The 144,179-nt window shown below is 42.0% G+C and overlaps 1 long non-coding RNA gene across 1 annotated transcript; it reads left to right on the forward strand.

Moving 5' to 3' along the window:
- Positions 1-3,970: 3,970 nt before the first annotated feature.
- Positions 3,971-66,422, forward strand: LOC112587803. The gene is made up of 4 exons (XR_003112255.2): positions 3,971-4,117; positions 50,215-50,394; positions 51,235-51,298; positions 66,203-66,422. It is a non-coding gene; the product is annotated as an uncharacterized LOC112587803 (long non-coding RNA).
- Positions 66,423-144,179: the final 77,757 nt, after the last annotated feature.

Below are 144,179 nucleotides of genomic sequence, written 5' to 3' on the forward strand. Positions count from 1 at the left end.
CAAAGCTGAAGAGGGGACCAGCTCAGCAATGCAAGGGACTTGAAGAGGCCAGCTTGATGCAATGGTGAGGAGAAAGTGATGCTACGGTGAGGCGTGGACGCAGGAAGACTCTGGTAAGAATTTGTTTGCTTTTTTTCACTCAGCCACCTTAGGGAGTTGTTAAACAGGCAGTGATGTAATTTCAATGGTATAGGAATATCATTCTATTTGCTACGCAGATTTGGATAATGGTTCGGATGGGGCAAGAATAAAAACAGGGAGAGAGCTGTAAGTCTATGGTAGTAATCCAGGTGAGCGATGGTAGTATTTCAGAGTGGTAAAGAAAGAGATGAAAAACCGAGCAGGAACTCAAAATATTTAGAAGTAGACTCCATAGATTGACAATGGATTGGGTATGAGGTGGGAGGAGACAGAGAGACGAAACTCGAAATAACAACTTTCAAGTCTTTGGCTTTAACAGTTGGATGAATGAAGATGTCCTTTTACTGAGATGGGGAAGAGTCAAACAAGAGTGATTTTGGAGCAGATGATTAAGGACTTAAGTTTTATTTTAGGTTTTTGTAGATACTCTTTATCAGATGAAGGATGTTAATTTCTTTTTCTAGTTTGCTACCAGTATTTTTTTTTTTTTAATCATGTGTGTTGAATTTTATGAACTTTTTTCTGCATCTATTGAAATGGTCACAGGATTCTCTCTTTTATTAACGGAGCAGATTGCCTGGAATGATTTCTTGAATGTTGAAACAACTTTGCAGTTTTTGCATTTCCAGTTTGGTTGTGATGTATAATCTTTCTCACACATTTCCAGATTTGATTTGCTAGAATTTGCTTAGAATTTTTTTTTTTTCCAAAAAAATCAAGGTCATAAGCAAGCCGGGCTTCTAATATTCTTTTCTTATAATATCCTTGCCAGATTTTGTATCAGGATTATTCTGGCCTTAAAAAATGAACTGAGTGGTAAACTAAATGGGAAGAAATCCAAAGAAAGGGAGAGAAGATATATGTAAACATATAGCTGATTCACTTTGCTGTATGGCAGAAGCTAACACAATATTGTAAAGCAAGTATACTCCAATAGAAAAAAAGAGAGAGATTTAAAAATTCCTCTCCAAAAAAAAAGAACTGAGGAGTGAGCTTTCCTTTTCTCTTTTCTGGAAAAATATGTGGAAAAATTGGCATTGGATCTTCTTGACATATTTTGCAGAATTCACAGCAAAGCCATCTAGGTCTATAGGTTTATGTTAACATAAACAGTTTTAAATAGTGAATTATTTTATTTTAAATTACTCTTATTTTTGCTAAATTGTGTGTGTTTTATGGAATATATCATCTAATTCATCTAAATTGTCAAATGTATCGGCATGTAATTAAATATATCTTATTATTGTTCTTTCATTGTTTGTGGGATATATAGTGATGCCCTTTTTCATTCCTGTTGTGAATTAGTTGTGCCTTTTTGGGGAAAGAGTTTATCACCTTATTGTTAAGTTTTTCAGCAAACCTACTGTTTTCTTGGATGATCCCCTCTACTATTCTGTCTCCTTTCTCATTAGTTTTCTTATCTTTCTCATCTCTCTTTTTTTTTCCCCTAACTTTTTGAAGTAGATACTTGGTGCACTGATGTTCAGTCTTTCTCCTTTTCTGTTATCTGTCTATAGGGCTATAAATGTTCATATAAGTATGATTTAAATATGTATTAAAAATCCTCAGATTAGTATTGGTTATATAATTTCCTTTGTGATTTCTTTTCTGGCCCATGGGTATTTAGAAATTTACTTTTTAATTTCCAAATTGAGGGGTTTTTCTACTTTTCAGCTTAATTCCTCTGAAACCAAAGAATATTCTGATATGATTTTGATTTTGAAATATGTTGAGATTTGCTTTATGACTTTAAGGCAATTTTGACAAATGTTCTGTGTGTCCTTGAAAAGAGTGTATATTCTGCAGTCACTAGGTATAGTGTTCTACAAGTCTGTCCACTGGGAAAAGTTGGAGTGTATTGTTTACATCTTTTGTGTTCCTACTGAACTTTTTGACTGCTTATTCTAGCTGTGAGATAGGCGTGTTAATCTCTTTCAGTGTAATTGTGGATTTGCAGACTTCTCTTTTTTACTTTATATGTTTTGAAGCTATGTTCCAAGGAATAAGCAAATGTAAGATTGTTGTATCTTCCTAGTGTATTAGCCTCTTTATTATTATTCAATGTCCTTCTTTAACTCTAATAATAGTTCTTGTTCTGAAGTCTTATCTGATAGTAGTATAGCTATTGTACTTTCTTTTGTTTAGTATTTTCATAGTATACCTTTCTTATCCTCTTACTTTTGACCATCTATATTATATTTGTGTCTTTAAATAGTGTGTATATACATATATATATATATACACACATACATGTGTATATATACATATGTGTGTGTGCTTAGTCACTCGGTCATGTCTGACTCTTTGTGACTCCTTGGACTGTAGCCTGCCAGACTCCTCTGTCTATGTAGATTCTCCAAACAAGAATACTGGAGTGGGTTGCCATGCCCTCCTCCATCTTCCCTAGCCAGGGATCGAACCCAGGTCTCCGGCATTGCAGGGAGTTTCTTTACCAGTTGAGCCACCAGGGAAGCCAATATACATATGTATATATATGTTTGAATCCATCCTACTAATTTCTTCTAATTGAAGTATTTAGTTCATTTACATTGAAGATAATTACTGATATATGTGAGGCTAAATTTACCATCTTAGTATTTGCTTCTTATTTGTTTCACCTATTTTATATTTTTTAAAATCTTTTTTATCTCTCCTTTGTTTTTAGATTATTTTATATTATCCCAAGTTAAACATTATTTTACTATTCTTTTATTGGTTATTCTAGAGATTATATTATATATCCTTAACTTATCAAAGCCTAATGCCAATTAATACTTTTCCATAATACTAAATACAATTGACACCTGAACAACATAGGGGTTAGGGGTATAAATCCTCTATGCAGCAAACAATCCAAGTATAATATAGTCAGCCATCCTTATATGCAGTTCCATATCCATGGATTCAACTATCTGCTGATCGTATAGTATTGTGGCATGTATTTATTGAAAAAAGGCTGTTTTAAAGTGGGCCCTTGCAGTTCAAACCCACATTGTCCAAGGGTCAACTGTAACGCAATAATCTTAGACTAGTGCTACACAGAGGATGGTTCTTGAATTGGCAGTGACCTGTGGTCTGTGATGGTTGATTTTGTGTGTCAAACTGGGGAGGACTCTGTTTGGTGAACACCAGTCTAGATGCCACTATAAAAGAACTCTTAAAATAAATTTACAGTTCAGTCAGTAGACTTTAAGTAAAGCAAATTATCTTCCACAATGTGGGTGGGCCTCGTCCAATTAGTTGAAGGCCTTAGGAGAAAAAGATTGAGATCCCCTGAGGAAGAGGGAGTTCTGTCTCCAGACTGCCTTCCAACTCGAGCTGCAACATCAACTCCTCTTTGAGTCTCCTGCCTTCTAGCCTGCCCTGCAGGTTTCATACTTGCCAACTCCACAGTTGCATGAAACAGTTCCTTAAAATCTCTTTCTCTTTCTCTCCACGTCCTGCTGGTTTCTCTGGATAACCCTGACTAATTGGGGTCCCAAATCAAACCCCAAAGCTTGGGGAATTAAAGAGGATCCTTCCTCAGCAGGCCCCAAACTCTCATTTTTGTCCCCTTGCCCCATCACTTTGTTGAATACTCTGCTCAGTTTCTCTGCCTCTCATCCACCTCTCTGTGAACCAGAAGATCTCCCCAGGGAAAAAGTAGTCCCCATAGCTAGGCTCATTTCTGTGAGGTTCTTTTCTTAGATCTTGTCCTCATATTTATTCACTGCTGTGTTCCTTCTCTGAAGCCCTCAAACACAGGTAGAACTGTTTTTCCCAGGTTTCATAGCAGTTCTCGGTGAAAGAGGTTGGTATGATTCACATTACCAGAAGTGATTCTCCTGGAAGAGGTGGAACACTGTCCTTGATCAAAATCTGTGCGGGAAGTCACCTAGTTCCACATTACCAGAGGCACAGGAAGTCTCAGATCTTTTTGGGGTCAAGACTTCAGGTTTGCTTTTGTTAAATTTGAGGAGCTTTGGAGATCTCTCAGGTAAGATAATTGAAAAGTGGTTGGATAAACAAATCTAGACTTCAGGAAGAAGAATCTCCGTGGAGAAATATTTTTGGCACAGCAGTGTAGCGATAACACTTCAAGTGACGAAATGAATGAGATCGCTCAGGAGAAAGTCTAGATAGAGAAAAGAAGAGGGGCTGGGAATGCACTTTTAGGAGCTGTAGCATTTGGAAGTTAGCTAGAGGAGGAGGTAGGAGTGAAATACTGGGAAGAGGTTGTTGAAAGGGTAGGCAAATGCCCATGAGAGAGTATGGTGTCAGAGACGCAGAGGAAAAAGAGAATTTAAAGAAGTAGAGAACGATCAAGTATGATTTATTTAATGGAAAGTCTGACAATATAAGACCTAAAAAGTTCCTGGGCATTTGAGCCTCACAAATATCCCGGAGACACTTGATGGATGGCGGTACTTGGGAAGTACAGTGGGCGGACAGCCTCAGAAAGAGTGATGCAGGGCTGTGGGAGGCCTGCCTGGCAGCCATCACCCTGGTGGCTTTCAATCTCTAATCTGATCATGAGCTCTGTGCTATCTCAATCTGAAAGACTTATTTGAAACCTGAGCTCTGTCCTTTTTGGCAAATAACTTGGGTAATACCTGTCAAGGGCAAGAAAGGATGGTGGTGCCCGTGCTTCTTCCTAATACTCATCAGTTCTTGGGGGAGCAAACCTGTAGTTCATGTTCTCAACCAGAGCACAGCTGCACCTCCTAAGTCGAGCCTGCCTTGCTCAGCGCACAGAACTCCTTCTGACACTGGATGTCTCTCCAGAATCAGGAGGCAGAGAAAATGTCGATTTCTCATGCTAGAGATGTGTGTTTTTTTACAGCAAGCCTGTACTGTTTGAGCTCTCAGGATAGCTGCCTTTACTTTATTGGTCCAGAAGAAAATTTAGGCTAAAGGAGAACCTATTTCTATTTGTCAGTATTTCAGAATCGTAACAGTTACGTATAGTACAAACCTCATTATGGTCTCCTTATATTCCTAGGAAACATTAAACATTGGCAATGTGTTTGTATATGTATGCTGAGTTTGATGACTAGACACACTGATGGTTTCTAGATGGTTTTCTTTGTTTAGCAAGGAAAATATTGACCCCAAAGCCCATTACCCTCGTGGGATGAGTGTGGAGTAAAATATAGGCCCTCACTCTGAGCCTATTGACTTGGAACCATGTGCAAAATGAATTTAGTTATTTCTTTAATTTATCTGATTCACACCTGATGAGGCAAGCAGAGCCTCTGCATCAGGCATGAAATATGGCAAACTAGTTCAGGCAAAGTGAGAGTACTTCAGAGAGAAGCCATCCTGCTGCTTTGGGGAAAAGCTGTTTGGACACAGTTTAAAGCTCTATTAAATGTGGTCTTTAATCAATGCAATCCTGGTCAAACTACCACTACTCATTCAGTGGGTCTAAATGGCTGTTAAAGAAATCTACTCATGTATGATACTATCTTTGTGAATGAAATCAAATGCTTTGCTGAGTGATTGGTAAGATGACCCAACCTGAAATCTTTTAATTCTGTGTAATTGAGTCACTTAGTTTTTCTGATTATGATCCCTAAATGTAATGAGGGAATAACAGAATATTTGTGGTGCCTATATCACAAGGTTGTGAAGATCAAACAGGATAATGTATGGAAAGCTTAGATAAAGATAGAACTCTGTTTGCTGAAATATAATCACCTCTGTTTCAGAAATCATAAATGTGGCTTTACCTCCTGTCAATCACTGTGTTGGGAAGGCTTTTTTGTGGGATCACTGCACTGCCCCAGTGTATCAGCATCCAGCACTCATAACCCCCTAGGACTACCACAAATTCTTAGGAGACTTAACAGCGATGACAAAAACAAAAGAATAATATAAACAATGAGGAAAATAGAGCTTAAGCTGAGAAGGTCATCGATAATGTCCTGTAATTGATCATTTTACCAGTCCAGAAGGAAAAGTGTATTTTCATTGGCCGGTAATAGCTAAAATAGACAATTCTGGCATCACCAACACCATATAACATAGGGAGGGTGAGAGTAGGAAAAGGCTAGTGGAGAAGGGTTCTTCAGAGAAACAAAACCAATAATATATATGTGTGTATTCTAATGGGGCTTCTCTTGTGGCTCAGCTGGTAAAGAATCCACCTGCAATGCAGGAGACCCCGGTTCGACTCCTGGGTTGGGAAGATCCACTGGAGTAGGGATAGGCTACCTACTCCAGTATTCTTGGGCTTTCCTGGTAGCTCAGCTGGTAGAGAATCCACCTGCAATGCAGAAGACCTGGGCTTGATCCCTGGGTTGGGAAGATCCCCTGGAGAAGGCTACCCACTACAGTATTCTGGCCAGGAGAATTTCATGGACTGTATAGTCCATGGGGTCACAAAGAGTCGGACATTGACTGAGCGACTTTCACTTCACTTCACTTGACTCTAATAGATAGATTTACTGACTATAGGAATCGGTTTACATGACTATGGAGGCCAAGAGGCCATCTGTAAGCTGGAGAACCAAGAAAGCTTGTGGTGTAATTCAGTTTGAATCCCAAAACCTGAGAACTAAGAAGTCAATAGTATAAGCCCTAGGTGAAATCCAAAGGCCCAAGAATCACGAGCACCAAAGTCCATGGTTGAAAGTGATCACAAAGGGCAATAAGAAGCAGCTCAGATTAATGCAGAAAGAAATTGTAAAGTTTTGTGATTCAGTCCAGGGATGGCAAATACATAGTCATGTGGGGCAAATTTCCCATCCTTTATTCACAGCAGATGTTGCTAATAAATCACTGTACTCTTTCTATTCAGTCAAGGCATCTGAGTGGCAAGGCAGAGTGATTTACTTTCTCTGTGGGAAGGTGAAGGGCCTCACCTAGAGCCCTTGGGACCATGTATAGTGAGTGTACTATGAGTCATTAAATTATCTGAATGTCATCTAATGAGACGAGCAGAGCCAGTGGGTCAGGCTCAGAGATGCAGGAATGTGATCCTCAAAGAGTGGTCAAGATAGCGCTCTAAGTAGCAGCTACAACTCAGCTAGAATGGGCACCAGAGACGCAATCTATTTGCCAACCAGAGTTTTCTTCAATCTTCTCATCTGACAGTCAGGAAACTGATGAGATAACTTGTTTAAGTTAATGCAAAGAGTCGACCAGATCTAAAATCTAAATTTATTTTTCCCTAGTCGGAAACTCAAGACCTGTCTCAGTTTGGAGCTATTTAGCTGAAGACTGATTCCTGGAATGGTTGGGCAAAGTAGAGAAAGGAACAATTTTAGATTTTAGGGTTTAAGTAAATGTATCTTGAGCCAGGGCTTTGAAGTTCAGTGTATTAGTGTGCTTGAGCAGCTGTAACAAAATACCACAAACTGTGTAGCTTAATTGATTGTCTCACAGTTCTGGAGGTTAGAAGTCTGAGCTTAAGCTGTCAGCAAGGTTGGTTTCTTTTGAGGACTTTGAGAGAAACTGTTCCATACTTTCCCGCCCCGCCCCCCCCGCCTGCCCCTTCTGCCTGCAGCTTCTGGTGGCTTGCTGGCAATTTTTGTTGTTTCTTGACTTGTGGACATATCATCCTGATCTCTGCCTTCATGTTCACATGGCATTCTTTCTGTGTGCATGTGGCTATCCCTGTGTCCAAATTCCCCCTTTTATAAGGATGCAATATACTGGATTAGGGACTATCCTAATAACTTTATTTTAACTTCATCATTTACAAAAACTTCTCCTAGGTGTTAGGACTTCAACCTATGAATTTGAGGGACACAATTCAACTGATAATGTGAATTTAAGTTTTCCCTACGTATCAGATCTCTGGCTATAGGAGCTAGCTTGATTTTAGTCTAAAAGCTTTCTTAATGCCGTCACGTTTAACAATAGGGTTGATTCTTCAAGAGGTTGCCAGTAATAGACCATGCAGGCGAATTCATAAACCATTATGAATTCTATGAATTCTATGTTTATTGTATCATGAAGGTGTTCAAGATCATGTTACTGTGGTTAAGTAGGACAGGGAGTGGCAAGGTGGAGTTGATAGCATGTAGCAGAGAATGAAACTTCAGAGTGAGGTGATGCTATGCTGCTGCTAGTTAGAGGGACAGACCAAGGACAACCACAGCTTAGGGAGCTGGCAGATACCGGTGGACAAGGTTCCTCTATACATAAAGATCTGAAGACACAGCTATGAACCAGGAGCTGCCTGGAAACCACTGAACAGAACACAGAGGCATGTGAGGTGGGCCTCTCTGCTGTCTGAAGCCCTGTTCCCCAAGAAAAGCAGTGACCTCTGTGTTTGGTACCCTTTCTGTGCTTCCCATCTTTTCTTTCCAGTTACCCTACCTTTGTAGACCCCATGCCTGCCAGGCTCCTCTGTCCATGGAATTCTTCAGGCAAGGATACCAGAGTGGATTGCCATTTCCTTCTCCAGGGGATCTTTCTAACCCAGGATCAAACCCAGGTCTCCTGCATTGCAGGCATATTCTTTACTGTCTGAGCCAACAGGGAAGCCAGCTATGGAGGTAATTCCTTTCCAACTTCCTAAAACACATAGAACCATGTTCTATCCCTCTTCCTCCTGTAGCAAACTATTCTTAAGTGGAGATTTAAAATATATTAATTCACATTTAGATGTAACTGACTGATAAAAGTTTAAAGTGAGCTCTGTCTTGAACGATTTGGAAGTGATTGTCCAGGCCTTAGATTAGAGGAATGAAGCTCTAAGTCTAGAAATATAGGATCGTCCAGTCCTAAATGGCACCTCTTTTATTAGCTAATCAGCTCCTAAATTAAAATGCCAGTGTTCATTTATCCTTTAGAATTGTCAGTGATCTAGGAATTTGCTGATTACATTAGCAATTTTTTTTAAAAAATTCTAGGAAGATGCAAAATAGAACATAACAAAGATATGAACCTACACATGTTTGCCTTACTTAAATCATCTACATTTTGCTGAGTCTCACCTGATTTGTTTGGAATTTGATAGCACAGGACTTGCTCTTCAGTTTCATCACAGCTTCCTCTCTTTTCAGCTGACTTATAGTATAAAATCCAGTCATTTTTTTTCTTTGCAATCAGACAGATACTGTTCTTTCTGTCACGGTTTTCTTGATGGTGCTAAATAGTGCAGTATCACTTTAAAAGAAGGGCTACCCCTACTTCTTTCAAGAATGAATATCACCAGCCTTATGTTTCCTTTGTCTCTGCTCATTCGCCCTCAGTTTTTTTTTTTTTTTTTTTTTTTTTTTTTGTCTAATTCAATCAAAGAGAAAGGGTTTAGACATTTTGGTAGGTGTAGGTATTGGTGTAGACATAGATGCACGTGTGCATCCATCAGTCTCTCTGTCATGTCTGACTCTTTGTGACCCCATGGACTCTAGCCCACCAGGCTCCTCTGTCTGAGGGATTCTCCAGGCAAGAATCCTGGAGTGGGTTGCCATGCCCTCCTCCAGGGGACCTTCCTGACCCAGGGATCGAACCCAGGTCTCCTGTGTCCTGCTTTGCAGGCAGATTCTTTACCTGTTGAGCCATCAGGAAGTCCATAGACATAGATGAGGGCCTGGCAGAACCTGTGGGAGGTGAGGATGGCCTGGACTGGATGTTTCTTGTACCCTGACTGTGGCCCTGGACCATGGCTTGGTCAGCCACTGAAGGTGGTCATCAGGCGTCATGGGGTCTCCCTGACAGAGAGTCAACACCCTCATCCCTTGGAAGAGTTCACAGTACCCTTCTGAGGGGCAGGCAGGATTCCTCCCAGGGGGTTAACATTAAACCAGAAAATCCCTGCTCGAGCTCTTTCTCTTATTTCATCGATTGAGTTGACAACTTTATAGGACATATTAGCAAGTGATAGATACAGGCAACAGGACCAGCAGATAATCAGTACTTTGGTGAGATGTACATTCCAGAAAACCAAGCTGATATGATTGGAGATTTCTTTGATAAATGGAACTTTCCAAAACCTCATTAGATTTTACTGTTATCACAGAAGCTAATTTTCTTTGATTTTAAATATTATTTTCTATGAAAAGAATGACTAGGCAAATTAAAAGTTCTGGGGAGACCAAACTCATAGTTTCACTTAAATAGCTTTTCTGGAGCAAATGCATTTTTAAGTTGTCGACTTACTGAGTTTCTTTGGTCTTGGGATCCAATGGATGCCATGACATGCTCTGAAGCTTTGCTTTGGCAGAGAATGGAAGGGTGAAGATTCAAGTCTAATTTTTTAGCAGACACCCACAAGAGCTGATAAACTGTTTGGTTGGATGAAGTCTTTGAGGGGCATGGTGAAACTGATCTATTGTTTGCTTGACTGTCCAACTGCCTGCCACCCACACTTTCTATCCTTTGGTTTCTAATTACATGTATTTGGTGTGTATAAAATATTCAAATACTCTAAACCCTCCCCCAAGCCCTAAAACTTCAAGCAGTACCATAAAACCCCTGAAAAGCAGTCTCTTTCCACCCTTGACATACAGTTCCCTAGTTCTGTTCCCTATAGACAGCTACCATTAGCAGTTTTTTATGTATCTTTCCAAACATCTACTAAGTAAATATTAATATATGTGTACTGCTGTCTTTCACCTATATAATCCTACTATATATGTGGTACTACATCTTGCTTTTTTCATTAAACAATGTATCTTAGACATTGTTCTATCTACCTACTTACCTACCTACCTACTTATCTATGCTTGGCCAAATTCCTTGTAATGGCTGCATAGTAGTCCATCTTATGAATGTATCATAATTTATCTAGTCAACTCCCTGTTGATGTTTGGGATGTTTTATCTTTGGTTGAAGTGATTTCCAAGATGGGAGTTGGGATGGGATACATGTGCAGGGGCTCTAAACTTTTGTTTTGATACTTTGTAGGTAGTCCTAGATTGTTGGGACAATTGAAGGGCATTCACGGAGGTTGGGTCAGAAAAGGAGAGGAGTTACATCAGAGGATGGATGTCTAGTGGGGGACTGGGTGAAATCCTGCTACATGGAATGTGATTTCATTCTCCTCCCCTAGAAAATCCTCAGTAAAATTGACATCACCCACCAGTGCTTTTGGCAGTCATTCATCTGTTCAGCAAATATATCTGCATTCCTTCCACGTCTTCGGCACTGGTTTTGGTGCTTGCTCCCCAGCACAGCAGTGAACAAAATGAAGTCCCTGCTATCATGGTGTTCACATCCAGGGGCGAAAAATAAAATTAAAAGAAAATAAATATATAACTTCTCAAAGACAAATTAAAGCAGGGCAGGGATTGGAAAGCAACAGAAGATGTTGGAATTGACAACCTCGGAGGTGATGTTATTTGAGTCCAAGTGGGTGTGAGGTCACTGGGCAGTACCACTGTATCTTGGGTGCCTGGAGTGCTTGGTGGCTTCCAAGTTCCCACACAAGTCTGCTTCCAGCTAGGTGTTGCCAGCAGATGCTGCTTCCATAGCAAGGAATGGAGCGCCATCTCCTTTTAGTGTCTGTGATGGAATTTGTGAGGGAGGGAAAGGGAGAGGGATAGAATAAGGGGATGGTGGCCTAGGGAAATTATGTGGATTTTCTACAATCAGATTAATTCAACATCACTGAATTACCAAAGGGCTTCTCATCATTCACTGTTTAGCAGGGGGCAGGGAAAATTATTCATTATTCAACATGAGATGAAATAAAAACGCCACACTTTGTAAAACATGCAAGGTTACCTGCTATGGTAACTGCTTGCAGAGTTTTAATGTGTCTGCAGCACGGCTAATTAATTTGCTGTGAGCTTCATTGGAATTCCTGTTGGAGATGATTGTCTTGGTAACTGAAAGTGCTACAGAGAGTGAGGACATCAGAAATACCATTTGGGGCTGCTGGTACAATCTGAGACTTTCTTAGGAGCTTCTCAGCCACCAGCAAGGACTGGCCCAAGTCTCTGTCTCATTCTTTCAGATTTGTTCAGTGGGCAGGGTTTTCCAGAAATTGCAGAGCCCATAGTGTCATATGTGTTGAAGTTCAGAATCCAAGCTCTGAGGTCAGACCAGTCTGGGATTTCACATTTACTAGCATCTACTTTGGAGAAGGCAATGGCACCCCACTCCAGTACTCTTGCCTGGAAAATCCCATGGATGGAGGAGCCTGGTAGGCTGCAGTCCATGGGGTCGCGAAGAGTCGGACATGACTGAGCGACTTCACTTTCATGCACTGGAGAAGGAAATGGCAACCCACTCCAGTGTTCTTGCCTGGAGAATCCCAGGGATGGGGGAGCCTGGTGGGCTGCCGTCTATGGGGTCACACAGAGTCGGACACAACTCAAGTGACTTAGCAGCAGTAGCAGCAGCATCTACTTACTGTGCAACCTCAGGCATTTAACGCCACTGCATCCTTATCTGTAAAGTTAGAATAATTTTAGTACAGACCTCAGAGAGATGCTATAAGGCTTATAATGGATGTGTTTGTAAAGCACCTGATTTATCATAAACTCTCCCTAAACAGAGCTATTTTCTTCTTCTCATTTTCCTCATCTCCTTCCTCATCACCACCATCACCACCATCATCATCACTGTGACCATCATTTTTTTTTCTTTTCTGCCTGTATGTCTAACCTGTGTGTTGGAATTTGAGGTCCTATATGCAAACTATATAGGGCAGTATGGGCAAAACGGAACCCATCACCTCAAAGAAATAAGAAATTGAGTGACTTGAACCTGGGTTGGTCCAGGTTTGCTGCTGCCACATGATTTGAGCCAATCCCTTCATCTCTCTGGGCTCTGCCCTCCTCCTTGGTAGGAGAGATAGAAATTAATGATATCTTAGGTTCAGTTCCACTCCAAGGGGGGCTAGTATCTAAATGGACCACAGTTAAGGAGTTAGGGCTTCGCAGGTGTCGCTAGTGGTAAAGAACCTGCCTGCCAGTGAAGGAGACATAGGAGAGGAGGGCTCAACCCTTGGGTCAGGAAGCCTTCCTTGGGGGCTCACACGGTAAAGAATCTGCCTGCAATGTAGGAGATCCAGTTCAATCCCTGGGTGGGGAAGATCCTGTGGAGAAGGGACAAGCAACTCACTCTAGTATCCTCGCCTGGAAAATCTCATGGACAGAGGAGCCTGCTGGGCTACAGTCCCTGGGGTCGCAAAGAGTCAGTCATGATTGAGTGACCAGCACTTTCACTTTAAGTAAGTTAGGGTGTATTTGGCAGTAAGTAACAAAGTAACCAATTGACAGTGACTTAAACAAATGGCATAGGCTAAAAAAAAAAAAACTCTAGGTAAATTTAAGGAAACCATATTCTCAGGTATGTGTAAGATTTTATATACAACCATGCTAGAGCAGTTTTCTCTTTACATCTTCTGAATACAGCTCACTTAATGATTCACTTAACACATATGTATTTTCCTCCTCTGCAGTATTCGAGAGCTCTGGTGGCATATATCTTCATATTCCCCAGGGTTTCTAACTTAGTATTTTGCTAAATAAGTATCTGTTAATTTAAATGAAAATATCAGAATGAATGCAAAATCCTGGGTAATCATCACAATACCCAGTATCTTACTGCCAGGTATGTCTTGGGTCCATCAATAACCTGTAAATTAGAAGATTGTTGAGACTTCTGTTTTTAGTATAATGGTCTGCATATATAATTTCTCAGGAGCTCTTAATATATCACAAGAATATTATTAAGCAACAATTAACCTTGTGAACAAAAGAGAAGTCACAAAAATTATTTATTACTTTGCCAGTCTTAATAAAGACCTAATGTGCTAATAGCTTCTCTTGGAGACAGCTGCCATCAGTTAAGTAAAAACATCATTAAGTTGTGATCATAAATATCAATAGAGGCTGAAGCTACTAGTTTTCTGATTGCTGACAGGCATTAACTGGTTTATGGGTATCCATTCCAATAGCTTTCTGTTGTATTGTGTTATTTTATGACTGTCTATTAAAGTCGTTCACATCTACACGCATTTATTGAAAGTTATAGCTGAGAGGCATTTAAAGAAGGTCTCACCCAGTGTTTTTCAAACTGTGGCCAGAAGATCTCTTAGAGGTTTCTGGAAATCTCTTAAAGGACTTTCTGGGTGTTTCAAGGTCAGACAGTGTACAGTTCTATGGGCAAAGCAGGGTATTCTGACCTGCTTATCATGATGCAAAATCATCTTGGCTCAATCATTTTTGAAGCAGATACTGTGTTATGGCATGGCTGCACTAAATGATCCTGGAAAATTATACAACTCCAGGTTCCTACCATCAATAAAGTATGCATGGCTACCCTTGATCTTTACTCCACCAAACCCCTACCCCTGTTGTGGGGATTTTCATTTTCTATTTTATTCACTTATCTTTTGTCTGAATTTTTATGCATATTTATTGCTTTCACTCAGAAAAATTATTAAAGATATTTCTTAGAAGTCTGATTAAACTGGGATAGGTTCTTAGAAGCATCAGGCTTATCTCGTCCAGCCAGAGTTACATAGGAATATTATGAAATGAAAATGTACACTATCAAAGTTCTGAGAGAACTGCTAGAAATATAATTGGCAATTTCCTGTGTAGTCTGGAGCTGAGAATAAGGGGCTAAATATCAGTATTGCACCATGTCTTCAACTCTGATGCGTGAATGATAGAATTTGAGACATGGATCAGTCAAGGTCTAAGTAAACTCTTAAGGAATTCCTGGGTCTCACCCTACCTCTGAACCTCACCCACCCTCACTGCATCTTTCTTCTTTACCTCGCCCCTACTTCTTCACCCTGGGATGGTGTTGGCAGTGTAGTAAAGCTAAGGTGTAGGGTAGGTTTGCTAGTGCTTCACACTACTTGGTGTATTAATTTCCTGTGGCTGCCATAACAGATTACCATACTCTTGATGGCTTAAAACAATAGAAATTCATTCTCTCAGAATTCTGGAGGCAGTAATTCCAGAATCAAGGTGTCGGCTGGGCTGTGCTGCTTCTGAAGGCTCTAGGGGAGCATCTTTCCTTGTCTTCCAGCTTCTGGTGGATCCAGGTGTCCCTTGGCATGTGGCTGCACAAACCCAGTCTCTCCTTCTGTTTTTACGTGAGCTTTTCCTCTGTGCCCATGTCTTCTCCTCTTCTCTTATAAATACGCTTTCATTGGATTTAGAGCCCACACAGATACTCCAGAATCATCTCCTCATCTCAAAGTCCTTAGATACATCTGTAAAGACTCTTTTTTCAAATAAGGTGATATTCACTAGTTCTGGGGATTAGGATGTGGATAAAACTTTGTGGGGCCAGCACGTATCCCCCTATATTTGATAATTTTTTTTAATGCCGAAAGGTTGTGTTTTCTTCTGAGTCAAAATGTTCCTTGGTCAAAACATTTGTCAGTATCAAAATGTCACTTTTCTGATGCTAGAGTTCACCTCGACTTCAGCTAGAGCCACTTAATGTATTTTTGGTTCTATGTGAACTCTGACTGGAATGAAACTTACATTTGTTGTTGTTCAGTCACAAAGTCATGTCCAACTCTTTGGGACTCCATAGACTGTAGCCCACCAGACTGCTCTATCCATGGGGTTTTTCCAGGCAAGAATACTGGAGTGGGCTGCCTTTTTCTTCTCCAGAGGATCTGCCCAACCCAGAGATGGAACCCGAGTCTGCTGCATAGGCGGGCAGATTCTTTACCGTTGAGCCACCAGGGAAGCCCATAAACTTATACAACTGAAGGTAATTGGAAACACCTACTTCTTATCTAATAACTTCATTTTTCTGTGAGGACATGGACACCCAGAGATCAAAAGAACACTCCCTTTGAGTCCTAAAGGCGGCAGACCTCATCCCATCTTCACTAATCACCAGGTCTGACACTGTGGTTCCATCACCTGATTTATTTACTCTTTTGTTCCTTCATTGATAATGAAATGATAATACTTCTACCTTTAACTTGTTAGAAATGTTATAACAATGCTTTGAAAACAGGTATAAAGTTCTCTTGTGATATTGTGATGGTTTTTCAACCTTTATTTGAAACTGCCCTTGAAATGTATTTATGTCTCTCCATTAAAATAGAACAGGAAAAACAGATAATTATGAACTCTGAGCTAGAAGGGATTTACTCCTCCATTATAGCCTGCAGCTACCTACAGAGCTACTGAGAACACACACACGAATTATAATTTAAAGTTTCAGAAAGGGCAGTAAGGAGGCAGCTATGAACACTAGGACCAGTTTAGAGCAGAGATGGCAGATTCACAAGCTTAAAGAGGCCAGGCAGGTAAATATAAACAAAGAATGCAAGGTAGGCGTAAGAAAAATAGTAACAGACACGTAATGGAAAATGGTAATGAAAATAATGGTTGAGGGCAATGATGGGAGCAGTGGGGACTGCAGTGAACTGGAAACTAGGGAGCAGTATTTGGTGCAGTCTAAGGGAAACTGCGGAGAAGGCAATGGCACCCCACTCCAGTACTCTTGCCTGGAAAATCCCACGGATGGAGGAGCCTGGTAGGCTGCAGTCCATGGGATCGCGAAGAGTTGGACACTACTGAGCGACTTCCCTTTCATGTCTGACTTTCATGCACTGGAGAAGGAAATGGCAACCCACTCCAGTGTTCTTGCCTAGAGAATCCCAGGGACAGGGGAGCCTGGTGGGCTACCGTTTATGGGGTCGCACAGAGTTGGACATGACTGAAGCGACTTAGCAGCAGCAGCAGCAGCAAGGGAAACTGCTGATCTTCAGTTGCCAGTGTGAGATGCAAGCCCAGCAGGCTAGATCTTCCAAGGAAGAAAGCTGGGTTTTTACATGAAATATTTTGTATTAAAATATTTTTAATACAAAAAACTTTAATACAAAAAAAAAAAAAAAAAGGCTAGCCCATGCTGTGATAATAAACAGCTCCCAAGCTCCTAGCAGCTTAATATTTTTCTTCCCTCATGTGAAGTTCTCTGGGAATCTGCGTAAGTGTCCAGAGTACCTTCTTTTCCATCAACCGATTCTACCAGCTCAACATCAGGTTTCTATGGAACCAGTGGCCAAGTGTTACAGGTTGAATTGCATCCCCCCAGAAAGATATGTTGAAAGTTTAATCCCTAGAACCTTGAGAAGGTGACCTTATCTAGAGATAAGGTCTTTACAGAGTTCATCACTTTATTTTTAGTATTTATTTATTTATTGGTTGTCCTGGGTCTTTGTTGTGGCATACAGACTTCTCAGCCTGAGTGGCCCAAGTAGTTGTGGCCCCCCGGGATTAGGTGCTGTGTGGCATGTAGGACCTCAGTTCTCTGACCAGCGATCGAACCCACACCTCTGCATTGGAAGGTGGATTCTTAACCACTGGACTATCAGACATGTCCTTGGAGGTAATCACTAAAATGAGGTCTGTAGGTGGTCCTATATTAATATCACTGGTATATTTCTAAAATACGGAAATTTTGGATACCAAGACACGCATACAGGGAGGATGCCATGTGAATATTTGCAGTTATGCTGCCACAAGCCAAGGAACTATCAGAAAAGAGGGGAGTGGTCTAGAACAAATCCTTCTGCACCTTCAGAGAGGGCATGGTCCTGCCAACATCTTGATATTTACATTAGTAATAGATATTACGTTAGTAATATCTACTTTCTACTCCTGATTTTAGTGTTATTTTCTTGGGCTCCAAAATCACTGTGGATGGTGACTGCAGCCATGAAATTAAAAGATGCTTGGTCCTTAGAAGAAAAGCTATGACAAACCTAGACAGCATATTAAAAAGCAGAGACATTATTTTGCCAAGAAAGGTCTATCTAGTCAAAGCTATGGTTTTCCCAGTAGTCATGTATGGATATAAGAGTTGGACCATAAAGAAAACTGAATGCTGAAGAATTGATGCTTTTGAACTGTGGTGTTGGAGAAGACTCTCGAGAGTCCCTTGGACGACCAGGAGATCAAACCAGTCAATCCTAAAGGAAATCAGTGTTGAATATTCATTGGAAGGACTGATGCTGAAGCTAAAGCTCCAATCCTTTGGCCACCTGATGTGAAGAACTGACTCATTTGAAAAGACCTGGATGCTGGGAAAGATTGAAGGCAGGAGGAGAAGGGGATGACAGAGGATGAGATGGTTGGATGGCATCACCAACTTGATGGACACGAGTCTGAGCAAGCTCCAGGGGTTGATGATGGACAGGGAGGCCTGACATACTGCAGTCCACGGGGTTGCAAAGAGTCAGACACGACTGAGTGACGAAACTGAATTGAATAGATATTATTTTAGTAAAATCTACTCTTTACTCCTGATTTTAGTGTTAGCAACTATCGCTTGAAAAAAAAAAAGGAAAAATGAGACTGAAAGATGTTTAATTGTTTTTTTCTTCTTTTTTTGGCCACATTGCATGACTTGCAGGATACTAGTTCCCTGACCAGGATTGGCTGTGGAAGTGCAGAGTCCTAACCACTGGGATGCAGGGAATTTCCTGAACAAGCTTTCACTGAATGAGCCAAACAAACCCTGAGCTGAGTCTCACCATGGAGTTCCAGACTGGGACCTATCCTGAGGACCAGTCCGTGGGCAGTTCTGCTCTGTTCTTAGGGCAAGGTTTGTGCTTCTGAAGGATTTGAGCTCCCCAAGCAAAAGATTCTTATGCCTGATGGCATAAGTGGTTTTGGTCATAGGCATTGATAAGCACAGTTGGTACATGAAGACTGGTATCCAGTGGAGGTTTCGGCTTGGAGAAAGGCTTACAGAACCTGAGAATTTGGGCAACAGAGGGGTCTTAGGAAGGGGTGCACAGACCACCGCTCTCTAACAATTTTTAGTTGGAGTTGACTGTTCTGTGTTTTTTTTAATTATCTGCCCTCTTAATTCTCTTTTTCTTCCCTTCTGAACACATAGTCTGTCCACGCTTCTCAGGAGCCTGATCAGTCCTACGTAGTTCATCTGAATTCTAGGTGAAATGTTTTTGGAGATAACTCTGGGAAGTTGCCCACCATTTCTGACATTATTTCTGTAAACATACAGTCTAAATTTCCAACAACCAGCTTAGGAAATAGTTTTTAAGAAACAGCTCATTGGTGAATTTGGGACCGTGTGTGTGTGTGTGTGCATATTTACAAGGTTGATTTGTACTCAACCTAGCAACAGCATTTTAAAATTATTTGTGTACAGTATACTATACTCATGTGCATATAATTTAAAAATAATATATCTAGGTGCTTTCAACTGAATTTCTCCCAGAGTATATATCATATTAACTTGGCTTACGGATCGTGCTTAAAATTATTCTTGAAGAACATGCTTGGTTGGTTTCTCTGAGCCAAAATTTTTTTTGAATATTCTAAAAAGGAAGAGAAAGAAGTGAGACAAATTGTACTGTTCGTGTGCTGTGGCACAAGTTAGAGAAATATAATTGGGCTTCAGGCCAAATTCTGAAGGCGATTGGCGCTGCCTGTGTCAATTGGGCATAATTATTCAGCAGCTCCTGTTGACAGAAAGAAAAATTGGTAGTGATTTGCTCCCCAAGCTGGTGATTCAGAGGGAATATTTGGGCTCCAGATCACGGCAGATGGGTGTGTATAGAAGCCACCGATTTGTCATTTGCAGGGAGCAGGGAATCCTCCAGTTTGGAAGAGTCCTCCTGAGTCGTTGCCTCGGGCCATCTGTTCTGTGGCTGAAGGCAGCGGCGCACACTAAGTAGAGGTTTGTGGAATGAATAATAAATCTTTCTTAGAGGCCTTCCCTGCCAGTGTGCCCAGCGTTTCTTTTCACCTGACCACTATATGGTCCACTCTTTGGTGACCATGCTGCTGCTAAGTCACTTCAGTCGTGTCCGACTCTGTGTGACCCCATAGACGGCAGCCCACCAGGCTCATCCGTCCCTGGGATTCTCCAGGCAAGAACACTGGAGTGGGTTGCCATTTCCTTCTCCAATGCATGAAAGTGAAAAGTGAAAGGGAAGTCGCTCAGTCGTGTCCAACTCTTCGCGACCCCATGGACTGCAGCCCACCAGGCTCCTCCGTCCATGGAATTTTCCAGGCAAGAGTACTGGAGTGGGGTGCCATCGCCTTCTCCGTGGGAAGGTGCAAAGTCTGCACTAAACAGGCTAAGATTCTGCTCCTAGATTCATTTATTCAGCAAATATTTATGGAACCTAGTATGTTCAATAGTGTTTGGGACTGTGTTAAGTCCCAGATATCTAGCTAACAATAGCCCTACCTGGAAAAATGGGTTTGTCTTGAGAGAGAAGGAGAGGTCTGAGTAGACAGGACAGGGAGAGGTTGGAGCCTGGGCATTGCTGATTTTCTTTTTTGATTTCAAGGGATGCAATCAGTCCAGGCAAAAGATTCTTTTTTTAAAAAAAAAAATTATTTTTAATTGGAGGATAATTGCTTTACAATATTGTGTTGGTTTCTGCCATATATCAACGTGAGTCAGTCATAGGTATATGTATGTCCCCTCCCTCTAGATCTTCCCTCCTACCTCCCACCCCATCTTACCCCTGTAGGTTGTCCCAGAGCACAGGATTTGAGTTCCCCATGGAAAAGAGTCTTATGCCTGATGCTGTTCCTTTCACTTGAACCCTGGATCGCCTCCCTTTGCTTCCTTGGGGTCTTATGCTATCAGTTTCTTCCACTTGGTTATATTTTCAATCTACTTGTTTACAGGCACATCCCCTTAGCATATAAATGTGCTTAAGTCTTTTACCTGAGCAAACCAAGTCCTTATTTTGCTCTTATGATCCCCTTTAGTTTCCATTCTTAGCTTGCTGTTTCCTTCACACAAACAAATTGAAAGGATTGGTTTACTCAGCTCCCTCCTTCCTCATCTCTCTTGCTCTGACCCTCTCAGGGTAGCTTCTGTGCTGGAACTGTTCCGGTGGGGGTCACTTGTGCTATCTGCGGGCTTAGTCCCTTTTAAATCCACGTTGTTAATGTTTTAGTGACAATTTGACTCTGCTGACCAGTCCTTTCCTGAAACCCTCTCCTCACCTGACTTTCATAACTTCAAAAGCTCTTGATTTCTCAATTACCTTCCTAGTTCTTCTTTTCAGGCCCCCTCAGAAGCAGTTCTTATTCCACCTACTCTTAAAATTTTTTTTCCTGAGGTTTGGCTTTTGGCCATTGGCCACCCCTTCTTTTCACTCTATTTACTTTCCTTGAGTGATTTCATCCACGCTTAGGTCCTTAATCAGCCCTGATCTATGCTGACAATCCCCAAACCTGTATTTCCAGTCTAGATTTCTTTCTGGAGCCAGCCCACATACCACCTATTTAATTTCTCCACTGGTGTGTCCCTAAAACACCTCAAAATCAACAGTTAAAACATGAACTCTTTGTCTCTCCCCTACATACTGTTTCCCTTGCCAAACTTAAACAGGGTGAAGAGCAATTTATTTAAGCAAAAAAAAAAAAAAAAAAATAGAGTTTACTTGGGAATAGCAGAGGAGTTATAGCAGTTGGGTACAAGCAAACAATGTGAACCATAAAGAAAGCTGAGAGCCGAAGAATTGATGCTTTTGAACTATGTTGTTGGAGAAGACTCTTGAGAGTCCCTTGGACCGTAATGAGATCCAACCAGTCAATCCTAAAGGAAATCAGTCTTGAATATTCATTGGAAAGACTGATGCTGAAGCTGAAACTCCAATACTTTGGCCATCTGATGCAAAGAACTGATTCATTTGAAAAGACCCTGATGGTGGGAAAGATTGAAGGCAGGAGGAGAAGGGGACGACAGAGGATGAGATGGTTGGATGGCATCACCGACTTGATGAACATGAGTTTGAGCAAGCTCCAGGAGTTGGTGATGGACAGGGAAGCCTGGCGTGCTGCAGTCCATGGGGTCACAAAGAGTCGGACATGACTGAGTGACTGAACTGAAGTAATAAACTATGTGAACCATAGGCAAGCCTGGGCAACAAATGAAGAGAGCATTCTTTCATGGAGGAAAGGAGGAAGTTGGAGGGGTTGTTTTGAACAAAAGTTCATTGGAGGAAAAAATTGGTGGCAGCTTTGAGAGTTCAAAGTGGTGGCAGCTTCTCACTGGCTGCAGATGAGGATAGTTTACTGTTACAGCTGAAATCTTCCTTCTTCCTCCTGTCCTAAGCAAGCTGCTCAGGAGCACAGGCGTCAGACCTGTACTTCACGACTTCCCCAATCCAGTTTTGAGTTAGGTTTCCTTAATGTATTTTCACACCCTCCATCTCAGTACCTGGTATGATTAGTCTATACTCAGTTTCCTAAGTCATACCACAACGTATGAGCATCATGTCTCATCAGTCCTACAAACTTTTTATTTTTCAGATACTTCTCTTTTTCTTCATCCCTACATCCATTCACTCAATGCAGTTTTTTGTTTGAACTGTTGCTGCAGCCTCACTTCTCTAGCTTGCCTGCAACAAAGCTTGCCCACTATTATGGACTGAATTATATCCCTCCCCCAAACAAATACCTCTGCTGAAGCCCTAACACCCCTGCCATGTGAATATATTTGGAGACAGGGACTTTAAGGATTTATGATTTTATTTATGATTAATTTAATTTATGACTAAACAAGGTCGTAATGGGAGGGGTCCTCATCTAATATACCCAGTGTCCTCATAAGAAGAGGAAAAGACACTTGGGATGTACAGACCACTAACAAAATAGCACGTGAGGACACAGCAAGTAGGTGGCCATCTGCATAACGAAGAGAAGCCTCCGGAGAAACCAAACCTGCCCCGACCTTGATCTCAGGTTCCAGCCTGCCGGACTGCGAGAAAATAATTTCTGTTGTTTAAGCCACTCAGACTGTGACAGGCTACCACTCTGTCATGGTAGCCTGAGCAGACCAATATAACCGCTTGAATAGATTCTTTCAAAAACAAATTTGATCACATCGCTGTCCTGTTTGAACTCTTTTTTGTGTAGAGACCCCCGTGCACCTGCACCACCCCCTCCTCAGGTCTCTGAACTTGCTGAATGACAGGCACACTGAGCTCTCTCCATACCTTTGCCACGTTCTTCCCTCAGCTGGGTTGTTCTCCCTTGTCCAGACCACCCCATTCCCTAATAACTTCCAATTGCTTTTTGTGATCTGACTCTTGCCTTCCCAGTCTGTGGGGTGCTGTCACAGACTTTCCAAAAGCCTTGGCTGCTCCCTCTCTCCAGATGTGAACTCTTCAAGACAGGACTGAGGTCTTATTTATCTTTCTAATTGCAGCATCTGCATAATGTTTGGAATATTTGTAGGTATTCAAAAATGAATACCTGGATGAATGAACGAAGAATAAAACTATTTATTCTCAGCAATACAAAAGAAAATTTGACAAATCACCATGTTATCCCATTCAAAAAAGCCATTCAGGTAGCAGGCTCCTCTTAGGTCTGTTTTACATTATGATCTGTTGGATCTATACAAGCTCGTGGCCCAAAGAACAAAACAACTTTATCATTATGGTCATTGCCATAATAAGGATAGTAGTTTTCATTTATTGAGCCAATATTATAGGCCTGAAATATGCCATGAGTTATATATAAAGCATCTCATCTAATTCTCACAACCACACTATGAAGTAAGTATTTATTATTATTGCCACTTTACAAGTGAAGCAACTAGGCTTATAGAAGTTAAATAATTTACCCAAGCTTGTAAGTGATGGAGCTGGAATTCAAACTCAGATAATATTCTGTTTTTTCACCCACATTCCCTAGTTCTCTTGCTGTTATTTCTAGTCTGAGCAGAAATATTTCTGAGTCATGAGCAGAAGTGATTGTATCAATTATGGGCTCAACTGTGATTCTCTAGCATCTCTTTCCTTCTGAAATGAACACTGAAGTCCCATCTTAAGATGGCAGAGTGTCCATAAGTCTGGGTCCCTGAACAGCTGAGGTGAGCAGAACCTCCGGCTGTCCTGTGATGGATATGTAGCTTGAGTGAGGAATAAACTCTTGAAGTATTAAAACCACTGAGATGTTGAGATGGTTGTCGCTACAGCATGCTCAGTGTCATCTTGACTATTAAACATGTCTGTCTCCCTCTGCACAGAGCAGTTCTTGGGTCCACTGCAGCAGTCCCATCCTCTGTCTTAAGAGAATGTGCAAAGCAGAAGGGAGACCGAGTACTTCTCAGAAATCTAGTAATATCTCTCAACACTGGGTAAGACTGCTGGATGCCAACTGCTCAACCAGGTCTTATTGGGTTACTAAATGTAGATGAAGCATCATCTCCTTGAAGACCTTAAATGTCCAAGTTGGAGACACAAGAAGGGAAAAATTGTAATCAATAAAAATACATACAAATATAGGCATTGATTAGGTGAATGCATTGGGACAGTGGTTAGCCAACAAATGATATGAATTAGGATAATTATATTAACCAGGGATGAGGGATATAAACCTTGAATTGTCACTTCAAAGTGGAGGAATTTACTGTAGGGTTTTTCAACCTTGAGATTATTAATATTTCCAGCCAAATAATTCTTTGTTGTAGGGACCATCCTGGGTATTGTGTTTAAACCTTCCTGCTGTTCCACAAGCTGATCCACCTGCCTGGAGCCACTTTCCTTGCCCCATCTTTTCTTATAGACTCCAGTCCTCTGAGTTAACTATTCCTCATGCTTCACACTTTAGTTCAATCTAGTCCTTCCTCTGGGATGATTCAGAGCATCCTGTTCTTCATAGCACATTTCTTAGTGTATAATTGGCTATTGATTTGAGGGACTACTTTATTATTGGCGATCTCCCTCCCAGACTTAGAGCTCTGATGATGGTAGAAAGTGTATCAGTTTGGCTCATCAAGGTCTCCACAGAACCTAACTTCAGGCTTGGAATGTAGTATGTGCTCAATAAATAATTTTTGAATGAGTTTCTAAGAGTCAGGATTTTCCTACTTCGTAAGTGTGTTTGATTAATTAGGAGCAGGGCCCAGACTGGTAGAATAAATGGTAGGAGGGATAAAGAAAAGAAAAATCACAACAAAAGACATAAACTTATCACATCAATAGTCTTAACTTTGTCATTCAAAAATCTTTGTTCTCCTTTTTCAAAGTCTAGGCCACTGAAAAAATGGGATTCCTGACCTAATAATCAAAGCTACCCTGTAAAGATGATAATTATTAAGTCATGGGATTACCTTATCCAGGCTCTGGTTCTTGTTTCATTTAAACTCTATTGACCAAGGGAGCCCTGGGTATGTGGGCTCAGTGAATCCGAATCTCAGTTGGGCAATAAGCAGTTTTTGCTTCCAGGATTATCTTCCAGATCTAAAACAATGGTATAGAAGCAATTCCAGGGATATCCCTGAACATTTCACATTGTAATGACCTCCAAGACTGGCTAAACAGGGGTTTGAATCACTCTATTTTGGACAGACTGTGTTTAGAATTAGTTGGTAACACCGAAGTTCCCACGCGGGCTTGTGGCAATCCCTTTCTCTACTTTACATGGTCTGGGCCGTGACAGTCAGCTCCAAACTTAGTTCCTTCTGGATGTGTTCTTGTTTAGGGGGTTAGCAAAAAATAAAAGATAAATACAAAGAGAATCTTCTGTGAGTTGTTTTGAGTCAAGCCAGCTTTCATAAGGATCAAGGCTGAGATGTAACAATTTTTTTCAGGTGCTGACTGTATGCCCAGTGTAGTGCTAGAAGCTGAGGTGGCCGTGCTGCCTAGACTGACATGCAGTTTGCAGACTGGATTTCTAAAATAGTGAGAGAGACCCGTCTGTCTGCCTATCTAGCTTATGTATCTACCTACCAGCTTACCTGTCAGTGTACTCAGAAATAAAACAATCAAGGGAAACTGATTTAGTGACAGTTTAAGCAAAAATACTGAATATTTAACAATAAAATATCATCAAAAGGAAAGAAAACTTTGCCGGAATGTAGGCATGAGAAAAAAGCTTTAAAGCATTTAAATTATTTTACCTATTCCAGAATGGAGATTATCTTTCTTGACAAGGATTAACAATATAAAATGTCCTCCTTTTAATAGTTGCTTCCATGTAAACATGCTTCCCTGGTGGCTCAGATGGTAAAGCGTCTGCCTGCAATGCAGGAGAGCCAGGTTCGATCCCTGGGTTAGGAAGATCCTCTGGAGAAGGAAATGGCAACCCACTCCAGTACTCTTGCCTGGAAAATTCCATGGATAGAGGAGCCTGGTAGGCTACAGTCCATGGGGTCGCAAGGAGTCAAACACGACTGAGTGACTTCACTTCACTCACTCCGTGTATACATACACACACAGATATGTATATATCATGTATACATGATATTCAGGAACTGGGATAAATTTTGTTCTTTTGTAGCTGATATGAGTATGTTTTACAAGCTCAAAAATGTGCATGAGGTCTAGTGATAGGCCAGAGTATTTGAACTGGAGCAATCTTGGAAACTCATAGTCATAGAGTATACATGTATATATATCTTTTACTTTTTCCTGTTTCTTTTCTGATTTCCACCTGTGTCATGACTGAAAGCTGTTCTATAATTAGATATAAGTACATATAAACCATGGTTCCACTGCTTATTTACGAGACTTACTCTAGCGACTTCCCTGGTGGTCCAGGGGTTAAGACTGCATTCCAAATACAGGGCCTCAGTTTGAAGGTTTGAACCCTGGTCAGGTAACTAAGATCCCACCTGCCACATAGTGTGGTCAAAAAACAAAAACAAACCAGAAGAGTACCTTGGTGGTCTCATAATGATCTCTTATCCCCACCCCCTTCATATCTCTTCCCCTGTCCTGTGGACATACTTGGGCTTGGGATACTAAAGATCAGCAATAAGGCTTCTCCAGCATGACCCATGAGATAGTTTTCATCCTTCAGAAAGCAGATGCCAAGGGGAAATGCCTGGGAAAGTGGGAGGAAGCTGAAAGAGGCTGATAGAGCCATCAAAGGAAATCTGACCTTGAGTGAAAGAGAGAGGAAAGAAAAGTTGCCTGGGGGTGCTCTAGATCCTGAGCAGTCTAAGGGAAGTTCCAAGGAAAGTTTGGCAAGGCTCTGGGAGTGTCCTTGAGCCAAAGTCCCCCATTAAAGGAGCCCTATCTCTCCCAGGAAAGAGCCTGTCTTAGACTCCTTGCTGTGCTTAGTCATTGCCTGGGAGCAGCTTGAGGGAAGAGTAGCCTTGGTGCCACAGTGCTGATGAATTTCAGTGGGTGTCAGAGCCAGCAGCAGCTTGGGGCCCTTGAGCAGTTACATTCCCTGCAGTTGGAAGTTTGTGAGGTCTATTCTAATGGCCATGATAGCTCGTGACTCATTCAGGAGTTGATTTGGAAAACATGCCTCCTCTAGGCAACAGATGGAAAGGTTTTCAAGATTCCAAGGAGACATTTGGCAGGACAGACCTTGGTCTTAATTACTGTAATTTCTTTCCAGAATACTGTCTTCTCTATGGATGAAGTCATAGAAGTAACGATGTTTAGGAAATGAGGTGAATCTTGTTCTTCTGTATCTGATGTGAGCGAATTTTACAAACTCCAAAATATATACAAGGTCTTATGAAAGACTCAAACATATGAATTGGAACATACTAGAAATCAAGGCCATGGAGGAGTTATGTGTATTTCTTAGCCCTTCCTGTTTCTTCTTTTGCTTTGTCCTCTCTCATGACTAAACTTGTTTTCTCATTAGATTGAAAGAACTTCCCAACATGGATTGGTTCTTTTGGCCTTCACTCCACTCTGTTCTTGGTTTGATATGTTCAGTTCAGTTCAGTTCAGTCACTCAGTCATGTCTGACTCTGTGACCCCATGGACTGCAGCATGTCAGGCTTCCCTGTCCATCACCAACTCCTGAAGCTTACTCAAACTCATGTCCATTGAGTTGGTGATGCCATCCAACCATCTCATCCTCTGTCGTCCCCTTCTCCTCCTGCCTTCAATTTTCCCCAGCATCAGGATCTTTTCTAAAGAGTCAGTTCTTCATATCAAGTGGCCAAAGTATTGGAGTTTCAGCTTCAGCATCAGTTCTTCCAATGAATATTTGGACTGATTTCCTTTAGGATTGACTGGTTGGATTTCTTTGCAGTCCAAGGGACTCTGCAGAGTCTTCTCCAACAACACAGTTCAAAAGCATCAATTCTTCAGCATTTGATATGTTAGGAAGTTATAAAAAACCTTCATGTCCCATAGAGAACAGACTTATAGTTGCCAACAGGGAGGTGGGGAGTGTTGGGTTGGGCATTTGGGACTAGAAGATGCAAACTATTATATATAGAATAGATGGACAACAAAGTTCTACTCTATAGCACAGGGAACAATATTCAATATCTTGTGATAAACCATAAAGGAAAAGAATATGAAAAACTGTATGTGTATATGTACAGATATATTTTATATATATTATATATATATAACTGAACCATTTTACTGTACACCAGAAGCTAACAAAACATTGTATATCAGCTATGCTTCAATTGAAAAATAAAACTACATGTCTCAGACTCATGCATGCCAATTTTGTTTTGCCAATTAGGTGTACCTGGGCTGAGATTTGGAAGAAAGGAGGCAGCAGTTGCTGGCAAGCTGGGTCATGACACACAAGTGTTGGGAGAGTTGTGGTGATGGACCCAGAATGCCTGTGTAGTCACCAGATTTGTGGGTATGAAGGGTATTTGTGACCAGGTTTGAAGCAGCAGCTTCCTGATCTGTGGCTTGTCATGGTGGGATAACTGTGAAATTGCTAGTCTAGTGGAAGCTTTTTGACTGATTGATGCTCCTCCAGTTTGGCCAACATCTTTATAAGTTCGTGTTACCCAATATTAAGCTCTTTGCTTGAATGATCTGGACCAGTTTTCTGCACTCAACCATGATTATATAGTAACTAAGCTCCCTCCAAAGGAAGATTGCTATTCATTAACTCATTTGTTCATTTGTTTGTTCATTCATTCATTCAATAATACTTGTCCATTCAGTTACTAACTATTGCACTTGTGTCAGACAAGGCAAGGCACTGAGGATTCTCTGGGGAAGACATAGGTTCTTGCCTTAAAGAACTTACTCCAGGGTCTGCAGTGGGGTGGAGAGACAGTACATAGAATTATTGATTATTAAAAAGGCCAGTGTAGGGCTTACCAGGTGGCACTGCTGCTGCTGCTGCTGCTAAGTCGCTTCAGTCGTGTCCGACTCTGTGCGACCCCATAGACAGCAGCCCAACAGGCTCCCCCGTCCCTGGGATTCTCCAGGCAAGAACACTGGAGTGGGTTGCCATTTCCTTCTCCAATGCATGAAAGTGAAAAGTGAAAGTGAAGTCGTTCAGTCATGTCCAACTCTTTGAGACCCCATGGACTGCAGCCCACCAGGCTCCTCTGTCCATGGGATTTTCCAGGCAAGAGTACTGGAGTGGGGTGCTATCGCCTTCTCCAACCAGGCGGCACTAATGATAAAGAATCTGTCTGCCAATGCAGTAGATGCAAGAGACACAGGTTCGATCCCTGGGTCAGGAAGATACCCTGGAGTAGGAAATGGCAACCGAGTCCAGTATTCTTGCCTGGAAAATCCCATGGACAGAGGATCCTGGTGGGCTACAGCTCATGGGGCTGCAAAAGAGTCAGACATGATTGAGCACAAAGGTTTGTTAGGATGAGAAAGTAATAATAATAATAATAATAATAAAAAGCCAGTGTAGAATGACTAATATAGAAAAAGAGGGAAAACTAACACTCACTGAGCATCCATTAGGTATCAGATATCATGATGGCATTTTGCATACTTGGTCATATTTAATCTTTACCACAATCCTATGAAGCAAGTTATTAGCCCCCATTTTGCAGTTGCTTAAACTAAAACTGAAAATGTTAAGTGTCATGTCCAAAGATCTGAATCTGGATCTGCGAGATCCCAAAGTCTGTGCTCTTGGAGAGCAAGTGTTTGTCATTTTGCTTAGAGTGTGCTTTGCAATTGCTAGGCTCCCTGAAGAAATGTGTGGAAGACATCAGGTGCCTCATCATCTTCTCAGTGGCTCTCAGCCCACCCAGCAATCCTTAACCTACTCACCTTCACTTTCATTTGACTCCTATTATTTTTCCTTGCTTTTTGGTTTCCTTTGGCTTGTCCATCAAATGCTTTTTCTCTAACTTTCATTCTGATGCTGATTTCCTTTTTGCGGCTCTTTTTCCCCTTGCTTTGGGTCATGTGTTTCTGTCTCCCCACCTCTTTCTCACCTACTTCCTTGGTAGCTCAGTCGGTAAAGAATCTGCCTGCAGTGCAGGAGACCCAGGTACGATTCCTGGGTCGGGAAGATGCCCTGGAGAAGGAAATGGCAACCCACACCAGTATCCTTGCCTGGGAAATCCCATGGACAGAGAAGCCTGGTGGGCTACAGTCCATGGGGTCGCAAGAGTTGGACATAACTTACAGACTAAACCACTACCACTTCCTCTTCATCTCTTTGAATCATACCTTTTCTGTCTCTTTCTCTGTCTGGGCTCCCTCAGGTTCTCTGTCTGTCATTCATTCTCTGCTTGCCTGTTACATCTTGCAAAGAGAGTCCCTGGCTGAGAGCACTTGAGCCTTTGTGTTCTGGTTCCATGTTCAGATTGAGAAGACAAATGATTTTACCTTCTCTCTTGGCTCTGCCTGTGGATGGGAGAGCTCAGGAACTCTTACTCATCTCTTTGCTATTAGTGAAAGTGCTCCTTTTGTTAGCCGGTAAGAGTTCTACTTCCCACCCTTGTCAGCTTCTGTTTCTGCCAGAGGTTGTGGCTGTCACAAAACTCAGCCTAGTGAAGCCACTTTCTTCTTTTTCTGCCTGGCTTTGTAGGGATGTAATGCTTCACAGATATGCCAGATGCAGAATGTTTCACATGCATCAGAATGGCGTGGCACGTGGAAATCCCTGCCAGATTAAAAGAAATACTGTTATTAACCTGTGTACAAACTGAGTAAGGAGTAAAGAATTCTAAATGGATTTTGTTCCCAGTAAATCTTCTCTTGAGCTATGATCACATGGTCCTTACAGTTCTCTTGGTTGCAGCTGCCCTTTCTTTATTGGACAGGCAACAGGATCTGGTTAGCCTCTTCAGGGAAGCGCAGTGATGCTTTCAAGGGAAAAGGGCAGTTTTAAAAAGTTCATCTTTAGAAAAAGAAAGAAACCCCTTTTACTTTCTTATGCTTTTTAATGATAATTTTAGCTTTGAAAAAGACCTATGTTTTCTTCTTTTCTTTTGAACTGGAGGGGAGGAGCCAGTGAATTATGGATCTATTTTATTCTTTATCTTCATTTACCTTGATTGTCAGAGTCCATTCCAATAATTTGTCTCCTGAGACTCTAGTGCATGGTTGCCTCCCAAAGTTTCTAAATCTTCTTTCTGAAATTTTAATGGCAAAGATGAAGATCACTATTTTATATCGTGTAGTAAACACCATAACCTTTTCAAAGAATCTGATAATCACAAATGCATTGTATCCCTCAAGATCTCATTTTCTCTCTGTTTAATAAAAACTTAAATGGGTGGAGTTTGGTGGTTTCTTCCAAATAAATTACCTTTTCTTAGCCCTTGGGCTGGAAGGGCCCTTTCTCATCCTGAGCGGAATGGCTGCTGAAAAGTTAATGGGATCTGAGACTGAATCAGTCATCAAGTTGTCTAGTTCAAGGGAAATAAAAGTACCATTGTACTTTGGGAAAGTGAGCTTGGAGTTAAACTTGGGAGTCACACTTTTTGAAAATTACCTTACAAAGTGGAATTTATACAGGAAAACAGTTGGAGTAGTAAGATGGCTGAAATCTGTTTTCTATAAGGAGTGGTGAAGTAACTAGGTTGGGAAAAAAAGGGTCTGAAGTGGAAAACAGAAGAGAGATGAATAAAGTCAATGCTATACTCACCACAGTGCAATTAATCTCTTATTTCAGAACTCAGGACATTGAGATGTAACAGTAATATAAAAAGCTCCTTTTTGAATATTTAGTACTTATGCTTAGTGGTCTATATTCGTTTGATTGTTTGAATCATAACAACCTCAGAGGTAAGCATTATTATTCTCATTTAAAAGGTGAGCATACAGAGGTTCAGAGAAATTAAGAATCTAGCCTCAATTCAAGCAGAATTAAAACTCAAGTCCCCCTGACTCTAAGGACAATGTTCTAGAAGATGGAGCACATATATCTCAAAAAGGAGAGGTGGTGAGCAAACAATTGCTTAGATGGGGAGAAAAACAAGTGTCCTTTGTTTTATGCATGGCTGTTTGTCTGTACCTTCCCAGCTGATAGGGTGAGAAACTGTATTCCCTCTTATTTTGATGCATTTGCAAGGTGAGCGCATCTCCCTCATCTCAATTTAAAGAGCAAATGCCATGGCATGGGTTCAATGGAAATTTTCTCCCTCGTGTTCCAATCTATGGCTGAGGCTACAAGGACAGAACTGTCAGAGCAGCTACTAATTAAATGGTTCAGAGATTCATTAGGAAGATGTGCTGAATGCAGGACTCACCAGGCCAACATTGACATCATCGTTGATACTAATTGCCGGCAGCCTTGGCGCAACAGAGGGACTGGACTCTGGCAGGGAGGGCAGGGCTCCCAGGCTCGCTGAGACCACTTTTGAGGCAGACTCCCAGACAGTCACTATTGGTCAGGAATGGAATTCCCACGGGCACCAGGATTGAGCTTATTAGTTTGGCTTTCTCTTTTTCAGAGAGTCAGTGGCCTTCTACAGCCAGGACACTTTTGTTGTGGTTGACATGCATGCACGCACACACACACACACTCTCTCTCGTGTGTGTGCCCTTAGAGCGTGAAGTAACATAATATTGTAGAGTTGAGGGTGACTCTGTTACAAAAGCAGAACTAACCTAATAATCTTCCTCCTTTGGGGATGTGATCAGTATTCAGGAGACAAGTCCACCCTAGAAGGCTTTCTTTATGAAAATAAAAATGAATCCTTATCTTTGTATCTTAATAGCCAGAAGAGATGAAAAGATGTGAGTAATTCCTTGTTCAGTCCCAGCTTCCATAGCACACGTTCTCACTGTATCGTGGAGCCTTCTTGACTCAGGGACTCAGGGGCTTCTCTTTATTTCATGGCTGGGACCATGCAGGCCTCACTGAGACTAGAAACTATTTCCAGCAACAACAGAGTTTCCAAACAGATGAAGAAATCTGGTAAATATCAGAAATCTGGGTCGATCGCTGATTTGTCTTTATACTTTGCTCTCTGAAATTCCACATGAGAAAAGTAATATTTTGATCTCACAAAGGACAGTTACTATTTTCTGTTTTATAAAGATGATACTGAGGTTTACAGAATGTGAAGGACTTACTCAAGGTCCTAAAATTTGTCAGAGGCAGAGCAATGACATGTTTCCATTGTGAAGAAGGAAATGGCAACCCACTCCAGTGTTCTTGCCTGGAAAATCCCATGGATGGAGGAGCCTGGCAGGCTACAGCCCATGGGGTCACAAAGAGTTGGACACAACTAAGCAACTTCACTTTTTCTTTCACTTTAACACTTGCTCAGTGACATCCCCCCCCCCCAAATTTCTTCTCTTCCCCACTAGTTCTCCTGAGACTTCACCTTGGTACACTATACACACACTCACCATTTCCTTCCTTATCACCAAGTAATTTTGGTCAAGTTCCCATATGTACTTTATATGTTTGATATCATACATGTACCCTGTGGAAACACATGGTAATTAAAAATAATTGAACAGTGGCTAACCATATCCCCAATATCATCACATTATCCAACTTCTGGTTGAGAGATTTCAAAGAACCTGTGTTTGTTCTACCTCCCAGTGACCTTGAGGTCGTGAAGGAAGGCACTGTGGCTGTCATTTCAACCATCAACCCACAAAGGGTCCAGGATGGATTCAGTTCAGTTCAGTTGCTCAGTTGTGTCCGACTCTTTGTGACCCCATGAATCGCAGCAGGCCAGGCCTCCCTGTCCATCACCAACTCCCAGAGTTCACTCAGACTCATGTCCATCCAGCCATCTCATCCTCTGTCGTCCCCTTCTCCTCCTGCCCCTAGTCCCTCCCAGCATCAGAGTGTTTTCCAATGAGTCAACTCTTCGCATGAGGTCGATCAGACTTCAGGATTGATGTGTGTCCGATGGTAAGAGGGATGCATGGGGAACATTTGTAAGATCAGAGAGATACTGTAGCAGTTCCTTTCCAAATTGGTTTTGACCAGTTTTTCATCTGTAACCTAGTTACTGAGTAACACATTTTTGAAAGTATTTCTTTTCATCATGCTGGTGGCCCTAGTGGTGAAGAATCTGACTGCCAATGCAGGAGAAAAGACAGGCGCAGGTTTCCCTGGGTCGGGAAGATCCCCTGGAGGAGGGTATGGCAACGCACTCCAGTGTTCTTGCCTGGAGAATCCCATGGACAGAGGAGCCTGGTGGGTTTCAGTCCATGGGGTCGGTCACATAGAGTCAGACACGACTGAAGCAACTTAGCATTTGAATGTATATTTTATACTCATACCTGCCTCCCAACCCCAGTGGAATTCCATCAAAGGACAGGAAACATTTTGGTTTTTATTTATTTATCTATTTTGTTGGCACTTGAAGCAATACTTTAAAAGTTGGGAATCATAAGCAGTGGTGAATAATTTTTTTTTTTTAATTGTATGATGCTTTTTGTCCTGTAGACTTACTAAGCTGTTATATTTCTGAGGAGGACATTGCCACTTTCCCTAAGTTGAGTCTGGGTTATTTGAATTCTGGAGGGCCATGGATTCTGGTTTCCTAATCTACTCCAGGTAGCCTAACTCCATTTCTGTGAATTCTATTTTCTGGCATGACCATTGTGTTTTTTAGTCACAAGGGCAGCCTGCCTTGTCATGGTTCCTCCTGGAACTCTCTAATTTGTTGAGTTGAGACTCTTCCTTCTGGCTGGTTGGCTCAGGGTGTGATCTCTTCCCTGAGGTCATGCCTCAGGACACACTTCCTCTGCTTTGCACATGGTTGTTCTAGGAAAATGAACACCAAGTGGGTGAGTTTTCTCTGTCTTCTGAGAGAAGCGTCATCAAATGGCTCTGCTTTGAGAAGGAAAAGGACTCACTCGGTGAGTTCACTGACATTTAACAACTTGCCAGCCAGGGACAAGGGGCCTCTGAACCGCAGCCTTCTTCTATTCTCAGGAAATAAATACTATCTTTGTGTCTCAGGTTAAAGCGACTATGGCTTCTCTAAATGGAATGTTTGGTCTTCCTATTTGGGATGTGCAGTGGCTTTAACCTTCAGGAGTGCTTTCTGGGATGAGCACACCTTTCTTGAACCTTCTTGGCATTCACTGTCCAGCACAGAGGCCTGCAGAAATAGCTCTGAGCTGCTGCTTTCAATGTGAACACAGAATAGCAATTATAAGTGGAAATTTCTAGCTCAGAGAAAGGAAAGGAAAATACATTTTGTTTTTAAAGGAAAGGTAGCAACCCACTCCAGAACTCTTGCCTGGAAAATCCCATGGACAGAGGAACCTGGTAGGCCTGGTAGGCTGCAGTCCATGGGGTTGCTAAGAGTTGGACACGACTGAGCGACTTCACTTTCACTTTTCACTTTCATGTATTGGAGAAGGAAATGGCAACCCACTCCAGTGTTCTTGCCTGGAGAATCCCAGGGACGGGGGAGCCTGGTGGGCTGCCATCTATGGGGTTGCACAGAGTCAGACACTACTGAAGCGACTTAGCAGTAGCAGCATACCTTACTGCTTAAATGGCAATAAAATTACTTGAGATTTTTTGAGGGGTTCAAGCATAGTTGTTTTTATTTACTTATTCAACAGATGTTTAATGTACTCCTCTATTTCTTTCATAACAATAACAAAAATGTATAAAGCCCTTACTTTGCCAGATTTGTGCTGAGTATCTTACAAGCAATATCTTATTTGAACCTCTCAAAAATTCTATGGAAAAGGTATTATTATCAATCCTATTTAATAAATAAGAAAGGAGACTCCAAGGAGGTTAAAAAAAAAGTAAGGGCAAAAAATTAGTAAGTGTTATGGGGGATATGAAGAAAAGACAACTTTTGCCTTAGAGTTCTAGAATGTTTGAACGAGAAGGAAGCTTAGAGGTCTCTCATAGGACCATACCATTTTACAGAAGAGCCTTGAGAATTTCAATCACTTGCTCAAGGACCCACAGTAATTAAAGCAAAGGAGGACCAGATTGAGAACTCTTAAGTCTCTTCGCAGTGTACTTTGCACCCTATTCTGCCTTCCTCCAGGAGTTTAGACCACTATAGAGATACCAGCTCTCACACCCAACCTCCAGCACTGTTAACAGTGAACATGAGCATGAACTTAATGTAGACATGAGGGATGCAGATGAAGGAGAGAGGAGGAGGAGATCCTAGGGGGATGCTGGTATTCCAGCAAGGCCTAGTAGAGAGGGGATGCTTTGGCTCAACCCAAAGCTATTTCAAATCCTGAAAGATGATGCTGTGAAAGTGCTGCACTCAATATGCCAGCAAATTTGGAAAACTCAGCAGTGGCCACAGGACGGGAAAAGGTCAGTTTTCATTCCAATCCCAAAGAAAGGCAATGCCAAAGAATGCTCAAACTACCACACAATTGCACTCATCTCACATACTGGTAAAGTAATGCTCAAAATTCTCCAAGCCAGGCTTCAGCAATACGTGAACCGTGAACTTCCTGATGTTCAAGCTGGTTTTAGAAAAGGCAGAGGAACCAGAAATCAAATTGCCAACATCCACTGGATCATGGAAAAAGCAAGAGAGTTCCAGAAAAACATCTATTTCTGCTTTTTTGACTATGCCAAAGCCTTTGACTATGTAGATCACAATAAACTGGAAAATTCTGAAAGAGATGGGAATACCAGACCACCTGATCTGCCTCTTGAGAAATCTGTATGTAGGTCAGGAAGCAACAGTTAGAACTGGACATGGAACAACAGACTGGTTCCAAATAGGAAAAGGAGTATGTCAAGGCTGTATATTGTCACCCTGCTTATTTAACTTCTATGCAGAGTACATCATGAGAAACGCTGGACTGGAAGAAACACAAGCTGGAATCAAGATTGCCGGAGAAATATCAATAACCTCAGATATGAAGATGACACCACCCTTATAGCAGAAAGTGAAGAGGAACTCAAAAGCCTCTTGATGAAAGTGAAAGTGGAGAGTGAAAAAGTTGGCTTAAAGCTCAACGTTCAGAAAACGAAGATCATGGCATCCAGTCCCATCACTTCATGGGAAATAGATGGGGAAACAGTGGAAACAGTGTCAGACTTTATTTTTCTGGGCTCCAAAATCACTGCAGATGGTGATTGCAGCCATGAAATTAAAAGACTCTTACTCCTTGGAAGGAAAGTTATGACCAACCTAGATAGCATATTGAAAAGCAGAGACATTACTTTGCCGACAAAAGTCCATCTAGTTAAGGCTATGGTTTTTCCTGTGGTCATGTATGGATGTGAAAGTTGGACTGTGAAGAAAGCTGAGGGCTGAAGAATTGATGCTTTTGAACTGTGGTGTTGGAGAAGACTCTTGAGAGTCCCTTGGACTGCAAGGAGATCCAACCAGTCCATTCTGAAGGAGATCAGCCCTGGGATTTCTTTGGAAGGAATGATGCTGAAGCTGAAACTCCAGTATTTTGGCCACCTCATGCGAAGAGTTGGCTCATTGGAAAAGACTCTGATGCTGGGAGGGATTGGGGGCAGGAGGAGAAGGGGACGACAGAAGATGAGATGGCTGGATGGCATCACTGACTCGATGGACGTTGAGTCTGAGTGAACTTCGGGAGTTGGTGATGGACAGGGAGGCCTGGCGTGCTGTGATTCATGGGGTCGCGAAGAGTCGGACACGACTGAGTGACTGAACTAAACTGAAAGTGAGTGGAAGAACTGAATATTCAGAGAGAATATTCTCGTTTGATTGGCCTGTGTTTTCTTGTTTTCAGAGAGACAAAATAGGCATTCTCAGGACCAGTCCTAACAAAAGCTTTTTAAATTTTTATTTATTTATTTATTTTTGGCTGTGCTGGGTCTTCTTGCTGCCCAGGCTTTCTCTAGTTGCGGCGAGCAGGGACTACCCTTCATTGTGGTACATGGGCTTCTCATTGCAGTGACTTCTTTTGTTGCGGAGGACAGGCTCTAGGTGCTTGGGCTTGGTAGTTGTGGTGCACGGGCTTAGTTGCCTTGTGGCACATGGGATCTTCCTGGACCAGAGAGTGAACCCATGTCCCCTGCATTGGCAGGTAGATTCTTAACCACTGGACTACCAGCGAAGGTCCTGAACAAAAACTTTGAGCTTCAGGTGAAAGAAAAGATTTTCCTTTTTGGCCGAGGGTTCATATAAAGGAGTCATGCAGACAAAGGAGGCAGATTATTCTGACTTCGCCAGGTATGCCAGGGACAGGATGGAGGCAGAAGGAACGGATTCTGGAAATAATCTGTGTATAAAATGATATGGTTCTGGGCAAAACTGGTGGCCCAGAGAATGGGAGAATGCAGAAAGCACGTTTTCAAGTGTCAACAAAGTTTAGGATATTTCAGGGAGAAGATTGGGTAAATAGGAAGATTCTGGGGGCATAGATTGAAGTGGGAGTGAGGAGCTGTCTTTGAAAAGTGGGAATGATGCATTTCAACTTTGGGGCTGGAACCAGGTGCAAGGCCACAGGGCTGAGTGCAGCCGATTTGCACCCTATTGATTTTCCTGAGCAGCCCATTTTCACCTCATCAATTTTCTCGGTTTATTGGCTTGTGTTTTCTTGTTGGTTAGAGGTCACTTTGCTTCCTTTAGATTCATTTTTGGCCTCTTGCTACTTCCTCTTGTTAGTGCATGCTGCTCCAATCATAACTGCCAGCTACTGACCAAATGTGATGTTTCCAGTGCTGACAGTATTTCTGTTTGGAGAAGAGTTGCAATCAAAGAATTGAACTTACAGGGCGGCGTGGGCTCATCTCAGCCATCTTGAGAGTGTTGTCACCGTGGGTGGCACAGAGAGACTGAGATCACAGGAAGGTGACACTGTCCGTTTGTTAAATGCTTGAGTGAACCATTAGGGGTGGATGTGAAAGTGACTAGAGTTGTTTGCTCACACCAGTTTCTCACTCCTACAGCTGAGCCAAGTGTGTTGACGACAGCTTTGAAATGACCTTGGACAATGACCCTTACTTCACTCCTGGGCTCTGTTTTGATCTCTATGAAGAGAAAAGTTAGTATTAATATGGGATTCCACATCTGGCTCCTCCCACTTGCTAAAATCTTATCACCCCACACCAACCTGTTCAGATTCAATAAACCTAGGGTGGGCTCCCGGGTGGCTCAGACAGTAAAGAATCTGCCTGCAATGCAGGAAACCCAGGTTCAATCGCTAGGTCTGGAAGATACCTGGAGAAGGGAATGGCTACCCACTCCAGTTTTCTTCCCTGGAGAATCCCATGGACAGAGGAGCCTTGCTGGCTACAGTCCATAAGGTCACAAAGAGTTGGACGCAACTAAGCTCCAGAGTGGAGCCTAGGAATCTGAATATAAATTGGTCTGAGGGCTGGTGTTTGGAGACCTCTGATCTACCTGCCCTCCAGGATCCTTCTCGTTTTACTCGTTTGCCTTTTTCTTTGGGTTCAAGTGGTCTTTAGGATGTACTATGTCCCGTTTCAGTGTGTGTGTGCTAAGTTGCTTCAGTCATGTCCAACTCTGTGTGACCCTATGGACTGCAGCCCGCCAGACTCCTCTGTCCATGGGATTCTCAGGCGAGAATACTGGAGTGGGTTGCCACGCCCTCCTCCAGGGATCCTCTTTACATAAACAAAGCCTCTTCCCCCTTATATGAAATCTGTTTTATTTTAAAAATCTTAATAGGATTATAACACATTGTGTCATCCATCCCAGCACTATATGGGTTTGAAGTCATATTTCTGTTGAAGAATGACCGTGTTTGGCTCCAGTTAAAGGAATCAAAGCACAGACAACCATATAGGGAAAACAGCCTTGTGGGGGATGTAGGATGGGACAGGGTCTTCCTGTGAGAGAGTTTGTATAGGGCAGCCTGATGTTTTTGCCTCCATTTTATTCCCCCAACCCTCCCAGAGAGGAGATGGGAAACCACGGCAGATTTAATTTCTCCCTACCTTTAGACTGTATGCCTCTTTACAGGTTCCAAATTGAAAAAAAAATAGTCTCTAAACAGTGCAAGTGTTTTAGCCTTATGGAGAGCTTCCCAGAAGAATTTCTTCCCTAGGAATAATAATAATGGATGATAATGGTGATAACTATCTCTATTGAGCGCTTACTCTGGTTTATATACCCTGTACTAAGTACTTTCATACATCATCTCCATTTAATTTTCACAAAACTCTTCTGAGATAGATCCAATTGCTATCTCCACTTGATAGACGAGCAAATGAAGTTTAGAGAGGTTAAGTAATATACCCACAACCACATAGCTGGAGAGAGGGAGCCAGGATTGAGTCCTTGAGGCCTGAGGGCTGAATCATCATACTGTATTACTTGCACTGTGTGATCTGATAGAGGAAAGGAAAAAGCAGGGTGTGATCAGCAGGAAGCCCTGGACTTAGATCCCTAGACATCAATCTATTTTTCATTGCCTTTCTCTGCACAGTTATTCCTTGGTATCTGTAGAGGATTGGTACCAGGACCCCTGTGGATACCAAAATGCCTAGATGCTCAAACATTAAATGGCATAGATTTACATATAACCTACATACATCTCCCTGTATACTTTAAATCATCTCTCAATTACTTATAATACTTAATACCATGTAAATGCTCTGTAAATAGTTTTAAATACAATGTAAATGCTATGTAAATACTTGCCAGCATGCAACAAGTTCAAGTTTTGCTTTTTGGGACTCTCTGGAATTTTTTTAAAAAATATTTTTGATCCACAGTTGGTTGAATTTACGATTACAAAGGGCTGACTCATAGATCTCTCAGGTCGAAGCAAAGCATAGGTATATTTGCTGCTAGATGGGGAGGAATGTGATAACCAAAAATAGTTTTCCTACTTGTGTGTTAATTTCACAGTAAATTATAAAGCTTTTGCCTGTCTTTATCTGCATGTGTAACACATGCTTTGAGACTAGCATAGTCCTAGAAGTCCACTGAGTTCCCTTCCCAACCGAGTACAACTAAAGTTTCTAATTAAACTCTATCCTTCTTTTATAAAATTTAATTTTGCTCTGGTTAGAGAGCTTTGTATGACTTCTATTTAATGAAATTTGTTAAGGTTTATTTCCTGGCCCAGAACAGTCTGTCATACTGACTAGTCTATGTTCATTTGAAAAAAATGCGTTCTCTGCTTTTGTTGGGTGAAATATCCTGTAAATGCCAATTAGCCCAAATTGGTGGATAGAGCTATTCCTTACTGATTTTGTCTTTCTATCATTGCTAATGGAGGAGTGTTGATGCCTCTAATTATAATTGTGAATTGGTCTATTTCTCCTTTCAGTTCGACTATTTGTGTTGTAGCTGGTCTTGCATTTTTTATACAATTGAATGATCTCTACATTTTAATTGATGAGTTTAGATGATTTATAATTAGTATAGCTATTGATATGCTACGCTATGCTAAGTCGCTTCAGTCGTGTCCGACTCTGTGCAACCCCATAGACGGCAGCCCACCAGGCTCCGCCATCCCTGGGATTCTCCAGGCAAGAATACTGGAGTGGGTTGCCATTTCCTTCAATGCATAAAAGAGAAAAGTGAAAGTGAAGTCGCTCAGTCGTGTCCGACTCTTAGCGACCACATGGACTGCAGCCCACCAGGCTCCTCTGTCCATGGATTTTCCAGGCAAGAGTACTGGAGTGGGGTGCCATTGCCTTCTCTGATAGTGATTGATATGGTTGCTTAAAATCAACCGTCTAGATAGTTGTTTTTTGTTTTTCTGCCTGTTTTAAAATTTTCTCCTCTTTATTTCCCTTGTTGAATTAATTAAGCATATATTATGATTTCATTTTATTGCCACCATTAGCTTATTATTTATACCCTTTCTTTTTGTTTTTTTAGTGACAGCAAATTGGTTTGCAATGTACCACTTTGTACATCTGTAATTAATTACAGTCTATCTTTAAATATTATTATGCTTCCTTGTGTATAATGTCAGGACTTTACAACACATATTGCTAATTTTTTCCTTTTATCCTTTGTGCTGTTGTTATATAGTTCACTTCTACATATGATATAAATATAATACATTGCTACTATTTTAATTTAAGCAATCATTTATTTTTTTGTAATCATTAAAAATAAGGGAAAAAAAAGAATTTTATTTTTACTTTCATTTTTTCCAGTTTTAGAGCTTTTCATTTCTTTGTGTGAATCTACTTTTCTGCTTGGAATCATGTTGCTTTTGCCTCAGATTTTTCCTTTAATATTTCTTATAGTGTAGGTCTGCTGGCAATGAATTCTCTCCATTTTTTGTTTGTTTTTGAGGAAGTTTTTCTTCCATATTTTTGCTGGTTATAGAACTCTGGTTAATAGTCTTTATTTTAGTACTTTAAGTATGTCACTCCATGGGCTTCTAGCTTGGTTGGCTTCTGACAGGAAGTCTTCTATAATTCTCATCTTTTTTCCTGTGTACATAATGAATCTTTCCCCCAGCTCTAGTAAATATTTTTTAAAACTTTGTCTTCTGTTTTTAGCAGTTTGACATGATATGCCTAGTTTTTTGGCTTTATCTCTTGGCAGTATTGTTTTCTTCTTAATATTCCTTATAATTTAAAAAAAAATCTGAACATTTTATATAGAATAGTAGAGACTGTAAATAGTTTTTGTACCTGGAAATGAGTACACCTTTCCTTCTGCTAGGCTTTTGGTGAACTCAGTTTGGGGTTTGTCGTCACTGTGGTTAGCCACAGACCCTGCAGATTTAAAATTCCTCTGGCGTTGCCGTGTGTTGAGGGTAGGGGTCGGCTTGTCAGAGGGTTTTTCTTAATTTCTTTTCCACCCTCAGGTTTCCATCTTCTCTTTGGGTTTTCCTTTGGGAGAGTCTCTTTCCACACTTTTTGAAGTCTCTCAGCAATATTCGACTGCTGTCACTTGCTGCTTATTAGACTGATCATAGGAAGGTTGGGCGGCAGCAAGGCATTCTCTGTCGTTCTCATTAGAAGGTCTCTGACAGGGGCTACGCCCCTGGTCTCAGTGCTTCTGTCCCCTCCAAGAGGTGGTCCTGGTCCAGCAGGTACTCTAGCCGCACCCCCGGGAGTAGATGGCTCTCTTCTCTTTACTTCACTCTGTGCAGTAGATTTCCTTCTGTGCCTTAAGAGTGACAGTGTGTGTTATTCTCCCCGCAACAGTGTAAAGCTTTTGTTCTGTTGGGGAGATTGAACATCAGGGTCTGGGTGGGGTTTCTTGTCTTTCTGGAGGACCATCTGTTTCCTTCCCACAAACCTGTGGGACAAGGCACATGTTCTCAGAACTTTTGCCAGACTTTTCTGTGAGTTCCCAGTGAGATCTAGGAAGAAGAAACTACAAGTGGGTATAGATTACCCCTCAGGGAAATCCACTTCCCCCAGGGAATTCTAAACATTCTCTTTGTCCTTTACCAATTCGCTGACAATTTTAGCTAAACTCTTCAATGCTCAATGGCATTCATCCCAAGTAAGCAAGAGCTCACAATTCATTTCCCCTTGCAGGTGACTTTCCTCAAATTTTGGGTTAGTTGGTGGTCCTGTCACCTCAACTCTTAAGTGGTTTCAAGAATAGTTTTGGATGTGCTGTTTATCTTTGTAAAATTTTTTTGTAAGTGTAGGACTGATGCTCTTCCTGACTTTCTCCATCTCACATGAGCTTGTAAGCCTCCTGCTTTTGCACATGTTGTTTGTTCTGCCTGAGATTCCCTCCTCTTTGCTGCACTTGGCAACTTCCTACTTGTCTCAGTGATCTCCTGTTCTCGTCCGCTCAGAAGACAAGGGTGTATATACAGAGACGAGGCCATTAAATGACTTCATGGATTCACAGGCAAAAATTAGATTTTACCATCTGATGATGTAGCATTTGAGTCTCACCTTGATCCTCAGGAAATCCTTGGTTGAATTTGAGCCTTGGTTTTCTTCTTTGTAAAGTAGGAATGATAGCGTTTGTCCAGCCTCCTTTGCCAGGTGAGATAATACGTGTGACAATGTCTGACACCCATTTAAGGCTCAGTTCCAGCCCATAAACCCAGCATCAGGCCTGTCCTGAGGAAGACACTCAGTTCAGTTCAGTTCAGTCGCCACTCAGTCGTGTCCAACTCTTTGAGACCCCATGAACCACAGCACACCAGGCCTCCTTGTCCATCACCAACTCCTGGAGTCCACCCAAACCCATGTCCATTGAGTCGGTGATGCCATCCAACCATCTCATTCTCTGTCATCTCCTTCTCCTCCTACCCTCAATCTTTCCCAGCATCAGGGAAATGCTGGGAATGAGTCAGCTCTTTGGATCAGGTGGCCAAAGTATTGGCATTTCAGCTTCAACATCAGCCCTTCAAATGAACACCCAAGACTGATCTCCTTTAGGATGGACTGGTTGGATCTCCTTGCAGTCCAAGGGGCTCTCAAGATTCTTCTCCAACACTACAGTTCAAAGGCATCAATTCTTTTGTGCTCAGCTTTCTTTATAGTCCAACTCTCACATCCATACATGACCACTGGAAAAACCATAGCGTTGACTAGACAGACCTTTGTTGGCAAAGTAATATCTCTGCTTTTTAATATGCTGTCTAAGTTGGTCATAACTTTCCTTCCAAGACACTCATTCTTCCCCAAAACTCAAGAGGTTCACCACCCACAGGGTGCCAGCTTGGTCTTGTGTCAGATAGAAATTTCTAGTAGGGGGACAGACCTTACCTTCAGTCCACAGCCATGAAGTAGGAAAAGCTGCAGCAAAAGGCTGACTTGGTCTTGGAAACCCTATATTTTCCTTTTTATTTACAAAGCTTACTTTGCAAATAAAGGAAAAGAATATTGATTTCCATCTTTACTGATGCATTAAAATTGCTGCAACACCTCATATTACCAAATAGATTTACTGTATAAATGGGAACATAATTGGTACTTCAGGCAGATCACCAATCTACTTTGGCAGGAGCATATCACTCACAGTACATTGATTATAAAAATTAGTTAATTCAAGACAAACATTGCATTCTCTAATTCCTGGCACAAATCCCTCTAAGTCCTCCATGCATTACTGCTATTGAACTGAAAGATAGATATCTGTCAGATCCCTTGAATCTCTGCAGACCTGATTTAGATGGTACTTATGCCACTGCATCCACCAAGAAAAGATAGATCTCATTTCTTAAATATGCCAGGTGGGAACCTAAGTGATGGGATTTAGTAATATTGCTCTCATCTGTTGCTTTTATTTATTGCTCTTACTGGTGCAAATCTTCTCACATCGAATGCCTACTAGTTCATTTAGTTTGAGTCTCCTCATGAGGAGCAGGGGTGGCTTGTTGTCTGGTTCATCATGAGAAGTCACATTTTAAAAAATATTTATTTATTTATTTACTTATCTATTTTATCTGGCTACATCAGGTCTTAGTTGTGGCATGTCAACTAAGGCTTAGCTGCCCCACATCATATGGGATCTTTGTTCCCCAACCAAGGATTGAACCTGTGTCCTCCACATTGCAGGGTGGATTGTTTACCACTGGACCACGAGGGAAGTCCCTAGAGGTAAGATTTTTGACAGTGTCTGTGTAGTGGACAAGGTCAGTGCTCCACCTAGATCCCCTTGCATAATTTCGCAGTGGTGGTGGTGGTAGTGGTGATGGTGGGTGAGTGCGTGTGTGTGTGTGTGTGTGTGTGTGAGTGAGTGTGTGTGTGTGTGTGTTGGAGGGGGAGCAGCACACTGCACCAGACATTGTTGAGGTATCTTACGTTTATTTAATTTAAAATTCACAGCTCTATGAGGTAGGTACTCTTGTTATTTCTGTTTATAGATGAGGAAACTGAGGACATTTTCCCAAGGAAGTTGCCAAAGATCATGGTTCTAGGAAATGCTGTTGCTAGGCTGTGACTCCTGAGCCACTGCTCTTCTGCCTCATTGCCTTCTATGCATTTCAGTGACTGAGAAGATAATGACCATGTAAGATGGCAGGTGACCAATGAGCGGCCAGCCCTGGTGTATATGGTCTTCTCATGCTCCTTTGCCACTGTTTCTGAGTCCTGTCTGACTTGCAGAGTTACCTTCCACCCCTTTCTAAAAAATTGTCATGATCTTTTTTTGCTACTTATCTGAGGATCCTGTTCAAGTTACAAATAAGTTCGTCTAGGATGTGACTGCTGCTGCCTTATATGCTAACAGAGGCTCCTTTTTTTTCCACACAATTACTTTTCTCAAGCTTTTGCTGTCAGTCAGGACATACTAATATCTACCAATAAAAAAAAGGAAAATTGAAAGACAGCTGAGAACTACAAGTCCAAGCTTTTCTTCTGGGTTCCATGTTCAGGGAAAAAAAATCATGAAGTATCTCTCTAGCAAGCTGAGAGAATGACTTCCTGAATAGAAAAAGAGATATTCCTAGGTATAAAAAAATGGGAAAAATGAATTTGATAATGGCAGGAAGGACTTCCCTGGTGGCTCAGATGGTAAAGCATCTGCCTACAATGCGGGAGACCCAGGTTCAATCCCTGGGTCAGAAAGATCCTCTGGAGAAGGAAATGGCAACCCACTCCAGTACTCTTGCCTGGAAAATCCCATAGACAGAGGAGCCTGGTAGGCTACAGTTCATGGGGTAGCAAAGAGTCAGACACAGCTGAGCGACTTCATTTCACTTAACTTCAATGGCGGGAAAAGAGGACAACTGGGCACATGTGCACGCATGTGCGCACACACACACACACACATACACACAAGAAATGAAAGCCAGATAACTTCCCAGGAGAGTTTATAGCTGGAGCTGATCATGTGACTAGTTCTGACTTACAGTGTGATTTTAGGAGAGATGGCAAGATCTGATCCCAACTCAAAACTTCCCTTATCCTTTGGTTGATACTTGAAATTCCACCTTTATTGCTCATTTCCTTGGTGTGACTTTGTCATGACAGCAATGTCAGGCAGAAAGAAGAGAATGAAGAATTGAGGGATAAAAAAAACAAGCCTAAGAGCACTGAGAAGAGCCTATGCCAAGATGAGTTTTGCCTAGAGTTGGCTTTCCTTCTGGTCCGGCTGATGGTCCATTTAGTAATGCTGCTTATCTGAGCGATCACCCCTACCTCCTCCCTCCTTTCCTTCCTTCCTTTTTAAAATTTCTTTTTACAGTTCTGTCTTTAAAGACAAGTATAGATCTGTGTAACCACCACTACAGTTAAGATATGGACTGGCACCATCATCCTCCAAAGCCGTTTGTGCTGCCCCCTTGCAGCCACATTCTCCTGCCACCCCTGCCTCAGGAGCCACTGATCTGTTCTCTATCACTATTATGTGCTTTTTCAAGAATGACGTATAAATGGAGTCATGCAGTGTGTAAACATTTTAAGCCTGGTTTCTTTGGCTCAACATAATGGCTTTGAGATTGGTCCATGTTGTTGTCATACATCTGATGTTGGTCCTTTGTGCCCTGGATCTGCCCTCACTCAACAACACGATGCCTGCCATGTAGAGACTAGGACATGTGCACTGTATGGTTTTGTCTCTTATTAAAGCCTGTGTTTTGGCCAGGCTCTTTATTTGCAAAGATTATAAAGACCCGCTCAACCTAACCTGAGAAAGTGAGAGTTTATTACAAAAACGCAGAGCTCCCCCAGGGATCATCATAGCCAGCTCTGGAAATGGTAGATGATTTGGAACCATGACAGCTTTTGGGGAGAGTGTGTGCTCACAATCTCTCTCAAGAGCTGCATGGTTTCTGATTTGCATTGTTTCTATCTCTTGTGTAGATGTTCTCTGTTCTTACTCTTAACCATTTCCCCCCCTCCCCAATATCATATGGCATCTTCTTCCATCTTCCTTACCATTGGTATTTGGTCATTACAGCTTTCCCCACCTCTGATTTTAGAATCATTCCTGATGCCAAGTGGGGCTTTGGATTCAAATGGCTGGAGAATAATCTGATTAGCTCTGCTCATCTTTCAAATCAGGCCTCATAGGAATCTGGCCATCTGATGAAATGCCTGTCCTGCTCTAAACACCTGTATCAGTACAGGTGGGGTCATGGTGACTTGGCCATGGAGTTGACTCCTTAGGGGAGGGAGTCTTGGAAGGTGGGGCAGACCATGACTGACCACTCTATTTTCCAAGAAGAAAGTACTATGTATGGAGGACTGTTGAAAGGCCTGTTCATTTCTTCGGATATTCTGTTCCTCATTCTTTGATCAATCCAGACCATAGCAAACATTTGGTCAGGCCATCTTGCTTGGCCTCTAGCAGACTCTTTTCACTAAGCAGTGTTTTGTTATTCTGCTAGTTTTCACCTATTGAAATAGTGATTTCATTTCCTGTTGTTGAGGACATTGTTCATGCACCAGCTCTAATATGAAGCTTCATGGGAGAAATTTATCTTAGGGAAAAATTTAGGGACATACTTTACTACCTCTCAGGAGTTGACACACTTCCTTCTTCTTGAACAAAGAAAGTGGGGAAACTCATCAGGACCTCTCTGTGTTGATACCCAGGAAACTCAATTCTCAGGAAACCAAGGTTCAACTACTGCACCTACCCAGCTCCCTTGGTGAACTTCTTGTCTGATACAGGAAGTTGATTGTCAACATTGATTTTCTCTAATCTAAGTACCTCTTTAGTGCTTTGGTTCTCTCATCTGCAAGTGCTTATCTTATTTGACTATGGCCAGGGTAGGAATGATGCTAAACATCCCTGATAGAAGGATAATTCCTGATAACTCACCTCTGATGCTCAAGATAAGGTTTTTACCTGTGGAAATTTGGTGTAGCCACCTTTGGATCTGGGAATAAATGAAGGAAAGATTTGTGTTCTGAAGAAATGTGGGGCTGACCCTGATGGACCATTGACTTCCCTTGGAGAAATAGGAGTTGGGAGGGGGTTTTTACGGAGTGGTTAAGGAGTCACTGCTACTGACCTCACCTCCCTGGAGGTGCTCACCCGTGCTCCTCTAATAGAAACTGCTCCTTGTACTGTGAGGCCACTGGGAGACATTAGGTTTAGCTGTGCCTTTGTAATCTTCATTATAATCTATCATGGGGCCCATAAGAATTTAACCAGAGAGACTTCTCCTGAGCTGCAGTGACACAGAACAGGTCAATAGCAGGTCAGCTGTTTTATAAAGCCATAGAAGCCGCTTAACACGGCAACACTTAACAGGGCATCATTGCCAGGCAGATCCAAAGTGGACACCATGATTTTATGCACAGCTCAGAGAGCCAGTTAGAGCCAGGGGCTGCCCGTCTCACCTCCACCTGCAGCCCCTAAAAGGAAATACTGGTATTTTTGCCACTGAGGGGCCAAAAGAGAGTATTTATGCAGAACTCATGAGATCACACTTACATTTCACATCCCTATTAATAGACTGGGTCTGCTGGGAACAGAAGATTCTCATTACTAATAATTTCCTAGATATTATTCCAAACCAAGCTGTCCTGAGACCAAGCTGATAGGAAGAATGAGAATGCCATGTCTCAAGTTTCCAGCTAGATGATTTAGAATGAAAGGTCTCTGTCAAATGTTTTCACTGACCTTCATCTCAGACACTGAATGACTGAGAATCGGATGGCAGAATGGATTCCATTTTCTAGCCACTGACCTTGACTTCAAACTTTGAATCACACAGGAAGTCAGGGTTTTTGTACCCAAGAGGATCCAGGAAAGGGTAACAATTGGAAATCTTTTGTGGGAGGCTCCAAGTCATGGAACTCCTATCCAGTCCCATGGAACTACTTGTCTCACCTGCTTAAACTTGAACTGGAAGGGGCAATCATTTTTAGAAAGAGAGTGATTTTGAGCAACAAATTGGAAGTCCTAGTCCTCAATTTCCTCCCCAAACCTCCATTCCTTGCATGAATTTAAGCAATTTCTCTTAGGCTGCCAGCCTTGGGAAAGCAGACACAACCCCCACTTCCCTCAACATAGACCCCTTCTGAGAGACCTTTGTTTGAAGAGTTGGGACACAGTTATGTTGATCACCCTCCTACAAGGAGAGGATGGAAGAGATGTAGTGGATTGTAGCCCCTCCCTGCCACGCCACAATACTAGTGCTCAGAATCTCCAGGGCCTTTAGTATCCTTACAACTAGACTTTCTATATCATGTGTGTTTCCCCTTTCAGGAAACCAGGTGTCCTGAGCTTAGCAGAACCTGCAATGCCATTTAACACTGTGATACCTTCTCTTCTGTCTGACAGCAGCCAGAAGCCTCCCCAAAGAAGGTGGACGATGAGCAAGTGAGAAAGGGAAGAAGGGGATGAGAACTCCTGGTTGGGGGAAAAGATGACCAGAAAGAGAAAGTAAAGCCAGAGCCATGTGAATCACAAAAATGAAGACAAACAAATAAAAAATGATGACAAAGACACCTCCCAGCAAATGTATGTATATTTTTGGAATATAGTAAAACTCTGCTATAATGTGCCATATGACTCTCTAATTTAAACCTGAGTTTCAATCATTTCTGACCATGTCCTATAGTAAGAAATAAATTTCATATTATGACTCAGTGCACATACCCAGTTTTATAAAACATTGTTCATCCTTATGTCATGGGATGCATGCTAACATTTTTTCCTATCTTACCCTTCCTTATTCTACTCAAACCTTTTCTTTTTTATGTCACTTAAAAAAAAAAAAGAGGCAATGGTGGGTACCCACTAAGTTAATTTCATGATCCACTAATAAATTATAACTGGAAATTTAAAAAGTACTGGTTGTTAAACTTCACGGAGGACAGACTTCTGGAGTCATAGACTTTCAGAACTGTAGATCATCCATTTCTAGTGTAACCTCATTTTCCAAGTGAAGACACTGAGGCCCTAAAGAAGTTGTAATTCATCCTTGATCACACAGATGGTTGATGGCCGGAACTGTGCTTTTTCCTATAAAGTTACTTGGTAATGCAAGAGGGAGTGTGGTGTAGGACAAAGAGCCCGGGGTTGGAATTCGTAGATGTGTTCTATTTAGAACTCTGACTTAGAGCAAATCACTTAAATAATTTGACCCTAGTTTCCTATAAAATGGGCTGCCATGTGTGCTGTGCTCAGTCACTTCAGTCGTGTCCAACTCTTTGTGACTCCATGGACTGTAGCCAGCCAGGCTCCTCTGTCAATGGGATTCTCCAGAAAAGAATACTGGAGTGGGTTGCCATTCCCTTCTTCAGGGGATCTTACTGACCCCGGGATTGAACCCAAGTCTCCTGCTCTCTTACACTGCAGGAGGATTCTTCACTTACTGAGCCACCCAAGAAGCCCAAAATAGGCTGCTGGGCAAACCAATTAGGTAAGATACTGGAGAAGCTTTGTAAGTGGTGTGGTCCAAAGGTAAAAAACAACTGTTTTCCCTGCTTTTCTGCAATAGCCTGGGAGGCAGGGGCAGATATTATCTGTATCTCTAAATCCCTGGCATTGGGACAAAAAGGAAAAAATCTATACAGTAATTGGTCTCTTTCTCTTCATCATAGATTCACAATGTCCCTACTTAACTCTCTTCTATATGTTGAATGATTTTTTTCTCCTTGATTTTTATCTTATCATTTCTTCACATTTTATAACAAAGATCTTTGTCAACATGTTTTGATTTTTGAGTTTTCTTGAGTTAATCAAGGCCAACAAATGGTCAGAGATAAAGTAGTCCATATGGGGTGACAGATATATTCAAAAGTATCTGTGCAGGTCTGTACCCATCACTGGAGCTGTCTCTCTCAGGGTGGGAAATAGAAAGGGGCAAACTAGCTATCTGGAAATTCATCTAAGATGTTCCACCTATGTCACGAGAGAATGATGAGTTCCACAAACAGGGAGAGTAGAAATGAGTAAGCCGTGTGGATCCTGCCATCAGTTGGTTCCGGGGAGAACCATGTTGGCCCTGGGGCTTACATGAGATTTTCTCTGACCTGAATGTGAGCAAGTGTGAAGGGCCTCACAAGAGGAGAGGCCACTCTTTCACACAGTGGCTTCAGATGGCACCTGGAGGGCAGAGTCTGGTTCACAGGGGGCTTTGTCCAGATATAGTTTCAGTTGGCATCACTCACCTGTCAGGGGTTCTGCTTGGACATTCAGGTTCCTTAGGGTTGAGTATCTCAGGAGTTTAAGGAGGGGAAGGCAGTTCTTCATACTTGGTTTACCCTGGCTAAATGCTTTCAGGAGAGTTGAGCTTGATCTGGCCTCATGGTCACCCTGGGGACATTTTTCTGCTTCAGACTGGACAGGGTTCAAGAGACTGGCGTTCACTTCCTTCAGGACCTTGGTATGTCTTAGAATATGTCTTAGAACCATAGGAAGAGTTTGCCTGGAAAAACACTTAAATAAGTCCATCTGCTTAGCCTTCCTGTTTTATATTCGAAAGATATGGCAAGGGTATGGCTCATTTTGTTTTTTCTCCTATCAATGTAAATTCTGCTCAAATATCTGGTTTGGTTTCTTTAGTAATTTATGCATTCTTAGCTCCGTGATTTTCTACAGAACCAGCCTTTTATGAGAAACTAGAATTTTCCCGGGGAGAAAATTGCCTTCTCTGTCACTGTGGTCTATATTTAGTGCATAACCACCTGTGTGACATGACCTGTGTTTCCACATCTAAAATGAAGATGCTGTACCTAGAGAGGATATCTTTTTGTGGTGGTAAAGAGCACAGATTTGGGAAGCAAGCTGCCTGGATTTGATCCCTACTTTTCCACTTACTAGTGATGTGACCTTGAGAAAATTACTTAACCCATCTGTGTTTCAATTTTTTCACCTATAAATTAGAGATTATAATGATAATATCGGTGTCATGAAAATGGTATGTGTTAACACAGTACCCACTTATAGTAACTGCTATATGAGATTTAGCAAGTTTCTCACTCAGATGATCTGTAATTACCCCTGCCATTTCGAAAGGGGATGATAAGATTAAAATAATACCATTTTTACATTGGAACAGCTATTTATTGTTTAAAAGACTTGTCTTCACTTAGAGAAGGAACTTATGGTTGCCACAAGGGAAGGATGAGGGGAAGGGATAGTTGGAGAGTTTGGGATCAACGGGTCCACATTACTATATTTTAAATGGATAGCCAACGAGGACCTACTGTACAGCACTGGCAGCTGTGCTCAATGTTATGTGGCAGCCTGGATGGGAGGAGAGTTTGGGAGAGAATGGATACATGTACATCTATGGCTGAGCCCCTTTGCTGTCTGTGTGAAACTATCACAACACTGGTAATTGTTGATACCCCAATAAAATTTTTTTGAAAAACTTATCTTCATATATTACACTCTGGATGAAGAAACTGAGGCTGAAAAGTTAAGATATTTGTTTAAGGACATACTTTTTTTGAGCAGGGAAACTGAGTCTAGGGCTGAGTCTTCGAACTCCCAGTTTCTGGCATCTTCCTAACGTCATCATCCCATTCAGCTGTGTATTGACCTTCCCCTCTTTAATGGTCCTCCTCTTGCTACCCCTCATTATATTAAGATAGTGCCACTGTTCTCCAAAGTACTAGATGCCACTGCTGCTGCTGCTGCTGCTAAGTCACTTCAGTCGTGTCTGACTCTGTGCGACCCCATAGACGGCAGCCCACCAGGCGTCCCCGCCCCTGGGATTCTCCAGGCAAGAACACTGGAGTGGGTTGCCATTTCCTTCTCCAAGGCAGGAAAGTGAAAAGTGAAAGTGGAGTCGCTCAGTCGTGTCCGACTCTTAGCGACCCCATGGACTACAGCCTACCTGGCTCCTCCATCCATGGGATTTTCCAGGCAAGAGCACTGGAGTGGGGTGCCATTGCCTTCTCTGAGATGCCACGAGGGACCCAAAAACATCCATAGCTTTTCCTGCCCCTTTCTATTTTAATTAAGATAACACTAGCTGCTGTAATAGATAAACTAAATAGATAGCCATTCATGCCTCACTCATGTATAGTATAGGTGTTCTCAGTTCATAGGCAGCCTTCCATGTGGTCACTCAAGGACACAGGCATTTTTCCCAAAGTGTCTTCAACCTCCTCTAGGACCTTGGCATTTTCTCCTTCTAAGTGATAGATGAGACAAAAAATCATGTGGCTATTTGATCTGCTTTTTAACCACTTTGACCTGGAAGTGACTCACATTACCTCTTATCACTTCCTTTTACATTTCAATGGCAAAGGCTAGTTCTGTGGCTCGACCTAGGTACAAGGTGGGTGGTGGGGAAATGTAGTCCCTGGCAGGGCAGTCCCTTCTTGGTGATACTCTAGAGAAGCATGAGTGTTTAGCCATCAGCTAGTTATCTTGGGCAAGCTCACTCTCCGCACAGATTCAAGCACTCGTCAACCATGCCTGCGCTCTCCACATTTTCTCTCATATTGGTGCTCTATTTCTATTCCTGTTGCCATCTCCCTAGTTCAGGCCCTTTTCATCTCCCACTAAGATATCATGATTGCTCTTTAAGCAATTCCCTTACTTCTGTTCTGCACATTTTCCCAAGTCTCCTATGTACCACAGCCAGATTAATCATCCTGAGCTACTCCTTCAAAATGTCATTTTCATTAGCTCCATCCAGAAACTCAACAAACAGCACTGGGCCTCCTATCCACACAGTGGTAGGTACTGAAAGGACACAAAAAATGATCCCTGCATTTAAGCTGCTTAAATGAATGATGACCCAGGACAGGAGTAAGTGCTAGGATAGAGGTGCCAATAAATTGCTATATGTGTATAGAGGAGGGAGATATCAATTTCTCAGAAAGGAAAAGCAATTCTAGTTAAGAATTATTAAGGAAAGTGAAGCACACAACTCTGGAGGATGTAATAAGAGTGTAATTTCTGAAACTGAGCTCAACTCTCTGGGCCTGGGTGAATTTAATTTCAGGGGGCTGAGAGAGATGTGTTCCAGGAAGCTGTCATTGCTCTCACCTCCTTTTAATAAAAATGAATGATTTTGGTGGAAGACTTGCTTCTCGAGCTTATGGTTGATGTGAATTTGGGAGCTAAACCAGTATTTTTGAAGTAATGAATTCTTGAAATTCTCTGGATAATATTCTAAACGAGGTTAGAAAGAAAAAAGACAAATGAGATATTATCTCATATGTGATAATATTCTTCTGTGTATGTTTATCCTTTTGGAAATGATAGAAGTCATTTCTAATTATATTTTGGCTCAGAAGTGATCACAAAGTTAGCTTTGTATCAGTGAGCACAATTCAGCCAGAAGGATGTTCTTGCTTATTAAATTAAAAAAAAGAAAAAGAGAAGTGGTCAAATAGAACTTAGATCCTGAATCATCTGGCTGAGTTTCAGGAGAAAATAAATTCAATGAGTTACCTTTCTCCATGTCTCCTTCCTGGTATTCCCTACTTCTGAAGTAATAGCTTTGGGGAAAAGAATCAGTGAGAAGCTGGCTATGCTCTGATGAACAGAAGTTTGGAAACTCAGTCTAAACATCTGGACCCTGGGAATTAGCTGAAAGTGCTGTGATTGGAAGCATGAAGTGGTGTCTGAAGACCCAACTCTATTTCCCTGGATACCCCAGGATGAAATTCAAGGGGTCTGTTAAACTGAACCATGGTTTGGATGGAATGATTAGAATCATGACACCATAAGCCGGATTCCATTCCAAGGAGGAAGACACTGAAGCATCTTCTACTCTTGGGCCAGGGTGAAGGAATATGGGGTGGATCCATGCTTCTAATAAGTGGTCTTCTTCTATTTTCGTAAATACCCAGTGCTAAAGAATGCTTAGTTCAGTGGAATCATACAAGGGGCTGTCTTCTGAGTCAGCATGGATCCATGTCTTGAAATGTTGAAACAGAAGCTCCAGTGGCCCCTTGCTAGTGTAGTTGTAGAGGAATTCCTCCTGTGGTAGAAAGCAGGAATCAAGAAGGCTTTAGGAGGAGGGAGGGGCCTTTGAACATCCTTCTGAGTACCAAAAATATTCAGACGCCCATCTTGCCATTTATAGCCTCCACTGTCTGGTCAAGAGCTTGGACTTGAGGATCAGAAAATCAGGGTTTCAGTCCCAGCTCTGCCACTGACTGTTAAAACATTGGACAAGTTAGCTCACTTTTCTGTGCCTCGGTTTCCTTATCTGTGAAATGGAGATATAATAGTAATATGTCCTCAATATTTGTAGTAATGTTAGTAGTTGTCCTCAGAAGACAACTAAAAAATCTGTTGATCAAACATAAACTGATAGACTTGCTGCAGTTAGGGAAAGATTACCACTGGCAAAGAATATAGTATCTCAAGAGGGGGAAGTCACAGGAGGACTTTTATAGGACTTTAGGGCCAGGGCTGCATGACTTTAAGGTGGGTCTGAAAAGGCAAGAGAGATTGGAATTGAGTGGTTTATGACAGTGGCTTTGGATTGGTGGGCACCAGAGAGCAAGGACCTTGATGTGAGCTGTCTTATATACCTCACAGTCTTATCTTCCAGGAGTAAGTATTTCAGGAACAAATAGCTGAACTATTTTGCCTGTTCCTAGTATTGTTTCCAGAGATGGGAAAGTGTGTTGGTTTCAGTTAATATTTATTTCATAAGGTTGTTATGAAGATCAAATAAAATAATGGACAAAAGTACATAAAGCACAAGGCAGGCATTCAGCATATGTGAGTCAATATTAACTATTGTCCATTCCTTTACATTTCCTATGTTACTTGTTGTCAAAAGAAATCCCACATTTTTATGTCAATATCTTTGTAAATATCACCTCATCCTGCAATTTCCTCTTTCAATCCATGCTGTTTTAGAGAAATACAAAACTTTAAATCTGTTCAATATCCTGCCTTCCTAGATCTCTCTTATTAGAGAAAGATTTTGTTTTCTGAATGGCATATCTTAGTTTGGAGCAATCTTTTGTGATACTCATTACATTCTACTCTTTATCTGCGGTACTTACACGTGTCTGGATACTGTTTCTCCTGTTAGGACTTTAAGATTATGTTTTTCCCCAAATGTAGTCCTCCTTAATGCTCAGTCCAGAGCCTTGTCCATGGAGAAGTTTTCCAAATGCTTGACAATTTAATCAACGTAGTTAATTCTTAACCAAATGTAAAATTGAAGACTTTAGACAAAAATTGCAATTCAAGGCAAAGGCTGAGTTTTTATGCATATTTTCCTCATAGTAGGTGAATCCAAAGCTTGGAAGTGTCTGTAAATGTGACTGGATGATGGCAGGCATTTCTGTCCAGGTGATAATATGGAAAAGGCTGTATTTGAAAATGGCAAGTAGGCAGCTGAACATCATACATAAAGTGGTGGTGAGAGACTTCAAAGTAGTTAAGGTCAGAGATATTGTCCAGAAAGACCATTTCTTTTTCTTTTTCTCTTTAATTGGCTGTATCAGGTCTTTGTTGCCTCATGCAGGATCTTACATCGTTGCTCACAGACTCTAGTTGTGGTGTGCAGGCTTTGTGACTTCCTGGCATGTGGGCTCTTAGTTCCCCAACCAGGGATCAAACCTGGGCCCCTACATTGCAAGGCAGATTCTTCACCACTGGACCACCAGGGAAGTACCTAAAAAGACCATTTCAAACATGAATTATTGGCTCCAAGTCATGGCTAAAGATCCAACAGGAAAGGCCAACTAGCAAATTCATAAAATGACCCTGTTTTCCTCAGTCACGGTCATTGCTTGTTAACACGTTTATAACATTTCCCCTCCTGGGAGCTATCTGACAGGTCCCACATTATTTTTGAAGTTAACCTTGGAAATAGAGACCTAATTTTTTAAGTCAGAAGCTGATTATGTTAATTTAATATTTATTAAAGCTCCATACATAATTTATTAAGCATTTTAATGAAAAAAGGCACATTGTTTTATAATAAAGCTACCATTTTATAAATGTGGTGCTTTATTGCATATTACCCCACTTAATTTTCACCATGACCCTATGAGGTAAGTGCTCCTTACCCCCATTTTCCCTGAGGGAAACTGAGGTTCAGAGGGATTGAGTAACTTGCCCAGCATCTCCTAGCAACCAAATGGTGGAACCAAAATATGAACTTTGCGTGGCTTCACTCTAAAGTCATTTTTTTAACCTTGTGAGTAATTGAATATACATTTATATTAGATAAGATAATTGAATATGCATATATATTTATATTCTCATCTAAAAGCAAGTTTTCACTTCATGAATCTCATCATGAAGGATCAGGGGAGACATTGTAGAAGAGATCTCATATGAGTTTATATGAAAAGTTACATAAGTTTTTAAAAGAAATATATAGGTTTAATTATATAATGCATATATTTATGCATATGTAAGTTCAACTAATTATAAATATGAATAAAAATTCTTATTTCTGTAAAATTTGCTCCATAGTCCTTAGCTATGTCAATTTTACATACTTTTACATATATATTATGATTATAAGAAACACATATTTGTTAAAAACTTAATATATATATAAGTAAATATGAGGGGAAAGACTGAGGAGGTAAGGAATATCAAAGACTCAAATCTTATTACCTTATTCACTTACACAAACTAACAAGTATAAAGTTAGCAATCAGTTCTCAAAACTGTGAGTGGGCTCGGGAGTTTTTTTTTTTTCTTTTCAGTAATTGCTTTATTTTTCTTATGAAAAAGCCAAGCATAGCCAACACGTTCACACAGAGGCATACGAAAGTGACAAAATGAACAACCGACTGTGCATTTACAGTTAAAACAGGATAACATGTATCTCTTCAAATGACTCTCTTGTCCCTGGAATCATCAGATCTGAGGCAATCCTTCCTCAGTTGCCTGTGGCTGCCCCTTCCTCACAGATGACTGGGACGCCAACCAAATTAACATCATTTTTGACTGATGACAGTTCTGATGTCTCTTGTACATTTTCCTTTTCTCACAGGTGGGAGGAAGCGCCTGATTCTGGCCTATTATTTCAGAGAAAATCTTTTGCTACTCTTATTTTCCCAGGTTTTTCATCTCAAAGAATTTTAGAACAGGAGGGGACCTTAGAGATGACCTGCTTCCCACCGTCATTTTATTAACGTGGAAACTGAGGCCCAGGAAGGCCTACTGGATCCCAAGGTGGGGTCCTAGGACCAGCAGCATCAGCCTCCCCCTGGGAACCTGTTAGGAATGCAAATTTTCATGCTCCATATCATACCTGGGGAACCTGAAACTCTGGCATGGGGCCCAGTGATCTGCATTTTAACTCTGGGGCGGTGCCCAGCATTTTAACCAGACCTCCAGGGAATTTGATAAATGCTATGGTTTAAGAAACACTGGCGGCTCAGACAGTAAAGAATATACCTGCAATGTGGGAGACCCAGGTTCAATCCCTGGGTTGTTGGGAATGGCTACCTACTCCAATATTCTTGCCTGGAGAATTCCACGGACAGAGGAGCCTAGCGGGCTACAGTCCATGGGATCGCAAAGAGTTGGAGACAACTGAGCGACTAATGCTTTCATGTTAAGAAACACTGGCTTGAGCTATTCGTCCAAGGTGCTGGACATGGTGTTCATACAGCTGCCAGCAGGACACAAACTCAGGTTTCCTGGCGCCCAGTTCCTTTTGCATCATTGCTTTGCCTCTGCCCCTTTCTGAGTTTAATGTCACTGTATTTTTTTTTTTTTCTTGTTGACATTCTTCTGGAAGCTGGCATTTATTAATTCAATTTTAATGAGGTCCACTCTAGCTACCTTTTGCCTACTCTCAGTTGGATGAGAGATTTAAGTTCAGGAGCTATTACCTAATTATATAAATTTCATATCTGGGGACTTTAACAACAATATCCTCAAGCTAAAGTTGTAATCTGACCACGAGTCCTCACCCTGCACAGAGGTACAGTGAGTTCCCCCGGTGTATAGATCTTTCTTTGCTCTTCAAGCAAAGTTCAGCAGCTGAGCAAATGCACTTTCTTTCACTCTTCTGAGTAGACAGGAAAGGCTCATGCCCTTTCATTAGCAATTTTCTTTTTCTAGTGACAGTTTTTATTCTATTCTGACAAAACCACACATCAAGATTACCCCTTTCAATTTCACCCTCAAAGCATCAGCTCCAGTGTTGCTCATCGCCTGCCTCATGTTGAAAGAAGGAGCTGTCTGAAGCTTTTGAGGCCCTCCAACTGATCCCAGGTAGGACCGACACCCCATTTGACCCTCCTCAGTGTTCTTCAGGGATATCCTTCATGTGGCTGGGCTTGCAAAGTGGCGTCCACTTCAATTAATCTCCGTTCCCTCTGCCTGCATTTCCTCTGGGTTTTCATCCTCTAGACAAAAGCCTGTTGTTGTCGCAGGCCCTGGCTGGAAGCTGTGTGTTTTATGGCTTTTTCCTTCCATGAAAGAAGTTTGCATAAAGGCTGAAAGGTACTTTTGAGCCTCCCTGGGTTGGGAAGATCCCCTGGAGAAAGGCATGGCAACCCACTCCAGTATTCTTGCCTAGAGAATCCCCTGGACAGAGAAGCCTGGCGGGCTACAGTCCATGGGGTCGCAAAGAGTTGGACATGACTGAACGACTAAGCACAGCACAGCCTGCCTGGTGCAAGGCTTCACCTGGGCCCAAGAATACTGAGGACCTTGGAATGATGCTCCGTTTCTTACCCTTCTCTTCCTCCTCTTCCTCAGTGGAGTTCTTTTAAACCTTGATCTTCTCTAGGTGGTTAATCGAGGCCACACCCAATCTGAAGAGCTCTTGGGAGGTTAGGGGAGGATTCCAGGCTGAACTCTGTGGTATGTGTGGAATGAGGCATACTCTGGGGAGACCTTGAGCCAACACTCAAGCCTGTTTTGAATGAGCCCAGAGGGCCTGGACTTGACCAAGTGTCCCCCAGGGTGAGGCTGATGCTGGGAACTGGCCAGTACCTAGTGAGCTACAGGAAGAGACATTTGAAGATTTTAGGAAATTTCTCCCAGGTGATTGGATCCATGACATTTGTCTAGTTGAGGTTAGGTTTTCAATACTGAATCTATAAATATTCATATTTATTCACTGCCTGTGGGCTTGGATTTAAACAATTACATCTTGTGTGGTGAGTCTGTTTATAGAAGTTATTGTGGGATCCCTCTTGATATATAAAGAAAGACAAAGATTAATAGCTACTATTATGGAGTCAATGTGTGGGTTCCAGTAATAGGTACTTTACAGACTTTGCCACTAATTCTTCTACCCAAACTGCAAGGTGGAAACTATTAGCCTCATCCAGGCAAGGAGACAGAAAGTGAGATTTAACAATTTGCTCAAAGTAAAACATGTACTAAGTAAGGAAATTTGGTCACAGTTATCTTTTTTTTTCCCTAAGAGAATTTGGTATAGTGGTTAAGCACATTGACGGAATTCAAACTGCCAAGTCAAATTCTATCTCTGCCTCTTAACATTACAAGAGCTAACTATACTCAGTCTCCTAGTACCTCAGTTTTCCCATCTGTAAAATGGGCATAATAATAGCATCTACTTCATAAGTTTTAAATAAAGATTTAAATAATTAGTATACATTAAGAGCTTAAAAACTGCCTGGCATAAAATGATCACCATATGTATGTTGGTTATTAAGAAAAAGCAAGTTTGAAAAAAAGCACTGTCTCAAATTGTTAGCCAGATGAACTATTCCTTTAAAGTAGGTTTTCCACATGTCAAATACTTATTTTCTGGCTCTTTTTTAGGACTTGGTAATAAAACAATTCAGGGCCCATTGGGAAAGTCCAGGGGGGGATATGTAATTTTTCCTTAGCACAAATAAACAATTTATCACTCCTCTCACCCCCTCCTCCTCTCCCATCCCTTCCAGAGTGCTCTCTAGGCACTCTGCTCTTTGTAACTCCTGTGGCTGCAAATCACCCAGCAGCCAGTGCTGAATCCCATTTGCAGTACAAAAAGACTGCCAGGAAGGAACGGGCTTAATTAGGAAGAGATGTTCAAGGTAAAGTCTTTACAAAAGAGCTAACTGTGCTGTGTTAAAGGGAAGAAATATGATGAAAGCCACCATTACCGGAGCCAGGATGATGTATATATATTTCTTTAGCCTTTGCCTGCCATGTCACATCTGCTTAGATGTCCCAGCTCCAATTTCAGGGTGAGTTCAAAGCTGAGGTTTCTGACTAGGAAACCACAGAACAGTGCAAAACCCTTGGAGCTTAGGCCAACAGATCTGTAGCAACTCTGGTCAATTAGCATGCACACCGGGGGTAAATTTAAGTGAAGAATACAGGGACCCATTTCCCAGAGATTCATGTGAGAAACAGACATGGAAGTAGCTGATCTCAAACACAATGAGAGATTTCTAAGCCTGCGCCTGAGGATAGAGCTCTAGCATATTAATGAATTTGGATGTGAGATAGGAACAGTTAAACAGAGGCAGCGACCAGCTCAATAGAACTGGAACTTGACCAGGCTACCAGGTAAAAGGGGAGGATATCATGAACAATGGAAGCAGAAGTCTCAGTTCCGACGTTGGCATTGTCTTTTGTCAGTTTCATGATATTGCGAGCCTCTATAGCTGTGGACTGTAGGTTTTTAAGGTCTTATATGTATTATTCTTAGTACTCTCCACATAAGTGTTAAAATCCAACCAAGGACTTTAAGGAAGACATAGAGAATCTTCTCTAACAAATTGTTAAAGGCTCTAGAGAGACTGGCTGGTGATATTTATCTTACTTGAATGGAATCTTTGCTTCCCCCTAATTTTTCACATATCTTACCCAGAAGTCAGTGAGCATCTGAGAACTTGTGGCTATTCCAGAAACAGTTTTAAAACCATAATTAGGTGATTATTAACTATTTCCTGGCTTTATTTATGGTCATTAGTAAGGCTTACATCTTGTTTCTAGAACTGATCATCTCTTTGGGAATTTCAGGAAACTTCTCTGACCAAACTCAAAGCGTAGACTCTATTCTGAGCCCATAATGTTGTTAGAGTTCTTTTTTGCTTGTTTTAAGGGCTCTTTGTTATTTATTTAGGGCTTCCTGGTGGCTCAGGGACTTCCCTGGTGGCTCAGACAGTTAAGCGTCTGTCTACAATGTAGGAGACCTGGGTTTGATCCCTGGGTTGGGGAAGATGCCCTGGAGAAGGAAATGGCAATCCACTCCAGTACTATTGCCTGGACAATCCCATGGACAGAGGAGCCTGGTAGGCTACAGTCCATGGGGTCGCAAAGAGTCGGACACAACTGAGCGACTTCACTTTCCCTGGTGGCTCAGCTGGTAAAGAATCTGCCTGCAATGCAGGAGACCTGGGTTGGGAAGATCCCCGGGAGAAGGGAATGGCCACCCACTCCAGTATTCTGGCCTGGAGAATTCCATGGACTGTATAGGCCATGGTGGTCACAAAGAGCCTTGTATTTAGGCTGTGCTGGGTCTTCACTGAGGGGTGCAGGGTCTTCTTTCTCCCTGTGGTGTGAGGGTTTTTCGTTGTGGTGTGTGGATCTCTCCTATTGCAGAGCATGGGCTCTAGAGCCCATGGGCTTCAGTAGATGTGGAATGTGGGCTTAGTTGCCCTGAGACATGTGGGATCTTTGTTCCTTGACCAGGGATTGAACCTGCATCTCCTGCATTAAAAGGCTATTCTTAACCAGAGAAGTCCTGTTAAGGTTCTTGAGGTTGCTTCATACTTGAAATAATATGTAAACTGAGCAAACTTGTTCATTCATTCATTCAACAAGTATTTAATGAGCCCTGTATATGTTCCAGGGGTTGCACTAGGTTCTAAGGGGCTGACTAAGTGACTAAGAAATCCCTGCTATGACACAGTCAAAAATCTGTATGTGTGACAACTGGTTCCATGAGCATTTACAATAAACAATGATATTTCATGATACAGGAAATGTAGGAGGGATAGCAGAGATTGTTAGACTCACTCATGTCTGCTTTTCTACATTTCTCAGCTCCTTGCATTTGGTAGGGTTGTGTGATTAATTTTCACCAAAGGCGTGTGAGTGGAAGCCATGTGTCACTTTCATCTGGGGCATACTTTCTCCATGCTCACTCTTACCCAGCCTTGATGACTTTGGAGGCCACATATGCCAGTGAGCATAACTACAAATGGAGCAGGGTAGCCCAGGCTGCTTCAGACTGTGATGTGAATGAGAAATAAACTTTTATTACCAATGTCATAAAAGATAAAGAAATACTGTGACAATATGCCAGATTAAAGGAGCCAACTAGATGCTATATCTGCCCTAAGAATAGATTATGTACTGAAAGGGGAAAAGTGCTGCAAAGGACATAATTAGATCAGCAGACAAAATTGGAATGTGAATATTAGATTAGATTTTCTAAAGTATTGTATTGTATTGTATTGTCAACCTGTGAAGATGATAGTTGTGCCGTGGTTGTATAAGAGACCTTACTAGTCTTGGGAAATACACACTGAATTATTCAGCAGCAAAGGGCCATGGTCTACGTAGCTCACCCTCAAGTACAAAAAGCAAATGCGGGTAAAATATTAACAATAGGCAAATCTGGGTAAAGCCTGTATGGATGTTCCTTGTACTATTTTTAGGTTTGTAACTTTTTGTAAGTTTGAAATTATTTCCAAAATTAAAATGTTACTAAGTCTCTAAGGAATTGGGGTTTATTGTTGCCACAGAACAGCTCATACTTTCTTGACTAGTATGGATGCGTATGGGAATACATTACACGGCTAATAAATTAGTTTAGTGGTTGAGGGAAGAGTTCCTCGAGGAAGATTATGTGAAAAATAAGTAGGAATTAATCAAGTGAAGAAGGAGGAGTATTTCCAGTAGAGGAACTATGTCTATGAAAGCCTAGTAGTGAGAGTACAGTGCATTCATGGATTAGAAAGAATTCAGCATGGCTAGGACTTAGAGTTTGAGGAGGGAAGAGATGAGAGATGAATCTGGGCATGCAGAGAGGCCAGGTCCCAAAGGTCCATATAAACAGTGTTAAGGCATTTGGACTTTGTACTAAGGGTGATAGAAATCCTTGAAGGGTTTTAGACAAGAGAATGCCATGATACAATTTACGTTTTAAAATGGATTGGAAAAAAAAAGTAAAATAAATTAAATTGGAATGCTGCTGCTGCTGCTAAGTTGCTTCAGTCGTGTCCGACACTGTGCGACCCCATAGACAGCAGCCCACCAGGTTCCGCTGTCTCTGGGATTCTCCAGACAAGAACACTGGAGTGGGTTGCCAATTCCTTCTCCAATGCATGAAAGTGAAAAGTGAAAGTGAATTCGCTCAGTCGTGTCTGACTCTTAGTGACCCCATGGACTGCAGCCTACCAGGCTCCTCCGTCCACAGGATTTTCCAGGCAAGAGTACTGGAGTGGGAAATTGGAATGAAAGAAGGCTATTTTGGCAAAACCAGTGAAATATTAGTAGTGCCCACATGGATGGAGATGTGTGGGAGATTTGAGAGTTGAGAGCTAGTTAGAATGAAGCCCATTGTCCTGGGTGATTGATGGGTGGGAAATGTGAGGAGTGAAGGATAACTCCTCAGTTCTGGCTGGGGGAATCTACCATTCTCCCAACTAAGAAGGCAGGAAGATGGTTAGGTTTGTTGAGGGAAAATAATGGTATCAGTTTGGACATTCCAACTGGGACATCCAATAGAGCAGTGGTCAGAAGGCAGTTGGATAAAGGGGCATGGAGATCATATAAAAAGGTCAAGGCTACAGGTAGGGATGTGGGAGCTCTTGGCACATTTATGGGAGTGGTGAGGGGACCAGTGAGAGGGTAGGCAAGAGAAGAGCGTCCAAGGGAGAAACCATGGGGACCGTAGACTATGGATGGTAGACAAGTTGACAATAAGCCTGGGCTTCAGCAGTGCCAGTGTACACGGGCTATTGCCGTTCTTGGGACTCAGTTTCCCCCTTTGAAAATTAGTCCTGTCTCATTGGGATGATAAAGCTCCATTGATTGATACTTAGATAAGGTCTTAGATTAGATTTAGAAGTTTCAAAACAACATTTACAGGAGATTTCTGTATGTTTAGTGATTAAAGTATTTTCTACAGTTAATGAGTGATTTGTTGACATCTCATTTTATAGCTAGGGTCATGCAGTTCAAGAGGTTTACAAATGAGTTTACTTCCTGTTTTTCAGGGATTAGGCTAAGAAGCTAGGAATGGGATGCCAAGATTTTGGCTTTTAAACTTTGTATAATTCCAAATTAATTATTCAAAGGTCAAAACATGTTACATATGCCTTCTTATATTCTTTTCTGGGTTTTAATTCTCAATTTATTCTCTGGTTCAAGTAGCCAATGCTCTCATTTTCACTGTTGTATTTTTTGGAAGGCTACATGAAAACACAAATTTTCACTCCATCAGGTGATCACCATGCTTCAGTTCCTGACTCCGCCCGTGCTCCACCACCAGGCTCAGGTGTGCTCCTGGAAGTATCACTCATTCTTCCTCCCCAGGTTGGGCTAGGTGGGTGTGTGTGTGTGTGTGTTCAGTTGCTCAGTCTTGTCCGACTCTTGGCAACCCATGGACTGCAACCCACCAGGCTCCTCTGTCTCTGGGATATTCCAGGTAAGAATACTGGAGTGGGTTGTCCTTTCCTCTTCCAAGAGATTTTCCCAGCCCAGGGATCGAACCTGTGTCTCCTGAGTCCCCTGTTTTGGCAGGTGGGTTCTTTACCACTGAGCCACCTAGGAAGCCAGGTTGGGCTAGGTGCCCATAAGCAAACGTTCAACATTCTGCTGACAAAGTCTGTTTCCTGTGGCTCTCTCCCATTATTTCCTGTGAGCACCTTGAGGGCTAGAACTGAGTCTGATATTTGTTCGTCTTTGACTCTTCAGCACTATTAGTGAATCTCATAGATGCTTATATTTAGGATTTGCTCAGCATAGCAGAACAGATTGAGAACAGACTTTCCTTGCTGAAGGGGCTGAAGGCTCAGATGGCTAGAATAACCATCTGCAAAGAGTGCATACATCTCAGAAGTTGCTCAAGGTGATTCCATGGAGAAACAAATAAATATTAGAATTGCTATTAAAGGGTATAACTGTTCTTTACCCCTTCACTTAAATGACTGTTTTGAATATGTTTTATCATAGATACAATTATTGGTACAGTTACATGTATATCCATGTATTTATGTGTGTGTAATTGTATTTGCATTTATATATGTTGAAACTACATGTACAAAATTTTTGTTTTGAATGTAGGTTTAGGTTATGGGTGCAATTCCTTTGTGTGTCTGTCACAGACTATTTCGAGGCTGCAGAATGATTCAGCAATTGCACTTACGGTCATATATCCTAAGGAAATGAAATCACCATCTTGGAGACATACCTGCACTGTCATGTTTATTTCAGCATTATTTGGAATAGTCAAGACACGGAAACAACTTAAGTGTCTGTCGATTGAAGAATAAATAAAGAAAATATGGTATATATATTTTTAATGAGATATTATTCAGTCATAAAAAAGAAAATTCTGCCATTTTTGACAACAGACAAAACTGAAGAGCATTAAGCCAAGTAAAATAAGTCACACGAAGAAAGACAATTAGTGTATGATCCCACTTATACATGGAATCTTAAAAACCCTCAACTTATAGAGAGTAGATTTGTGGTTTAGGAAGGTAGGGGAATGAGTGAAGATGGTCAGATGGTACAGACTTCCAATTATAAGGTAAGTAAGTCCAAGGGATATAAGGCAAAACAAGGTGATAAAGGTTAACAATACTGTATTGCATGCTTAGCATGTTCTAAGAGAGTAGATGTTAGTTCTCAAAACGTCTACAAAAAAGAAAAGAAAAATGTGAGGTGATGAAGTTGACTGACCTTATTGTGGTAATCATTTCACAATATACACATGTATCAAATCATCATTTTGTACCCCTTAAATTTATACAATGTTATATGTCATTTATATTTTAATGAAGCTGGGGAAACAATTTGCAGTTATCCCCTTATTACTGGTTAACCTCCTTTCAGCAATTGTCAGCTTTCAGAGTTGGTCATTGAGCCCAAATCCCTCTTCTCTGCTGGTTTCTTTGTTCTGCACCCTCACCACCCTGTACAGTATTTGGCTTTTGGCACAGAGTAATTTGGCCTTGCTAGAAATTTATTGGTCTTTTAGGACACAGGTGGTTAATCATCTTTTATAAAACTAGCACACAGCAGTCACCTAATTAATGATGATGATGGTAATAATATAGTGATGATTGAACTAGACATTTTCTGTTAGTAATGCATCCTGTAGGGACTGCTGTCTTCCTTTATTTGGATCAGTGTCTTTGGATTAGCACTTGAAAGATTACTGTGTGTGTCATGGAGATGAATATCCAGGTAAGCCAGCAGACCCGGTGGGCTGGTGTTGGTAGGATGGCTGGAAATTAATGCTGCATGAGAAGGTAGGAGGTAGGGAGAGACAGAGAGAGAGGAAGGGAAGAGATACAAATGAGAAACTTGCAAAGAATGAGTCTCTTGGAGTAATGAATACTTTTTAATTTTCCAGGTCATTTAAACCTCAAAATAACCCATGTATTGTCTTCATTTTACAGATGAGATATCTGGTGCTCAAAGAGGTTAAGTGACTTGTCCATGATCACATACTTAGTAAGTGACAGAAGTAGGGTTCAAACCTAGGTTTGAGGGACTGAAATTCGTGCTCTGATCCCACAATTCCACTCCCAAACCCCCAGAACACAGCAATTCTGAGTAGCTGCCTTGAACACATAGCCAGGAAGACCTGGAAAGATACCTACGGGCTTCTCTCCTCATCTGAAATGAGAAAAACTAGAACATGGTGGCCCCCGTGACCATCTTGTGACCACCCAAGGCAGAGCTGGATCTTTAAGGATTTGCTCGGAGCAAACAGAGCCTTCTGTAAGCACTTCACAGCTGTTCATGGAGTAGCAGCCCCCTGGGCACCGCTTTTTTTCTGTCTCAGAATGTTCTCTCTTGCTTAGAAATATTTAGTGTGCCTCTATTTGAACTGTTGAAGTTACGGCATTTTGTGTACATTTCTGGTATTTTGTGTGCATTTCCTCTGAAAGTTAAAACAAAGTGTTATTGTTCTCCCTATAGCAAAATCTCTGTCTCTCTCTCTGCCCACCTCCTCTCCCCCCTTTTTAATTTTAAAACATTTCTTTGGCATATTCTGCTCTCTTCAGAATGTCTCCGTCTGGATGAAATTCAGGCTTTAAGATCCTATGCTCTGGTTCCAGCAGGATTTTGAGAACTTCTAAATTTGTCAGCCAGCCCCTTTAAGCAAAGGGCTACCCTTTGAATAATTAAAGGAAAAAACCCCAAAGCTACTAACAACCTGCCCTTCCGCTCTCTCTCTCTCTTTTTTTTTTTTCCCACACTGGTTCCAGCATTTTGGTTAACACTACTGCTGGTTAAATTAAAAAACAAAATCTCTGTGGGTGACCAGGCAAAAATTAATCATATAACCCTAGCGGAAGGCATAGCCCTAATACAAATATTTGTGCTCTGTCGCTGGTACTCGTCTTGATCACTGCCAAATAGTGACAGATTTTAAAGACAATCACATTAAGTATTAATCAAGCTTGAAAGATGCAGCCACTCAGAGGCATACTAAACGAGTAGGCATTTCCTGCCCGCTTTCTGCACGAACAGCATCCTGTGCCAGCGTATTATTGAAAATGTTCTTTTCCTTCATAAAGCATTGCTTTCAGGATGTCTAAAAATGTCAAATGGTCGTTGGCTGGCTAGGTGACCTTAATTCAGTGACACAGCTCCTACTAAATTATGCCCTGGGCTCCAGGCTTCCCTGACCAAGTTCATCTTTCTTATTCTAGCTTCTTTCTTGCTGCTGGGGTGCGGGCAAGTGCTAGATGTTTGGTTCAGCAATTAGTGAGAACTCTGGGAGGTTAGAAAGGCAACCAGTTCATGGAGAAAGCTGCATGGAGTCAGGAGCACTCTTGCTGTGCCTGGAAGGAACGGAGAGCATACTCCAGGGGAGGGACTTAAGTAATGGTGGGAACATGGCATCGACCACGTTTGCCTGACTTGCAGGATAGCAGAAAATAACATCTGCTAAGTCAGGTGGGGTTGGCAAAGAAAAGAAATTCACACTGTTTCAGGGAAAACTTCTATTTGCCTGAGGAGGTTCTTCAAAATCAGAAAACATCAGGGAGGGCAAGAACTGCCAATCTATACTCTCCGGGAAGTTGGTCCCAGAGAGAAAGAAATTAGGTGGAGACTGAAGATTACTCAGTTGGGCACTTGGGAAAGATGGGTCCAGTGATGCTTAGAAGATGCAGAGAGGAGGAATCAGAGCTCCAGTCCCACCACAGATCCTCCCTGTGCTGCTCAATCTTTACCCACAACAAAGGGATGCCAGAGGCTCCAGAGCTTCTTAGAGTTCCTGGGTTTGAATGTTGAAGAAAGAATACACAGAGTTACCAGAAAGAGAAGTGGGCTGGCAGCTCAGTCAGGGCCTCATGGGACCTTGCCCAGCTCAAGATCAGATTTGTGGTTTTAGAAATATGAGTTTGTCTTTTCTGATAAGACTGAACTCAAGGAATTGACTCACATTCACCAAACTCATGTGAGCTTGATGTGTAAGTAGAAAATCTCAGATATCTGTTTAAAATGAGAACATAAAATTTTGTGGAGTAAAGCGGGGATGAGTGTGTGTTTGTGTATGTGTGTAAATATTGAATTGGCTGATTTGTGCCTTCTCTCTTTGCAGGCAAATCCATAAGTTAAAATTTAAAAAGTTAAGTACAGCCCCATCAAAAGGCCACATTATCCTCTGGGCAGTGCTGAAAATGTATCAGCAAATTCTTATTGTTTGGCCTCTATTTGTCTAGACTCTTTGAAAACCATTTCCTCTCATTCTATTTTTACCCAACTTTCTGTATAATTAATTAGGTTCTAAGACCACCCTTATGGCAGAAAGTGAAGAGGAACTAAAAAGCCTCTTGATGAAAATGAAAGAGGAGAGTGAAAAAGTTGGCTTAAAGCTCAGCATTCAGAAAACAAAGATCATGGCATCTGGTCCCATCACTTCATGGCAAATAAATGGGGAAAGAGTGGAAAGTGTCAGACTTTATCTTTTTGAGCTCCAAAATCACTGCAGATGGTGACTGCAGTCATGAAATTAAAAGACGCTTACTCCTTAGAAGAAAAGTTATGACCCACCTAGATAGCATATTCAAAAGCAGAGACATTATTTTGCCAACAAAGGTCCGTTTAGTCAAGGCTATGGTTTTTCCAGTGGTCATGTATGGATGCGAGAGTTGGACTGGGAAGAAAGCTGAGTGCCGAAGAATTGCTGCTTTTGAACTGTGGTATTGGAGAAGACTCTTGAGAGTCCCTTGGACTGCAAGGAGATCCAACCAGTCCATTCTAAAGGAGATCAGCCCTGGGTGTTCTTTGGAAGGAATGATGTTAAAGCTGAAACTCCAGTACTTTGGCCACCTCATGCGAAGAGTTGACTCATTGGAAATGACTCTGGTGCTGGGAAGGATTGGGGGCAGGAGGAAAAGGGGACAACAGAGGATGAGATGGCTGGATGGCATCACTGACTTGATGGATGTGAGTTTGAGTGAACTCTGGGAGTTGGTGATGGACAGAGAGGCCTGGCGTGCTGTGATTCATGGGGTCGCAAAGAGTCAGACATGACTGAGTGACTGAACTGAACTGAACTGAAGTTGTTTCTTAGAGATTAAAACTCCTCCAGTTAGGATTTTCTTAGGGTGGGGGTAGGGATTTAGAGGCCCTGCTGGTGGGACATGAGGTAGACAGAATCAGAAGAATATGATCCCTTGGTAACTCTTTGCTCAGCTACCAACATGTTGAAGCTCCCAACATTACTTTCTTCCCTTATTATTGGAAAAAACCATAAGAACATAGAATCTCAGGGGCTGGAAGGGGCCTTAGAAATAACCTAACCAAGCATTTCGGCTTGGTATGATCATCTACTCTTTAAGCTACTTGAACTGACTTCTAAATTTTCATCTTTTCCTTATTCTTTCATTTGAGTATATGTTCTTCTACCACAACTAACTACTCTTCCCTCCTTATGCTTGATAACATTACCTTTATTATCACCATATAACTTATTATCCAAACTGGGACAGTATTGCAAGTAAAAGGCAGCATTATTAATAATGAAGCCAAGATACGTAATGGCTATCCCCATTTCTATTGCCTGTTCCTCACCTTCAAATTTTGATTCTTCAGTCGCTTTTTCAATCTGTTCTTTCCATCTGCTTAGAAATCAAATCCCTTGTCTGCTTTCATTGTGAATCATTGTTGTGATAATTTTAAGGGCTTGGGTTGTGGTTTTGCTCCTTAGGAAGATTTACCTCCTGCCTTGGGAAAGAGGAGATGAGGGCAGGGAATGAAGGGCATGAACTCTTTCCCCTGATGCTTCCCAAAGGCAGGTATTTCTCTGGTAGGAAAGCTGTGAAGGAGGTTCAAGGTCAGAATATTGAGAGAGAAATCATCCTGCTATAAGCAATGTTTGCTGCTCTTTCACCAGCCACTCACTCTTGCTTCTTGGCTTCTACCTTTGCTCAAAATCCCCCTGACTTTCTTCATCCCCTCTCTTCTTTGCTTGGGAACTTGTCCCTCACAGCCATTCCTCCTCTTTTTTTTTTTTAAATTAATTGTGTGTGTGCTGTGTTCCATCGTGTCTGACTCTTTGCAAGCCTACCAAGCTTCTCTGTCAATGGAATTTTCCAGGCAAGGATACTGGAGCAGGTTGCCTCTTCCTACACCAGGGGATCTTCCTGACCCAGGGATCGAACCCACATCTCTGTGTCTCCTGCATTGGCAGGTGGATTCTTTACCACTGTGCCATCTGGGAAGCCCTTAAATGTAATTCATGAGTTAATTCATTTGGCTGCGTCGGGTCTCGTGTCACGTGGCATCTCTGGTTGCTGCCCATGGACTCTCTGGTTGTGGCGCACAGGCTCTGTAGTTGCTGTGCATGGGCTTTGTTTTTCCACTGCATGTGGGGTCTTTGTTCCCCAACCAGGAATATTACCCATGTCCCCTGCATTGGAAGGTGGATTCTTAACCATTGGACAATCAGGGAACAATTACTGCCCCTCCTTCTTGAGAATCTAGTCTTTGTCTCCAGAGTCAGTCCACTTTCTTGAGAAGTACTTGTGTCATGCACCGCTTGCCAGTGCTCCCCCAGTGTAGCAGAGTCCAGCCTACAGTGGCTGCATGATAAGTATCTGTTAATTGGGATGAAAACGTGGGGGCTGTAGTGGAACTTCAGGGTTCTGTTTCTTCAGCTCTCTTTCTTTATTCTTCTCTGGAAAGACTGAGTATTTTTGGCATTGTCATCTCTCTACCTGGAAGAAGAAAACAACTAGTGTGCTTAGAGAGTCATCTGTTCACACAGTAGGAGTCAAATGTTCACTGGCCCACTAAATCCCCCAATTGAACATCTCACGAGAGATAAAGGGCAAAGATTCTGGGTTATTTGGGCATCCTGATTTCAGAGACTGATGAAATCAATAGTTATGTCTAAAACTTCTCTCAGTTTGGAGTTTTGGTTCCTCTTGTCCCTTAAAGGTTAAATGCCCTGCACAAAGCTGCTGACAGTATAATGAGATGTCCACTGAGGGCTGCCTGATGACCCCTTTGCACTGTTGGTTAAAGCTGGCTCAGTTTCAGAGGTGTGGTTAGAGACATATTTACTGAGGATTTGTGAAATCTGTCTCCAGGGTCAACTCTGGGGATTTGTCTATTAACAAGGCTGGACCCATTTCCTGACCCTTTTTCATCTTCTTGCCAAAAAATCTCCAAAGGTTCAAGAAGAATTGAGTTCATTTCCCTTGAATTCCTTCCTGTTCATTATCTTAATGTCAACCTCATCTTGATTTCTCACTCACAGGCTGACTAGCAATGAGGAAGAAAATATTGATCATTTCCCAAGAAGATGCTTTAAGAATGTCTCTAGGGCATTGAACATGCAGCTTTTGGCCAGGGTTAATAGTTCAGAAAATCTTGCAGGCATCTAGATATTTAGTTGCATAGAATCTTCCACCCTGTGACCTAAAGTAAATGACTCAACTTTTTTGCCCACTGGCAGATTCAGATTCAGCCCCTACTGGTGCCAGGCTCAGTCTACTGTTGACATCTTTTTATCATAAACATCTGCTTCTTTTCTGGGTTCAGTGCACTTTTGCTTCCATCAGTCCAGTCCTGCTATTCTTCTCTGAAGACCCTCCCAACCACTAAAGTCCTCTGTCCCCACAAAGACGTATCAGGGCCTGGAGTTCAGGTCCCTGGGGCAGCCCTCAGACAGTGATTGACAGGTGTGGAGTATGAAAAACCAGCTCTTTTGCTTGGATTGAAACAAACTCAGGCATAATTTATGCTCCTGAGTTTCTTGTGGGATCAGACTGAAGTACCTCTCCATAGACCTTTGCCTGAAATTGTACCCTGTCTTAGTTTCTTTCTCTTCCCATCCTACTTTCTCATTGTCTTACCTGCTTCTCCTGGGAGCATTTCACACTGAATCACTTGCCCACAAACACTCATCTCAGTCTCTGCTTCTGGGAAACCTGACCCAGGACAATAAAATTGCATTGAATTCTCACAGCCGTTCTGTGAGAATTAAATTTTTAAACATTTACTTTCATGATTCTCACTTATAGATGAAGAAACTGAGATCCCTAGAGTTTAAGTCCAGGTCCACACAACTAATATAAGGTGCAGCGCTGGGATTAAATCCAGATCTTCTGACTTCAAATCTTGGATATGGTTTTTATTGAGAAGAATTTTGGTTTGAGGGAAGACAGGTTTGCAGGAAAAAACAAACTTTTTTCTGCTTAAAATGCAGTAGCATTCAGCTGAATGAAATTAAGTTTGAATTTTTGTTTTTCTTTTTTTTTTTAATTTTATTTTATTTTTAAACTTTACATAATTGTATTAGTTTTGCCAAATATCAATGAATCCGCCACAGGTATACCTGTGTTCCCCATCCTGAGCCCTCCTCCCTCCTCCCTCCCCATTCCATCCCTCTGGGTCGTCCCAGTGCACCAGCCCCAAGCATCCAGTATCGTGCATCAAACCTGGACTGGCAACTCGTTTCATACATGATATTTTACATGTTTCAATGCCATGTTTTTCTATCCAGATAAGTTTAATTTTGCAAGCTTCGTGTGGCCAAGAGCTGTGTTGGTATAGCTTGCTCTCACTGGCTGTCAACAATATGGAAAAAGTCTATCTGTACACAGCTTACTGCTCCTTCCACATACAACAAGACCTTGGCATACCTGCTTAGAGCCAGCCACCAGCCGCTAGTAGTGTAAAAAGTGATGGCAGCTTATTGCTTCCCATTGCAGAGTCCCTCACTAGAATCTGTGCTTGGTGGAGCAGCTGGTCCCAGATCACAGACTCCAGCTCACGGTGGGGAGCATATAGTATGGAGACAAGAAATGGACACAGCTTGTTAATTATACTGTCAGAAGGTGGAGTGGGGGGTCTCTTCCAGGTATTTCTAGAGAAATCTAGGCCATTTATTACACACAGAGACATTCATTCACTTACACCTAAGCTCTCACATTCCTTCTCTGTGGAAGGGTTATTAATAAGCAAAGCTTCACAGTTTTTTCCTACTTGGTCACTATAAAGAGGGAGATGCTTGAGTCTGAGTTATTTTTGAATAAACCCACTTTGGATGAGAGGAGTCATTCCAAGAAGTAAAGTCCATCTCCTGTCCTTAAGAGAATCTCTGTGATTTAATTATTATCAAGGAGAATAATGGTGATGATGATTGAAATACTCATTCATGGACTGCTGTTTTATACTTGACAAAGTATTTTCACCAGTATTAACTCTGCTGCTGCTGCTGCTAAGTCGCTTCAGTCGTGTCCGACTCTGAGCGACCCCATGGACTGCAGCCTACCAGGCTCCTCTATCCATGGGATTTTCCAGGCAAGAGTACTGGAGTGGGGTGCCAACTGCCTTCTCCGAGTATTAACTCATTCATCCCTTAATCCTTTCTTTGGAGTGGAAACTCAGCTGTTTTGCTCCATACTGATTTATTATCAATAAACAGAGAAGCTGGCTCTGCTACTAATACAGCCAAAGGTTCCAATGCTGTCACCTGTGAATGACTCAAACCTCAAATTACATGAAAAAAAGTCCATCTGTATCTATCTTTAGACATGTGAGGTTGGAGTCAGTAAAGCCTAAAACAGCTTCTATGGGAATCAGTTCTCTTAAGGTCTATTTGAATAATCTTACAGTAGAATATTTCCAGCTTCAGAAATGTACACTCATACCCAGAACCTCAAAAAATCAGGATGAAAGGCTTTTGCTCTCGATCCTGTAAGATAATGAATTTAAAAATTTGTTGTGGCCTAACTAAATTGTGGGCTTCCCAGGTAGCTCAGTGGTAAAGAACCTGCCTGAAAATGCAGAAGACACAGAAGACATGGGTTTGATCCCTGGGTTGGGAAGATCCTCTGGAGGAGGAAATGGCAACCCACTCCAGTACTCTTGCCTGGTGAATCCCATGGACAGAGGAACCTAGTGGGCTATAGTCCATGGGGTTGCCAAGAGTTGGACACAACTAAGTGAGTGAGGGCAATTAAGTTGTAAGAATAATAATGATCATGGTCAAGATTGATTGAGTTCCTACTACGTTTGCTAAGCTAGCAAGTTTGCTAAGTACTATGGAGTCTAAGAGGTGTAGGCCCTCAAGCAGTTTATACTCAATTTGGGAAGACCCTCTTAGGCTGAGTAGAAGATGCCTTGTATGGAGAAAAAGCTTAGTAGATGGACTGGTACAATCAGAGAGGACTTAGGAGAGAGGATGATTTAAAAATCTTAAGTGAAGGATAATATTTAGATAAGTGGAGGGGCTTGGGAAGAATGTTGCAGGCAGGGATAGTAGAATAAACTGGTGTTTAGACCTGGGGATGTAGGAATTATATTTAGAAGACAATGAACAGAAGAATATGACTGGAGTGAAATGTTATTGAAAGAGAGAGCAGCAGAAATATAAGCCTAGGAATCCAGGTAAAGCTTAAAGGCCAAACCAAGAAGTTAGATCACTGTTGACAACCTCCATATACTTTATGGTGATTAAACATGGTATTGGGTTGGTCAAAAATTTTGTTCGAGGTTTTCCATAAGCTGTTATGGAAAATCCCAAATGAATTTTTTGACCAAAGCCATAAATACAACAGTAATGATGATTGGTGCCAACATTAAATGTTTAATATTTACCTGGTCCTGTAGAGGGTATTTGATGTGATTTCTCATTTAATCACTCTTTAAATCACAAAGTATAATGGTCCACTATAATTCTTGCAATAATTAAATAAAGTACTTATTATAATGTCCATTTTAAAGATGAGAAAATTGAGGTGTAATAGGACCCAGGAACTTATGCAAAATCACACAGCTAATGAACAGCAGGACCAAGATTTGGCCCCATATCTCCTGACAAAGCCTTTATTTTTTTGCACTGTGCTACACTGCAGTCTTTTTAGAGATGAGAACAATGGAAGTTGTTTGGGGAGGTAAAGAAGTCAGAGCAGGAAGTGTCTGAGGTAGGGTAACCATTATATGCCAAAGCCTTTGACTGTATGGATCACAACAAACCTAAAAATCTTAAAGAAATGGAGTACCAGACCACCTGACCTGCCTCCTGAGAAATCTGTATGCAGGTCAAGAAGCCACAGTTAGAATTGGACATGGAACAACAGATTGGTTCCAAATCAGGAAAGGAATATGTCAAGGCTGTATATTGTCACCCTGCTTATTTAACTTATATGCAGAGTACATCATGAGAAATGCTGGACTGAATGAAGCACAAGCTGGAATCAAGATTGCTGGGGAAAATATCAATAACCTCAGAAATGCAGATGACACCACCCTTATGGAAGAAAGCGAAGAAGAACTAAAGCGCCTCTTGATGAAAGTGAAAGAGGAGAGTGAAAAAGTTGGCTGAAAACTCAACATTAAGAAATCTAAGATCATGGCATCTGGTGCCATCTCTTCATGGCAAATAGAAGGGGAAACAATGGAAACAGTGACAGACTTTATTTTTGGGGGGCTCCAAAATCACTGCAGATGGTGACTACAGCCATGAAATTAAAAGACGCTTGCTCCTTGGAAGCAAAGTTATGACCAACCTAGACAGCATAAAGATATTACTTTGCCAACAAAGGTCCATCTAGTCAAAGCTATGGTTTTTCCAGTAGTCATGTGTGGATGTGAGAGTTGGACTATAAAGAAAGCTGAACACTGAAGAAATGATGCTTTTGAACTGTGGTGCTGGAGAAGACTCTTGAGAGTCCCTAGGACAGCAAGGAGATCCAACCAGTCCGTCCTAAAGGAAATCAGTCCTGAATGTTCATTGGAAGGACTGATGTTGAAGATGAAACTCCAATACTTTGGCCACCTGATGCAAAGAACTAACTCATCTGAAAAGACCCTGATGCTGGGAAAGATTGAAGGCAGGAGGAGAAGGGGACGACAGAGGATGAGATGGTTAGATGGCATCACCAACTCAATAGACATGAGTTTGAGTAAGCTCCAGGAGTTGGTTATGGACAGGGAAGCCTAGCATGCTGTAGTCCATGGGGTCGCAAGGAGTCGGACACAACTGAGTGACTGAACTGAACTGAACTGAACTGAACCATTATAACTGGCCAAACAGTTAAGTGGTGACTCAGTGTGAGGAGAAAAATGAGAATGGAATTTATTATGAAAGATGAGGTGAATGTGGAAGAGGAAAGATGAATTCCAGAGACACAAGGAAGGAACGAGAATGTTTTGGACTTAGTGTTTGAGTAAGAGAGAGAGAACTCAGAGATGTGTCCAGAGATTCAAGCCTGGAATTAGAACGTGTGTGAGATAGAATGATGGTAATCAAGACTCCGTGGCTTCTTAAATATACAAGAAGATGTACATCTGAAAAACAAGGTCCTTTAACACAGTTGCACTGGGGGGCTGTGGTCTTGTTCTGACAGTTCTGTCATTGCTAAAAACTATTAGGAACTCTTTCTTCAGGACAGCCTTTAGCCACAAAGGAAGATCTCCTAACTTTAGCAACTGTGTCATTTCTCTGCTTGAGCACCCACCTGATTTTCCAAACTTGGTTCCAAATCACTTAGTTGATTAAAAAAATTAACTGTAATGGATTATATTAGGGTTTTCCAGAGAAACAGAATCAGTGGAAATCTTATATCCTAGGGATATATCCCAAGAAAGCCAATTGTATAATTCAGCCTGAGTCTGAAGGCCTGAGAACCAGAAGAGTTGATGGTGGAAATCACAGTTTAGTGACAGGAGCAGATGGATATCAGGCAGAACTGTATAGATTCTCTATTCTTCTGCCCTTTGTTGTATTTAGCCCTAGTTTGGATTGGATGATGCCCGTCTATCCTGGGAGGGCAATCTGCTTCACTGAATCTATCAGTTCAAATGCTGGAAACATCTTCATAAACACACCAAAAAATTTAGCCATATATCTGGATACTTCGTGAACCAGTCAAGTTGACGTAAAATCAGCCATCACAGGAATGGAGAAGTTCTGCCAACTTTCAGGGATATTCTCAGGCTCTTCATACTCCTAGGGAGACAGCTCACACAACCCAGACACCAGGCAATCCTGAGTTTCAACCAGGCCTCAGCCAGTTCCCTGGCCAAGTAATTTAGGCCCACTGTACCTCTGGTCCTTAAGCTAGAAGCAGGATATTACAATTCCTTCCCCAGAGTACTGTAGTTTTAATTAGGATGCTTTCAGCAGGACATAACAGAAAGGTCAACCCATGTGGCATTAAACAATTTGGAAATGTATTCGCTCATATAGGGAGAAGTCCAGAGGTAAAGAGAGCTCCAGGCAGAATGCAACTGGGGCCCAAGTAGTGTTTCCTCCCCTTCTGTTGTCGCTGTCCTCTTCTGATTTTAAGTTTTGTGGTCAGGCAGGCTCCCTTTGTGTTTGCAAGAGGGTCAGCAGCAGCGACCAGGGTGACATGCTTTCTCCTTCATATCTGATGAAGGAGAGAGCAAAACCTCTGCCCCAAGAGTTGAATGAAGGCACTTCCCTTCCATCTGTTTGGACCCTCTTAGAATACATGCCCACCCATGAACCAAAAGCCAGGGTGAAATGCCATGATGGATTGGCCTAGCATGTGGTGGACTCAGTGTCAGGAAGGATTTAATCGTATAACCTCTGGGCACTTTCCAGCCCATAGCTAGCCCTCAGTAAAAGTTATTTTTCCTAATAATGAAGAGAGTATTATTGGGGTCAATTGCACTTATACACCAGACTGTATGTCAAATATCCTCTCTAACGTTTATTTTCAGCCCTTCCTTTGGTCCAGGGGCACAATCTCTCTTCCCATCAGAATGGATGACAAGGCAGTACATGTGCTGGGATGGTAGTCCTGGGCTTGTTTGGTACATGAGAATCAGCTCCACGGTTATGCGGAGGCAGAAATTAGGACATTTGACCAGGAAAGGAATGCGGAGTGTGGGCTGGGAAAGAGTAGGAATTGGGAATCGGGAGCAGAAACTTCAAAGTGCTATCGATTTTACTTTTGCTCTTTTCTGTCCCTGGTACTGTTTCTACCTTCACAAAGACTCATTGCGACAAGAAGTGTGGGGAGAGGCTGTTACAGCAATTAGAGGGACATTTGAAACAACTCACCCATCCAGGCATCCTTAGAACCCCATTCCATCTTTATGTATTTGGCAACTATCGAGGAAAGACCAGAAGTGAGGCTTTCACACCTATTTAGCACCTGGTTAAGCATCACTTGGCACCTGCCAAATGGGTCTCTAGTATTTAGGGGGAATTTGCACTGATTACTGTACTAATTAAGCAGAAGTCATTGCTACTCACAATCATTAGGCTAAATCGGTTTCTGGGGGAAAGTCTTGATAAGCAGCTGCCCAACTGAAATGGGTTCGAAGGCTCCCCGTGTACATAGGCTTGTGCACTGGCAGCTGTTCACACGTTGTCAGCACCAGCAGGATTCTTTTGAGCAGGTTCTTGATGATGGCTGAACACAGGGAGGGTTGGTGGTCTCAAAACTAGGTGACATAGGTTGTAGTCTTCAAAGGTGAGAGGCTCATATTTAATTGAGGTTAATAATACAAAGTACCAAGCTTGAGAGGCAAGTCCTGCGTTGAGCAGACATTTCACACTTACTTTGCCTGTCCTCTTTCCTCTTTGCCACTTTCCTCTTATTTATTTATTTCCTTTTATTTATTTTCCTCTTTGCCACATTCCTTTTATTTCCTTTGCAAAAGTGCTTTTGGGGTAGGCAATTCCCTGCCCCAGTGACTTCCTGCATTGCCCTGCAAGGCACTTAGGGCATTTTAGAGACTCATCTGGTGACTAGGATATGTATAATAGGTTGTCTGAACTATGATTCTTAGGATTTATGTGAACTTAGTGTTTGCTGGGCAATCGTTTTTAGAGAGGAGGGGTGTGTGTGTGTGTGTCTGTTGGGACAGTATATAGCAATAGCCTTGACAGCCAACATGTTGGGAATGTCTGTAAATGTCTGAGGACCTTTTCTGTGAGCGAGAGAGTCTAATAAGAGACCAAGAACTCCTCAAATAACATTAGAAACTAGCACTTTTGAATCAAGACACAAACTACATCTGAAGACTTCTCTTTCTTTTTTTTTTTTTAATAACAAAGCTACAAAGCTTTTAATATAATGTTGTTATGGAAGCCAAGGAATGTTGAACTGAGTGGGCATTACGAAAAATATAATATGGAGAAGCAGCTGACCTGTATATATATGGGGACAAATTTTACCACTTTGAGATAGGCTTGGAGACATTGTATTGGCTACTTCTGAGATGCTAATATGCATATGAGGTCAGTGAATTTTCTTAACCTTGTGCATGACTATATATCTATCTTCATCAGATTTTCCTGGAACTCTAAGGGAAGTTGCTTCCCAGGTGGTGCTAGTGGTAAAGAACCCTCCTGCCAATGCAAGAGACAAAAGCGATACGGGTTCAATCCTTGGGTTGGGAAGAGCCCCTGCAGAAGGACATGGCAACCCACTCCAGTATTCTTGCCTGGAGAATGCCATGGACACAGTCCATAGGGTTGCAAAGAGTTAGACACGACTGAAGCGACTTAGCACGCGGGCACTGAGGGAAATTGATTCTTTGTGTGGAGGAGTGAGATGGCTCCATATCATTAAATGTCATAGTGACATTTTGGTGCAATTGCATCTCACTTTCTGGAAGGTCAGAGAAGGGAATTCAATTCGACACCAATGGAAAGTTTCAAACATGGATACAATCCCATAAAGCAAATATCTCTGCAATGAAAATCTCTACTTCTCAGTGATTCACAATGGCCTGTTTATATCAGTAGCATTCAATGAGGGGAAACTTTGTCATAAATAAAAATGTGGACAGTCTTCTGGAGTTTATTCTAATGGGAAACTATGGCCAAAAATCTTGAGGGAGTGGAGCAGTGAAGGAACACTAGTTGAGGGAGGAGCTTCTGCAGGAAATGCTGAAAGAGAGTTTTTTGAGTGTTTAGGGGGGAGGTGAAACCAGGTGGAGAGATAAACATGAGGACATGGGCCCTTTCGAAAACATGTACAAATCGTGGAGTTCAATGGAATGGAGGAGTGATGCTCAATCCATTTTGTTTTTGAAGGGAAGGATGAGCCAGAAAAGCTGGATAATTTCGAATTCACAGGTAGCACGTATCAGGGTGACTTTTAAATACTGTTGTTCTAGGAGCTTTGATCCATTTAGTGCAGTGCTTGGTACCTGCTAGATTATATTAAATAACATTGTGCATATAAAATAAGAATGGACACAAAGGTCCAGGGATGGGCCCATTTGATGGGAACCTTGCCATGGAGCATGTGGACTGTCTATACTTGGCCTGAGTTGGGGGATGGTGAGAGCATCAGGGGTTACATGTGCTCAGCCACTTCCCTATTTATGCTTTCCCCCTATAAACCCTATTTTCTATCTGACCCTCATGATCTTTTTGCTCCTTGGGATTAGGGTCTTTTTCAAAATGAGGTTCAGGCTTTCCAGGCTCCTGCAACGGCAGAAGAACAATCTTCCTTCATGAGGAATAACAAAAAGAAATCTTTTCCCTGAAGCAGACAGACTGTAGCCCTTCAGTAGGAGAAAGGTTTGGGAAGGAGAGAAATAAGAAAAGTGGACAAATCTTTCTTGATGCTGGAAAGAAACTGACTTCCAGTATTTTCCTTTGAAAGGGATGCTGCTAATTAATGCTTTTCTCCCCATTTCCAGAAGCTTCCCAGAGCTGCTGGGCTATTTGGGACTGGTTGGTTTTCTGCTTGCTGTCAGGGAAAACAGAGATGGTGTTATTGAGGAAAGGAAGGTTCTCTCTGGCGCTTGAGGATGGAATGAGAAACATCCATGATGGGGAAGTGTGAACTAGTGGAGGAGTGCTTCATTGGTCAGTATGAGAAGACTTGCCCAAGCTGTGGGCATAGAGGCTGGAGTGGGCACAGCTGGTAACCGGAGGTGTTGTCTATCCTTCAGCAGCTTCCAGTTTCATTGTCTATTTCTTACAGAAAGTGCCCCCAAGAGCCGGCATAAGGGCCCTGGTCAGAGGCCCTCGCTGTGCCCTGCTGGGTTTGGTCAGGGAACACAGCCTTAGCTACTGTCCCTGAAGGCTGGCTAAAGTAACTACAGGAAGGATTGATTTCTTTCACTGCTGGAAGGCAGCCTTCCTGCAGATAGAAGGTGGCAGCTCTTGATCCAAGGTATCGATTTGCTGCAGTCGATCTGCTCAAGTTGTAGAAAAACTCTGCCCCATTGGCTAACTAAGGAAGCAGAGAGGAGGCTCAGCCAGGCCTCAAGTTGGGATGGGGTCAGACATGGGTGGAGCCTGCAGGTCCTCAGTAGCTCAAGTAAAAGGCTCTTTCTTCCTGAGTCCACCCGATTCCGTGGTTCCCACTTCAGTGAGGGAGTCCAATAGCCCTGGGCCACCAGCTGTGTGGAACTGGGTGTGTCCTTAACGTTTCCTCATTCATTTTTATATTCACTAAAATGTTGCTGGAGTTCTTACTACATGCGCCAGACACTGCACTGGGCCCCAGGGGTGAGTGGTGAGCCTGAGAGCTCACCCCTAGCTATAAAATCCAGCCAACACTAGTCCCACTGTCTGGGGTTGCTGCCTGGGGAACACCAGGCTCAGTTCCTGGGAAATCTCTGCATCTTCCCATACCTGTGAGGCAGGTTTGGCTCTGTTTCGGTTCTGGATGTGTGAGACCTGCCAAAGGTACAGATGGGAGGCAGGCAGCCTGGCTTTCCTCGCAAGCAGTTTAATTGGGAAAGAAACTTGGACCCAAGGCGGCCTCTCATGTTCTGTGAAAAGCACTATTTTGTCTTTCCTCAAAAGGAGTCTGGGAGCAGCCAGAAGCTCTGCTAGGAGAACAGAGGGGCAGCTGTTGCCTGAGAGAAGGCCTGGTGTAAATCACACAGATGCCAGGAAAGGAGGGCAGGTTTAACCAGAGCATTAGGAAACTCCTGGCTTTTAGCCATTGACGACCTGCCAGGGAACTGGGTTGTGTTTCCTTTTCCTTTGCCTCCAAATCAGACACTTTTGAGCTGAAAACCCCAGGCCCTGCTCCTACCCCCTTCAAACAGAAATAAAGGCCAGTTACGAACCTCCAAAGGTGGCTCTTTAAATCTCTCTGTCTGTGCCTGCCTTCCCAGGGCGTCCACTGGCTGAGCTTGTCAACACTCCGGCCACAGCCTCTCCTGTACTGTCCAATGCCATGACCATTTTCTGCTAGTGCTGGGCATATTCCCAAATCATCGTTCCTTCCAGTTAGACATGGCAGTTTAACCCAAGCAATCAGCTCTTCTTCCTCCTGAAACCTCACTAAAGTGACTGCCAAAGCGGGGTAAGTGTGATGAAGCCACTGGATAGAGAAAATGAGGGAAACCGGGAAAGAAGTCCACACATTCTTGGAGGGTGGAAAGCAGTTGAAAGAGTTGCAACAGGCTCACCAGAAAGGGGAAGCTACGGCCTTAGTGCCCACAGAGAATGGTACGAGGACAAGCAGGCTGATGGCCCCAGGAGTGCAACAGGGAGCCTGGGGGCAAGGGCTGAGCCAGGTTGTGGGTCGAAAATCTCTCTGGGTCCAGTTAGAGCCCCAGGTCCCTCCATACACCTGCAGAGAGGGGGTACAACACTTTCCCCCTCTAACACTCTCAGTTTCTCTCTTTAGAAATTGGATGTGGAGAGGCTCAGGCCATGAGGAGAGCATGTACTGTAGATGGTGGCGATAACACTTAGGTGAACTATGGGGATCGATTCCACGTCTTCTCTCTAGCTACCTTCCCCTGCCCTGCCCTCCGGATGCTGGCATCCAGGGCTGAAACCCCTGCAGGAGAGGTAGCTTCTTTTCTGGGGAAACTGAACGGGAAATGCTTACAGATCCTGATGTTTGAGGACCCCCTTAAACCTTAGAAGTTGGTAAGCCTGTCCTAGGCATTCAGACTTCTCATTATTTTTATTTATTTAAACAAATAGCCAGGAAGTTAACTAGTCTTAACTTGAACTGTAAACTCCATCTCCCCTGTGGTGGGCAGCAGCTGACCCCTTGGTTCCAGACTTTAGCCTTAGCTATGCTTGAAGTCTACTTGGTACACTGTGGCTCAGAGGGCAGCCAGAGACAGGTAGGAGTTTCTACACAGAATTTAGGGTTTTCCCTTTCTGACTCTCTCCTCTTTGGATCATCCTATACTTTGTTGTTGCCCAGGACTTTGATTCGGAGAAGGCGATGGTACCCCACTCCAGTACTCTTGCCCGGCAAATCCCATGGACGGAGGAGCCTGGTGGGCTGCCGTCTATGGAGTCACACAGAGTCGGACACGACTGAAGTGACTTAGCAGCAGCAGGACTTTGATTATTCAAGTCAGCAAGTCTAGGGCTTTCTCTAAATATTTTGACCCTCCGTGAGGTACAGACTGGAACGTGCTTTCAGTTTAGAAGTTGTAACAGAATGAGAAATGGCCCAGTGCTTCCCAATGTCAACTCTTCTCTACTATCTGGCTACTTCTGGTCACCGTGTAGTGTCTTCAGGTAACTGTTGCCTTTTGTTCAAGATTTATGAGTGGTTTTCTGGAGGAGGGTTGTTCTGATAAGAGCTCACAGAAAGTTCTTTTTGGTGGTTATTAATACTTGCTAATTTTTATTCTGCTATCACTTTTCTCTGCCCTACTTTTAAATATGAGTTAACAGCTAAGAATCAAGAGAGGTTGAGGAAAGCATCTGGCATAAAAGATGGAGAAACAAAATGAAACCACAGAAATAGAGGAAAGGTTGGAAAGGTGTTGCTCAGAGGAAACAGAGATACTATCCAGAGCAGAACAGAACATAAGAATAAATTCTTCACAATAATATTCTTAGAAAGACAAAAATATTTTACCTACAAAACAAAAGCAGGCTACTGTTTTTAAAAAGAATCCAAGAACAAGAAAGATGTAAGAAATTTAAAAATAGAGTTGTAGAAATATTCAATAGTGGGAGAAATCTCCCCTAAAACAGAAAGACACACAATCAGAAAGAAAAGATAAGAATATTAGAGAATCTAAGAAGGCCATCACCTGACTAATAAAAGATTTAGAAAGGGAGACTAGAGAAGATGGAGGGGAGGATATTATCAAATAAATAACACGAGAAAATGTCCCTGAACTGAGGGTTATGCGTATCTAGAGTCCAGATCAGGTTTGGCAAAAAACATCGAATGAGTCACATTCACATTGTTACCTGTTTTGTAAATAGAATTTTACTGAAACACAGCCACACTCATATATTTACATATTTGTCCATGACTGCTTTGCTAAAATGATGGAGTTGAGAAATTATGACAGAACCTGAATGGCCAAGAAAGCCTAGAATATTTGCTATCTTATCTTACAGAAAAAGTTGGCCAATTTCTGCTCTGGATGAAAAGATTCTTGCATTGGCCAACACAACGAACATAAAAAGACCCAGATCAAGGACATTACTGTGAATTTTCTGAACATCAGAGATAAAGAGAAAATCCTAAAAGACCCCAGAGAGAGAAGGTCACAGACAAAGGATCAGAACTCAGAATGGGATTGAACTTCTCAAAAGTTACAGTGAAGGTTACAAGAAGACAGAGTGATAACTTCAAGATATTACAGGAGAAACAGACTCCAATCTGGAATTCAATCCAGTATAAGGATAGGATAAGATGTTTTCAGACAGCTGTGACTCAAAAATTGTATTTTTTGTCTTATACTTTAGCATAGTAAGGGAGTAAACCAAGGAAGAGGAAAGTATGGAGGCCTTCCTTGGGGACATGCTAACATGACAGCCGTGTTCCAGGGCTCTAACAGCATCCGGTCTAGGCAGGAGTGAAAAGGCGCGGGATGGGGAGGGGGGTCTCCAAAGTACAGGGAACCAATGGCTTGTCTATGCCAGAGGAGAAAATTCCTTCTGCCCTCTAGGTTCTGTGGCTGGCCTAAGAATGAAACTGACATAAGGCAGTTTAACAGGAGAAAAACATGCAAATTTATTTAGTATTTTTATGTGTTCATGGTAGTCTTCAAAAGAAAAATGAAGACCCAAAGAAGCCAAGGCGCCCTAAAGCTTATATACCTTTACAAAGCAAGATAAATTGTGGGGATGTGATGAGACAAAGGGACAGTCACCTATGGGACAGTGACTGGGGTATATGGCTGAGGGGGAGGAACAGATGAAAGCTAAGGATTATTTTAGTAATTTTGTTTGCGTGGGTCCATCCTGGTGGTAAGTTTGTTCTCTTCCTGCTGAGGCAGAGCACGTTTCTCATGGGAACTTCTAGGACCTGCTTTTACGTAGAAAGGGAGAGCTGAAAGAACACTTTCCTACATCTGTTATTTCTCGAGTACTTTCGGCTCAAAATAATCAATATGCCAAAGCAGCAGATCCTGGGGCGGCATGTTCTGAATCTCTTCATCTGTGTGTTGGACCAGGCAGAGGAGAGGATTGAGTTTTCACGGACTGTTTGGCACTGGTTATTCAATAAACTAAGTATATCACACTCTCAAAAAATGCAATTATTTCAGGAAAAAACAAAAAAAAATTGTTTGAGGAAGAAAATGTAATTACATTACTGACTCAGCAGTTAATAATATTTACATAATCTGCCATGTCGCCCCAGTGGTTCCCCCTCCTGTCATGTGGCCCAGAACACCCCCTTCTGGTTCCTCCAGCCCTAGGGGAGGCAGGAGCTGGAGTTACTGATCTCGGTTTGCTCTTTCAGCAATTCTAACACTTTCCAACTAATATCCGGTATTAAATTTCCCTTTATTAAGTTATCTGGCATAAGTTCATGGAGTCTGACTGATGCAGAAGTCAATTAATAATGTCTAAAATTGATAAATCAAGAAATAGCAATGTAAGCATCATGTTAAAAATATGGAAGTCAAAACAAAAAATCAGAAATGTTTACCAGTGCATTTGGGCATGGGTGGGTAAGGGTAAGTGAAGTATTTTAGGGGAGATAAAGAAGTGGGCGGGGGGAGTGCTTCTCCGATGGCTCTGTGGGATAAAAAATCTGCCTGCAATGCAGGAAACACAGGAAACATGGCTTTGATTCCTGGGCTGGACAGATCCCTTGGAGGAAGAGAATGGCAACCTACTCCAGTATTCTTGCCTAAAAAAAATCCCATGGACAGAGGAGCATGGTGGGTTACAGTCCAAAATGTCTCAAAGAATCCCACGTGACTGAGCAACTGAACAGGCAGGCAAAGAAGTGGGGAGGACTATTTTTAGAAGCAGATGGATAACCTCTCTGGTTCTGAGACACAAGATTTTTTGTAGTTTGAAAGACAGAGATTATACAAAAGGGGTTTACCTGCTCTGTACAAGCAGAATTATTGAGCCTCTCTATCTACTTTTCTGGCCCTTCCCAGGTGTTGATGGTGGTGAAGACCCTGTTTACCGATGCAGGAGATATAAGAGATGTGGGCTCAATCCCTAGGTTAGGAAGATCCCCTGGAGAAGATGATGGCAACCTGCTCTAGTATTCTTGCCTGGAGAATCCCATGGATAGAGAGCCGGGAGGGCTACAGCCCACGGGGTTGTGAAGAGTCAGACTCCACTAAGCAACTTAGCACACATCTACTCTTCCACTCTCAGTGTGTCAGTGTGAGAGCCAAGAACAGCAGTCTCTCCAGGAAAGAGAAGAGGGGGAACTAGCTCCAAGTACCTGTTGGTCCACCAGGGTGTAACTGTAGAAACAGTTCAAACTGGCCCTATCCTATTTCGAACAAGATGCCAAGTTGTTTTTCAGGACAGAACAGTCGTGCTGGCGAAGTGCTGCACAGAGGAGAAAATTTGAACTTCAAATAACAACCAGAGCCAAACTTTCCCACCCCTCTCTGTGAGTGCATGCTCAGTGTCTAAGTCATGTGGGACTTTTTGTGACCCCATGGACTGTAGCCTGCCAGGTTCCTTTGCCCATGGGATTTCCCAAGCAGGAATGCTGGAGTGGGTTGCCATTTCCTCCTCCAGGGGATCTTCATGATCTAGGGATCGAATTTGCATCTCCTACTGTGCCTCCTCCATTGCAGATGGATTCTTTACCACTGAGCCACCTGGGAGGTCCCCCACCCTCCACACAGAACCAAAGGCCAGGGACAAGACCGGAAACTGAAAACCTAAAGCTTTCAGAAGTACAGGGCCCGTAGTCTAGGAACATCTTTTGCTAAAGGCTGCATTACCGCATTTTACCATAAGTGGCCAAGTTCCAAAACCCTCTGATAGAAACCCACCCCACCAGTTCTTTTGCACGCCTACCCTCCTCCCAAAGCCATAAATGTTTGACAGAACCCCAAATTGGAGAGACCGATTTGAGTCCTGTCTCCTTGCCAGTAGACTTCAAGGTAAAGGTCTTTCTTTTCTCAAAAGCTGGTACCATAGTATTGGCTTCTGTGCCTCTGGGACAGTGAGCTCTTGTAAGGAGAGGGAGGGAGAGAGCTGGTCTAAAATGATCTCCTATGGCAGGAATGGTCCAGAGGCTGGAGAAGCAGTAATGTCCACCCATCTGACTTCCAGGGGGCATGTTTTCTAGACTTATGCATGCTATGATCCTCATGAGCTGTTGAGAAAAGGTGAGCTTCACACACCAGCCTTGTGTTAGAGATGTTGCTGCTGCTACTGCTGCTAAGTCACCTCAGTCGTGTCCGACTCTGTGCGACCCCATAGACAGCAGCCCACCAGGCTCCCCCACCCATGTTAGGTGGATGGAAAGAGAAAGGGACTGGTGTTCATACGTCCATGCCTGGTGATCAAGGCCCAGGAGAAAGGAGCATATATGCCCGGAGTGAAACTCAGAGGGAGCTCACCTCTGTAAACCCTTGGAGTTTACAAAACAACCCTCTTATAAACAGAAGCACCCATCTCCCCCTAGTGCTCCAGAAGCACTAAGGAGGGAGCTAGACCTCCTGTTGCTTGGACTTTGATGGACTCAAACAAGTATCTGTTGAGTGCCTTCTATGTGCCAGGCCCTGTCCAGAGACATAGGGCTCACAGGACAAAGTCCTTGGTCTTATTTTATTTCTCTCAAATTGATTTCAGTGACTTTTGTTTTACTATCCTCTCTTTAAAAGGTTGCCTTTCATCTATAACCTCATTGGCTGACTCTAGGTCACAAGCCCTCAAAGGTAAAATCATACAAGTCAGAAAAACTTCTGACCTCATCATTGATGACCATTTACTGGTGGTACATGCCAAGCATCCTGTCAAACTCCCTATGTATCTAATTTAATGTAATAACTTGGGTCTATCTGAGTCCACAGCCTTGTCCTGGATCATTTACCATCACTCAGATACTAGTATCTTAAAAGCTTAATTTACTTTCCAAAAAAAGATACCTCAGGTTCAGCCAGCAGAGGGTTATCTTATAATCTACATCTCTAGGGGAAGGACAATTTTTAAGCATTCTTTCTCTCAAGGGAGTTTTTTGGCTGTCCTTTAGATCAAGTATGGCTTAAATAGCAGTATTGTTAAAATATTCTCTTTCAAATGTTAAGATATTCCCTTTCAAACTCTGGTCCCTCATTTACCCAAGTCTCCAGAAAGTGTCTTCTGGGCCGGCATCAACTTTTAACATGTTAATACACAAGGCAATACATCTTCAAACACAGACAATGGAATTCAGTTTTTCACAGATGAGAGTGGGGAGGTGGGCAGATGGAACAGGACAAGGTCTAAGAGTCTCATGCAAAATGTCCCCATGTTTACTAGGATAGAACTTAGTCCATCTCTAGGAACAGTTGCAGAGATATCCCTGGGAGGAAAAACATGCTAATTTCTCATTTCAATTACCAGTCTGCTCTTTAATTCAAGTAAAATGTCACCAGCATGCTGTATGCTTTATAAGATCCATCACAGAGAATTGCTCCAGCCCTCAAGGGATTTTCATCAAGGAAAGAAAAGATGTTCTGGGCCACAGAGGGTCAGAGAAATGAAACAGAGAAGGAGAAGGGTGCTTGAACTTTTCCCCCTATGTCAGAGATGAAAGAGTCTGAACCCTGATTGACCTTTCTTCTCCTTTATAGAGTCTCCTTCCATGGGTAGAGAGAGAGGACAGAGCAGAAGTGATGCTTCCTTTCTCTTAGTGTGCACACGCTCACCTCAAACTCAGACCTTCAATTGTCAGCACTTACAAAGTGGGTAAAACCCACTCAGGCTCTTCCAGACTCTTAAAGCCAATTTCCTCTGCTGCCCAATTATCTCAGGAATTTGCAAGGGAAGTCAGCTCTTTTTGAGCGATTGTCCCTGCTCATTCTTTGATGAAGCGGAAGATGGCCATGTGTGGTAAGTCTCAATGGCACTGATTTGATCTGAGTCTGCTAGAATAAGTTGTTTGGCTGCTATGCTTTTCTATGCTATTGGTGATGGCTTCAGCTCTCACCTGGGTACCAGTTTACTTGAATATGTAGTTATGCCGGGTATATGTGTCTGTTAAGAGTACTTCACTGCAAGGAATAGAGGACCCTTGTTAAAGAATATATCTTCTTTAAAAAGGTAAAATTATGACCATACAAATATAGAATGAACACATGCCAATGATTTTATTTAACTCATTAATTAAAGAGGGCACAAGTAAGATATTACAACCAATTCAATGAGTAATTCAGAGAACAGAAACCGGTAGAAGCAATCAGGAATACTAAAACGAATTTGCTTAGTAGAGCAAAAATGTGGAAGATCAGTTGCACCTCTGCCAGACAAAATTAATTTGCATATTTATGGACAAGAATCATGTGCCTTGCTGACAGTTCCATCAAATTTACAGAGTTGTAAAATAGTTCAACCACACTGAAAAATGCAGAGACCCCACAGAATCAGATGACCTGGAGACTATATTTTTGTTGTTCAATTGTTCGGTTGTGTCTGATTTTTGAGACCTCCATGGACTGCAGCACGCCAGGCTTCCCTGTCCTTCACCACTTCCTGGAGTTTGCTCAAACTCATGTCCACTGAATCAGTGATGCCATCCAACCATCTCATCCTCTGTCATCCCCTTATCCTCCTGCCTTCAATCTTTCCCAGCATCAGGGTCTTTTCAGATGAGTCAGTTCTTTGCATCCGGTGGCCAAAGTATTGGAGCTTCAGCTTCAGCATCCAATGAATATTCAGGACTGATCTTTAGGATGGACTGGTTGGATCTCCTGGCAGTCCAAGGGACTCTCAAGAGTCTTCTCCAACACCACAGTTCAAAAGCATCAATTCTTCAGTGCTCAGCTTTCTTTATGATCCAACTCTCACATCCATACGTGACTCCTAGAAAAACTATAGCTTTGACTATACAGATATTTGTAGGCAAAGTAATATCTACTTTTTAATAAGTTTTTCATAGCTTTTCTTCCAAGGAGCAATCGTCTTTTAATTTCATGGCTGCAGTCACCATCTGCAGTGATTTTGGAGCCCAAAAAAACAAAGTCAGCCACTGTTTCTATTGTTTCCACATCTATTTCCATGAAGTGATGGGACCAGATGCCATGATCACCATTTTGTGAATGCTGAGTTTTAAGATACCTTTTTCACACTCCTGTTTCACCTTCATCAAGAGGCTCTTTAGTTCCTCTTCACTTTCTGCCATAAGGGTGGTATCATCTGCATATCTGAGTTTTTGATATTTCTCCTGGCAATCTTGATTCCAGCTTGTGCTTCATCTAGCCAGGCATTTTACATGATATACTCTGCATATAAGTTAAATAAACAGGGTAACAATATACAGCCTTGATGTACTCCTTTCCTGATTTGGAGCCAGTCCATTGTTCCAGGTCCAATTCTAACTGTTGCTTCTTGACCTGCATTCAGATTTCTCAGGAGGCAGGTCAGGTGGTCTGGTATTCATATCTCTTGAAGAATTTTCCACAGTTTGTTGTGATCCACACAGTCAAGGGCTTTATCATAGTCAACGAAGCAGAAATAGATATTTTTCTGGAATTCTCTTGCTTTTTCTATGATCCAAGGGATGTTGGCAGTTTGATCTCTGGTTTCTCTGCCTTTCCTAAATCCAGATTGAATATCTGGAAGTTCTCGGTTCACATACTGTTGAAGCCTAGCTTGGAGAATTTTGAGCATTATTTTGCTAGCATATGAGATGAGTACAATTGTGTGGTAATTTGAACATTCTTTGGCACTGGAATGAAAACTGACCATTACCAGTCCTGTGGCCACTGCTGAGTTTTACAAATTTGCTGACATATTGAATGCAGCAGTTTAACAGCATCATCTTTTAGAATTTGAAATAGGTCAGCTGAAATTGTATCAGCTCCACTAGCTTTATATGTAGTGATGCTTCCTAAGGCCCATTTGACTTCACACTCCAAGATGTCTGGCTCTAGGTGAGTTATCACACCATCGTGGTTATCTGTGTCATTAAGATCTTTTTTGTATAGTTCTTCTGTGTATTCTTGCCACCTCTTCTTAATACATTCATTAGACAATGCCCAACTTTGAAGACAAGTGGTCCATTTTAAAGGGTTTCAGATTTTTGCCTTTACCTGACCGTGGCTTAAATCAATGAGGCATTTGTATGTCTCACGTGTGAAGAATCCTGGAGATAAGCAGTCCTGGGTTAGTACAGTAGTTTTTAAGGTCATTAGAACCAGCCTCCTCCTATCTCTTGCTTTTCATTCTTAGTTTTACCCCCGTGGTTTCAAGATGGCAGATATTCCTCCAGGCAGCACTTTCTGAATTCAGGCAGAAAGAAGACTTCTAATTCTTCTCCTTGTGAGACTTTCTCTGCATATTTGGAAAGGGGAGACCTCCTCAGGGATCATATGGCTACCCCTAGGAGAAGGCAATGGCAACCCACTCCAGTACTCTTGCCTGGAAAGTCCCATGGATGGAGGGGCCTGGTGGGCTGTAGTCCATGGGGTCGCTAGGAGTCGGACACAACTGAGTGACTTCACTTTCACTTTTCACTTTCATTCATTGGAGAAGGAAATGGCAACGTACTCCAGTGTTCTTGCCTGGAGAATCCCAGGGACGGGGGAGCCTGGTGGGCTGTCGTCTATGGGGTCGCACAGAGTTGGACACAACTGAAGTGATTTAGCAGCAGCAGCAGCAGCAGCTGTAAGGGAGACTGCGGAGGCAAGTGTTTTGACTTTTGCAGCCTATAGCCTGAGAAAACAAGGGGAAAGGGGCCCCCAGTGGGTTTGGGAGCAGCCAGTCTCTATCTGCTATATTGTACCGAATTCCTCATTCATAGTTTAAAATGGGGATCCTAAAAAGGGTTTCTTTACTTATTACTATACATAAACTTTTACTTACAACTTTAAAGACATTTACTTAGTTACATGCAGCTAATTACAAACCTAATGGTAAGACTACAAAACACTGAGCTTAAATGTAAAAACTCAACCCGCTACTGGGAGGCTTATGAACCAGAGCTCCAAGTTCAAAAAATTCCTCAGGCAGGCAGTGATGTTCAGAAAGAAAGGCCCAAGAAATTGAGCCTGATTTTTTTTCCTTCATTCTTATTTTTGTTAGGAGTGAAAATTGAATCTGAAAATCTGACAGCTAGCGGCTTTTGTGATGTAGGTGGCATTTGTAGCCATGGAATATTTGAAGTGTTGTGTTTGATCCAAGAAGGTTATTCTTTTGTGCTTTTTCTCTTAGATTTTCTATTCTTTTTGCGAGGAGGCAGACGTGGATGTGTGAGGCGCATCGGGAGTGCTCTGGACGTCCTGATCTATCACTGGAATACTTTGTCCTCCGCTTTGGGGATGTACGATCTCAAGCCCATTGACTCGTGTCACCACCACTGTCTACATCCACGTTTCTATTCCGTAACCCTGCCTCTGCCTGCTATGAGTGGATCAGGGGTACAGACAGATCCTCTTTGGGAACTGGTTTTGGTTGCATTCCAAAATGTCCCCAAAATGTCTCAAATGACATTTGACATTTGGATGGGATTTTAACTAGAATTTGTGGCTTCCCAGGTGGCACAGTGGTAAAGAACCACCTGCCAGTGTAAAAGCCACAGGAGTTGTGGGTTTGATTCTTGGGTCCGGACGATCCCTTGGAGGAGGAAATGGCAACCCATTCCAGTATTCTTGCTGGGACAATCCCATGGACAGAGGAGCTTGGCAGGCTACCGTCCATGGGGTCTCAAAGAGTTGGACATGATGGAGCGACTGAACACACATTAACTATGATTTACTGAGTGTTATTATTTAGCTATCTGGATATCTAACCCCACATCTTACACTGTCCATCCCACTTCACTTGGGGAAGTAGTAAGAATTGTCAAACCATGAACGTCTAGATGTGCAATTCCCTTCTATCTTGAAGGCTGGACCATCATCCCTGGCTGGTGTGACCTACAATAATTCTTTTTCTCTTTACCCATCTGTCTCATTTCACTCAGGCTGTTATAATAAAATACCATAGACTGGATGGATTGTAAACAACAGAAATATATTTCTCATAGTTCTGGAGGCTGGGAAGTCCAAGATTATGGCACTAACTGATTCAGGGTCTGGCGATGGTCATCTTTTTGCCCTGTCCTCATTTCGCAGAAGAGGTAGGGGATCTTTCTAGGGTCTCTTTATCAGGGCATTAATCCTATTCATGAGGACTCTGTTCTCATGTTCTAATCACCTCCCCATGGCCCCATCTCCTAATACCATCACACTGGGGGCTAGGTTTTACCATATGAATTTTGTGGGGCCACAAATGTTCAGTCTGTGTTAGATTCATTGGCTGAGGCTTTGTAAATTAGGCTGACAAAAGACTGATTAACAAGAGAAAACAAACATTATTTACTAGCATCTGAACTGATTGACTACAAGGGAACACTTAGCAATGGGTAACTCAAAGTTTTGGTTAGGACATGGGCTTATATAGCATTTAACAAAAGAACAGTAAGTTTTTAACAAAGTGACAAGACAAAGGAAAAGGACTGAGTTTGTAGGGTGGAAACAGTATTTGCCTTCCACAATGGAAACAGTGATAGACTTTATTTTCTTGGGCTTCAAAATCACTGGGTGACTGCAGCTGTGAAATTAAAATATGCTTGCTCCTTGGAAGAAAAGCTATGACAAACCTACAATATATCAAAAAGAAGAGACGTAACTTTGCCAACAGAGGTCCATCTAATCAAAGCTATGATTTTTCTAGTAGTCATCTGTGGATATGAGAGCTGGACCATAAAGACCATGGACCACAAAGACCATGGACCATAAAGGCTGAGTACCGAAGAATTGATGCTTTTGAACTGTGGTGTTGGAGAAGACTCTTGAGAGTCCCTTGGACTGCAAGGAGATCCAACCAGTCCATCCTAAAGGAAATCAACCCTGAATATTCATTTGAAGAATTGATGTTGAAGCTGAAGTTTCAATACTTTGGTCACCTGATGTGAGGAGCCGACTCATTGGGAAAGACCCTGATGCTGGGAAAGATTGAAGTCAGGAGAAGAAGGGGATGACAGAGGACAAGTTGGTTGGATGGCATCACTGACTCAGTGGACATGAGTTTGAGCAAACTCCAGGAGGTGGTAAAGGACAGGGAAGCCTGGCATGCTGCAGTCCATGGGGTCGCAAAGAGTCGGACAGGACTAAGTGACTGAACAACAACAACAAAACATAAGGAGAAACTATTGATAAGGGCTGAAATTAGCATCGTTTGCATGTAGATTCCTTTGATGCCATCTCTGTGTTGATGAGGGTCTAGAGTTGTCTCTGGTAATTAACTTTTGTCCTTCTTTGCTGGGTCAGAGGACACCTTTACAGATTCAAGTTCTGCTTTTAGACAGATAGTGGAAGGACCAAGAGCTTTTCTTGTATCTGCTTCTTTTCAGTTGCTTTCACTCAACATGATCCTTATGCTGAAGTGACATATTTATGGGTTGTGTATTCTCTTTGGGGGCTTCCCTGGTAGCTCAGCTGGTAAAGAGTCCACCTGCAGTGCAGGAGACCTTCGTTTGATTTCTGAGTTGGGAAGTTCCCCTAGAGAAGGGATAGACTTCCTACTCCAGTATTCTTCAGCTTCCCTGGTGGCTCAGATGGTAAAGAATCCACCTGCAGTGCAGGAGACCCTGGTTTGATTTCTGGGTTGGGAAGTTCCCCTAGAGAAGGGATGGACTTCGTACTCTAGTATTCTTTGGTTTCCCTGGTGGCTCAGATGGTAAAGAATCCACCGGCAATGTGGGAGACTGGGGCTTGATCCCTGGGTTGGAAAGATTCCCTGGAGGAGGGCCTGGCAACCCACTCTAGTATTCTTACCTGGAGAATCCCCATGGCCAGAGAAGCCTGGCAAGTCACTGTCCATGGGGTTGCAAAGAGTCTGACACAAGTGAGCAACTAAACACAGCATAGCACAGCATTCTACTTCAGACTCATGATATTATGAATGGTCTTCTTGATGGAAAAACCACCATCTTTGTTCTTAATGCTCCTTCTAAGTGAGCCTCACCAGCTCCCAGTTTTACTTTTCAGCTGTCTCATTTCCTCCTGTTTTTATATGGCTGTTTTTCTCCTCTCCTTTCTCCTGTGCCTTTCTTGTCTTAGTATCAATTTCTCAGTTTTGTTTTGTTTTTTAGCTCCTCTCCCTTTTCTGGTCCTTTTTCTTCCTCTCAGTGAGAAAGTCTCTTCATTTCTGCACAGACTGCAACGAGGAGGACAGTGTCCTCTCAAAACAAACTCCTCATATCTGGAAATTCCAGAAATGGAATTGTTTTTCACTTCAAAACATCTATGGCCACAGCTGGTGACAGAGGCCTGCAGGGATCCAAACGTTGCAGGTCAAAGGCTATCTATCTGCTGATTAGCACCCAAAGGAGAGACCAGGGAAAATAAACCACAGGGCTTTTAACCTTCTTTTATAGGGGTCAAAAATACAAATTTCCATTTCCATTTTGACAAATAATGTGAAGTTGGAAAACCGTGGCTCTCTGAAAACTGTGAGCACCTGTATAGCTATGAGAAAAGAGGAGCTGCTGAGTGGAGAAGTCCCTGGGCAGCTATCGTCACCGCAGAGCTGGGGCAGACAGCGTTGGCTGAGGGTTGCCTCTGAGGCACTCAGGAGCAGACTGGGAGTAAATGTGTGCTTGGGGATAATAGGAAATTTCCTGATCGTCCTCTCTCTGAACGTGGGTAATATAAAGAGCCCTGAATCCAAACTAAGGAGATGCGGCTCTAGTCTTGGCTTTGTCTCCACTAAGACATGTGATCTTACTTTCCATGATCTCTCTGGGCCTTACTTTTTAAAAATTATTCAATCTTCAGTCTTCCAGATCATTTCAAGCTCCCAAAACATGATTCTTTAATATCCTAGGGGTTTCTGTTCTCAATGAATTATACCAACAGAACCCCACTGAGGAGCAAGGATATGCTTTTTAAGACTGGTGCTCAAAAGGTATGTTTAACAGGACAGGCATTGAGCACGCAGCACAAGCGTCACGTTCAGGAGTAGCAGTGCTTTGTATCTGGCCTCACAAAAGGTCTTTATTATTGAGCCAGACTAGAATATCCCATGTGTTTCTCGTGTGTCCTTGGAGAGATAGAGGCAAAGAGCTAAAGCAACTTCAGACAGCAAATTTCAAAAGACATAAGACAGTATAAAGGGCTTCATCTCTTACCTTTTATTCCCCACCCCCTCAAATTTAAAAGCAGAGGCTTGTCTCTCGGATAGCAGACTCATAGCTGACACAGAAATCGTGAACCTTAAAGAGTAGACACTTCCACATTGTTGGCTGGTTTAGGGAAATGTCAGTGGACAAAAAGAGAGACACTGACGTTATGATTGTGGATTGTTGAAGCAGAGAATAGATGAAAATATGTCTTTAAACTGCAAGATAAGCAAAAAGTTACTCTCCTTGACCCAAATAGTTCTATAGTTCCTGACAACCATAGCAATAATAATTATAATTACTAGCCATGATTTATTGAGAGCTGGTGGCTAGGTAGAACATTTAAATGCTTTCCACATTTGATGATCACAATTGCCCTCCCAGGTAGGTAATACTATTATAAACGAGGAAACCAAGGCTCAGAGAAGTTATTTGCTCAATTGAGTAAGTCAAGGTGTCTGGATTTGCATTCAGATCTGTAGGTGGGATTTGTAGCAATGGAATATTGGAAGCATTGCATCTGATCCAGGAACAGTTATTCTCCACTGCTCTCACCTGCTTTGCTTAGGTGTCTCTAATTCTTATCAGATGCTTTGGCCTCACTCAGCACAACTGCTGCCATTGCTGTTTTAACTGTGGGTGCAGCATTTCACAAACATTTCTTCTAGAACCCTGGAGTTCCATGAAAATACACTGAGGTTCAGGAGGGGCACTTTGCCAGTTGAATTAGCTTCCAGGTGCCTCTGTGAAGTCACTGGCTTCTCCCAATTCCCACTTTAAGTTTGTGAATAGTTCATTTTTTTTCCCTTTGAGTTCAAATCTTTTTCTTTCCGTCTCCAAATTACATTCTCATCTTTCTTTCTAATGCAATTAGTGTCTGTTCCAGAAAGCTAAATCTGCAAGTGTTTCTGGTTAAAGCAGAAAGTTCATTATAATTGTTTAATTGTAACCCAGATAGGAGACAACATGAGGATGATATTTTTATTACAATTCCCATCCACCCTACACCTCTAATCCCATTGTCCTAGTTTTCTGCTTAACACTGTGTGGTTGTGCAGAGCTCCCTCAGGAGGGGCAGGGCAGGATGAAGGGTTTAGGATGATTGTCTGGGCAGGGTGTGGGTATTCCTGGGTTGTTGGTTATGGCACCATCAAAATATTCTCCCCGGTTCCTAGAAATGGAGAGTTTCAACAGACTTGTCTCTGTGGTTTTCTCCATTTTTGAATAGAAATTATTTTAGCAACAAAGGAAGAAGAAGCGTGCTCCCCTCACATGTATTCACTGAGCTATGTTTTGGATTTGAGTGTGCAAGTAGATGTGATGTGTACCAGCCAGACTCTCAAGGGCAAATGGTTCAAACTCAAGTGTTCATTAGAAACAATTAGGTGACAGCCAATCAGAAGTGCCCTGAGTCAGGGAAACTTTGGAGATGGATGGAGACCATGGAAGCACACAGCTCTTCTTGGGGGCAGTTCCTGCTCAGCCCAGGTGATAATTGTCTTTTGAAATTACAGGGTCAACATAACCAGATCTTTCCGTTTTTAGAGAGGAATCAGAAATACAAAAATTTACATGAAACTTCTCAGTTTTTTATGTTGGTAATTAATTTTACAATTGAAAGCTACCATGTAGAGGAAAATCACTAGATGGGATAAACGAAACACAGACTTGTCCCTGTAAGCTGCCATTTTGAAATCTCTATTCTAGAACTTTATTGAGTGGAGGCAGAACCAGGATGTGGGTAAATGCCGGGAGCAGGAGCTCTGCCTGTGGCAAAGGTCATGAGGAAGGGGGCTCGGCATACGCAAAGGCGGGATCGAGCCTCAGGAGTCCCCCTGGAAATTCTCGAGCATCTACCCCCAAAACCAGAGTCTGCCTACTTTCTGCTTTGTGCTCTCACCTACACCTCTGACTTTACGGGGGACTGTCCCCCACTACCTCTCTATGAAAAAAAGAGTTAACTTACAGCTCCAGTTAATAAAGTTCCTGGGTGTGACAGTGTTTCAACCTACAAACTTCTTTTGGAAGTCCTCTAGCCTGCCTGAGTAGGTTTTTCCGGCCACATGTGATTGCTCAGAGCCTCCCAGCTGTGAGAGGGATGAGATGTTCTAAACTGTCTAAATACAGATTCCTTTGAGCAGTTAAAAGACTGATTAGAAATTGTATTGGTGAAGGGTTTTTCACTTGTTGGGCCAATGTTTGCTGCTAAGTTTCCATATCCCTTACCTACTGTGTCCCTGGCAGTGTATTGATTGATATAATTGGTGTATAGGAGTATAAGTAGTAGCTTTAATGTTTGTAACCTTGGACCCTTGAGTTAATTCTTTTTCTTGTTATAGCCCACCACACCTTTGCCCTATAGGAATGCAACTTTATCTAATGCTTTCGGAGGGTGGTGCCTGACTTTAGAATAATCACCTTTAGAGAAAAATAAGTTTTCTGAAGAAAGGGTCTTAAAATGATAACAGGCTTCCAGGCCAGAAGATGATGCAAATCACCTAAACTTTTGCATATGATAAGTTTGCAGGAAGAAAGCCTGGCTTACTGCATGACTCTACCCCTTCCCCCATTATCTGCTGTGCATAACTTAAGGTATAAAAACTACTTTGAAAAATAAAGTGCGGGCCTTGTTCACTGAAGCTTGGTCTCCCCATGTCTTTCTTTCTCTCACCTTCTGGCTGAATTATTCAGCCTCTTTTCTCCACTAAATTTTCTCACTGAGCTATCTTTATTTAACCACTCTTTATATCTTTAATTAACATTTAAGTAAGCTGTTGTTTCCTGATCACTGAAGCCGTCTCCCCTTTGAATTCCCTGGATCCACCGGGGCTGGTCCCCGGCAGGTAAGGAGATGAGAAAAGCATTAGACCTTTTAAGGTTTCAGAGCCATTGGGTGATGTTCTGGAGTGTCAGCCTTCCTCCACCATCAGAGCTCCTAGACTGAATTGAATGCCTGATGTTCCTGAGCAGAGGTTGGCAGGCCGTACGCTGGGGATGTTGTAAATAGAACGTCCATTGGAATGTGCTCATCTTTGACTTTCTTCACCTTCCAAGTTCCATAATTTTATGCAACCAAGAACTAGATGCTATGAGAGTTAAATAGAGGGACAGGTGACTTCAGTTGTAGAAATCCAAGTTGGGGTAAGTAGGTTGTAGCCCAGAAATGTTAAAAGCCCCACAAAAGAAACAATTGGAGTGTGGGTTTAGCAAACTGTCTTCAAAAGATAGTTGAGAGCTTTTTAGCCATGATCTCAAAACTGGGTCAAGCTAGCACTTGTGAAATATTGTATTATTCTGAGGTAAGGAGAAACCCCAGTAACGTTCCAAGGTCATCGCCCTGGAAGGCAGGATTTACCCCCAGGCAGTATGGTTCTGGAGTCATGTAAGAAAAGGCTAGAAAAGTCAGTGCAGGATCTGCTCAAGGAGGGAGGCACTTGAAAATCAAACAAAGGGGCTTGGGCTTTCTTTGTCAGGTGACCACAACCTCAGTGATGGAGGGACACAGTAGGACAAGAATAAGTTTATAGAAGGATATACAGTGGGAGGAAGGGGCCTTAGTGGTTGAGAAGCTGTCATCCTTGCTAAACTGTTTATAATCTTTTATCTCCACATAAATCTTTTTAACCTCTTTCTTTGGGTGATCCCTTCTTCCACTAAGATACTCATGGTCTGTATGGGTCCTTTGGGGAGAGGCTGTGGCAATGTGGATGCAACTTTTGTAGACAAAGGATAAGGGATCTTTACTAATTTGTCAGTACCCCATATTTTAAATTTCTCTTTAGAATATCTTGAGCACAGACATGTTATTGGAGTCTTGGAGCTCTCCCGTTTTCTTTCGTGATCCCCACTGTTTTTTAACATAAATTGGATTTATTCAATAGAAGACTGGGCTTCCCTGGTGGCTCAGTGGTAAAGAAATCACCTACCAATGAAGGAGACGTGGATTTGGTCCCTGGGTCAGGAAGATCCCCTGGAAAATGAAATACAACCCACTTCAGTATTCTTGCCTGGAAAATCCCATGGACAGAGGAGCCTGGCAGGCTACAGTCTATGGGGTCACAAAGAGTTGGACATGACTGAGCAACTAAACAACAACAATGGAAGACTACAAATTCAAGCCTCTTTAGTTCCCACTGTTTATGCTAAACTCCCATATTCATCAGTTCACTTCAATCGCTCAGTTGTGTCCGACTCTTTGCGACTCCATGAACCACAGCATGCCAGGCCTCCCTGTCCATCACCAACTGCCAGAGTCTACCCAAACCCATGTCCATTGAGTCAGTGATGCCATCCAACCATGTCATCCTCTGTCGTCCCCTTTTCCTCCTGCCCTCAATCTTTCCCAGCATCAGGGTCTCTTCAGATGAGTCAGCTCTTCGCATCAGGTGGCCAAAGTATTGGAGTTTCAGCTTCAACATCAGTCCTTTCAAAGAACACCCAAGACTGATCGCCTTTAGGAAGGACTGGTTGGATCTCTTTGCAGTCCAAGGGACTCTCAAGAGTCTTCTCCAACACCACAGTTCAAAAGAATCAATTCTTCTGCACTCAGCTTTCTTTGTAGTCCAGCTCTCACAGTCCAGCTCTCACACATTCATACATGACTACTGGAAAAACCATAGCCTTGACTGGATGGAACTTTGTTGGCAAAGTAATGTCTCTGCTTTTCAATATGCTGTCTAGGTTAGTCATAACTTCCCTTCCAAGGAGTAAGCGTCTTTTAATTTCATGGCTGCAGTCACCATCTGCAGTTATTCTGGAGCCCCAAAAATAAAGTCAGCCACTGTTTCCACTGTTTCCCCATCTATTTGCCATGAAGTGATGGGACCCGATGACATGATCTTAGTTTTCTGAATGTTGAGCTTTAGGCCAATTTTTTCACTCTCCTCTTTCACTTTCATCAAGAGGCTCTTTAGTTCTTCTTCACTTTCTGCCATAAGGGTGGTGTCATCTGCATATCTGAGGTTATTGAGATTTCTCCCAGCAATCTTGATTCCACCTTGTGCTTCCTCCAGCCCAGCATTTCTCATGATGTACTCTGCATATAAGTTATATAAGCAGGGTGACAATATACAGCCTTGACGTACTCCTTTTCCTATTTGGAACCAGTCTGTTGTTCCATGTCCAGTTCTAACCGTTGCTTCCTGACCTGCATACAAATTTCTCAAGAGGCGGGTGAGGTGGTCTGGTATTCCCATCTCTTTCAGAATTTTCCACAGTTTATTGTGATCCACACAGTTAAAGGCTTTGGCATAGTCAAGAAAGCAGAAATAGATGTTTTTCTGGAGCATTAGATGTTAAGGAATCTTCTATTTGTTTTTAGTCTTTGTCTTTAAAAAACTAGCTAAGAGCTGTGAAGGAGTGAGCCATGGAGCTAGGAGAATTCCCAGAGTAGTTCTGCTTGGGCAAGCAGTTTTCTGCCTTCTGTTTCCTCATCACCCTTGTGTGCTGGTTAAGCATTTGAAAGTAGAGCACTCCTTGGGCCCTGAAGGGCTCATTGTTCTTTAAGGTGTCTTTAAAAAGAAAGGGAAAGTGGGGGAGGGGGGCTACAGGAGATTCACCAGCTTAGTGCTCAGTTTTCTGAGAGGAAGTTAACCAGGACTAAGGGAGACCTGATTGACTCACAATTCCCGAGAGCACTTGTAGGATTTCTTGTAAACGCTCCCCATGATGTGAATTATATAAGAATCCTGTTTCTGTCAGGAGGGTGGCAGCTTAGCACAAAGCCTGAGGTGTCTCTGAGATACCCTTTCCCTCCACCCATACCTGATCAGGGCCAGCCCCACCTGAATCCTGGGTGGGGTGACAGTTTGTGCAGAAGTTCACAAACATTTTCTTTCTACAATAATAATAAATCCCAAGATTTGCAAGCTCAAGTGACTTTCTGGGAAGACTGCCCCGCCCACCCCCCACCACGTTAAACCTGTTCCCTCCTGCCTGTAACTCCACTTGGATCTGTCTGTCAACTTTAGCTGGCCTATTCCTACCCTCTCTGTGACCAGCAAACACAGTCTCAAGCATTTGTGTGGACTGATGTGAACTGAATCCAGCCTGATAGTTCTCTTCCAGTTGTCTGCCTAGTTTAATTCTTTAGAGATAAGGCAGCCATATATGAAACCCAGCTGATTTATTGCTTCTGTCATGGCTACTGGCCTTTTTGCATTTTATTTTTAATAAAGATCTCAAACAACAGGCCATTAAAAAAGCATGTTTCTGTGATTGTAGAGTTTCTGCCATAAGGGTGATGTCATCTGTATATCTGAGGTTATTGGTATTTCTCCCAACAATATTGATTCCAGCTTGTGCTTCATCCAGCCCAGCATTTCTCATGATGCACTCTGCATATAAGTTAAATAAGCAGGGTAACAATATACAGCCTTGATATACAAAATACAGTACTCCTTTCCCAATTTGGAACCAGTCTGTTGTTCCGTGTCCAGTTCTAACTGTTGCTTCCTGACCTGCATACAGGTTTCTCAAGAGGCAGGTGAGGTGGTCTGGTAATCCCATCTCTTTCAGAATTTTCCACCGTTTGTCATGATCCACGCAGTCAAAGGCTTTGATGTAGTCAATACAGCAGAAGTAGATATTTTTCTGGAACTCTCTTGCTTTTTCGATGAACCAACAGATGTTGGCAATTTGATATCTTGTTCCTCTGCATTTTCTAAATCCAGCTTCAACATCTGGAAGTTCACTGTCGTGTACTGTTGAAGCCTGGCTTGGAGAATTTTGGGCATTACTTTATTAGCATGTGAGATGAGTGCAATTGTGCAGTAGTTTGCACATTCTTTGGCATTGCCTTTCTTTAAGATTGGAATGAAAATTGACCTTTTCCAGCCCTATGGCTATTGCTGAGTTTTCCAAATTTGCTGGCATATTGAGTGCAGCACTTTAACAGCATTATCTTTTAGGATTTGAAATAGCTCAACTGGAATTCCATCACTTCTACTAGCTTTGTTTGTAGTGATGCTTCCTAAGGCCCACTTGACTTCGCATTCCAGGATGTCTGGCTCTAGGTAAATGATCATACCATTATGATTATCTGGGTCATGAAGATCTTTTTTGTATAGATCTTCTGTGTAGTCTTGCCACTTCTTCTTAATATTGTCTGCTTCTGTTAGTTCCCTACCATTTCTGTCCTTTATTGAGCCCATCTTTGCATGAAATGTTCCCTTGGTATCTCTAATTTTCTTGAAGAGATAGCTAATCTTTCCCATTTTATTATTTTCCTCTATTTCTTTGCATTGATCACTGAAGAAGGCTTTCTTATCTCTCCTTGCTATTCTTTGAAACTCTGCTTTCAAATGGGTATATCTTTCCTTTTCTCCTTTGCTTTTTGCTTTTCTTCTTTTCATAGCTATTTGTAACCCCTCCTCAGACAGCCATTTTGCTTTTTTGCATTTCATTTTCTTGGGGATGGTCTTGCTCCCTGTCTCCTGTACAATGTCACGAACCTCATTCCATAGTTCATCAGGTACTCTATCTATCAGATCTAGGCCCTTAAATCTAGTTCTCACTTCCACTGTATAATCATAAGGAATTTGATTTAGGTCATACCTGAATGGTCTAGTGGTTTTCCCTACTTTCTTCAATTTAAGTCTGAATTTGGCAATAAGGAGTTCATGATCTGAGCCACAGTCAGCTCCCGGTCTTGTTTTTGCTGACTGTATAGAGCTTCTCCATCTTTGGCTGCAAAGAATATAATCAATCTGATTTCAGTGTTGACCATCTGGTGATGTCCATGTGCAGAGTCTTCTCTTGTGTGGTTGGAAGATGGTGTTTGCTATGACCAGTGTGTTCTCTTGGCAAAACTATTAGCCTTTGCCCTGCTTCATTCTGTAGTCCAAGGCCAAATTTGCCTGTTACTCCGTGTGTTTCTTGACTTCTTACTTTTGCATTCCAGTCCCCTATAAGGAAAAGGACATCTTTTTTGGTTGTTAGGTGTAGAAGGTCTTATAGGTCTTTACAGAACAATTCAACTTCAGCTTCTTCAGCATTACTGTTTGGGACATAGATTTAGATTGCTGTGATATTGAATGATTTGCTTTGGAAACAAACAGATCATTCTGTTGTTTTTGAGATTGCATCCAAGTACTATATTTTGGCCTCTTTTCTTGACTATGATGGCTACTCCATTCCTTCTAAGGGATTCTTGCCCAAGTAGTCAATATAATGGTCATCTGAATTAAATTCACCCATTCTAGTCCATTTTAGTTCACTGATTACTAAAATGTCAACGTTCACTCTTGCCATCTCCTGTTTGACCACTTCCAATTTGCCCTGATTCATGAACTTAACATTCCAGGTTCCTATGCAACACTGCTCTTTACAGCATCGGACCTTGCTTCTATCACCAGACACATCCACAACTGGGTGTTGTTTTTGTTTTGGCTCCATCTCTTCATTCTTTTGGAGTTATTTCTCCACTGATCTACAGTAGCATAGTGGGCACCTACTGAACTGGGGAGTTCATCTTTCAGTGTCCTATCTTTTTGCCCTTTCATACTGTTCATGGGGTTCTCAAGGTAGGAATACGGAAGTGGTTTGCCATTCCCTTCTCCAGTGGACCACGTTTTGTCAGAACTCTCCACCATGACCCGTCTGTCTTGGGTGTTCCTACACGGCATGGCTCATAGTTTGATTGAGTTAGACAAGGCTGTGGTTCATGTGATCAGATTGGTTAGTTTTCTGTGATTGTGGTTTTCAGTCTGTCTGCCCTCTGATGGAGAAGGATAAGAGGCTATGGAAGCTTCCTGATGGGATAGACTGACTGAGGGGGAAACTGGGTCTTGTTCTGATGGGTGGGGCCATGCTCAATAAATCTTCAATCCAATTTTCTATTGATGCATGGAGCTGTGTTCCCTCTCTATTATTTACCTGGGGCCAAACTATGGTGGAGGTAATGAAGATAATGGCGACCTCCTTCAAAAGTTTCCATGCATGTACTATTACACTCAGTGATACCAATCCTGCAGCAGGCCACCACTGACCCACACCTCTGCTGGAGACTCCTGGATACTCCTGGGCAAGTCTGGGTCAGCCTCTTGTTGGGTCACTGCTCCTTTCTCCTGGGTCCTGGTGCACAGGTTCTGTTTGTGCCCTCCAAGAGTCTGTTTCCCCAGTCCTATGTAAGTCCTGGCAGCTTTATGGTGGGGTTAATGGCAACCTCCTCCAAGAGGGCTTATGCCATACCCAAGTCTGCTGTACCCAGAGCCCCTGCCCCTGCAGCAGTCCACTGCTGACCTGTACCTCCACAGGAGACACTCAAACACAGTTCTGTCTCAGTCTCTGTGGAGTCTCTGGGTCCTGGTGCACAGAAGGTTTCTTTGAGCCCTCTGAGCATCTCTGGAGGGAATGGGGTTTTGTTCTAAATGTGAATTTGCCCTTCCTACCATATTGCTGGGGCTTCTCTGACCTTGGACATGGGGTATCTCCTCACAGTCACTCCAGTGCCATGCAGCCACTGCTCCAGCACCTAATGTCTTGCTGGGGCTTCTCCTTTGCCCTTGGACATGGGGTATCTCCTTGCAAGATACTTATGGTAGAGGCAAAGCCAGGAAAAACCCTGCCCTGTTGGTGGGCCAGGCTGAAGGGTGGGGAGAAAAAAATAAAAAGCACCACCACCACCAACAACAACAAATGAAAAAACCTGCCCTATGAATTCTTAAGCCCTAAGCTTATACTTGAAAAGATTTAGGGCTGGAATTCATGCTATTGCTTGGCCTACAAAATCCCAGCTTGAAAATTTAACTCAAAGTGGTTCTGGATTAGTTGTCTCCTCACGTACTTGGCAGGAGCAATGCAGATTATCTTAGACAAGACTCAGTTTAAACTCAAGCTTCAATGAATTCTACAAAGTTGCAAGGAATATAAGCTTACAGGTATAAATCATTGAACACATGATGAAATAGGGTGTATAGAAGGTCCAGCAGAAACCAACAACCATTGAATTAGACCTTTAAACATTTTATATGCTAAAATTAGCAGTGATAGAATATTTTTAAAAACCATTTCACTGTTTAAAGGAATTAAAGAGAGGTCACTGAAAGTATATGAAGGAGCAGGATATTTCCTATCTGAAAAGGAAACAAACAAAATTTCTAGAATTAAAAAAATTAATGCTGAACATTAGAAAGCTAGTGGATTGATTAAATAGCAGAGTTGATACAGTTGAGGAGAGATTTAGCAAGTTGGAGGATAGATTTAAATAATTTTCCTAGACTGTCTTGTAAGGAGACATGAAGATGGCAAATATAGAGAATTAGGAGGCATGGGTAATAGAAAGAGAAGCTTCAGTATATGTTTAATCAGAGTCCCAGCAGAGTGATAGAAGTTTCGTTTTGATACCCCTCTGTAGATAGATATAAAAGAATGATAGGAGGAGGGACAATGTTAGGAAGTATATTAATACACTAAACTTTCATAAATTGAACTCTATTTCAAAGACAATGCTTGTCACACTGAAAAAAAAAAAAATCCACCCAGTGACGGTTTACATGAAACATACCTAAAACATAAGAACATAGAATGGTTGATAGTAAAGGCATGGGAAAAAAAAAAATAGGCAGACAGATAATCATCAAAAGAAAATTGACCTAGCTATGCATATTATTGTCAGATAAAATAAGCTCTAAGGCAAAGGACTTCCTGATGAAGAAGGGTCTAAGTATTAGTTAATGTTTAAGAGGAAGATACAACAATTTTAATCTGAAATGCACCAAATTACATAGTTTTTAATTGACAAAACATCAAGGAGAAACAGATAAAACTTTAATCAAAGTGGGATGTTTTAATATATCTCTCAATATTTGATAGGTCAAGCAGATTAAAAAAAGAAATCAATGTAAACATAGAGGATTTGAACAACACAAACAGTAAACCTGTTCCAGTGAGCATAAACAGCACTTCACCCAATAGACAGAAAATATATATTTGTATTAAATTCTCATGGAACATTTATAAAAACTGATTCTAAATAATTAAGCAAGTCTTTATAAATTTTAACAGTTGAGTATTATTCAGATCATATTTAATGACTGCAGCACTAAAAAGTTAGAAATTAAACACCAAGAAAGGTATCTTAAGAAAACTCATTTGTATACTGTAACACTTATTTCTAAATAATCCAAATGTCAGAAATAATAGGTGCTGCAAAATGTGTGCTAAAGCCAAAAGCAGTAACTGCATTGCGTGTGTGCTAAGTCGCTTCAGTTGTGTCTGACTCTGTGCAACCCTGTGGACTGTAGCCCGCCAGACTCCTCTGTCCATGGGATTCTCCAGGCAAGAATACTGAAGTGGGTTGCCATGCCCTCCTCCAGGGGATCTTCCTGACCCAGGGATCGAACCCGAGTCTCACATCACCTGCATTGGCAGGCAGGTTCTTTACTACTAGCGCCACCAACTGGGCAGTGGCCAAATCGTTATTAAAGATTTGTGTCCATGAACACATGTACAGATGTTATATCTGAGATCTAGCCAGGAAAATGACTTCCCAAGGATACATAGGAAAGAACTTTTATTCAGGATGAGAGAAAATAATTAAATTGTTTACCAAATTAGTGGACTGGCAACTTCACAGGAAATGTGTGTTGTGTGGCCTTAGCCTATTTGGCCAGTTGTTGTATTCAAATCTTAAAGACAGTTTATGCTCAGAATAATACTTATTTAAAATAGTCTTAGTGCTATTTAGTACTTCATGGCTTCTTATTTGGGAATTATTGGAATATGTAGATCAGGTATAGACTGTGACAGATTGTGGTTGTTGTAAACTGCTAGCAATATACAGATTATAGGATTGCTTACAGCATTGTTTTGCATTTAGAACTGAACAACAAAGAAATACTGCATATTGCAAGATGTGCTGGTTAGTGGTACTCAGAGGGAAATTTATAGTCTAGAATGTATATGGTACTTAAAGGGAAATTTATAGCTTATTATGCTCATATTAGAAGAGAACACTGAAAATAACTAAGGCTAGTATCCAAATTATGAAGTTAAAAAGAGTAGAATAAACTTCCAAAAACATAGAAGAAAGAAAATGGTGAACAAGAGACAAAAATTAATGATCTAGGGGGAAAAGTTACAGTAAAGGTATTAACAAAACTGAAAGGTTTTTTTTAAGCATTAAGAAACTGACAAATCTCTGATAGAATCATTTAAGGGGGAAGAAGGCAGAAACCACAAAGCAATAAAATCAAGAATGGAAGAGCAGACAAAACTTCTGATGCAGACATGTTTAAGAATATTACGAAGTTTTATTCACTCAGTCATGTCAGACTCTTTGTGATCCCATGGACTGTAGCCGGCCAGACTCCTCCATCCATGGGATTTTCCAGGCAAGAATACTGGAGTGGGTTGCCATTTCTTTTTCCAATTGATGCAGACACATTTAAGAATATTACAAAGGAACATTGCTGCTGTTGATGCTAGGTCGTGTAAGTCATGCCCAACTCTGTGCGACCCCATAGACTGCAGCCCACCAGGCTCCCCCATCTTGCCTGGGATTCTCCAGGCAAGAACACTGAAGTGGGTTGCCATTTCCTTCTCCAATGCATGAAAGGAAAAGTGAAAGTGAGGTCTCTCAGTCATGTCCAACTCTTAGCAACCCCATGGACTGCAGCCTACCAGGCTCCTCCATCCATGGGATTTTCCAGGCAAGAGTACTGGAGTGGGGTGCCATTGCCTTCTCCACAAAGGAACATTCAGATCAGATCAGTCGCTCAGTCGTGTCCGACTCTTTGCGACCCCATGAATCACAGCATGCCAGGCCTCCCTGTCCATCACCAACTCCCGGAGTTCACCCAGACTCAGGTCCATTGAGTCAGTGATGCCATCCAGCCATCTCATCTTCTGTCGTCCCCTTCTCTTCCTGCCCCCAATCTCTCCCAGCATCAGAGTCATTTCCAATGAGTCAACCCTTCACATGAGGTGGCCAAAGTACTGGAGTTTCAGCTTCAGCATCATTCCTTCCAAAGAAATCCCAGGGCTGATCTCCTTCAGAATGGACTGGTTGAATCTCCTTGCAGTCCAAGGGACTCTCAAGAGTCTTGTCCAACACCACAGTTCAAAAGCATCGATTCTTTGGTGCTCAGCCTTCTTCACAGTCCAACTCTCATATCCATACATGACCACTGGAAAAACCATAGCCTTGACTAGACGAACCTTTGTTGGCAAAGTAATGTCTCTGCTATGCTATCTAGGTGGGTCATAACTTTTCTTCCAAGGAGTAAGCGTCTTTTAATTTCATGGCTGCAGTCACCATCTGCAGTGATTTTGGAGCCCAAAAAAATAAAGTCTGACACTGTTTCCACTGTTACCCCATCTATTTCCCATGAAGTGATGGGACCAGATGCCATGATCTTCGTTTTCTGAATGTTGAGCTTTAAGCCAACTTTTTCACTCTCCTCTTTCACTTTCATCAAGAGGCTTTTGAGTTCCTCTTCACTTTCTGCCATAAGGGTGGTGTCATCTGCATATCTGAGGTTATTGATATTTCTCCAGGCAGTCTTGATTCCAGCTTGTGTTTCTTCCAGTCCAGCGTTTCTCATGATGTACTCTGCATATAAGTTAAATAAACAGGGTGACAATATACAGCCTTGACGAATTCCTTTTCCTATTTGGAACCAGTCTGTTGTTCCATGTCCAGTTCTAACTGTTGCTTCCTGACCTGCATACAAATTTCTCAAGAGGCAGATCAGGTGGTCTGGTATTCCCATCTCTTTCAGAATTTTCCACAGTTTGTTGTGATTCACACAGTCAAAGACTTCGGCATAGTCAATAAAGCAGAAATAGATGTTTTCCTGGAACTCTCTTGCTTTTTCTATGATCCAGCGGATGTTGGCAATTTGATCTCTGGTTCCTCTGCCTTTTCTAAAACCAGCTTGAACATCAGGAAGTTCATGGTTCACATATTGCTGAAGCCTGGCTTGGAGAATTTTGAGCATTACTTTACTAGCGTGTGAGATGAGTGCAATTGTGCGGTAGTTTGAGCATTCTTTGGCTTTGCCTTTCTTTGGGATTGGAATGAAGACTGACCTTTTCCAGTCCTGTGGCCACTGCTGAGTGTTCCAAATTTGCTGGCATATTGAGTGCAGCATTTTCACAGCATCATCTTTCAGGATTTGGAATAGCTCAACTGGAATTCCATCACCTCCACTAGCTTTGTTTGTAGTGATGCTTTCTAAGGCCCACTTGACTTCACATTCCAGGATGTCTGGCTCTAGGTGAGTGATCACACCATTGTGAATATCTGGGTTGTGAAGATCCTTTTTGTACAGTTCTTCTGTGTATTCTTGCCATCTCTTCTTAATATCTTCTGCTTCTGTTAGGTCCATACCATTTCTGTCCTTTATGGAGCTCATCTTTGCATGAAATGTTCCTTTGGTATCTCTGATTTTCTTGAAGAGATCCCTAGTCTTTCCCATTCTGTTGTTTTCCTCTATTTCTTTGCGCTGATCACTGAAGAAGGCTTTCTTATCTCTTCTTGCTATTCTTTGGAACTCTGCATTCAGATGTTTATATCTTTCTTTTTCTCCTTTGCTTTTTGCTTGTCTTCTTTTCACAGCTATTTGTAAGGCCTCCCCAGACAGCCATTTTGCTTTTTTGCATTTCTTTTCTATGGGAATGGTCTTGATCCCTGTCTCCTGTACAATGTCACGAACCTCATTCCGTAGTTCATCAGGCACTCTATCTATCAGATCTAGGCCCTGAAATCTATATCTCACTTTCACTGTATAATCATAAGGGATTTGATTTAGGTCATATCTGAATGGTCTAGAGGTTTTCCCTACTTTCTTCAATTTCAGTCTGAATTTGGCAATAAGGAGTTCATGGTCTGAGCCACAGTCAGCTCCTGGTCTTGTTTTTGCTAACTGTATAGAGCTTCTCCATCTTTGGCTGCAAAGAATATAATCAATCTGATTTCAGTGTTGACCATCTGGTGATGTCCATGTGTAGAGTCTTCTCTTGTGTTGTTGGAAGAGGGTGTTTGTTATGACCAGTGCATTTCCTTGGCCAAACTCTATTCGTCTTTGCCCTGCTTCATTTTGTATTCCAAGGCCAAATTTGCCTGTTACTCCAGGTGTTTCTTGACTTCCTACTTTTGCATTCCAGTCCCCTATAATGAAAAGGACATCTTTTTTGGGTGTTAGTTCTAAAAGGTCTTGTAGGTCTTCATAGAACCGTTCAACTTCAGCTCCTTCAGCGTTACTGGTTGAGGCATAGACTTGGATTACTGTGATATTGAATGGTTTGCCTTGGAAACGAACAGAGATCATTCTGTCGTTTTTGAGATTGCATCCAAGTACTGCATTTCGGACTCTTTTGTTGACCATGATGGCCACTCCATTTCTTCTGAGGGATTCCTGCCCACAGTAGTAGATATAATGGTCATCTGAGTTAAATTCACCCATTCCAGTCCATTTCAGTTCGCTGATTCCTAGAATGTCAACATTCACTCTTGCCATCTCTTGTTTGACCACTTCCAATTTGCCTTGATTCACGGACCTGACATTCCAGGTTCCTATGCAATATTGCTCTTTACAGCATCGGACCTTGCTTCTATCACCAGTCACATCCACAGCTGGGTATTGTTTTTGCTTTGGCTCCATCCCTTCATTCTTTCTGGAGTTATTTCTCCCCTGATCTCCAGTAGCATATTGGGCACCTACTGACCTGGGGAGTTTCTCTTTCAGTATCCTATCATTTTGCCTTTTCATACTGTTCAAATAGTTTAATGGCATGAATCCATAAGTATGAGAAAGGTTCAAATTTGTAGAAAATGTAAAATATTTTAAAGTATAAAATAGACATAAAACAGCCAAAATTATATCACCCTTTCTTGCATGTCTTACTCATTGTTCCATTCTCATCATTTAATAGTGTTTGTTTAAATGAATAATTAAATTCACATACAGTAATTGTTAACCTTTTGGGGTATTTATTTACATACATATTTTAAAAACATAATTCATTTGTATATTGATTTTAAACATCAGTTACATGGATACTTTCATACATGCTAGATGAAAAATGATAAAAGAAAAAGTGTAATGATAGACAGCACCTGGCTTATTATTCTTTACCACTTAAAAATGCTGTAGGAGTTCTAAGGCAGCTATTCTTATTTGAATTTCCTTTGTAAAGAAATGAACAATACGTTCTTCCTACAGCTATGCTTTTGTGAAGAAAAGAAAAAAGATTTTTCTAGCAATTCTCCTGGGACAGCATCCTACCCACATGGAGTTTGATCATTATTAGCAAGGACTGAAACAGCATTATTATTATTTTATGATGTTATTAGACAAAATTAGCAATCACTGGGGAATGAGGAATATGGCTCAAGACCCAGTTTCCTGGCACTAGAAGGTATGGAAACAAAAAGGGAAAAATAAAGAGAAACATAGTAAAGAAAGCTTTCCCCTGACCACAGATCTCATCTGAAAACATACTGTAGAACTCTCTGGAGTCTAAACTGTGTGACAGTGACCAATGGGTCCTTTGTTATCACACTTTCTATCTTCCCTTGGATGAAATAATTTTTCAAAAGTATTTTTTTCCCAAGAATACATGGGTGGTATATTGTTTTATTGCTTGCATATCTGGTAATGCCTTTTTATTGTCTTCCCAAGTAAAAGACATCCTATCCAGGTTGGAAATTCTTGAGGACCTTACTGTCATTCTCATAAACTATTATTATTTTTCTGGGTACATGTATATATGTAAAAGTACTGAGAAAATTCCAAAAGAGTGTATACCAAGTTTTCAATGGTAGTTATTCTCTGTTAAGTAAGGAATAGGTATTTTGAGAATGTGGGCTTGCTTGTGTGTGTGTGTGTGTGTGTGTGTGTGGTGGTGTGGGTAGGTGGTGGTCAAAGACCTTGTTAATGTCAATTTGTAGAATTTTAATTTTTCTAAGCACAGTGGGGATGAAACATTCCAAGTAAAATTAAAACTTAAAGCAATCTCTTGAATCATATTTTTTCCTTCAAGATTCTGAAGACATTGATTTTTTGCCTCTAGAACTTAATTCCTAGGTGGTGCAGTGGTAAAGAATATGGCTGCCAATGCAGGAGATGCAAGAGACGAGGGTTTGATCCCTGGGTTGGGAAGATCCCCTGGAGGAGGAAATGACAACCTGCTTCGGTATTCTTGCCTGGAAAATTCCATGGACAGAGGGGCCTGACAGGCTACAGTCCATGGGGTCACAAAGAATTGAACTCTACTTAACACACACACACACACACACACAGCATTCAATTCAGTACATTTCTTCAATAATTTTTGAATGCCCACTGTGCATCAAAAGGGACTTCATGGAACTTACAGCAGACTGAAAGAGAGAAACACTAATCAAGTAATCATATAAACAAACAAAAACTAACACGGGCTGTGTTTTAATCCTTAGTGCTTTCACAAGGACTGTGAAAGGCAGACACATAATCATTATAAGGGCATATGATGGGGGAACTTACCTGGTCAGGATGTCAGAGAGGAGCCCTGAAACAGTGACTGTGAATCAGGGGGAGAAGGAGCTGGGAGTGGCCTGTGAGGAGCGGAGGGCAGTTGAGTTTGGAGAGGAGCAGGCGGAGCTGGAGAGGTAGCTGGGGGCAAGTCAATGAAATACCTTATAAACCCAGCCAAGGATTTGGCTTCTGTCCTGAGAACAAGTCTATGGAATACCCTATCAACACAGCCAAGGATTTGGCTTTTGTCCTGAGAGCCATGGGAAGCAATTGAAGGGCATAAATACGGGAGTGATATATCAGATCTGTACTTCAAACAGATCACTCTGACTACTGTGTGGAGAATTGAATGCAGAGAAGCAACGATGAAAGTAGGAAGGCCAAAGAGGAGTCAATGGCAGTAGCCTGGAATGGAGATGACAGTTGCATGGATTACAGTGAGTGTCTGAAGAGATAGAGAGGAAGGTATATTTGAAAGACATTTGGAGATAACGTCTACAGGATCCCTTGGATATAAGCAGTGAGAGAGAGGAATATGCAAAGACACCTCCTAGGTTCTGACTAAAGTGACTGGCACATGCATGGAGATTTCATAGAAAAAGAACCAGGTTTGGAAAGAATATCATAAATTTTGCTTTGAATGAGTTGAATTCAACAATCATGTGAAATGCTTAAGTGGAAATATTGAGTAGACAATGGTTCTGTAGTTTCAAGCCCAAGGAGAGGTCTAAACTGGTGATTTGATTCTGTGAATCAGACTACAGAATCCCAAGTTCAGTGGAAAGTGAGATGCCAGGACTTCCTAGAGCATAAGCTCCTGAACTTGGACTAGACAGAAGACAGGTAGGAACCAGAAATCAGAAAAGCCTCCTACATGTAGTGTGTCTATCCTGCTATTTCTACCAAAGATGTCCCCTGTCTACTCTTAACATATGCTCAGCCAGGAAACCCCTCCTCATGTTCTATTAGAGAAGCAACTCAGGCCCATCTAGAGGCAACCAATCCCTTGGGCTAGTAACTTCACTCTGTTCTTTCACCACCATCTCAACTCATCACATCATTTTGGAGATGCTTCGCTTTGGTTCCAGACAGTGCTGACCAAGAGAATACGGAGGACCACTTGAATTAGTCAGTCTGGGACCCCAGGGAGGTGATCTGAGTGAGGCCTGTGTTAGGGTGGCTGAGTTACAATATCAAGTTGATCAGTCTTACAGCTAGATCGCTGCCCCAGAGCCTTCATTTCATGTGATGTCTGGTAGCTTTGGAGTCCTCAGGAAGGAAACCATATCTCTGGGACGGGAGTAAACTATGGGTTCATGATGTTTCATCTGTGTTGACGTCTCTCATGAGCAGGAGACAGCCTGTTTCACGTGTGACATTGGGCAGTCCCCCTCTGTACCCTGTGTGCTTCTCTGAGTGGCTTTGACATTGGTGGCGAAGGGGAGGCTGCAAGGAAATGCCTGTTTCTGCCTCTGTCTCCAGTGCCATCTTGATGAGCACCAAGCATGCTTTCTTTTAAGGGGGATTAGAGAATCCATGCTGAACCAACTGTTAGAAACATAAGACGTGGGATCTGGACATTAATAAATGCTGACATGAATCAACACTTATATTTCTTATCTCAATTAGATCCTCACTCTTCGGAACCCAGCTACCCCAGCTGCTGGCGGTGTTGTTGTCGTTAGTTGCAGGCTGGCAGCCCCCCTGGAACTGAGTTATTAAGAATAAATGAAGCTTGGGTTCAGACCCCTTAGGGGTTTGGCTTTCTGAAGCTAGGCACAAATGAAAACTCAGCTGTCTAGGCTTTGCATGTTCTGGCTTATATTGGTCTCTAGGGAATCTGCTTGATGCATTTCTAAGTTGTTTGTTCTGTTTTTAGTGGAGAAGATCAGATTTTAAACAACTTTCCATTATCAGAGATGCCCCCTTTTAAAATAGGAGTTCTGGGAAGCGGGATAACTATTTTAAAATGACCCTTTCTCGATCAAGGCTCCCCACGCCTGGGCTTTCCTAACTGTTTATTTAAGTGTGTAGCCATAACTTTTTGCTCTGGTTAGCATTTGTTGGGTCCAAAACAGCTATAGTCTAGGAAATGGTTTCTAATTTTCCTGCTGCCTCATCAGCAGAATTGACAGCTAAATTCCAATTGCTGAGGCTTTATTACTTTTGAAGATGTGAGAGGCAGAAAAGAGCACAGCTGGGTCCTGCATCCCAGGTGGAGATTTTAGGACTGGCAGATAGAGGCAACTTTTGACTGTTAACTGAGGACAATTTAATCTGGAGGCAATTGCTGGGAGATGAAATTTGAAACCTCCTGATGTTGATTTCTGTGAATAACTGCCCTTTCAGGAGTATACCTCAGGGTTTAGCACTTCCTCAGGTAAGTGTGATGTAGAAGGCCCAGGGAAAAAGAGTTTTAAGATGCTCAGCTGTTGAGGTGAAGCGGATAATTGGGTTGTTGAAGGAGGACAATTCATCCACCTGTGTATTTGCATATCTCCACTTTCTTGGAATTGCCACACTCAAGAAGCACTAGAGCTCAGCTGAGAAAAGATTGGCTTGGACATGGTGGAATCCATTGTGGGAAGTTGTCATTATATGTAATGTTGAGGGCAGAGGAGGACAGCTAAAAGCTTTCTAGGCTGAGGTCTTTGTTGAATTCTTAGGTAATTATTTGGTGGCCACATAGTCACATGTTTCTATTTCCTAAAATAAATGTTTACTTCCAAAAAGATCCCTATTACAGTACAACAGCACTTTCCCAGGAAGCACTCGCCCAACAGTCCTTTCCCTTCCACGTGGAGCTTTGCTCAAGATGGTAATTTACCAAAAGAGTGTAATTATGCAATTGAAAAATCTTTAAATGTGATTGTCAGGGAAATGCCTTGAGTGTCTCAAAATAGGCCAGGTGTGAGTGTAAGGTAATGAGACTGATGTTTATATTTCCATAAAGTTATACAAAACACAAATAATGACTCTGAACTCTGACTTTCCTCTTCCCGTTTGTTGTCGTTTAGTCACTAAGCCATGTCTGAATGTTTGCGATTCCATAGACTAGTGCACCCGGAGAAGGCGATGGCACCCCACTCCAGTACTCTTGCCTGGAGAATCCCATGGATGGAGGAGCCTGGTGGGCTGCAGTCCATGGGGTCGTGAGGAGTTGGACACGACTGAGCGACTTCCCTTTCACTTTTCACTTTCATGCATTGGAAAAGGAAATGGCAACCCACTCCAGTGTTCTTGCCTGGAGAATCCCAGGGACAGGGGAGCCTGGTGGGCTGCTGTCTATGGGGTCGCACAGAGTCAGACACAACTGAAGTGACTTAGCAGCAGCAGCAGCAACAGCAGCAGCAGACTAGCCCACCAGGCTTCTCTGTCCATGGGATTCTCCCAGCAAGAATACTGGAGTGGGTTGCCATTTCCTTCTCCAGGGGATCTTCCTGACCCAGAGGTAATTAAGGCAGAATCCGTATACCTTTTGCTAGAGCACTGTTCTTTCTGTTTGTGTTGTAAACTCTAGTCAAGTTTCCCTATTTCTTCCTGTTTATTTGTTTATCATCTGAGGAGGAAAAAATTCTCCTGAGCTGGGGCTTGTTGATGGAGAGTGCAGTTTTCTTCTTGAGTCCTCTCTCTGCATGTGTGATTGCTTTGTTTGGGTTTGTTGGGGTTCACAATTTCCTAGCATTTTGCAGTTTTGGTTCTCATATTTTCCTATCTCCTAAGAAAAGGGTACTCTTGCCTGGAAAATCCCATGGATGCAGGAGCCTGGTAGGCTGCAGTCCATGGGGTCGCTAAGGGTCGGACACGACTGAAGCGACTTCACTTTCACTTTTCACTTTCATGCATTGGAGAAGGAAATGGTAGCCCACTCCAGTGTTCTTGCCTGGAGAATCCCAAGGATGGGGGACCCTGGTGGGCTGCCGTCTATGGGGTCGGACACAACTGAAGTGACTTAGCAGCAGCAGCAAGAAAAGGGTAGATAAGGTTGCCAACTTTCCGCTATGTTATCCAGAAATCTATCCCCCATTCTTCTAGTAGCAATTCTTTCTCCCATCTTGTTGCTGTTTTGAAAAGGGAGCTATATGGGTCTAAAAATCATCCAAGTTTCTTACTAGAATCTTAAGGCATTAGAAATTGACATGGGCAAATTGACATAAGGGTTATACAAACTAGAACATACACATTTCAAATGACTGTTATTTATTTCTCTTCAAACCAGTAAACTTAGGACTCCATGAACTTATTCCAACAGTGATGCCATTGCTCAAAATGCCCACACATCTCTTTTTCTGGAATCTTCCCTGAACTCACTGGCAAATCATATAATACACAGTATTCACCTTTAAAAAAAAACAAACAATATTGCATAGCTGGGTCACCTTCACTCACCTTTATCTACCAAATTGGATTCCAAGCAACTTCTGTTTCTCAAAATCAAATCTACAAAAAGAATGAATATTTATCAGCCATTATTAATGGAATTCTAAAGAAAATGCCATAGGCTATGAAAGCAATTCCTAAAATGAAGCTCTGTGAATTTTTAAAATGGCAATAGTATCTGACTAGTATAGAAACTCCAAGGAGACTTCTTTGGAAGAAATAATTCTTGTTTAGATGTGCAAGTTCTGATAAGTTGGTTAAAAAGAGAGTCTCATTTGGTCTGGGAAGCATGATAAGTTGGTTTAAAAAGATTGTCTCATTTGATTTGGGATATGAGATAAATGGGCCCCAGCTTTGCCAGTAAACATGCACAAAGTGCTTAGCATCTCTAGATTTCCAATTCTTCACATTTAAAATGAAGGATTTAGATTAGAAAATCTCCAAGGACTCTTTTAGCTTCAATATAGTACAACTCATCCTTCAGACATTTATTGGGCAACTACTGAGAGTGTTAGATCCTGTTCTAGAAAAAGTAATACAAATCCTTGTCCTAAATGATGTCAAAGTCTAGCTAGGAATATAGATGATATACAGTTTTTATGTCATCAATATCATTATATGATATATTCTTTTATGTATTATATTATACAACATAATACAATATTTGTTACTGTGTAAATTGGCTACTTGTTCATCAGATATTTTTATTTTCTTCTTGACAACTCTTTTCTCAGACTCTCTTTAATTAGATGTAGCCCAGTGATTGGAATTTGGCTAGTCAAATGTGGGCAAAAGTGACTTATGCTAATTCTGCTGCTGCTAAGTCGCTTCAGTCGTGTCCAACTCTGTGCGACCCCAGAGACGGCAACCTACCAGGCTTCCCCGTCCCGGGGATTCTCCAGGCAAGAACACTGGAGTGGGTTGCCGTTTCCTTCTCCAATGCATGAAAGTGAAAAGTGAAAGTGAAGTCGCTCAGTCGTGTCCAACTCTAGCGACCCCATGGACTGCAGCCTACCAGGCTCCTCTGTCCATGGGATTTTCTAGGCAAAAGTACTGGAGTGGGGTGCCATTGCCTTCTCCAATGCTAATTCTAGGTCCCGTCAATGAAACCCCCCCCACGTGTGAGACTTCTTTCTCTTTATCCGGTTATTGTTTGAATAGCGAGAATGCCATAGAGCCAGAGGAGCATGGAGCCTCAAGATGGAAGGGGCCTGGGTCCCTGAATGGCTGTATGAAACATAGAACTCCCTCATACCTCCTACCAACCTGCATTGGACTGTGACAGAAGGGAGAAATAGCACTTACTGTGTTAATCCACTCTGATTTGGGGATGCATGGTTATAATGGTTAGGTTTCCAAGCCCAATATATGTTTTACCTTACAAAGGAAGAGGCCTCAAGTTCTTAGATGATAGTGGTAAAGGCAAAGGTATATATATACATATATATACACAGATATAATACCTATACCTTAGGGTTATTTATCTTTCAGTTCAGTTCAGTTCAGTCACTCAGTCGTGTCTGACTCTTGGCGACCCCATGAATTGCAGCACGCCATGCCTCCTTGTCCATCACCAACTTCCAGAGATTACCCAACCCATGTCCATCGAGTTGGTGATGCCATCCAGCCATCTCATCCTCTGTCGTCCCCTTCTCCTCCTGCCGCCAATCCCTCCCAGCATCAGAGTCTTTTCCAATGAGTCAACTCTTCACATCAGGTGGCCAAAGTATTGGAGTTTCAGCTTCAGCATCAGTCCTTCCAATGAATACCCAGGACTGATCTCCATTTATCTTTAGGCTTTTACAAATAATAACTTATTTAGTTCTCTTGTGATAACTTGAGGGTGTAGGTACTATTATCTCCCTTATACAGGTGAGAAAACTTAAGTGATTTACTTAAAGTTTTTTGCCTAGGAGGCAGCAGAGTAGAATTTGAGGTCAGATCTGGCTACTTGAAAGTGAACGCTGTTATCCACTAGTATATGGGGAATTCATTGACTTGAAACAAACCTTTAGAACTCTGATTTTTGTAACTTATTTCCACTTTCAGTTCACTTCAATTCCATCACCTTACATAAACATTTTATCCAAATTGCCTTCATGTTTCTATATGCTTAAGTGAATGAATATTCAGTGTTGATTTCCTTTAGGATTGACTGGTTTGATCTCCTTGAGGTCCAAGGGACTCGCAAGAATCTTCTCCAGCACCACAATTAGAAAGCATCAATTTCATCATCAGTTTGGCCATAAAAAGAAAGAAAACACTGCAGCATGCTACAACATGGATAAACCTCGAAAACATGTTTAGAGAAAGAAGCCAGTTGCTAAAGACAATATAGAATTCCATTTTTTATGAAATAAGCAAATGCATAGGGAAAGAAAGTAGATTAGTTGTTGCCTCAGGCTGGAAGGAGATAGTGGAGGAGAAAGGAAAAGTGACTGCTAAAGCGTATGAGGTTTGTTTTGAGGCGGGAGTAGGGGCTGGGGGGTTGGGGTGTGGGGGTGTGGGGGGGTAATGAAAATGTTCTAAAATTAATTGTAGCAGTGGTTGCACAACTGTGAATATATTAAAAATCATTAAATTATACACTTTAAATGAATTGTATAGTATATGAGTTATATATCAATAAACCACTTTTAGAAAACAACAAAAATTACATAAAAACATTTTCTGATTAAAGAAAACTAAGAGATTTACTGTTAGAAAATTTGCACTACAAAATGCTATAGGAATTTCTTCAGAAAGTAAATTATGTCATATGGAAACTTGAATCTTTAGAAGGAAATGAAGAGCATTTGAAATAGTATTTAGGTAAATATATAAGATGATTTTTATTTTAAAGTACAAAGAACTATTTTAAGAAAAAATGATAAACTCTTTTATGATCTTTATAACATTCTAAAATAGGTCATAGTGTGATAAAGTTGGAGAATAAATTAAAGCTATAAGGATTTTATAGTTTGTACTAGAAAATGCAGAAGAATCAGGATTAATATTAAATTTAGCAATGTAGCTAATACAAAGTCACATGTAAAAATCAATTGTGTTTTCCATGTACCAGCAATAAACAAGCAGAAATTGAAGTTTAATAAACAATGCCCTTAATCATTGGAGAAGGCAATGGCAACCCACTCCACAACCCAACCCACAACTGTTCTTGCCTGGAGAATCCCAGGGACGGGGGAGCCTGGTGGGCTGCCGTCTATGGGGTCTCACAGAGTCGGACATGACTGAAGTGACTTAGCAGTAGCAGCAGCAGCCCTTAATGATAGCATTATCAGTTGGATCCTCTGGGAAGCAGACACTGAGACAGATTGAGGATGGAGGATGTTTATTGTGAGGTAGTGTCCAAGAAAGGTAAGACAGGAAGGAAGCACAGCTGGGAAAGGATAGCCTCAGACTGTGATATCAATCTCACAAAGCCTTGACCGGTGCAATGGGGAGCACTGAAGCAAAAATTATCTGCTAAAGTGTTCCCATATTGGGCAGATATGGTCAGAGCCAAGTATCCTTGCTTTATTCAAGCAGTGTCTGGGGATTTCTCAGGAATAGCCTGTTCTTAACCTTAAGACATGAAGCATATCCTAAAGGTGCTAATAGCTGGAGGCTGTTAGCCAACAGAACTTTTTTTTTAAAGGGAGACCAAGTGCTATAGCTCAATGACTGCCTCAGGCATTAAAACACATCATATAAATTAGGAATAAATATAATGAAAGATGTGTAAGACCTGTACAAAGAAAACTATAGAACAAGATTGAAAGAGATTAGAGAAGAGTTAAATAAATGCAAAGACATATTATATTCATAAATTGGAAGATTCAATATTGCAATGATATCAACTTGACATCACTGATCAAGACATCCCAGTGGGTACAATTTTTTTGTGAAAATTGACAAATTGATTCTAGAGTTCATATAAAAATTCAAAGAACCAAGAATTGTCAAGACATTCCTGAAGAAGAAGTCCCAAAACCCTTGGACTGCAATGAGATCAAACCAGTCAAACCTAAAGGAAATCAACCCTAAATATTCATTGGAAGGACTGATGCTAAAGCTGAAGCTCCAATACTTTGGCCACCTGATACAAAGAGCCGACTCTTTGGAAAAGACCCTGATGCTGGGAAAGATTGAGGGTCGGAGGAGAAGGGAGTGACAGAGGATGAGACGATTGGATGGCATCACCGATTCAAGGTCATGAGTTTGAGCAAACTCCGGGAGATGGTGAAGGACAGGGAAGCCTGGTGTGCTGCAGTTCATTGGATCACAAAGAATCAGACATGACTGAGTGACTGAACAACAACAAGATATTCATAGTATGGTGTTGGCAAAATCTTCTGAACAAATGACAGTGTAACATAATAGTAAATCTATGAAAACCACACACACACTTAAATGTTCACCTAATTTATAGAAAATTGCTACAGAAAATAGTGGAAAAAGGATTACTTTTCAATAAGTAATGCTGGTCTAATTGCAAAAATTTTTTACCCCATATTACACGATACACATACATTTCAGATGGATTATAGTTTCAATATGAAAAGCAAACAAAGCACCAAAGGCTTTTAGAAAATAACAGAGAGAAATATCTTCATGACCTTGGAGTAGGCAAATATTTCTTAAGGAAAAATATTTCTTTTTTGATGAAGAAAAAGATTGATAAATTGATGAAATAAAAATTAAGAACTATTCATCACAATTCAGTTCAGTTCAGTTGCTCAGTCATTGCCGACTCTTTGCGACCCCATGAATTGCAGCACACCAGGCCTCCCTGTCCAACACCAACTCTCGGAGTTCACCCAGACTCATGTCCATCGAGTCAGTGATGCCATCCAGCCATCTCATCCTCTGTTGTCCCCTTCTCTTCCTGCCCCCAATCCCTCCCAGCATCAGAGTCTTTTCCAATGAGTCAAGTCTTCACATGAGGTGGCCAAAGTACTGGAGTTTCAGCTTCAGCATCATTCCCTCCAAAGAAATCCCAGGGCTGATCTCCTTCAGAATGGACTGGTTGAATCTCCTTGCAGTCCAAGGGACTCTCAAGAGTCTTCTCCAACACCACAGTTCAAAAGCATCAATTCTTCGGCGCTCAGCCTTCTTCACAGTCCAACTCTCACATCCATACATGACCACTGGAAAAACCATAGCCTTGACTAGGCGGACTTTTGTTGGCAAAGTAATGTCTCTGCTTTTGAATATGGTGTCTAGGTTGGTCATAACTTTCCTTCCAAGGAGTAAGTGTCTTTTAATCTCATGGCTACAGTCACCATCTGTAGTGATTTTGGAGCCCAAGAAAATAAAGTCTGACACTGTTTCCACTGTTTCCCCATCTATTTCCCATGAAGTGATGGGACCAGATGCCATGATCTTCGTTTTCTGAATGTTGAGCTTTAAGCCAACTTTTTCACTCTCCTCTTTCACTTTCATCAAGAGGCTTTTGAGTTCCTCTTCACTTTCTGCCATAAGGGTAGTGTCATCTGCATATCTGAGGTGATTGATATTTCTCCCGGCAATCTTGATTCCAGCTTGTGCTTCTTCCAGCCCAGCGTACCTCATGATGTACTCTGCATATAAGTTAAATAAACAGGGTGACAATATACAGCCTTGATGTACTCCTTTTCCTATTTGGAACCAGTCTGTTGTTCCATGTCCAGTTCTAACTGTTGCTTCATGACCTGCATACAGATTTCTCAAGAGGCAGGTTAGGTGGTCTGGTATTCCCATCTCTTTCAGAATGTTCCACAGTTTATTGTGATCCACACAGTCAAAGGCTTTGGCACAGTCAACAAAGCAGAAATAGATGTTTTTCTGGAACTCCCTTGCTTTTTCTATGATCCGGTGGATGTTGGCAATTTGATCTCTGGTTCCTCTACCTTTTCTAAAACCAGCTTGAACATCTGGAAGTTCACGGTTCACGTACTGCTGAAGCCTGGCTTGGAGAATTTTGAGCATTACTTTACTAGCGTGTGAGATGAGTGCAATTGTGCGGTAGTTTGAGCATTCTTTGGCATTTCCTTTCTTTAGGATTGGAATGAAGACTGACCTTTTCCAGTCCTGTGGCCACTGCTGAGTTTTCCAAATTTGCTGGCATATTGAGTGCAGCACTTTAACAGCATCATCTTTTAGGATTTGGAATAGTTCAACTGGAATTCCATCACCTCCACTAGCTTTGTTTGTAGTGATGCTTTCTAAGGCCCACTTGACTTCACATTCCAGGATGTCTGGCTCTAGGTGAGTGATCACACCATCGTGATTATCTGGGTCATGAAGATCTTTTTTTGTACAGTTCCTCTGTGTATTCTTGCCACTTCTTCTTAATATCTTCTGCTTCTGTTAGGTCCATACCATTTCTGTTCTTTATCAAGTCCATCTTTGCATGAAATGTTCCCTTGGTATCTCTAATTTTCTTGAAGAGATCTCCAGTCTTTCCCATTCTGTTGTTTTCCTCTATTTCTTTGCATTGATCGCTGAGGAAGGCTTTCTTATCTCTTTTTGCTATTCTTTGGAACTCTGCATTCAGATGCTTATATCTTTCCTTTTCTCCTTGCTTCTCTTCATCACAAGATAGCACTAAAAGAGTGAAAATGAAATAGAATTGGAAAAGATATTTGTAATACACATAGTTAATCAGGTTCTCACATCTAGAATATAGGAAGAATTCCTATAAATCAATAAGAGAAAGACAGAGAATCAAATAGAAAAATGGGTGAAAGAGTTGAATGGCTGCAAAACAATATCCCCAAACACCCAATGAGCATACGAAATGGTATTAATGATGTCTTTTTATTTTTTTTATTCTGGTGTTTTGACATCTTGGAGCCTTGCTGACTCTGGAGCAACTCCTTTTCCAAAGGTTAGCTAATTCCTAGAGGTAGTTAGCTAATTCCTAGAAGTAGTTAGCAACTTGTCTTTAGGCACTTTCCATATGCAAACCAACCAATCCAGAGCCCACACCCCCAGCCACCATTATCAGTGTCTCACAATCAAGGCCACCATACCTGTGCCCTAATCACCCCAGGAACTGGGGACAACTGTCAGAACCACCACAGAGGCTCTTGGTCATGTTCTTTCAGGTCCTTCTGCCTCCTAAGCCACCCTGGTGCCCCTCTGTGTGGCGTGCCTGCCTGCTCTTTCTAGGAAACTGTTAGGATAGAAACTTCTTTTTTTCATGACTGTCATTTCTTTGTTTATACATTTTACTTGATTCAACCAAATCCCTAGTACTTTGAAAACAATGCTTTATCTCATTAGAATACAAATAAAAATTGATATAAGATTCTACCTACAACTTGTCTTCCAAAATGGCTAGAATAAAAAAGATTGAAAAGACCAAGGGTTTATAAGAATACAGAACAATGAAACCATCCACACTCTGTAAATACTACTGGTGGGCGTATAAAGTGATTTAACTATTTTGGAAAACAGTTTGGCACCATCTAGTAAAAGTGAAGCTATACGTACTCTACGATCTACTGTTTCTGTTCTTAGATCCATACTCAACAGAAATGCACCAAAATACATGTATAAAGATTGTCATAACAACATTATTTGTTTAACCAAAAATTAGAAACAGTTTTAACATCTATCCAAAATAGAATAGTTAAGTATGTCATGGTATATTCATACAATGAAATGCCACGAGGCATTGAAAATGAAAGACAACCATTCACAATAATCTTACAAACAGTGTTGAGCAAAAGATATTGGACACAAAAGAGTGTCTAATGTATGACATAAAGTTCAAAAACAAGCAAAACTATCTATGGTGACAGAAGTTAGGAGAATAGTTTACCTTTTGATATATAAGAGGGAAAAGGGTGCAAATTGTATATTAATAATATTCAGTTTCCTGATCAGTGATGGTTGTAGATATGTGTTTACTTTGTGCAAATACATAGAGCTATACATTTAGATTTTGTGTATTTTCTGTGTGAATGCACAAAAATGTTGAAAAAAATTCAATGGTAATTCTTGCACAAAGAATAATCATTACAAGAATGTAAACTGTTTTGTTATAAATGCTTGCAAACATTTATGAAACAATGCTTGCTCTGGCATAGGATCACATTACTTATACGCTTGCGAAGTGAGGTTACAAACTAAATTTCATTTTATGAGGTTATATCCAATATTATCCTGGCTGATTGTTGGTCATGGAACTGTTTTGGTCATTATTGGAACTGGATGAAATTGTGTTTCTGGGGTTCCCATCTGGAGATTTAGTGGTTTTCTCAGAGTTTTGTTTTACTCTGTCCCCTTGGCTAGGCACTACTGACTGATGTTACTTAGTCTGCCAAGTCTTATTTCCTTATCAGTGAGATGGGGACAATAGTGGTAACTGTCTTATAGAGTTGTTGGGAAGAATCAGTAAAATAGTGTCTATGAAGGGCTCAGCGTGGTGCCTGGTGCTCAATAAGTTCTCAGTAAATATTAGCCACTATTACTTTCATTGTGCTTAACTTCTGATATGTTTTCAGATTATAATTTAGTTGTGTTTCTATGACATGGACAGGAAGTAGAATGGAAGTCATAAAAAATAACCAGCCCCACTACGTCTCCAGGTCAACCCACTGGACCTTAGAGATTCGATGAGGTTTCTGTTAACAGTGCTTGGTGAATGCTTCTTTAAGTAGGGGGATCTTGGTGTTGCAATGAGAATAAGAGATGATATTTCTGCTCAGAGTTTTGGTCTAAGTCTGCTCGTAGGAAGTTCAGCATCATAGCCAAAGGGCTCAGAGTCATAGCTGAATGTAAACTGAGATTGTCATAATTTGGGCACAGAGCTGGAAGCTCCTGTATTTATTTGCTTGTCTGAAGAATACATTGCTTCTTCAAAATGTAACTGTGAGTTTAGGGAAGATGTCCTAGAGCCAGGGTCAGAAGTACCCTAGCACATGGATGTGGGGATACTTGCTGTTGGCAAAGCACAATAGGCCGTCAAATAAATGTGTGAATGTATTTATATAGGTTGAAAGTGAAAGTATTTGTTGCTCAGTTGTGTCTGACTCTTTGCCACCCCATGGACTGCAGCCGCCAAGCTCCTCTGCCCATGGAATTCTTCAGGCAAGAATACTGGAGTGGGGAGCCAGTCCCTTCTCCAGGGGATCTTCCTGACCCAAGGATCAAACTCAGGTCTCTTGCATTGTAGGTGGATTCTTCACAGTCTGAGCCACCAGGGAAGCCTATAAATGTTACAAACTGTCTAAAAAACCAGGTAGGCTTCTGAGTTATCCCAGAGCCTCGTATCTTCGAACCTCTCATCTTTAGCTCGTCACTCAAAGCCGTTCTGTTAGCTGGTCTCTGTGTCTGGCTTCTCATGTTCTACCACAGCACACTAGGTATTTGCCAGCAACCAACCTCATAAGCCAGGAATTATTACAAGGTTCTTTAGGAGATGTGCAAAGGATAGCTGTGAGTTTGTTTCACTTAACTCAGAAAAGGTTAATGGAATCACAGACATGAAATTTCCTGATAACAGGTGACACTTCTAAATAACATATGAAATTTGTCACTCACTGATACAGCCATGATCTGAGATGGGGAGGTAGAGGCGGGGGCAGGATCACTGCAGTTTTATGCTGGAGTCTCTGCAAAAATGACCACTGCAGGCTCCAGTTCTCTCCTTTGTCAACATGTTAACAGGAGATGAGTGTTATGTTCAGGGAAGAACCAACTCAGCGAAGTTTGACCTTGGAAATTTATACTCAGAGCAGGGATAGATTTTTCTGACTCTCCACAACATTGTTTATATTCAAAAGAAAAGTGGCTTTCTGATGTGCTTCTGGAGGTAAACTACAAGCAAACTTCGAAACATTTGAAAGAAAGGGTGGCTTTTTGGTTTTCCTAATTGATAAAAATCTCATTAACTGGGTATCTAAAGAAAGGAAGACCTATAAACTCCTTCTACCACATCACTTCTTTCTTAGTACATTTTGATTCCTCTAGGCTTATTTTGCATGAAACTGGAAAAGGACCAAAAGTATCTTGTACTTGAGAGCTTATTGGGAAAGGCAGAGACTTGAAGTCAGACAGACCTCCATTTCAATTTCTGCTCTGTCACTTACTGCCTTCTGTTTTTATCTATGAAATGAGGGCAAGGACACAGATGCACAGACAGACCCACAGAGGTCTTCAAGGCTCCCTCCTAGGCCCTGCTCTCTGGGTGAGCTCAGCTACATTCCCACCACCGATCATTCCCACCTTTCCCGCCTTTCATTCCCACTGCCAATCAGCTGCCTACTTGACAGCTCTCCCTAGATGTCTCAAGTGGAACTTACACATTACACCTTCAAAAGCAAACTCTTGACTTTCCCCCAAATTGGTCTTCTCCCTGTTTTCCCTATCCGTGTAAAGGTCTCCACCATCTATCCCATCGTGCAAACCAGAAACCTGGGAGTCCAGTGTGATTCCTCCCATTCTATCTCCTCACTGTCCTCTTCCATTTCCAGTCTATTCCAAACACCATAAATGTTAATGCCCAAGTAGCTCTTAAATCCACCCACTGCTGTCAAGGTCCAATGTCACCGTTCGGCTGCCCTTCACATGACAGTTTCTTATGAGGTTGTTCTAGACCCTCTGCAGTCTCTCTTCTGCCCTGCAACCAGAGTGAGCTTTTCAAAATCTAACGCTAATCTGATCATGTCATTTGCCTCTCCATACCTTTCAGCGGCTTTCCATTGCTTTCAGGATAGACCAACATCTTAACATGATTTTCAAGGACAATATGGTTTTGCATTTCTCTATAATTCAGTTTCATCCCTGTCTTCCACTCTCCTTTGTTTAATGATTTCCACTCATGCATGCATGCTCAGCCATTAGGTCATGCCTGACTCTCTTGGTGCTAGTGGTAAAGAATCTACCTGCCAGTACAGGGGATGCAAGAGACATGGGTTCAGTCCCTGGGTCAGGAAGATCCCCGGGAGTAGGAAATGGAAACCTGCTCCAGTATTCTTGCCTAGGAAATCTCATGGACAGAGAAGCCTGGCAGGCTATGGTCCATGGGATTGTGAAGAGTTGGACATGATTGAGCACACACACACAAACACACACACAGAGTACTGTTTTCTAACTTATGGACCTTTTTCAGATTTCACTAAGCATTCCATTAATATCTTTTATAGCAAAAGTAAAAAAAAAAGAAAATGTTTTCTGCTCCAGGATCCAGCCTCACATATTCCACTTAGTTTCCCTGTCTCTTTCAACTCCTTAATATGGAACTCTCCCCTAGTCTTTCTTTGTCTTTTATGACACTGATATTTTTGAAGAATCATGCCAGTTATTTTGTAGAATGTTTCTCATTTTAGGTTGTCTGATGGTTCCTAATGATTAGATACATATTATCCATTTAGGCCAGGAATATCACATAGGCAATTTTGTGTTCTTTTTAGTGCTTATATCAGGAGAAACACATTATCAATTATCCTGTTACTATGAATATGATGTTAATTTTGATCACTTAGTTAAAAGTGATGTCTGTCAGGTTTTGCCATTGTGATGTTACTATTTTTCCCTTTATAATTAAAAAAGTATTTTGTGGGGAAATACTCTGAGACTATATAGAACCGTGTTTCTTATCAAACTTTCTTCTTCAACCATTAGAATCCATTTTGACTCTTGTCTTAAACCATTATGCTATAGTGGATGCCAAATGATTCTTTTGTGTATTTAAGACTGTCATGCTTTCTCTACCCAAGGCTTTTGCACAGGTAGATCTTTCATTTGGAATACCCCCCACCTTTCTTTTCAACTGATTAGCTCTCGTTATTTCTTTATCTCCGACCAAATGTCATTTTCTCAGAAATGCCTTCCCTCATCTTCCTTTTGTACAGGCTTGGATTTCCTCATTTTTGCATTTTTATGGTATCATATAGCACTTTGTAGAACCTGTAATTTAAACTTTATATCCATTTATGTGATTATTTGCTTGTTTTCCTACATTAGTTTGTAGACCCAAGGAGTGTTTATTTTCATACACCATTGTTCTCCCCATGCCTAGCACAGTTCCAGGTATACATAGGATAGTCGTTAAATTTAGCTGGTTAATGGAATGAATAAATCTCATGAAGTTCTTGTGGGGATGAATCAAAATAAGATGCTTCCATTCCTAACACGTAGTAGAATCCAAATAAATTTCCTCCATGCCCTCTTTCCCTCACCTTGAGTTAGATGTTGTATAACAGGCAAGATGTCTTGAACCAAATGGCATTTTGTCCCTAGATGTTCTAAAGATTAATCTTTGCTTGAGCTGTACTAACAGTTCTGTGGAAGAAAATTTTTAAAGGACAACAAGACTACAATCTAAGATTATACTTCCTTTCTTATCCCAGTGTATGTTGAAATGAGCTTCTGCTTTCCCATTTTTACAAATTAACCCCCTCTTTAAAGTGGCCCCCAGTTACTTTTGAGAATTCTGCAGGCCAATGACTGACTCAGACAGCTGACTCACAACCATTTCTCGAGGTCTTTTACTCAGGCCTCTTTGCTGCCTCACAGCCTTTGTGGCTCGTGACTCTATGAGGCAGCCATCCTGCTGGGAAGAACTGTCCTCCACAGGCCATCACCATTGATGTCCTCTCTCTGGCCCTAGGGAAGGAAAACACTGCTTTTCTTTTGTCTAAACACCCCAAAAGAATTGTTGGGGGACTTCTGATTCAAGATCCGAAACCTTTTCACTCATGGACTCCCCTTATCTTCTGAAACCCAGTTGAAGTTTCAGGACTTAGAGAAACACAAGAAGGAATAAGCATATAATGGCCAGAAGTTTTCAAAGAGAGATCATGGATGAATAAATCATTTCTGGAAATTTTCATAAGAGGGAAAATGAAAATATGTTGATTAGTGAGCAAGCAGGGGGAGCCACAGAGCAGATGGGGCTTGCAGGAGACAGGGAAGCTGATCTTACCTGTGAAACCCCTAAGGGGGTTTGGACTCTGGATCAATAGGTGTGAAGAGTAGTAGTGAGAAAGTGAAAGTGAAGTCACTCATTCGTGTCTGACTCTTTGCGACCCCATGGACTGTAGTCTACAAGGCTCCTCCGTCCATGGGATTCTCCAGGCAAGAATACTGGAGTAGTGAGAAGAAACTGAAAAGAAAAGGTTTGATGGAAGATAAGAGCTGCAGAAGTCAGCCCCATAGTTCCCTTCTCCCTGGCCTCCCTTTATAAAGCAGTTAGTAACTTGAATTTACTTCAAGAGTAAAAAGCAAATTATTTTGGCTTAGCCGAAACCAAAAAGCAAAACAAACCCAAGCTGATAAATGTTTTCTAGAAAGAAAACAAGCAATCTATAGAAAACTAAGACTCCTAATAAGTATTGCTATCCCAGAATAAAGCTTTATTTTTTTTTTCTTCTGGAATTTGTGTGGTTTGTTTCTCACTTATCACCCTAAAATAAAGCCTACCATTAAACATATCCCATCCAGATATGCAAAGGTTGCAATCAGCCTTATAATTTAGGACAGAGGTCTGTTAAGGGAAATAATCATACAGTCCTATAAAGTAGCAGAAGGAAATCATACTAGCTACCTGGAATAGTCAGCCTTGTCCATTTCTCTTGAATATGAATGAACAATATATGAAGAAGAAGAGCAGTAGGTAAAAGGAGCAAAACACATGTAACTGATTGAGGAGGAGCTATTTCAGGAAACAAAAGTGAAAGTGTTAGTCATCAGTGGTGTCCAGTTCTTTGTGACCTGTGGACTGTAACCTACCAGGCTCCTCTGTCCATAGAATTCTCCAGGCAAGAATACTGGAGTGGGTTGCCATTTCCTATTCCAGGGATCTTCCCCTAAGGATTGAACCTGAGTCTTCTGCATAGCAGGCAGATTCTTTATCATCTGAGAGACCAGGGAAACCCCAGGAAACAAAAGATAACTAAAAAAAGAAAATCTGAGTATGTCCTCACAGAAAACTGAGAAGACATTGTATTCAAGAGAAGAACAGAATGATGCAATAAATGAATTGTCAAAGAATTAACTTGTGTAATAAAAAATTATGTTAAAAATTTAAAATCAATAGCAGATTTTGATAGTAAAGTCAAAGCCAACTTCCATGCTATAAAGCAAAAGGATAGTTGGAAAACATGAGAAAAAAAAGAACATGAAAGAATAATCAATATAGGTGCAACATATGCCTAATGGTAGCTACAGAATTTAGACTATACAATATAGGTTTGCTTTTGTTTTAATTGTGAGGGAACTAACAACAGTTGATGAAAGGTACAAGTCTTCAATTTGACAAGGCTCTTCAAATGTTGAACAGTGTGGGAAAAAAAAAAAAAAAGATCAGCACGTAAGAGTCATCTAATCATATTCAGAAAGGTCAGGATAAAGTGAATACCCTAAAAGCTTTCAGAGTGAAACAAACTGGCAAATCAAGAAGACTGCATTGTAACAAAAATCAGTTGGCATCAGCAACATTGGCTGATAGAAGTTCATAGAGCAATGCCACAAAATTCTTAGGGAAAATTATTTTGAACTGGATTCAGTCTGATCTAGAATTCTGTATCTGCCAAACTGTCAATCAAGTGGGAAGGTAAAATACATTTTTAGGCATACAGGATATTTACTTGGCAGAATAAGAGTTATTCTAGTAAAAACTGGGGGAAAGAAAGCCATGATAAAGGAAAAAGTGGCTCTAACCCAATAGTGTGGTGAAGGAAAGTCCTAGCATTGGAAGCATACACCAAGCGTGTAGAATAATCAGTCCACAAGGAGGGAAGGTCCTTGAGTAAGGCCCCTGGGTGAAATGGGAATCTCATGCAACCCTTTCACTGAGTGGAAGAAACCCAATTAGAAATCTTGGGAAACACCAGGTCATTTTATACCAGAGTCATGGGTCTCAGAGAAAGTTTATTATATTGTGAGATGACTGGAGCATTGGTTGAGTATCTGGATAGATAATCTATTTGACCTTGATACTAACGACATTCTTCTCCAGATATCCCAGGGATTATGGCATCTTACCTGTACAGAAGGAAAATTATGTAATACCATTTGCTTCTGTGGTGAATAATATTTACATAGTAATTATGACCAAAAAAATTTATTGGCTTATTAGTTTTTAGACTCAACCAATAAACAAAGTGTGAAAGACATAATTAAAATGATGGGATAGTATTTATGTTTTATCATTAATCATGTAAAAGAAAATATACAATAGACGTATGGATAAGAGTGGAAGAAAGATAGGGACAGTAAATTAGGAGTAGTCTTCCAACTCATAGTGATAGGTGGTGATCAGGAAATACTACCAAAATATGATGGAACAACAGCAACAAAAAATAGATGTTTAGGGCTCCTTGGTGGCTCCGTGGTAAAGAATCCAACTGCCATCAGGAGACACAGGTTTGACCCCTGGTCTGTGAAGATCCCATATGCCGCAGAGCAACTAAGCCTGTGTACAACTATTGAACCTGTGTTCTAGAGCCCAGGAGCCAGAACTACTGAAGCCCACATACCCTAGAGCCCATACCTGCAACAAGAAAAGCCACCACAATGGCCTGTGCTTCACAGCTAGAGTAGCCCCCACTCGCCACAACTGGAGAAAAGCCTGCACAGCACCGAACACCCAGCTCAGCCAAAACTAAAAAAAAAAAAAAAAGTAGATGTTTGTCTCCATTATTTAAAATCACACCGCCTGTGATAGATACTGTGAATAGTTGATGCTATTTTTTATTCCTGATAGGAAACAGAAGGTGGTAGAAACTGTTGTCATACCTTCAACCTATCACTAAGCAGGAAATAATCATGTTCATTGGTAAGAATATTGACTGGGGAATATTTTAAAATTAATGAGTACAGAAATATAGTTAGTGCCTTTGGATGACTAAACCTTTTCTTTAAAGGGGAGGGACCCTCTAGGGCACTGATTACTGTTTTTGGTGCTTGAGGCCCAAAGAGAGGAAAGGGTACAAATAGTCCAGCTTTCCAACTGCCCTGATTGTCTTCAGTAATCATAAAATTGCTGGAGAAATGTCCTGTGAAGACCTAAAGAAGGCCAATTTCCAGATGCACCCCAAGCATAAGTGTGCTCATTCCGCCAGCCTATTTGATTGCAGTGGCCTCCCCCTGCTCAACTCGAGTAGCACTTGGAGGAAACTGGGGGCTGGAGGCAGCAACTCCGTCCATGGGACCCAGGAGACCACAGAGGCACCGTCTAGGCCTCTGGTGATCAATTCGACTTTTTCTGCTGGGCCATTACCTTAGATTCGGTGCCAGAGGATGTATGCTTGGAGCTCGGGTCCTGTATGAGGCACGTGGCACCTTCAGACCCAGCTCAGTGCTCTGCTTGCTGACCAAGGAGATATTGGAATTAAATGAGTAGCAGGTTGGTCCTTCTTAGGCAGGATTTTTTTTTCTAACTGTCTTAGAAACATGAGGCTTTGGTTATGGGAGAAAAGATATTTCCCCATTCAGGGAGAATTGCTGTGCCCTCCTGCAGAAACTGAAAAACCTGCTGTAGGAGGCCCCTTAAACTGGGACTCTTGTCAGGCATCTAAGCCCATGTTCAGTGATATTTTCCACTTTAAAGTAGTAGTTGGGTCAAATATCTCTGCGTGTAGTATGTGCTAAGCCACTTCAGTTCTGTCAACTCTGAGTGACCCTATGGACTGTAGCCCACCAGGCTTTTCTGTCCATGGGATTTTCCAGGCAAGAATACTGGAGTGGGTTGCTATGCCCACCTCCAGGGGATCTTCCCAACCCAGGGATCGAACTCCTGTCTCTTATGTCTCCTGCATTGGCAGGCAGGTTCATTACCACTAGCACCACCTGGGAAGCCCTGGTGATCTTTTTTCTTAAAATGGAGAGGATGAACTCCTGTAAAATAGGGGTTTAAAAGGTATTTATTTAACACAATGCAAGAGATATGCAATAGTATGCTCAGCTAATTGACAAATGATCTCTGACTTCCTAATTGTTCCAATAAGCTAAAAGTCAACTGAGCATGCATGCATGTATCCACTGTCATGACCACAGCCTCATATGAAGAGATTTTCATGCACTGCTTTCTAATCAAGGAAGTAGTGGCTGGATTCCCCATACAGTGGAACCTCACTGCCACAGCTTAAACCGATTAGACTAAGTAGCAGGTGTCTGACGTATAGATGAGGAAATCCATAGGCTGGGTACCAGAAGCCTATGGTGTCACATGACATGAAAAGTCTGCCAAGCAAGGACATCATATCTTCCTTAGAAATTTGGACTAGAATTAGAGAGGGTTGATTAGTTGGTAGGAGGAACAGACATGGGACCACACGCTGAGAGAGGGTAGAATGTAGATATCATGCTATAGAAGAGTCTGGGAGTATGTGATAACCATGAGCATGCAAGTTAGGAGGTAGCTAAGAGTCACTAGGGTAGAGGCTGACTTGGTTCACCAGGGAAGCAGAGGCAGAGGTGGAGAGGACCTGCATCAGTGTTAAGGGTGGAGTTCTGAGTGAAGATTTTGAGCATTACTTTACTAGCCTGTGAGATGAGTGCAATTGTGCGGTAGTTTGAGCATTCTTTGGCATTGCCTTTCTTTGGGATTGGAATGAAGACTGACCTTTTTCAGTCCTGTGGCCACTGCTGAGTTTTCCAAATTTGCTGGCATATTGAGTGCAGCACTTTCACAGCATCATCTTTTAGGATTTGGAATAGCTCAACTGGAACTCCATCACCTCCACTAGCTTTGTTCGTAGTGATGCTTTCTAAGGCCCATTTGACTTCACATTCCAGGATGTCTGGCTCTAGGTCAGTGATCACACCATTGTGATTATCTGGGTCATGAAGATCTTTTTTGTACAGTTCTTCTGTGTATTCTTGCCATCTCTTCTTAATATCTTCTGCTTCTGTTAGGTCCATACCATTTCTGTCCTTTATCATGCTCATCTTTGCATGAAATGTTCCTTTGGTATCTCTGATTTTCTTGAAGAGATCCCTAGTCTTTCCCATTCTGTTGTTTTCCTCTATTTCTTTGCATTGATCACTGAAGAAGGCTTTTTTATCTCTTCTTGCTATTCTTTGGAACTCTGCATTCAGATGTTTATATTTTTCCTTTTCTCCTTTGCTTTTCACTTCTCTTCTTTTCACAGCTATTTGTAAGGCCTCCCCAGACAGCCATTTTGCTTTTTTGCATTTCTTTTCTATGGGGATGGTCTTGATTCCTGTCTCCTGTACAATGTCACGAACCTCATTCCATAGTTCATCAGGCACTCTATCTATCAGATCTAGGCTCTTAAATCTATTTCTCACTTCTACTGTGTAATCATAAGGGATTTGATTTAGGTCATACCTGAATGGTCTAGTGGTTTTCCCTACTTTCTTCAATTTAAGTCTGAATTTGGCAATAAGGAGTTCATGGTCTGAGCCACAGTCAGCTCCTGGTCTTGTCTTTGCTGACTGTATAGAGCTTCTCCATCTTTGGCTGCAAAGGATACAATCAATCTGATTTCGGTGTTGACCATCTGGTGATGTCCATGTATAGAGTCTGCTCTTGTGTTGTTGGAGGAGGGTGTTTGTTATGACCAGTGCATTTTCTTGGCCAAACTCTATTCGTCTTTGCCCTGCTTCATTTCGTATTCCAAGGCCAAATTTGCCTGTTACTCCAGGTGTTTCTTGACTTCCTACTTTTGCATTCCAGTCCCCTATAATGAAAAGGACATCTTTTTTGGGTGTTAGTTCTAAAAGGTCTTGTAGGTCTTCATAGAACCGTTCAGCTTCAGCTCCTTCAGCATTACTGGTTGAGGCATAGACTTGGATTACTGTGATATTGAATGGTTTGCCTTGGAAACGAACAGAGATCATTCTGTCGTTTTTGAGATTGCATCCAAGTACTGCATTTCAGACTCTTTTGTTGACCATGATGGCCACTCCATTTCTTCTGAGGGATTCCTGCCCGCAGTAGTAGATATAATGGTCATCTGAGTTAAATTCACCCATTCCAGTCCATTTCAGTTCGCTGATTCCTAGAATGTCAACATTCACTCTTGCCATCTCTTGTTTGACCACTTCCAATTTGCCTTGATTCACGGACCTGACATTCCAGGTTCCTATGCAATATTGCTCTTTACAGCATTGGACCTTGCTTCTATCACCAGTCACATCCACAGCTGGGTATTGAAAGTGAAAGTGGAGAGTGGAAAAGTTGGCTTAAAGCTCAACATTCAGAAAATGAAGATCATGGCATCCGGTTCCACCACTTCATGGGAAATAGATGGGGAAACGGTGGAAACAGTGTCAGACTTTATTTTTCTGGGCTCCAAAATCACTGCAGATGGTGACTGCAGCCATGAAATTAAAAGATGCTTACTCCTTGGAAGGAAAGTTATGACCAACCTAGACACCATATTCAAAAGCAGAGACATTACTTTGCCAACAAAGGTTCGTCTAGTCAAGGCTATGGTTTTTCCTGTGGTCATGTATGGATATGAGAGTTGGACTGTGAAGAAGGCTGAGCGCCGAAGAATTGATGCTTTTGAACTGTGGTGTTGGAGAAGACTCTTGAGAGTCCCTTGGACTGCAAGGAGATCCAACCAGTCCATTCTGAAGGAGATCAGCCCTGGGATTTCTTTGGAAGGAATGATGCTGAAGCTGAAACTCCAGTACTTTGGCTACCTCATGCGAAGAGTTGACTCATTGGAAAAGACTCTGATGCTGGAAGGGATTGGGGGCAGGAGGAGAAGGGGACGACAGAGGATGAGATGGCTGGATGGCATCACTGACTCGATGGATGTGAGTCTGAGTGAACTCCGGGCATTGGTGATGGACAGGGAGGCCTGGCATGCTGTGATTCATGGGGTCGCAAAGAGTCGGACACAACTGAGCGACTGATCTGATCTGATCTGATCTGAGTGAAGATAATGAAATTCTTCAGCAAAAAGAATGTCTGAACTAGGTTTCTGTATTCCCCCCCAAGTCTGGTATGCAGCTGTTTCTGGGCTTCATGGCAGCTCTTGCTTGCATGCATATCCTTATGACAGACTCCCACGATGTAAACTCACCTGATGGGGTCTCTGTTCTTACAGTCCCAAGATCCTGGCTAAACATGCCAACCCATTTATCCCATCTTTCTAGTTGGACACACTCTTTTGAGATTGCTTTCCCAGGGGAGTGATGAATATAAAGATGATCTGAGGCAAAGCTAGTCAGCATAACCCCCTAAAGCCTAGAAGCAGGATGCTGTGGCTGGTTCTTTCCTGGGAGTGCAGGAACCTTCAGGGAAGGGCAGTGAGGAGAAAGTGCCTTGTGCTCAGGGAGTATGGCTGAGAATTGATTTTCAATGTCTTCACCACCAAGAGACCCCTGCACCCCAACCACTTTGATTTTTTTCCCCATGGACACTGAATTTTGAAAAGATTTATCTAGCAAACTGTGTTCATTTGATAATACGTAATTTCTCCATTGGAATAGATAAGAATCTTATCCATAAACTCAGAGTGTATAAATCCTACTTTTAGAATCTCTAACTTAACTTCTTTGACCATGAGTTTCTATTTCACTGAGCTGGGAGGAAGTATAACCTCAGTCGATCTTGAAGCTCTTTGCCCCAAGTGGGGTAGAGTGCTGGGGATGGAATTGGTCATCTCTGCACACGATCAATCAGTTCTGAGGTCTCCACTGTCCCTTCAGTCCCATCTCCCACACCTCCCACACCATGCTGGGCCATCAGAATCTTCATGTGACTGGAAGCCCAGGACCAGGGTCCCTTTTCCTGAGTGTGGCATGTAGACAGATGTCCCCTCTGAGGTCTGGCCCTTGCCTGGGGACATGGTCTTGGAAAAGAGCAGTGGTCCAAGGTCTTTCTTATCCTCTCCTGGGCCAATGGGGAAATCTTTTTGATTTATAATTAGGGATAGCCTTCATATGTGAAATTCATCTGAATGATAGACTGAACAGGAAGCCTGTTCAGTCTAAAAGTAGGAAATTGATCATTCTAACTTGAGCATTCAGACACAGACTCAAATGTGTATGACACGCATGCATGTGAATGCTCGTGTGGGTTAGTCATCTCTAAAATAGTGTTTGCTTTCTCAGAATGGAATAATAATTATGTTGACCGGGCACACACTGTGTCTGAGGCAACATGGTAAGTATAAATAAGCCAATGGGATTTCTGGAGTTGCCCTTGGTTGAGTCTCAAAGGAAAGAGGAGCCATGTGGATTAGAGACACTCATAAAATAAATTCTGAGAAGCAAGTCAATGAACTATCAGCTCAGTCTCATTAGCTTTAGGGAGATCCCAGATGAGGCTTTATTTCTAAGATATCTGGTTGCAGGAAAAGTAAAAACTGCCTGTATCTCCTTAAATAAAGCCTCTTATTCCCCTAACTTGCTGTGCACTTGATTCTGACCCAGGGAATTTGCAGAAGCAGCTGAGTGGCCTGGACCTGAGGGTATGTTTTCTGTCTGGGATCCTGAGTTTTTCTTTTTTTTTTAGTGTCCTCCTGTCTATCTCCCAAACTACATGGACGTAGTCTCCTCTTTCTGTGTTTCCCTTTGTTGTTGTGTTAACAGCCTTGAAGTCGTAGGCCTATCCCCGCTGGTTGGAAGGTGCTGGCTCATCAATTCCAAGGTTTCCTAAAATGTGCCTTTGTGTGCTGTGGTGGGAGAGAGGGGAATGTTGTGCTGAGTCACTCAGTCTTGTCCGACTCTTTGCGACCCCATGGACTGTAGCCCGCCAGGCTCCTCTGTCCATGGGGATTCTCCAGGCAAGAATACTGGAGTGGGTTGCCATGCCCTCCTCCAGGTGATCTTCCCAATCCAGGGATTGAACCCAGGTCTCCCACATTGCCGGCAAATTCTTTACCGTCTGAGCCACCAGGGAAGCCCAGGAGAGAGGGAAAAGCAGAGTAGATATGCCTTTCCTTTGCCCAGTGCATCAAGTTTACTGTACCCAGAAACTTCATGCACATCATTTCATCTGACCTCACACCGCCCTGGGGAGTGCTGGTGTCCTTATCTACACATGGGAACATGTGGCTTAGACAGGTGGAGGGATTTTCTCGGGGTGACAGAGCAGAGCTGGGACTGGAAGCTCCTCTGTTTCCCACTCCTGTGCTCATGGCCTGATATTCCAGCTGTTTCCCAATGATGATTAGTCTGTAGGCATATGATAAGCCTTTAGTGTACGTGAGCACTCTTCAGACCCTGTGGAAATAAAAAGCAAAGTATGAGACACATTCCTTGCCCTTGCGTTGCACAGTTTACATCTGTCTGTTTTATGGCACTCTGCTAGGTCAAGCTAAAACATGGTCCTTGCCTGTGGGAGCTTACAGCCTAAAAGGAAGTCAGTTTTAGCATCTTCTCCCTTGTAAGATGCAGAGAACCTAGCCAGAACCTGTTTTCCTTTGCTCGCCAGTTCTAAGCAAACAGACCCAGGGAACCCCCAACTACTCACAGAGCTTAAAAAGGTTGGTGAGATGTTCTTCACCAACCATCATCTTTTCCCGTTTTCTTCATTTTCTCACTCTGATAAGGCACCTGCAGCCAATCCACTCTTGGATAGCCAGGGGAGAAAGAATGTGGGAGTTTGCGGCTGCTCTGGGGCACAGACATTGTTGACATGCAGAGCACCTCAGCTTCTTCCCCACCTTGGTTGGCCACCTTGATTTAAAGGGAGAGAAAGGAGAGGTTTGGATTGGGAGCAGGTATGCGAAGGAGAGAGGGAGAAATGGTAGAAATGGTGTCGTGTCCACTCCTTGTCCATCCCTTTGAACTGGACTCCCTTAAGGTTGAAAATGGTCAACACTGTGGCTGACTCAGGCAAGGGTGAGGCCAGGGCCTCACAGAAGGGTTCGGGGACCACCAAGGCTCTGGGTCTCACATCTGGAAATAAAATGGGTCCCAGGTTGGAAAGTAGGATATTCTCCATGCTCTGCACAGAACTCTACGTGAGCTGGTCTCTCAAGCCAGGCAGAGAAGTCAGTCCTTGGCCCAGACAGGGCAACCTGTGATGGACATGGGCAGCAAGGGCTTTGGGGAGAAACAGCAGAGTTTTGGCTATGAACAGGCAGCCTATATTCAGGCACAGGAGCCTGAAAAGAGCAAGGCAGAAGCCAGGGACTCTGAAGCTGACAGACTGCTCTCTGGGCAGTCATGTCCAACTCTTTGAGACCCCATGGACTGCAGCATGCCAGGCATCTCTGTCCTTCACTGGCTCCCAGAGTTTGCTCAGATTCATGTCCACTGAGTCGATGATGCCAACAATCTCATCCTCTACTGTATTCTTCTCCTCCTGCCTTCAATCTTTCCCAGCATCAGGGTCTTTTCAAATGAGTCAGCTCTTTGCATCAGGTGGCCAAAGTATTGGAGCTTCAGCTTCAGCATCAGTCCTTTCAGTGAATATTCACGGTTGGTTTCCCTTAGGATTGACTGGTTTGATCTTGCTGTCCAAGGGACTCTCAAGAGCCTTCTCCAGCACCACAGTTCGAATGCATCAGCCCTC

Source organism: Bubalus bubalis, chromosome 11, assembly GCF_019923935.1.
Source record: "Bubalus bubalis isolate 160015118507 breed Murrah chromosome 11, NDDB_SH_1, whole genome shotgun sequence".
NCBI classification, from domain to species: domain Eukaryota; kingdom Metazoa; phylum Chordata; class Mammalia; order Artiodactyla; family Bovidae; genus Bubalus; species Bubalus bubalis.